This window comes from Aphelocoma coerulescens (assembly GCF_041296385.1).
Source record: "Aphelocoma coerulescens isolate FSJ_1873_10779 chromosome Z unlocalized genomic scaffold, UR_Acoe_1.0 ChrZ_unloc_scaf_3, whole genome shotgun sequence".
Lineage (NCBI taxonomy): Eukaryota > Metazoa > Chordata > Aves > Passeriformes > Corvidae > Aphelocoma > Aphelocoma coerulescens.
Window position 1 is genome coordinate 116,482 of NW_027184088.1, and position 142,606 is coordinate 259,087.

General features: G+C 44.8%; 2 protein-coding genes and 3 long non-coding RNA genes across 8 annotated transcripts; 2 read left to right on the top strand and 3 right to left on the bottom strand.

Annotated features, from left to right (window-relative positions):
• Positions 1–3,277: 3,277 nt before the first annotated feature.
• On the bottom strand, positions 3,278–7,754 carry LOC138103990 (uncharacterized). The gene is made up of 2 exons (XR_011147909.1): positions 4,761–7,754; positions 3,278–4,147 (listed from the first exon to the last, which is right to left on the bottom strand). It is a non-coding gene; the product is annotated as an uncharacterized lncRNA (long non-coding RNA).
• A 29,485-nt stretch (positions 7,755–37,239) lies between these two features.
• Positions 37,240–67,743, top strand: LOC138103989 (3'-5' RNA helicase YTHDC2-like). Of its 2 annotated transcripts, XM_069002672.1 has the most exons (30): positions 37,240–37,439; positions 38,206–38,296; positions 38,657–38,853; positions 40,464–40,663; positions 41,247–41,413; positions 43,865–43,967; positions 45,175–45,331; positions 47,495–47,602; positions 48,710–48,858; positions 49,238–49,373; positions 49,722–49,848; positions 50,861–50,926; positions 51,693–51,871; positions 52,042–52,138; positions 52,215–52,302; positions 52,403–52,483; positions 53,433–53,515; positions 54,437–54,542; positions 54,679–54,798; positions 55,146–55,418; positions 55,937–56,063; positions 56,540–56,745; positions 57,475–57,670; positions 58,798–58,907; positions 60,371–60,660; positions 61,063–61,240; positions 62,249–62,452; positions 64,286–64,468; positions 65,540–65,639; positions 65,785–67,743. In XM_069002672.1, exons 1-29 carry the CDS (start codon positions 37,265–37,267, stop codon positions 65,627–65,629), a joined length of 4,287 nt encoding a protein of 1,428 aa, XP_068858773.1. In that variant the 5' UTR covers positions 37,240–37,264; the 3' UTR covers positions 65,630–65,639; positions 65,785–67,743. The 2 variants fall into 2 exon arrangements, with proteins under 2 accessions (XP_068858773.1, XP_068858774.1); XM_069002673.1 differs by lacking the exons at positions 37,240–37,439; positions 38,206–38,296; positions 38,657–38,853; positions 40,464–40,663; positions 41,247–41,413 and adding an exon at positions 41,428–41,536 and having other exon boundaries at positions 65,785–67,741.
• A 781-nt stretch (positions 67,744–68,524) lies between these two features.
• On the bottom strand, positions 68,525–80,255 carry LOC138103991 (uncharacterized). Its single transcript, XR_011147910.1, has 3 exons — positions 80,097–80,255; positions 69,572–69,656; positions 68,525–68,744 (listed from the first exon to the last, which is right to left on the bottom strand). It is a non-coding gene; the product is annotated as an uncharacterized lncRNA (long non-coding RNA).
• Positions 80,256–99,110: 18,855 nt separating this feature from the next.
• Positions 99,111–101,227, top strand: LOC138103973 (uncharacterized). Its single transcript, XR_011147907.1, has 3 exons — positions 99,111–99,198; positions 100,253–100,337; positions 101,165–101,227. It is a non-coding gene; the product is annotated as an uncharacterized lncRNA (long non-coding RNA).
• Positions 101,228–102,363: 1,136 nt separating this feature from the next.
• Positions 102,364–132,669, bottom strand: LOC138103985 (3'-5' RNA helicase YTHDC2-like). Of its 3 annotated transcripts, XM_069002662.1 has the most exons (30): positions 132,470–132,669; positions 131,613–131,703; positions 131,056–131,252; positions 129,246–129,445; positions 128,496–128,662; positions 125,943–126,045; positions 124,579–124,735; positions 122,308–122,415; positions 121,052–121,200; positions 120,537–120,672; positions 120,062–120,188; positions 118,984–119,049; positions 118,045–118,223; positions 117,778–117,874; positions 117,614–117,701; positions 117,433–117,513; positions 116,401–116,483; positions 115,366–115,471; positions 115,110–115,229; positions 114,490–114,762; positions 113,845–113,971; positions 113,163–113,368; positions 112,238–112,433; positions 111,001–111,110; positions 109,248–109,537; positions 108,668–108,845; positions 107,456–107,659; positions 105,441–105,623; positions 104,270–104,369; positions 102,364–104,124 (listed from the first exon to the last, which is right to left on the bottom strand). In XM_069002662.1, the coding sequence occupies exons 1-29, from the start codon at positions 132,642–132,644 to the stop codon at positions 104,280–104,282; spliced, it is 4,287 nt and encodes a 1,428-aa protein (XP_068858763.1). In that variant the 5' UTR covers positions 132,645–132,669; the 3' UTR covers positions 102,364–104,124; positions 104,270–104,279. The 3 variants fall into 3 exon arrangements, with proteins under 3 accessions (XP_068858763.1, XP_068858765.1, XP_068858766.1); XM_069002664.1 differs by lacking the exons at positions 128,496–128,662; positions 129,246–129,445; positions 131,056–131,252; positions 131,613–131,703; positions 132,470–132,669 and adding an exon at positions 128,373–128,481 and having other exon boundaries at positions 102,365–104,124; XM_069002665.1 differs by lacking the exons at positions 128,496–128,662; positions 129,246–129,445; positions 131,056–131,252; positions 131,613–131,703; positions 132,470–132,669 and adding an exon at positions 128,140–128,158 and having other exon boundaries at positions 102,365–104,124.
• Positions 132,670–142,606: the final 9,937 nt, after the last annotated feature.

Genomic DNA, 142,606 nt, shown 5'->3' on the forward strand with positions numbered 1-142,606 from the left:
GCAAACGACTGTATCTGGACAGAGGTTGTTAAAAAGGCCGTGCTTATGGTCCAGAAACCCTTTGAATACCCAGAGGAACCGCAGGATGAGGAACTGAGCCCAGAGGAATCAACAGGAGCAGAAAGACCTGCAGGACGTGCCCAAAGCCTTCCTGCACCTACAGTCATCAAGATCCTGGCTCGATGGAGGTGGCAGAGCCTTGTCTGGAAAGGACTGAGGGCTCTGCACTTAGGCTCCACCACCACCTCCGGCACAGGAGAGAGGAAGAAAAAGAAGAAGAAGACAAAGCACCTGACAGCTGATGCCACAGATGTGCTGGACACAGCTGGGTGTATCAGGAGAGATGGCCAGGACAAGGCTACACTTGAGCTGCAAGCATCCAGCCAGCAGATGGTGGAAGAGCAGGACATGGAAAACAGTAGGGCTGTGTCATCAGCAGTAGCACCCACTGCAGCAGGGGCAGAGAGGCAAGCACGTGAGACCCACAGTCCCACAGCTCATGCTCCTGCTTTCCTGAATGCAGCTGACTACATCCGGACAGAGGCTGTTAAAAAGGCCTTTCTTGTGGTCCAGAGACCCTTGGAAGAGGCAGAAGAACAGTAGGAGCAGGAAGGGAAGCATGGACGGGGCAAGGGCAGCCAGAGGCAAAGCAGCAGAGACAGAGAGCCTGGCACATGCCCTGCACAGCCCCACAGTCCGTGACACACCTGTGCTGGACACAGCAGAGTACCTCAGGAGTGGGGTGCCCCTCCCTTCTGTGTCTCCTTCTCTTGTAGGGCTGTAACGGTTAGTGGCCAATATATATATTCACCTATATATATATACACACATACCCATGTCTATATTCATATATACCCACCTATGTACAGATCCATACATCTATACCTATATAGATATACACGTATATAGCACCCCTAGGAGTTAGTAACTCTCAGCACATAGATTATTTAAGGATCATCCGTGACTATGGTACTGGTATGTGAAGTTTATCTACACTCTCTGCAAATTTCTCTAGTGCGTAAACAGCACCCTCGTGTAGCTAAAGCTGACTTCTTCACCCCCACTCAACTTCAGAAATGTCCTGCATAGCAGAAGCAGAGTTGAAAAAATACAGGAATTTGTTCAATAAATGCATGTTTTCCGAATGTTCTGAAGTCTGCAGGAGCTTTTTTCACCGCAATGTACAGGAATCTGGGTGTTTGCTTAGATGAGACAGACAAGAGTGTTTGTACAGTGACTGTAAGTTTCCTTCATGAGGAAGCCTCGGTACTGTTCCATTTGCTTTTCTGAACGCAGCCTTCTCAGTGTTCAATGCAATTTATATCCACAGCAAGGCAAAGGATTTTTCTGGTACATTTGTAGAGCCAGGATAACAAACCGATTTGGCAGGTTCAAGTCCTGAAGCCAATTCTGCAGCTCCTGTCTTGTGGGGAAAACCACTTCCCCCCCCCCCACCCCCCACCCCCCCCCCCCCCGCGCCATCTGTGGTTTGTTGTGGAGAACTGGAATTGGCAGATTCTAATCCTGAGGCCAATTCTGCAGCTGCTGCTGTGTGGAGATGGTGTTGTCCCTATGCAGGCTTAACTTTAGGGGAAAATGCCTAAATGCCTGTCCCGGGTGGTCAGTGCAAGGTAAATGTTTTATTGTCCTTCCTTAGATACTTTGTTAGTCGTCTCTCTCCCCCTGGGGTGGACTTGGTACAAAAAAATTGGGATACGGAGCAATTGGTTACTAAAAAGATGATTGATTACCAAAAAAGTGATTGGTTATCAAAAAAGGCTTTAGGCAATGGCATTGCTTGCTGCCAAACTCGATAATCACTGGAACAAAAGGAGCGATCTGATAAGGCAAACTGCTCCAGGGCGAAAAACAGAAACCTACTAAAACCCTGGGAAAAAAAGAGCAACTCAAATGCCTCATTCACAGACTGCAACTCTTGGAAAACTTTTAAAAGCAGTCTCACTCCCTGCGCTGAACAGTCAATTGGAGGAAACCCCTCTGAAATCCTGTGGGAAACAACAAAAGTGGTCCAATGAGCACTTCATAGAATAAAAGCTCAAACTTCACCTAAATGAATTAATGCAATTAGCAACTTGTTTCACTCTGAAAGGTTTTGCCAGGGAAGTTTGTTTCTTGTCTTTTTTTTTTTTTTTTCTAGCAATGACAAACATCCCTGCGTTGAAGATAAGGAAAACAGTTTGGGAGCAGAAAAACTGCAAGCAGCAAATTCACTTTCTTGTTATAGGAACCTACCAAGACATGAGATGGAACTGCATGAAAACAGTGAAATTTAAGTGAAATTTAAAGTGGCATTAGACTTGCTTGCATTTTCAGTTTGTTAATGTTTGTAATTTGTTTGTGTTTTCATTGCAAGTGACTTGCTAGGAAATCAAATATTAGTCAAAGTATTCTACATATTCTTAAGTCTGATTTTTGTCTGACTTGTTTTGTCTTTTTACTAAAAAAACGTTGTAGCTAAGGTCTTATGGATGTATAATTTGTCTCAACCAATTTTATCCTGAGAGCTGGTCTAAGAACTTATACATCTTTGAAATCATACAACTATGTATTAACCTTCCCAGTTCTGCCTCGGAAGGCTTCAAAATTATTATCATTTGGCTAAATTTTTCGGATTTACTAATTAGCGAATTAAAGAGTCTTAAAAAACACAAGCAAAAGTTACATGCAAAAGGACTGAATCCCCCTTCCTAAATCTGGAGGGGTAGCCATGGACTGCAAATAGGACATGAATAAAATACAAAAAAGCCTTCTACCAGGTCTCAAACTAATGGGCTGTTGAATTTTCTGCCCTATGTCCTAAAAGAGTATTTTAACTTTGCCTCACTTCTCCTATTTATGCCAATCAGTGTAGTGACTACAGCACATTCTGCAATGCACATGCTTCTCCCTTGCAGGTGCAGAATGTGATGAGAGCAATTTGCTCACTGAATTTCAAAAGAAAAAAGCTACTTGAGATGATACAACTAAATTGAAAAGGGAATGAATTTCATTTCTAATCCCACCAATAATAAAGCCACAGTTTCTATTTTGTGTCAAGATTAAATTACAAGAGTGCTATAACCTGTCTCCTGAAAAGCATAGTCCTGATGGAAGGATATGTTTGCATGAGAACATTTTGTGGGAAAATGGTTTGTGTGTTAATTTTGGATCATAAAAACTAATCCTTCATAATGCATAGAATTGTCCAGCAGAGTAGGAATATTACCAATGAAATTCTTCTAACTATATGTGAATGCAGTTAAGCAGAAAACACACGTCCTCGACAAATCCATTCACATTTATTCCAGGATGCAAAGTTAATAAATTATCCTACAAGAGCTAGAAATCCTCTTGAAACTCAGCTGATGGAGACATGTTAATACATGGACCTGTCGAGGATACACTTCTGTGGAATTTAAAAATGAAGACCCGCTGTACAATTCTGTAACTAATTTCAAAACATATTGAACCACCATCTAAGAGATACAATATTGTGATATCCCTCACACCCACTACGCATTTAAAAACACCGATTCCTGGGATTCACGGGGTGGGGGCACTGACTAATAAGAATTGGGGTTAATAATTACAACTGAATTCATATTTTGAACTACTGAACTCTGTATGATTACTTATGTCATTGCTTCTGCTGTTTCTATCTTTTCTCCTATAATCTTTCTTCATCACCCCTGTGGACGCCAGAGAGAAACGATGGACTCTACACGAGTCAATGTGAATCAGGCAGAAGCCATTTTATTGATGAACTACTGTCCTTAATACACAGTTTTTGCTTTCCCTACACGCAATCATGCATATTTATTACTGGTTAAGGCCTATTTTCATGCGCTACTTTATGCTTTATGACTGGTTCTTGTATGTGTGTCACATCGTCCGTCGTGTATGTCACAACTGTCCTTCAGCTTGCATTTTCTTACCCTTTTCTTCCTTTTTCTCAGGATTATGCTACACTGCTTGTTCCTCGTTCGCATCCTCCCCAATGCTGCTTGTTCCTTTCACACAACCTCCTGAGGCTGAAGGAGAGGAATGCCTCCACAAGAGAGCCAAAAGCAGCAGAGACTCTTCCATGGCTAAGTTTGGGGTAGGGGAGACCACAGCCCGCAGAAGCCAAGTTTACACAGACTCCCCCCTGAAATGAAGGGGGGGTGGGAATAAGTGATGTATTTAGAACAATATGTGGCCAGGATACTGTCTCTTGTGAAATCTCATTGACAGGAAGCTCAGCTAGCACAGACCCTGCCTTTGGACTTTGTTGTTCGTAACATCCAACCAGGAGATTGGGTCCTGGTTAAGGGGTAGAAAGAATTACCACTGGTGGCTAAGTAATGTGGACCTTTCCAAGTGTTACTGACCACAGAAAAAGCTGCCAAGACAGCTGAACACGGGTGGACCCATTGCGCTCGGGTCAAGGTCTCGGAGACCCCCGAGATTTGGACATCTCAGCTGGAGGAGAAGGACGGAAGGCCACAACTGACACTCCACAGGAGTGGACCGGAGCAGTAGCCAGTGCGTTGACATCGGGGAAGCCCCGTGTGCCTACCCACAGACTCTCTGCTAGAATAGTCTGTATGGGCGTCTTCTCGGATCTCCAGTCATTGGCAGGCTAATCCTCACCATCACTGCTTTCTTTATGTTAAGCTGTCTCTGTGCCCTCACTCACCCCAGGTGGTGCAGAAGACAACGTGAGAATTAGCTTAAGATACTAGATTACACCATTAGAATGTTTCTCTTAATAATCTTACCTTTGTATTGTCAGTTAGGTTTGGGCCAGAGGTGGGAAAATAGTTTTCTTAGTCCTAGGAGAAGAAGTAGCAAAAACCTTTAGCCTTAGCAATTGTTGGGTCTGAGGAAGGCCAGGAAGGTGTGAAGACTGGCCATGAATGGCATCGCAGGTTACCTGCAAACTGGTCAGGGATATGTTGTGTAGGGTATATCAGACCGTTGTTCTTTTGCTACCACAAGTTCAGGAAAATCAGTCAGGAATCAAAGTATGTGATGATCTAATTAGAGAAAAACAATCAGTTGATGCATCCCTGGCTGGAGGGAGTACCCAAAAATGGGGAAAAGATGAATGGCCACCTGAGTGAAACATACAATACTATGGACCCCTAATGAATCCACTTGGAACCCTAATGAATTCATATCAGGTGCCAGAGGACCTATTTATTATTTAAATCTGATAATTAGGTTACAAGATGTCTTTGAAATAATAACCAGCCAACAACTACCGCTCTTGACCTTCCTGCTGACCAATCCACTCAGATGAAAAATGCGATATTTCAACATTGGGTGGTATTAGATTATCTATTAGCAGAAAAAAGGAGGAGTGTACAGAAAATTAAATGACTCAAACTGCTGTTTGCAAATAGATGACAATGGAAAAGTAGTGAAGCAAATAACAAAGGGAGTAAGAAAGTTAACTTGTGTACCGGTCCAAATGTGCAAAGGATGGGAATGGGACATGTTTTGTGGTTACCTGGTGGACTGTGGGTTAAACAAATGCTTTTTTTCCTCTCACGTGCTGTAGCAACCCTGATCTTTTTACCATTCATGATCCCTTGCTTAGTGCAACTTATTCAGCATGTGATCAAGCGGATGCAGGTAGCAGCCATGCCTACAGATCCAGAAATGGCTAAGAAAGGACAGAAAATGATGTCACTGCAAATAACTGCAAAACCAAAAAAGACCCAAGAACAGAAATTTAAGTCAACAATAGCTGAAGTTTGTAAAGACAATTATTGAAAATTAAGAGGAGGGATTGAAAGGGATGAGAGAAATTTGCCTTTACAAACAAACTGTGGGTCTGCTAGATAAGACCAGGTACTGAGAGATGAAAGAAGCAATGGGAAGAACGGTAAATTCCATAGGAATTCCACTGATTGACACAAGGAAAAGAAAAGGGGGGTATACATTAGAAGGGCGTCTGTATTAGGCGATTCAGGAAGCCTGTACCTCTCAAGTACCTCAGCCAATAGGGAAAGAGACAGGGAAATGTGGCTGGGAAATTAGGATAAATAGGAGGCTGAGTCCTCTAACAATCTGAGAGACACCAGGGGAATGCCCCATGCCCTCTCCCTTTATTTGAATAAAATTACAGGACTCCTCTGTCTCCTTTTTGGACATAAACCTCTGGTGTTTGTGGATGGATTTTCCTGACAGCCACAAGGATGTGGCAGAGGCATTCCCTCCTCGGCAGGGGAGACCCGACCCAAAGAGCAGTTGGGAAGGAATCTGCTATCGTACCGGGGCTCAGCTGAGAAGCGCGTTTCCGAGTAGGCACGGGAACTTCTCTGTCTATGCCACAGGGGGAAGAATTGGTCAAATGTTCTTTTCGTAAGTGGGAAAGATGAATGGTGAATGTGTGTGTGTGTATACGGGGACACCCAGGAGAGTTTGCTGAATGTGTGAGATGGGTTTGAAAAGCACGAGTTTCTGATTACTCCTAGTTGTGATTGTGGTTTGCTGGGAGGGGATTTGACAGCTGGAGTTGGGAATGCGAGTTGGTGTTGTGGGGAGTAATGGGGAGGCTAACACTGTTGTGAATGCTGGAGTGAACCCAGAGGTGTGGGCAGTCCCAGGGAAGTATGGAAAACTGGATATGGAGCCTCTCCACATTGCTCTGAGGTGACCTGGACAGCTGGTGTCCAAACAGCAATACCCTCTTTCAAGGGACGAGAGGAAGGGAGGCAGGGAGGAAGGGAGGAAAGGAGGCAGGGAGGGAGGCAGAAAGGCAGGAAGGCAGAAAGGCAGGAAGGCAGGAAGGCAGAAAGGCAGGAAGGCAGGAAGGCAGAAAGGCAGGAAGGCAGAAAGGCAGGAAGGCAGAAAGGCAGGAAGGCAGGGAGGCAGGAAGGCAGGGAGGCAGGAAGGCAGGAAGGAAGGAGTTGCAGCCAGTTGCTGAGCTAAAGGTGGGTCTTTTGGAACTGTGTATGTCCCCTATAACACTCCTATCCTGACAGTTACGGTGCAGGACCTGAGAATAGTAGGTGAAACTATTAAACCCAGGCACTCCAAGGTACCAGACTGCTACAGTGGGGATACTGTAACACGATGTATCAAACAAGGAGGCCTGTGGGAAAGAAATATATACGGACAGATTCTTGATAGATGTTTCAGAGATGGTTATTTCTCCAGACACATGGCTGAGGATCTGCCGAGGAACTGAGGCAATCACGGGACCCGAGGGTCCTTTCCCAAGCAGGGGAACACAGAACAACCAGTGGGGAACGAGGCTGCCCAGGGGCAGGGAAACCTTGTGCCTCCCCCCCAGGGCCCCTCTCCCAGGGCTGCATGGCAGGGGGAGGGACCCCAACATTTCATCCGTTTAACAAAAGAGATTTAAAACTTAACATTGAAAACAACTGGATAAACATAACGAGAACAGTTTTAAATTAAATGAGGCACCCTCCTGAGTCTTTAAATGTCCAAACAGATTCTCTGGAACGTCTTAAGGCTGACAGAAGGGATACAGGACTCTCCAGGCATGCTTTGTGGGGAAACTGAGGCAGGAGAGGGTTTAATTTCTTCCTTCCCCTTTTTCATCTCCCACTCAGCATTGCAAAGGGATTTTTGGGGAAACAATTGGCAAAAGCATGGTTTTGTGAGGGAAACCATGGGTGGAAAAATGGATTGGGAATACACTGGGGGTAATAGGACATAGGGTAAAAGGGAAAGGTGGGATTAGGAAAGGGAGACTGTAGGGGGGGCTTATAATGGAGATATTGTCTAACATGACTACGATTTTTAGCATGTATACTGCCTTTTACAGGAACACCATCAGGCCCAGTGACCTCTGATGCTTGTAACCCTTTTCTACCTTGTATAATTTTGAATTCCACCACCTCTCCGTCTCCCAAGCTTGGGATGCATTTTTCAGGGTTATTCTTTTGAATAGCAATTCTATGCACAAATATGTCTTGCTGGTTGTCACATGTTGTTATAAAACCATAATTTTGTTTAACATGATACCATTTCACTATTCCTAAAACCTTAGCTACGGTGATACTTCCCTTTTTCCAAGTGGCTGCTGTTTTCTGTCTCGCTGCATTTTTGCTTTCTCTTTCGCTTTTGGTCGCTCCCGTGTTGGAATTGTCGGGGCTGCTCGTGCCTGTGCGCTCTTCCCGGGGTCGCATTCAGGGCCGCGCGGGCCGAGCTGGCCCGAGCTGCTCAGTTCTCCGTGCGTCGCCTCCTCTGCTCGCAGCTGCGCTGCCGCTGCCAGGCGCTGCACCCACGTCTCGGCCGGGCCCCTGAGTGATGACCCCCCCACGCCCTGCTCCAGCGTGTGTCTCTGCTCCACCGCCACCACTGCCAGCCGCCGCCCGCACGCCGCCCCTCTCGGTCGGGCTCGCTCCACCACACGCCGTGCGGGGTCGGGCGGGCACTGCCAGGTCCCGCCGCTCCCGCCGCGCCTTGCTCCACCACCGGCACTGCGGCTCGCGTGGCTCTGCCCGCGCGCTGGAATTGTCTCGCTGCTGCTCGGAGAGGGCTCGGTGCACGTGGCCTGGGTCTCACAGTCCCTGAGCCAGGCTTCCCTGAGCCAGGACACAGCTGACATTGCTCAACAGTCTCGGTAATTAAATAATACTCACAAAAATATTCTTCGATCGGCAAATATTTTGACTCAAAAATTAACTGTGTCCAAATGGTGTTCCAAAAGTCTTTGGTAAGAATTAAGTCCCAAGAAACGTAGAAAAAGTTCTTAAACAACCATGCCAGGAAGTGTTTCAGTCCCTTTTGAGCTTGAATCAAGCTACAATTTACAAATCGTTGTTCAAGAATCTTTTCAAGCTTAAGATAAATGTCCATATGCGGCTCTGAAAGCCAAGAGTCTTTCCACAGTTCCTCCATAGTTTAGATATGGAATAGCAAAACAAGAAGAAGAAGAGGAATCCAAAGTTTCTTTACTCACACTTCAGTCGCTTAGGGATTGGGGATCGTTCTGCTCGCAATTCCCCACCATTTGCTACAGTGAGGATACTGTAACACGATGTATCAAACAAGGAGGCCTGTGGGAAAGAAATATATATGGACAGATTCTTGATAGATGTTTCAGAGATGGTTATTTCTCCAGCCGCATGGCTGAGGATCTGCCGAGGAACTGAGGCAATCACGGGACTTGAGGGTCCTTGCCCATGCGGGGAACACAAAACAACCAGTGGGGAAAGAGGCTGACCAGGGGCTAGAGAAACCCTGTGCCTCCCCCCCAGGGCCCCTCTCCCAGGGCTACAGGGCAGGGGGGAGGGACCCCGACACCAGACCCTCATACCACTGTCTTGGGGTGATTTTATGATAATACTGTGTCTTGGGGTGACCTTATCATGTGTATCCCATATCGCTGCCTATGCCCAGAAATTAATTCCTGTGCCTTTCTATGCCTCTAAACTGAGCCTGAGAGGGGGAAGGAAAAAACGGAGCAAAACTTTTGCAAAGCAGTTTGCAGCTTGTTCAAGGTCACACACGGATAGCAATTGGTTTTCCCCACTGCAGCAGGGGAGGGAGGAAGCACCCGGCTTGCTGTGCCCAGAACAGGTTTTTTTTTGGCCAGTGGTTCAGCTGCTTTGTTCTCCGGAGAGAGACTGAGAGTTGAATTTTTCCTTCTCTGGAATTTCGGATTTTCTCCCTTTTCTACTGGACTGCTTGATTGCTTTAACATCAGAACACATCGGGAGGACTTTCCACCGGGCACAGAGGGCCTGGCCCTGGGCCAAGCCCCAGCTCCGAGGAGACCAAAGGGAGGACTCGAACGCTTTCCCAGGTTTTTCCTCCACAGCGAAAGATTTTACCATTCAACATTATTTTCCTTTCCCGTGTGTTTGTTAAATAAATAGTTTTATCTTTTTCACTTTCTTTCGAGGAAAATTTATTTTTTCCCGAACCTGGTGGGGGAGGGGTGGTTGTGCCTTCTCTCAGAGGATATATTTCTAAATTTGGCCAAACCAGTACACAACCAGTATTCCCCTACCATCTGCTTATTGCCCAGAAATGGGTCCCGCAGCTTTAAGCTGGGTCCAGGAGAGGGGGGAGAGAAGCTGGGCAAATTCTTCAGCGCCGTTTGTATTCAAGGACTCACACGCTCCCCCGTGTTCTCACCGCTGCAGAGCCCAGGGAGCACCTTCCTGTTTTTAGCCAGCCTCTTAGCTGAGCCAAGAAATTTTCCTACAGCGGCATACCAAAATCCTCCAGAACTACTTCTTCTTCTGGAACTGTTCGGCTTAGCTGTGATCCGAGAACCAGATGATCAGACCCTGTGGACCAGCAGGGAGGCTGCGGGGATGCCACATCCCGGCCTCGGACCTCGGGAGGGGCCCAGCCAGCTACAGAAAAGCACTCTGAATACACCAGCTTCCTCTGCATCGAGGAGGTTTATTATCTAACATTGCTCATTTGTTTCCTGTGCCTTGCCGGCACTCTGCTTGTTAAATAAAGAGGTTTTTTCACTTCTATCCAAGAAATTCCTTTCATATTGGTGGGGGAGGGAGTGCTGAAACCTGACTTCTGGGGAGGAGACATTCCTTCCAGAGCGTTTCCCCCTACATGTGTCTCAAACTGAGACAAAATCTGGCACCCAATATGAGGCTTGAGAAAGTGAAAAAACCAGTAATAATTACATCCTGGTTTTAAGAACTTTGTATTGGAGTACAGTGGTCAGTAGCCACCATGCTGTTTGATGTAATAATCTCTCTCTGGTCCCTAGGCATGTTTGTCTATCCACAGACAGGGGTATTTTTGTCCCTGGCATATAACTTTTACAGAGCAGGGATATGAACCAGGATTGCTCTGTTGATGTGCTTGGTAATAATGGTTTTATAGAAGGTTAACAGAGGTACTGGGAGCTGTTGAAATGTATATGCTCTGCTGTTTCTCCATCCTAGTCTCTTTGGGGGGTCTGCTTTGGGGGTTTGTTAGTAATTACACCCAGTCGGTTAGGGGAAAAGTAGGGGATGATGTTTCCCAGCCCTTCATCTCCTTCTTCTCCTTCAAATCTGGTACATCACCTTTTGAGAATGTTCCGTTTTCCCTGGATGCTAAAGATACCACCTTCCTGGTGTTTTATCTGGTAGGTTCCCTCTATACAGTCTGCAGCTTGTCTAGAATCAGGGCTGAGATTTCTAGCAAGGCTGACCGGACACCTGCCCCAGGTGTGGAAAATTCTGAGTGGTGTGGGGTATGGGAGGACTAGGCCAAACCTATGAATTCTCTGCCCCAGTTGCCTGGGGGAGCTTTCCCCCTGAACAAATTCAGAACCCAGCTGAGGTGGGTAAACATCTGAAAGAGAAGTGCGATGCCAAGTCTAGTGAGAAGAAACTCATTGCAATCTGCTGGGCCCTGGCTAATGCTTATTGCACACTGCCAGATACTGTAGGGCAACAGGTACAGACAGAGGGGCAGGAAGATGAATCAGCAAACACCCCAGTCACTCAGGCTGCAGCTAAACCAGACAGGGAGCCTAAGCCAAGAGCAATTGCTCCTGTCCAGAAAAGGAAACACAAAACTAAATCCATTTGCCCAGTGGGTGATGATGGGGAGCCAGGATCCTCACAGCCAGCAGAGGAATCAGAACCAGAAATCATTATTGAGTCTTTGTCCATAGAAAACCTTTGCGGCCTAAGAAAGGATTACACCTGACGGTCTGATGAATCTATATTAAGTTGGTTGGTCCGCATCTGGGACGCCACAGGTGATAACACAATTCTGGCTGATACTGAAGCGAGGCATTTGGGATCCCTGTCACGTGATGCGGGTATCGACCAAAGGATAGTAAGGGGGCCCAAAGCTCTCAGTCTCTGGACATGGCTCTTAAGAAGTGTGAAGGAAAGATACCTGTGCCGGGAAGATCTCCAGGTGCAGCAAACCCTGTGGAAGATCACAGAACAAGGCATTCAATGCTTGAGAGAACTGGCAGTGGTAAAGATCATTTTCTCAGATGACCAAACAATTAAGAGTCCGACCTGGTAAAATGTACACCAGTGATGTGGCTAAAACTCATACGACTTGGGCCACAAGAATATGCCTCTGCTTTAGCAATGATGAAGTGGAATGAGGGCAATGAGACCATGATTGCTACGGTGAGGAAGCTCCAGGAATATGCAGATACTGTGCATGGCCCAACACATGCAAGGATCTCAGCTGTGGAAACAAGTCTGTCAGAACGCCTAGAGAAAATGGAAAACAAGATTGAGGAGACTCACCAGAAACTCAGGAGAGATTGAAGAGAACCTTCTCCAAATCTCATCGGTACAGACCAGAGGCCCTGTTACCAGGAGCAGACGTCCCTCAGCTAGGGAGAGAGGGTACACCCCAAGAGCTGAGCTGTGCTTCTTCCTGTGTGACCTCATGGGGAAAACATGACGAGGTGGGATGGAAAACCCACGTCTGTCCTGGCAACACGGGTACGTGAATTGAAGGAGGGCAAGACTCAGAGAGGAAGTTCCACCAGAAAGGAAGTAGCTCCAGCTGCCCGTAGCCAAGCTGTCAGGCATAATGGAAGGGAAGGTGACATCTCCAATCCCCTTGATGGAACCTCTAGAACGTATGCCCAGGGAGGGAATGATAACCAGGACTAGAGGAGTCCTGCCTCTAGCCAGGTAGAGGCCAGGGAAAACCGTGCCTTTTGGACTGTGTGGATTCATTGGCCTGGCACATCAGAACCACAGAAATACGAGGCCTTGGTTGACACTGGCGCACAGTGTACAATAATCCCATCGCAGCATGTGGGGGCAGAATCTGTTTCTATTGCTGGGGTGACAGGGGAATCACAAGATTTGACCCTGTTGGAAGCTGAGGTGAGCCTGACCGGAAATGAGTGGAAGAAACATCTCATTGTGAGTGGCCCAGAGGCCCCGTGCATTTTGGGCGTAGACTTCCTCCGGAGCGGGTATTTCAGAGACCCAGAGGGACTCAAGGTGGGCTTTTGGAATAGCTGCTGCGGAGACAGAGGGCATTAAGCAATTGAACACCTTGCCCAGACTATCAGAGAACCCATCTGCAGTAGGACTTCTGAAGGGGAAAGAGCAACCATTTCCCCCTTTTCTGTTACTTCCATCTTTTAGAAGAGCTCAGGGAGAAAGAATGGAAAATAATTCTGAAGCTGTCTTTAGGAATATTACACAAAGATCTTCAAGTCCAACTAACTAAAACAAGTCCAAGCACTCCTCAAATTCTTTCTTCCCTCTACCATCTAAGGTATTTCTTACCAGTCCTATTTGCACAAACAGTCTCACTGTATGTGTTATTTTCAGTGTAGAAAGCAAAACAAAACAAAAAAGAGAAAACACCTCACACTTGTCAGCATTAGTCAGCAGCAGCTCACTGGCTCCCTCTCTTGGGTACTCTTTCTCTGTTTTTTCTGTCACTTTTCCAAAACTGTTTCCATACTGTGGGACAATTTCACACTTGAAATTCCCTGCTAATTTCAATTTCTGCATGTTCAGGTGCTTGTTCACAACTAACTTGCAACTTGATCCAGTTCCACAATGCTGAGAGCATCACCAGATAAAAGACAGGGTTAACAATCAGCCAGCCCCCAAACCCTGTATGCTTTATTCATAATTCAGCCATCTGAGCTTTTACTTCACAGCTCTGTCCTGCCTTGGCTACCTCTCACAATACTATTCCAAGTGGGCAGCCTACACCACCACTCACTCCTTCCTCTGGGGGAGCAGGGGACAGTTCCCTCCCCACCTCCCCACCACGGTGTGTGTGTCTCTCCCCCGCTTCATACGAGATATGGACAAGACAGCCAACCCCTGACTCGTACTTCCCAGAACAGAAATGTGTTTTCCAGATGACACAACACATGCATATTCTACTCACTACAAATAGCTTAAACTTTGTGCTCTGATCACCTACTCCCTACTGATAGCACAAACTGCATCTCACCCTGTGAGGACCGGGTGTCCCCTTGGTGGCCAAGGCTCTCATCTCTGGAGACTGAACTGCTGCAGGCAAACAAAGGTCCATCTGTCAACAGAGAAGCGGAGTTTGTCAACAGAATCTCTGCCATTCTGTGCTTTCTTTTGTGCTGTTCGCTAGTTTCAAATATACTGCTAATACACAGTAACAATTCAACCTACAGACTTGGTCAGGAACTACCACGAGCACAGGTTTCATTCAGAGATGGTCTGGTCTCTGCCACCTGACTTAGCCTCAAAAATTACGTAAGGGATTTCATCGAATAACCACTAATACTACACAAATACTGCTCTTTTCTATTAAAGATAAAAAATACTGCTGCAGAAAAACCCTCAGAAGAAAGACATTGAATGTGCTGATTACAATTAAGCATTACAGTGATGTTAATTAACACACATGGACAATGCAAAAGTCACTGCACTAGGATGAATTCCACACATGCACTATTTATTCTAAAAGATGCATGTGAATGTTCACAGTAAAAATAAGGTGGATTTGAAAAGCCACGTATCCACAGCACAACTTTTCCTTTAAATGCCATTTAAAGCCCATCCTTTGGACAACACTCAACTAGGCACAACAGGAGCCTTGTTAATGCCCTTCCTCTACCAGCTGAGATACCAGAGTCTCAATAAAACCTCCGCTGTCCTTTTACACTTCCGGAAATGAATTCACTTTTAGAGGGATTTCTTAGTGCAGATCATTTGGAGTGAAGCGTGTTTACAAATCAAGCAGACATAAGCAGAGGGATCACAACTAACCCCCAAGCTCATTTCTCCCCCCCTCCACCATCTTGTGCCAACATTAAAAGTCACACAGCCAGATAAAGTCACAACATAAACTGGCCATGCTGCAAAGAAGTATTTCTTACGGAGCTAGTGTACAGCTAAGGTGATTCCTTGAACAAATTCTAGTGCAGACAGAGTGAAACTTCAGGACCATGCACAGTAGAACAACTCATCTGGCAGAACAGGCTGACTTAAAAAATCATGAAACCCTCCACTTGCTACTCCCAGTTCACTGCATAAGGAGTGCAGGTACACAGCTGAGGGGTGTGTTTTTTGCAAGAAGGGCCAGGTGCCCAAGTATTTTGTGAGGTTACTTACTACAAACCAGAACATGTATGACCTGTTGCTTCAATCAATTTCAGGTCATCTCTAGCCTACCCCAGCAATCAGAGACAAAGAGGACTGTTAAATAATTTTAGAAGCCATCCACAACTATCAGCAAAGTACTCGCACGTAGCACCCTCAGACAATAAATATTAATAAAAACAAGGAGCTAACTGGAACAATTCTTCTCTCATTCAAATGCCTCCCAACAGAGTCAACCCATCCATGAATTTCAAACTATAGGTTTTGCCAAATTAAATTTGAAAACATATAGAAAGGTGCTCCTTAGCAACTCCTAACACCAGTTAACCAACAGCAGTTAAGGAGGATGCCATCTGCCTTGTCTGCTGTAAATGGAAGATGCAGTCACACATGAGCTAAACAAAACCAAATATTTACCATAATCCCAGTCATTCTGCTGGAACAGTCACCAGTGGTTCCTTTGCTATAAACCCAGGGCTATAGATTTGCTAGAAAGACCAAGTACCAAAGCATCCCTTGAGGGCCCCTGCTCCCCATCACCCCTGGGAAGAAAGTAACAGAGTATGTTTGTAAAGTCAATCTTTCAGAATTGCCACCAAGAAACCCAAGAAAACAAAAGGCAAAAACATCCCAGTTTAACAATTACTTCTTTTTTCACCACAAAAGGGAAGTAACTGACTTTGAAATTACTGACTTTAAAGAGAGGTTAACTTCTCTTACAGTAATAACCCAAATAACATGGTACTTGCAACAATCTCAACAAAAAATAAATAAAAATCAATTAAAAGTAATAAAGATAACAAATAACTTCAATGCTTAGCAGCCAGCTGGATGGTAACTTTCAAAGGGATCAAAAAATTTGACATTGGTATTTTCAAGTGAATTACTGTTCAGTCAGTCTTTCCACAGTACAATCTACCTGGACAACAAGCTCCTAAGAAAGAAAATACAGTAATGCCACGTAACAACAAGCCTGAGATATATACTTTAGTCCCTTTTACCAGACTCTTAGTGCCTATGAGGAAAGACAAAAGCAATAGCCTACACAAAACACACCAACTAACTTCACTAACTTCAAAACAGTAGCAGCTCCAGCTAAAACACCCTTCAGGTGTCTGCTGAACAGGAGAGTTCTTCTACGTAAGAACAGGACTGCTAACTAATTAAAAAATATAGTATGTTCAGAAAATTCAAGCTGGAATACATTCCTCCAACTGTGTATCAGCTGTAACATATACAGACTTGGAAATACATAATCCCTTAATGAATGTTGATTCTTGGTGTATTTTCTAGATACAGTACTTAACAAAAGGGATACCTTTTTCTTCATCCTAAACTAAGCATGTCTCTCTGGCTTTTCATCTATATCCACCCACCTAGCTTTCCCCATAGCTTATTCCTTTTTTGGTTATGATGCTCTGAGAGGACCTGTGGAAGACAAAGTTGGACTAAACCCCCACAAAATTCTGTAAGACTGTGGAATCATTGACTAAGGCAAGTCCCAAGAGAAACAGAGAAAACAGACTACCATCATGTGAGAAACAGCACAGTGCTTCCAGTCACCATTTGACTGGGTATACAGTAAGTATTCTGCTGTATCCATATAAAAGCAATCCTTCAGTAACATGGACCACAAACACCGTGACAGCCTCCTAATGGAGACAGATGAAGACTAAGCTTAAGTCTAGGAACAGATCTGGAAGATGAAATTGTTTTCAAGACAAACTAAAGCACTCGTGCAAGGACAAAACACATTTTACCAATGTGGGGTGGGGAGTGGGGGGCAGGGAGGGGCAGGGGTGGCAGTTTGGGGGTTCTGGAGATTTGGGAGGTTTTTTGCCCTGGAATTTCTAAAACTGAGTTGGTTTAAAGAAAACACAGCAAATACTCCAGACCTCAAGTGAGAATTGTGAGTAATGAGACAACTCTTTGTTAAAAAAAAAAAATTAAAATAATTTATTGAAAACAGAAAAGTGAAAAAATTACAGAAATTAGAAAAATATAAAAATTTGGGATCCTATGGATCGATAGATGGTATGCCCCAGGAGCGCAGGGATTTTAGATCTTCTGGCTGAAACAGCACTGGACCTCAGGTAGAGAAAAAGGACTTACAGTGCTCGGCTGGCTTTTGGCTGATCCAAAAGCAAAAAATTACTAAAGGCTCCTTACTAGGAGTAGGGCTTTCCCAGCACGGATGTCTACCCCAGCCCGCAGGGAAAGAGAAAAAAAGGGCCCTGTCTCTGGCTGGCTCATTGTTTTATAGTGTCTTTGCTCCGCCCCAGTCCGCCCACAGCCCGCCCACAGCCCGCCCACAGCCCGCCCCTTCAGTTTCAAGTGATTGGTGCTTTCCCTATTGACAGATCATCTCCATCCACCAATGGCTCATCGTTGTCAGAGGGGTGGTACTAGTTGAAATAAGGGTGCTACAATGCCTTCATTAAAATTCAGGTTGCCATGGAGCTTGCCTACAGGGTAATGGCTACGGGGCTAAAAATAGCTGCTGGCTGTTAGAACTGGGGTTTTTGGAATTAGCCTTGGAACCAAAGTACAAGTAAAAACACCTAAGAAAAGTATTAAAATACATCCAACACATCTTAAAACACTTGTAAAAGTATACAGTAAACACAGGAAAGATAACTCTTATGGTGTACAAGTGGTTTGAAGTTTGAAAAGGGAGCATTAAGTTGGGAATCTTAACTGGGAAGGGTGCAACTCTCTCTTAAGAAACTACTTTGAACAATTGAAAACACTGATAATGGAACTTGATTTTTGTACCTGGGCTGATGGGTTAATTTTAACATTCAATTTAAATATATTTAACTCAAAATTAATTAGTTAAAGCACTTAATATGCAAAGATCAAGCACAAATAGGGATTTCATGTATGACAAGAATAAAATCCTGTACTGAGGTCTTAACAGCTTTTCTAGCTTTGTCGTAAGAACAGCCCGTTGTATGAAGAGCCAGACTGAAGGCAAGGACTAAACAAAGCTTTGTCCCAATCTTGCTGACATTCTGCAGACTGCTTCTAAATGATGTCTCCTTGCTAGACAGCTGGACTGAGGCCAGGCTTAGGACTGTACAGTACTGGGATCAAACTGCTTTTGAAATTTGAAATCCCAGTAGCTGCAAAACTAGCAGAATAAATATTACTTCTCTCACAAGTCTTCAAGGGCAGTAGTTTTTTATTTCCACCTGTTCTGCTAGAGTTGACCTTTCATAAACCTCTTGCTTGTAGGATAAATAGCTTTACCACTCCCTAGCCTGCTGACATTTGAGCACTCAAAACAGCTTGTTCCTGATACTGCTTTCGAACAGCACAGAATACCCTGCAGAGACTAGAAAGCCTCTATTTGCAGAATATTAACTCATGCCCAAAGTAAGTTCTCACAGACCCTGACTGAACATGTTTGCCTGACTTCATAAATGGTCATCCTATGGATTAAACACGTGTTTTACCACCAGTGGTAACTTGACTGGTCACAGACAGCCCACATTGATTTTGCTGCTTCCTTTAATCGATCCTTTTGTGCTTCAACAGGCATCTCTTTAAATGTTAAGCACAGAAGTTGAAGCACATTAGCAAAATCAGGCACTTGGAAAAAACATTGAACTAAATGGTAAGGACTGCTGTGGAGAGTAACAGAGACCATAGAAGAATAAATCTCCTCCCTTAAAAACACAATGAATAGATACATACTTTATCTTCTGGAAAGTACTGGTTTTCTCCTCTAATAGCACACAGCCACTAGATGCAGAAACACTGAGGGGGTGCCAAAATACGCTCAGCAAGAAAGCTGGGAATGTCCTACTACTGTGACAACCCATGAAAAAGGGAAGGATCAGCCTGTACTTGCAAAGGCTTTGAGCTCCTAAAGCAAGGTACCACTAAAACTGCTCAGGTAACAAATCAAATCCAACAAGTTTCTTTTAACTGCTTCTGTGCAGGGCTGGAGAAGGCACAGTCATTCAGCACATCCTTTTAACAGGCTGTATAAGCTCATTACAAAGTTAGTACGTTTATTGGGTTTTTAACATCTTACTCTACTTTTACCAAGATTTTCTGTAAGACATTCACCCCAGTGTATAAAAAAAAATTGTGTACGCAGACAACACCATTTTCACACAAACTCTACAAACAAAACTTCATTCCACTATTGTTAATATGATGACAAAGTTCTATCTGAACTAAACACTAGCTTTACCTTTCTCCTTTGCAATCCTAAAATTACTTATCCATGCTTAAAAGTTAAAATTGGAAAGCTAGCATATTTGTAACTTAATAACGAAATTAACTTTTTCTTCACCCATTATTTCCACAGCTCCTACCATAATTTTTTTTAAAGCAGAAGTACTTCCTGCAAATTCAAAGTTACCTTCTTTAGACTTTGCAGCGTTAGAATAGAGTAATCCAAAACCCACTGAGTGACTTCTGCAGTGAAGATGAAATTCATTATGTGCTAAATGGAATTTCAGTACAATCCATAAAAGCTACAAGGCAAGTAGGTTTCTGAAGAAGACATTAATCTAGCCTGTCACCCATAAAAACCCAGCATTCAAGACTACATATGCAGACAGTAGCCCACCCCCCCCCAAAAAAAAAAGCACAGGTGTCCTCCCCAAAACACCAACCCTCTGAAATTGAAAATGTTTATAACTGTAACATCAGATTCTGAAGCTTTTCAAAGCAAACAGAATAAAACAAAGAAAAGCAATTACTGTTTTTTCAGTTAACAGCTCTTTGTTAATAACAACAGAATCCAGCTGCAAAACTAAAGTTCTGATGTGAACAGCAATGCTCATCCAGCTGATCTCAAGCATTCAGAATCCAGCCTTAACTGTGGACTGCTTTGCAACTGAGGGGTTGGGGAGGGTGCAAGGAAGTATTTTTTGGTTGGTTGGTTGGTTGGTTGGTTAGTTGTTTCTTGTGAAATTACCTCTTGTTGTAGAAGTATCAGAAGAATGCCAAACATTTTAAGATGTTAAAATAATTAAGTAATAAATATTAACCCCAAAAGAATCAAAAGCCATTTCAGTACAAGCCAACAAGTTAAAGCTCTGGTGTTTTCTTAGTACTCTTCTCTAGCTGGATGCTGCACAATTTCAATATGCACATGTAAATGCAAGACTCAGAGACACTGGTTTAGCATTCCATATCCCATAGCTCACTGTCTTCTGGATTATAATCACCAATGGTACATGCTTAATTAGGTTTTATTGTTTTGATATCATCCTATTTAGAGCCTGAAAACTAATCAGTATCTCAGGTGAGAGCCTGAACACTAATCAGTATCTCAGGACATGCTTCTCCTCTCCATCTGTGCCGGTACTTCCCTGCTATTACTTGAAGCAGTTTATTAGAGTTTGATGCACGACAAAGCAGTTCCACAGCTGAGACACCATGCTATTTCATTAGGAATACAAATAGCTCTTTTCCCCATGCAATATGAACTAAATAAACACACACACAAAATGCCTGCTTTTGCTGGCATAAGTAGTAAGAAGTATAAAGATCTTCTCTTCCTTAACAGCTCTGGAGCTGGAGAAACAAAAATCTTATAAACAAACTGCTGCATGTGCCAGGCAAAGAAATGACTGACCAAGCTTCAGCTCTGCAAACAAAGGGATTCTAATTTTCAAAGATAAAATTCATACTCAGTAGCCGCTGCAAAACAGCAAACTTCAGCCCCATTTCATTGAAAATAAGCTAGTTTTTAGAAGGCTTATGCTAGTGATAGGTTATAGATCACAGGGAAGTCTATTTCTAGTACACAAGAAAGGAGCTGATTTTACAGTGCTGGCTTCTATCTCTTCAGCTCTTTATACAGATGCCTGGGCATTTATTGCTTTTTTATTGTTTAACCCGCTGTAAAAGACCTTGTGACATGCACAAGTCAGCCTCCAAACTCCACTGGGGCTGCAAGAAAGGCAAAAAAATTGTTGGCCACAAGGATGAGCGAAGGGAAGTCCAAGGAAGCAGGGCAAGAAGGAACAGGAAAACCAAGCAACTGGCCCGTATGAAACCAAAAAACCCTCTATGAATAAACCCAGAAGCAAGACAAACAGAATGCATAGAGTGGCAGGATGAAGTTTAGTGTAAAAGCAGCTGTAACTTTTTTCTCTTTATTTTAATTTGCGACATTAAAAAAGATGCAGTTACCTAAACATTAGGGCTCTAAACAACAACAAACCCCCAGCTGCTATACTTTTGACAAGGACAGTGAGTCCATAAATCAGACCGAGCTGGCTCTAAGGCTATGGTGGCACACACTATAAAGACATCCAAATCTGACTGGACATGGCTTCTCCTGCATCAGCCACTGCCATAAAACAGATTATAAGTGAGATTGAGTAACTACAGAAAGCAAGAAAGGCATTCCATTTACACAGCTCATTACCCAGGCTATCTAATGAAGTAAAGCCATGTGAAAGATCATTTCTTAAATATTCTTTCCCTCCTTTCTCACACATACAGAGAAATACATGTCTGGGGACCGTGCTTTGCACACCAATACACCACATACAGAGATTTAAAGTAAGATAGTAATTTGTAACACCGTGTTCTCTGATAAAGGCCAGTTCTGCCTTGAAGGCACAACTCCCTCCTGAAGCAAAGTCTCAGCAACCTTCAACAATGAACCCACCATCTCCTGAAGGACTTTCAACCACCACCCAGGCCCTGGGCTTTATTTCCATCTCCTCATGAAATCCAGTGTCCCTACTCAGACACATCCTAGAGTTTTCAACACTGTACTTCAAGCAACACTCTGAAACACCTACTTAGAAGAACACAGGCTACAAATCTGGGACAAAACTAAGGGAATGTGGATTAGTCGATCAGAAAGGAGTAGCTTGTGTCATGGTAACGTCTCTCAATCGTCTGTATGAAACTCTAGAACAGCAACATTAACGTTCCCATAAATTATAAATACACAGAGAGTTTACACTGCAGAAAAACATCACAGCACAGATCAGCAAGTGTGCTCTGAGGAGACAGTGCACACTTTACGTGAACGTTGTAAGTTTTCAGAGATCAGAATCAACTCCATGAAGACCGTAAACAAACAGAAAGAGAAGCAGTCTTAGCACACTGGTTGGAAAGTACACATTTTCTAAGTTTATATTTCAAAACCACAACTGTCAAAATAATCATTAGGCTGGCGGGGGGGGGGGAGTGTTCAGGGAGCTGTTTAGATAAGAAATATCACAATCCGTGAACTTTATTTTTAAAGTGACTGCCAGCTGTTACAGATTTTCAACAACTTTCTGGCTCCAAAGAGATGGCAGTGGGGAATCAAGTTTACTGAGCCTTTTTGTGGGGTCATATTCTTAGGTTACAGGTTAAATGGCCAATTGAAGAAATTCCCTTGAATCAGGGGGATGGGGAAGCTGAGATTAAATGATTTACTAAGAAGTGGTTGTTAGAAGCAATGCATACCACTTGCCCAACGCTTATTGTGCCTACCAAAGCAGGATGAGAAGATAGGAGACTATTGATAAAGGGAAGGAATCTTAACCAAAGATCCTGTTTTTAACCTAAAGCTAACTCAGACCAGTCTCGAAGTTTGAACTTAACCCAGGGACATAAAGAGCATGCGCAGGGAGGAAAGGTGAAAAGTTCAGCATGAGGAAGACCCTTTACTTCATCTGAGGAAGACTCTTATTTCATCTCGGAGACCCCTGCCCACGACCACCAGACAACACTGCGCAAGCGCAAGGCGGATGTAAATGACTTTTGGGCTCATTGTAATACGAGGCGAGGCTGGGCGGGGCTGGGCAATGAATATGTATAGGTGTATTGGGAAACTCAATGAATATGGGACTTGTAACCCGATAAATACCAGGCTGAATGCAGCTGTAGGTAGCATGACTTTGGAGGAATTATCCCCCACGCGTCCCAGAGCTGGAATAAACGTACCTACTTTACTCCTTATTCCAGTAGTGGAGTCTTTCCCGCTCATCACCCTCACTGCCCCAGTTCTCTAGAGGCACTTACTAATTGCATGCAATAGCGTAAGTTTCATTTTGAAAACGCAAGTTTCCAGCACCTCTGGCAAATCCCACCTTTTGAAGTTCGGTATCTTTTAAACGATGGCGTGAGAGCTCAGAAATACCACTGCCACAAAACCAACTCCTGACCAAAACACACCAAACTTCCACTGTGGCTTATTTCCAACTATCTCCTGCCAATGTACATGCTCACCCTTCCACACCAAAATATCAGCCTGGGTGACACTCCTCAAACTCTCTGACGACCAGCAGAGGAATTTAAACGAAACTGTGTACCGTACTGACAACCAAAATCATAGGATCCGGGAGAACAGTACGAGTTTTCTCCTAGATTACCTACGACCGGCTTTTTGTGTGTTTACCTGCAAAAACCACCTGCCCGGGGCACGAGGTGATAAAAACCAGGTTCGGAGGCGTCACCTTTCCGCCCCGGCGGACGTGGAAGTGCTGCAGGCAGCGTTCGCCCGCTGTCCGGGAAGCTCTCGGTGCCGAGGCCCCGCCGGAGCCCCCGGTGCCGGCGGGAGCGGAGCGGGAGCCGCGGAGCGCCCGGCGGGGCTGCGCTCCCGCAACTGCTCCAACTCGCCCACAAGTTGAGCGCCGGGGCACGCGGGGCGGGGGGGAAGGACGGGAAGGCTCCGTAGCAGCAAAGAGCCGCCTCCCGCTGTCCCTACCTGCTGAGGAAGCCATCCCCATCGCCGTCGCAGGTCTGGAAGAGCCGCCTCATCCTCTCCTCCTCGCCCGTGCTGGAGGTATCGGTGCTGCTGCTGCCGGCGCTGCTCACCTCCGCTACAGCGGCTGCCGCCATCACGCGCCCCGCTCCGGAGGAGGAGGAGGAGGAGGTGGGGAAGGAGGAGGAGGCGAGGCTGCCTCGGGCGCCCGGGATTCCCAGTCCTGCCGCGCCTGCAAAGTGCGAGCGGCAGCACAAAGCGGGGTGGGGGCCCCGCCGGCCCCGCACTCACCGCCCGCGGGGGGAGACCCGGGCCGGGATCCCGCCGGGGCTCGGAGCAGGGACAGGGCAGATGAGGCTCGCAGCTCCCCGCCTGCGCACGGCATCGTCCTGCTTTCCTGCCGCCGCTGCCCGGCGCCGGGATCACGGCGGGACCCACCGGGAGCGAGCGGGCGGTGCCGCCAGCCCTGAGCCAGCCGCCCTCACTGCCGGGGGACGCATCCGGCCGCCGAGTGCGGGCCCCCAAACCCGCCCCGAGGCTCGCTTGCTCCCCTTGGGCTGGGCAGGGCCGGCTCCCGGCTCCGGAGGTGCTGCTTTGGCTGCTGCTTTGGCTGCTGCTTTGGCTGGTCTGCAGAAGCCAAGCCCAGACAAACCAACAAACGCCAGCGTTTTCTGTAGCCCTGCGTTTGCACTGGAGGCTGTTTGGTGGGGTATGGTCAGGTAATGCAGGTAAAAGCATTCTGAGGTGCCCCTCTTGACTCATCCAGTTCCTTTTGTTATAAATAAAGTATGTAATTCGTGCTATTATGTATAAAACTGGAATGTAATCAGACTCTACAGAGACCCAGTTTCAAAATCCTGGCTGAGAGAAAAATTTCACAACACCAAAAGTAGTTCTCTCACAATAAGTGAGGATTTCACCTAGGTGGGGTTGGATCTTATCACCGAGACATTTGCACCATGACGACTTGGTCACCACCTTCTGATATCTACATCTCATCTGATAAGGAATAGGACATTCCGGGAACTAAAAATAACTGTTCCAGGAACCAGAGATGGTCCATCCATCAGCAGAAATGGCCCTTCCATCACCAGAAATGGCCCATTCATCATCCAGGATGGACAATTCATCAGACCAAGAAAGGCTTTGTGCAGCCCAACTCCGGGGACAAGAAAACTTCATGAATATGCTAAAATTACTAGAAGAATAGAATTAATTCAGACTCTGCCCAAAAACTGTATAAAAAGGGACAAGCCAAAGCAGCAGTCGTGAACTCAGGAGGTCTGGTGCAATAGAGATCAGATCTGTGCCTGTTCACCCAGCTCGGACCCCGGGCTCGGAGCTGCTTTTCTCGATCGTGGCTTTCTGTGTGACCGATCTTTAGGCCGCGGAATAAAATTTATTTCTTTATTAAATTTAATTTGGCTGAATTTCTTTACTTCAAATGGTGACCCCGACGTGATGCGATTTGGGGTATCACGGACCCCTTTTTCGGTCAGGAGGCGCCCCGTTAATTTTTCTAGCGGCCTGGCCGGACAGGGGATCCCGCAGACCAATCGTATCAACGAACCTAATTTAAAGTGGCACCTCGATCGAGAAAAGGGAATAAAACGAGCTCTCAGGGAACTCGGGGGGGACCCAGGGTGGGATCCCCGGAGCCACGGCAGGGTAATTCACTCATAAAAATCTACGTGCACGAAGAATCCACGCAGGAAAACGGACCGTAAGTATTGCGTGGTTGAGTGGGGGCGACCGAGCGTGTGTGTGAGACGTGATATTGTCACAAAGCGAGTGCGGACCCCAAGATCGCAGTTCCTCTCCTGCGAGGGAAGAGGTTGGTCACGGGGGAAGCGAAAGAAAAACCTAAATTCTTTTCCACATGTCAAGCCCGAATAAATCGAGAAATTTGGGGGATCGGTCGCAGACGACTAGGGGGAAGAGTACGTCCTTTATCGAGTTCAAGGACTGGTAAGCCCCCTAGTCTCGGACATATTACAGTCCAGGTAAAAGTCAGAATTTTGAGAGCAGTTACCGGACGAAAACCCCCAGGGCGGTCCCCTGCGAGGGCTACTATACCGGTAACAGATTAAATACAAATTCAAAACGGTACCGAATTTGGGAATTTAGAGGACTCCACAAAATCCAGGTAAGATATGCTAGCGAAGAAATTTTTTTTTTTTCTTTAAGATGGAACAGAAAAAAAGTAAAATCCTGAGAAAACCCCAAGAAAAATCAGGAGGTGGGAAGGAACAAGGGTACCTAAAATAGTCCCTGGGCCGGATACTAGAACACTGGGGGACTGTCCCGAAAGTAGAAATAAACCCAAGGAAAGGAGAAGAAGGAAAACAAGAAAGAGAGGGGTTGAGCCCCACTGGAAGCATTGCCCCCCCCCACCAAGCCCAGGCTCCTGTTGCGCCGCTGCTCCTGGAGCCCGAGGTCCCTCCTGTCCCGGCTCTCACGGCACCGCCCGCGGCTCCACCGCTTGTCCCAACGGCGGCGGTGGCTTCGCCGGTAGCCCCGGTGTTCCCGCCACCCCCTCCGGCCCCTGCGGGTCCGGCGGCAGACCGGCATCCCCTCACGGCCTCCTGCCCCGGCCCCGGTGGTGGCCCCAGTCCCGGCGCCGGCCCCGGTCCCGATGTCCGCGGCCGTTCCGCCGGCCCCTGTCCCCGCTGCGTTGTCTGGCACAGCTCCATAGAACACGGCTGCGGCCCCACAGGCTGCGCCGGGACAGCCAGCAGCAGAGTTCTGCCGCCGTGGCTGCTGTGGACCCGTACAGAGGGTCCACGCCAGGCTCTGGTATCCGCCAGAAGAGCTTGTCCCCCTGCCAGCTCCAGCGGCACTTCCCGCTTATCCCCCCCACTCCTGGAGGAATCAGCCTCGGAGAGGATTCCCACCTCCTACCCCCCCGCTCCCTCACCTGCACCGTTCCCCTGGAAACGACAGCTTCTGCCGCTTCTCTTAAAGAAGACGCAAAACACCAAAGGTCGAGCAGATCTCGAGCAACAAGCCCTTTCAGAAAGAGAAATAATATCTGTAGATGGTTCTTCCAGATGTGTACAAAGAAAAAGAATGTCAGGGTATGCTTTAGTTGATGGGGGGACTATGCACACTGGAATATTTAGCACACAAGAAGAAAAAGGGGTTGATTCATGGGAGAAGGGTGAAAGATGAGAAAATCTTTCAGGAGGTCTAGTACTGTCAAGAGGCTTCTCAATTTAGGGTCCAGAAAGCCCTTGAGAAAATTAAAAGTCGGACCCCTAAAGCAAAAACTAATTTTTTTGGTAGACTCAGGAGCTGAACTAACCACCATTCAGTGAGTGCCAAGGGGATGTACAACGAGCAAAGATACCCCGACGGTGGTCAGAGCAAAAGGGGAATCCTTTAAGGTCCCGGTTATTAAAAATGTAGAGTTCGAATCTGAAACCAGGACATGCCTAGGGAATGTTTTGTTGATTGAAGAGGCAGACTACAATTTGTTAGGAAGAGATTTGATAGTGGTTTTGGAGGTAAGCTTGATTGTTCAGGAGTCACAGCTTGTGGTGAGCTTATACAAACTAACCATAGAAGATAAAGACAAGGTGAATCCAAAAGTCTCGTATACCAAAGGAGAGGCAGGCAGAATAGAAATGACACCCATTCGTATCGAGATTAAAAGGCCAGAAAATCTGATTAAGAGTTAAACAATATCCTCTTCCTACAGAAGGGAGAAAGGGACTAAAGCAAGTAATAGCTGGGGCGCTGTTCCCCACGGTCCCCTAATCCGTGCACTTTGCTGGGTGGCACCCCCGCTCAGATACCTGGTGTAGTGTGGTAGACTTGAGAGGTGCCTTTTGGACTTGCACTCTGGCAGAGGAGAGCTGGGATTGTTTCACTTTTCGGTGGGGGGATCCGGGAACCCGCTGGGGGCGGCAGCTCGGGTGAGCCTCCTTGCCTCAGGGGTTTGTGGACTCACCGAGCTCGTTTGGTCGGGCTCTTGAGCATTGCTCAGCCGGTTTTGTTCAGAGAGCCAGGCTGCCTCAGTGTGTGGATGGCTTGCTGGTGGCTGGACCATCAGAAAGAGATGTGAGAGAAGCCACCATAAAGTTGTTAAATTTCTTAGGAGACAAGGGGTTAAAAGTGTCCAAATCAAAACCCCAGTTCACTGAACCCGAGGTAGAATACCTGGGACATTGGCTAACGAAAAAAAAAGCGGGGGGAACTATTTTTACAGACTCCAAGTATGCATTTGGTGTGGTACACGCTTCTGGGGAAATTTGGGAAGAAAGAGAGTTAATTAACACCAGAGGGAGAGGATTAATCCATGGGGAAATAATAAAACAGATCCTGGAAGCTGTCAGGGAGCCAGAGGCGATTTCAATAGTGCATACAGGAATGCAGTTCCAGACCCGAGGAGCTGATAAAGAGGCGAAAACGAAACATTATTAAAGGTGAGTACCCCGGAGGTCGAGCAAAGTGAACCCAGAGAATATCCCCCCCCCACCATAACCTTCCAAAAAGGAGATTGAAGTCTATTTAAAATAAGGGAAAAAGTTAAAAAAAAAGGTAAGTAGAAGTTACCTGATGGGAGGGAGCTACTGTCAAAGGAATACAGTAGGAAAATTCTAAAAAGACTACATCAGCAAACTCACTGGGGGGCACAGGCTCTAGCAGAACAATTTTTAAAAAAAATTTTTTCGGATGTAAGAATTTATGAGTTAACCAAGCAGGAGGTACAAGGATGCATGACACGCCAAAAAGTAAACCAGGCTAAATCTCAACGAGCAGTGTTGGGAAGTTGCCCGGCAGCCCACCGGCCTTTTAAGAAAATTCAAATAAATTTTACAGAGTTGACTAAAGTGGGGAAGTATAAAAATCTGTTCTGTTAGTAGATAAATTAACACATTGGGTAGAGGCTTTCCCAACCCCTAGAGGGACAACCCAAACCTTATAAAAAAAATATTATTAGAAGAAATTATACCCCGATATAGCATGATAAATTATATAGACTCAGATCAGGGGACACATTTTACCTCAAAAATTATTAAGCAATTGGCTGAAGCTCTGAGAATTCAATGAGACTATCACACTCCTTAGCACCCCCAGAGTTCGAGTCAAGTTGAAAAAATGAATCAGACACTAAAAGCTCAATTATCTAAATTAATGCTAGAAACAAAAATGTCATGGGTAAAATGTCTCCCCTTAGCCTTGTTAAATATCCAAACTATGCCACATTCAGAGACAAGGCTGTCACCTTGTTATACAGGATGCCAGTAGGACACCTCGGGATAGAGGATGGACAAATACAACCATACCTATTAGAAATTAACAGAAATCTACAGAGATTGAGAAGGCATGGACTGACACAGCAATTCAGACAGCAGAGAGAGGCTGGACGCAGCTTCTCGAGTGAAGAAAACAGAACTTCAAGAAGAGACACCTGAGTGGAGGATCACTTCTACCCCAGGGGACTTAAGAGATAAAACAGCGCCGCCCAGCAATTGACTGGGAGGGACCAGATAAGTTGTACCGTAATTGCTTGTACATGTTACCCGTTTGTCTCTTTTGAGTGCGAATATCATCACAAGGTTCAGGTTGCCAAAGGGGCCATAGACCCAGAGACTTGTGTACAAAGTGTTTAGAAGAAGAACAAGACTTGACTAGCCGTGTTTTACAGCTTGCTACAAATTTGAGTATCATATAATTGGATTCTTTAAAGTCGTATCATCTCTACAAAAACGAAGTAAGGAGAAAATTGGACTCTTTGGCACAGATTCTGACTGTCGAGTGTCACAGGTTTTAAATAAAAGTACCCTGAGGGACTGACACAGTTAAACTCTCTTAAGTGGGGCGTGTACAAAAGGCAGTATGCAGCTCGATCTGGCCACAGGATCCCAGGACAATATTCCTGCTGCCGAGAAGATCGTTCACCTCGCCGCTGGTAGCAACCCAGTGGGCGTAGGCACAGGCAGAGGAATGCATCTGTGGGGATTCCTGATGCTTCTGAGCCTAGCCATATGCCAGACAGCTAACCTGCAGCCGGATAGCTGGTCCCTCACTGAGAGGGAAAACCTCACCGAGAGGTGTAAGCTGTGTCTGCCAGGCCTCTTAAAGGAACAGGGTACATATCAAGTCCCAGAGGTCTGGGAAATCAGAAAGAAAGGCAAGACCTGTCATATAAACGGCACTCGATTCCAAATAAATAAAACAAATGGGGTCATTTTGTGCTACCCCCAAGTTGCCAGCTCTACGCATGGGCAGTCAAGGGCACCTCCTATTAAAAGTAGACACCACCTTAATAGATATAAAAGGGAAATCACACAAAAACCTATTCCAACTTGCAACCAATGACTGTTGGGATAGGAGGAAAAACGAAACCCATTTTTGTGGCCTACTTTCAGGTTAACAATCTGTGCTATGATACCTCTACATTAAACATGTGTATTATGAATGGAAAAACCTACTAGGTGGGGCAAAATTTAAAATATCAAGGTAAACTGACCCTGAGCAACGAACCTGTTATATTAGACCTCCTTGAGGAAAATGATGACAGGGCATGCTTGCAATATGCTAACACCTTTTGCTTTTCTAAGAACAAAGATGGCATGGACCCAGAAAGCACTATGAAACAGGTCGCATTAGAGCTTAAGAGACAAAAGTCAGAAGTAAGAAAGAAAGAGAATAGAACAAGAGAGACTACTGACATTAAGCAAACAATACAACTTACTAGAAAAGCAGTATAATGATTGGGAATAGCCAACCCCTAACACTAACTTGTTCATAGACTTGATGCAAGAAATTGCTACTGAGTTAGGTTTATCCAACTGTTGGATATGTGGGGCGCTGAAATCAGCAGAAAAATGGCCTTGGAAGGGTGAAGGCTTAGCTCCAGAACAACTTCTAAAAAGAGAGAAATCAGTTCTCAAAGACTACACAGAGGCCTGAAGGTTGGATTCTAGACCAATGAGTAATAGGAATAATTTGCATCAGCCGGGAAGGAAATGAATATACTCAAGTTGTGGGATACACTCCGTCTATATCCACCCTAGCAATATATTCGAATAATAAAAGTAAAATCTGGCAACCACAACCCCCTGCAGGATATTGGAGTCAAGAAAGAAAAGCAAATTGTGATTGGAATTGGAATTGAACTCAACCTTTGCTGGTACAAGCAATCTGGAGCTAACCCTTACCAATCCTTAGAAGACTTAAAAGAATATTGGAGAGAACCAGAAAATACGAGAATAAAATGGAAAGCCCCTAATGGCATATACTGGATATGTGGCAAAAAGGCTTACAGCAAACTACCCAGGAAATGGAAAAGTTCATGCACTCTAGGTATAATTCGACCTTCTTTCTTTACACTCCCCAGATCAGAAAGTGGCCTGTTAAGAGCTCCCTTGTACGAAACCTTAAGCCGAAAGAAAAGGGGGATAAAGAAAACACTGCCTATAGCAGGTGGGAGTCAAAAATGGGGTGAAGAAGAATGGCCCGCAGAAAGAATAATCCAATATTATGGCCCAGCAACATGGGCACGGGATGGGAGCTGGGGGTATAGAACCCCTGTATATTTACTCAATCGGCTCATAAGGCTCCAAGCTGTAGTAGAAGTGGTTTCAAATCATACCTCAGATGCACTAGAACTGTCAGCTAAACAACATTCCCAGATGCGTGCCTTTGTATACCAAAACCGAATTGCATTAGACTGATAGCTGAGGAAGGGAGAGTCTGTGGCAAGTTCAATGAATCAGAATGCTGCATAGAGATTGACGACTATGGAGAGACCATCAGGGACCTCGCAGCTGAGATAAAAAGGTGGCACATGTTCCGGTCCAAAAATGGAATTCCATCTTACAAGCATCTTGGTGAGAACAATTATTTGATGGTACATGGTAGAAGAAAGCAGCATTCTTCATACTTTGTTCAGTGGCTGGGGTGATACTCATACCCTGCATGAGACCATGTTTTATTAGATTAATACACTCAGTAGTACAAGGTATGCAAATAGCTGCGATGCCCATGGACCTGGAACTAGCTGCTGGAGGATTAGGCAAAAACAATACAATCTCTAAAATCATGGAATTAAAAGAAGAAGCAGCAAATAGTAAAGCTGCCAAGGTTCTGATAAAGTTTGAAAAGCAGATTAAGGAGGAAAAGCTAGAGTTACAAGAAAAACTAAATAGCTATGACTAAAAAGAATTATTTTGTTTGAATTTTTATACCTTTATGTTTGTAGTAAGTATTTGATGCTAGTATTTCTATTTTTAAGTAACAAAAGGTAGCACAAATTAATGTTTTCATATAAAAAAGGGGGGGAATTGTTATAAATAAAGTATGTAATTCGTGCTATTATGTATAAAACTGGAATGTAATCAGACCCTACAGAGACCCAGTTTCAAAATCCTGGCTGAGAGAAAAATTTCAGAACACCAAAAGAGTTCTCTCACAATAAGTGAGGATTTCACCTAGGTGGGGTTGGATCTTATCACTGAGACATTTGCACCATGACGACTTGGTTACCACCTTCTGATATCTACATCTCATCTGAAAAGGAATAGGACATCCCGGGAACTAAAAATAACTGTTCCAGGAACCAGAGATGGTCCATCCATCACCAGAAATGGCCCACTCATCACCCAGGATGGACGATTCATCAGACCCAGGAAAGGCTTTGTGCAGCCCAACTCCGGGACAAGAAAACTTCATGAATACGAGAAGAACAGAATTAATTCAGACTCTACCCAAAAACTGTATAAGAAGGAACCAGCCGAAGCAGCAGTCGTGAACTTGGGAGGTCTGGTGTGATAGAGATCAGATCTGTGCCTGTTCACCCAGCTCTGACCCCGGGCTCGGAGCTGCTTTTCTCGGTCGCATAATAAATGTCATTTCTTTATAAATTTTGATTGGGCAATTCTGTTTATCTTAGCACTAAACCTGAGGTACAACTAGAGCTTTGCTTTCCTAACAGGATGTTATGATTGACATAGAAGAGAATTTATTATTAGAATGGCACGGGATTTCTGCAAGCAGAGTCAGTCTAGTACAGTCTGTAAGTAGCATGGTAGGGAATTTATAATACAATTTAACTTCTAATTTCTAATCACTTGGACCCTCTGCAGATCAGGTCAGATCCCAATCCATGGTTGCGGGGGCTGCCTGGGAAGGCATGGCAGGGCCTGGCAGCCAGGACCCACCCAGCCATCCCAGCCAGGTCAGCCCAGGGTATCAGACACCTCCCTGGGGACAACAAAGGCCAGCCTGGGACATGGGACCAGGGTGGAGCTGGCTTGGCCACCAGGTACTCTCACATCACACGACTTTGCACATGTACACCAAGGTACTAAGATGCCGATGATATGCCCAGACCTAAATCTGTGCCTCGCCTATATAAACCATGCCCAGGCAATATAAGGGCTAAGTAAAAGTTATTTCCTTTTTTTTTTTTTTTTTTTTTAATTAGGGAAGTGAAACTAAAAACCTCCTTTATTTTCTATGGTGTAACTTAGAAAATGCATACTTCTGATGTTGCTGTAGGGCAGACAGGGGAATTAGCTATTCTAATTGCTGCCACTGCTTAGGTATTCGGACTGGAGACTTTGACTCACCGACCATCAAAAGCAATGCCTGGTGGTATCAAAGGAGAGATTATCCTGTATTTCAGTAGGCTGCAGATGAAGACCATCTCTGTTTATTGATCTTCACGGTAACAAAATTTAAAGTAACAGACATCTAATGTCAGTTCAAATGAATGTTATTTAAATAACATCATTGTGTACAGCCAACTGCATCTGCTGCTAACAGAGCCATGGCTTAGCTAGGAAATTGCTAGTTAAATTCTCATCAACATCTTGTGTCTGAAGTCACTGTATTACCTCCTTCACATTACTTTGTTTAGATCCACTTCACATCACACACCTGTGATTTAAAGCTCCATCTAGAAATCTAAGTCTTGTGCGGCCTCTACCATGGAATTCTCAGCAAGTAGAGCTGTTTGAAAACTCTTAAAACAGTATATTCAAAAGAAAATAAGAAAATACTTTTTTTTCTTTTTTTGTGAGGCCAATTTTTCTGATTTTTCTCCTCCTGCTCCAAGAGTGATCTGCAAAACTGAGATGTTTTAGCTAGGATTGAAAATATTTTAGATAGAATATTAATTTCTAAATAGACTATTACTGCCTCTTTTGAGAAGCTTCCTACTCATTCTTCACCTTCATAAATGCTCAACCGCCTTGTAAAACTGTCCTAAAAAGTGCAACCTTGTCATGATGATGAATATAAATGAGAACAGGTTTGTCCCTTTTTCCAAAAATATCCTAAACTGCCCTCCTATTCAAACGGGTTGCTACTCCTGGATCTTACGTACGGATCCACAATTTGGATACAGAAAGTAAGAAGTTCATTTTCCTTCATCAATTTCTTCTATATAGGTGTAAATAAAGATACTGAATATTTTCACTATCATTTAAAGGTGTATCTCTGTTAACAAAATACTACTTTGATCGAAAAACGTGGGGGCACTTGTAAAGATAACTGGTCTTTTTGTAGACTGTAACCTTTTTCTGCAGGCCGCTGATGACTGCGATAGTTAAATGTGTTCTGTGCTCCAGAAAATTTCTGCAACATAGGTATTATTTTAGTCAAAAGATTTCAGTGAAACGGTATTCTAACAGGAAATTACATTCTGGATAAATAAATCTCCCTGGGAAGCACATCAGTTCCACGCAGTTCCAGTTTCAGCAGAGACAAGCACATGAATCACAGGTATGAAATCCTTCTGCCTTCAGTCTACCCCTCAGGCTCACAAGACATGGGATCCCTGCAGTTTTCATGCTGCCTTTGTAACATGTTCTAGACACAGGAAGATCTGTTAGCACAGGATCATTCCACTCTCCCTCCTGGCCTCTGTCATTTGCTCACCCTGCAAAGTACAGTTTCTCAATTTAGGAGTGAGGAGTAGTGGAGACAACTGTGGGAAGAACTGGGGTATAGTTGACCCTGTTGGGAATCATGCTCTTTCCAGCCTTCATTCTGGAGACATTGCTGAACTCTGTGCATGCCTTGAGCTGCACGGAAGGCTTGCAGTTTTCCCCTGGAAGTTCAACAGCCCAAGCTCTGGACTGCTGCAAGTGAGGACCTGAGAGAGCTTGTTTTACAAGGACAGAACTGATCGAAAGGCTTCTTCCTTGATGTCTCAAAAAGAAATAAAAATGGCAGCGAATAAGGGAAGTGGAAAGACAGATAAATAAGAAATGATCTGTCAGTAGATGATAGGAGAGGTTACGGAAATGGGGCGGAGGCAATCGCCCACATAGAGCCCACATCAGCAGCCAAAGTTCTGGGGAACTACCAGTGTATACAGTAGTGTGCAGTAAAGCAAGAGATGCCCATTTTCACTGCAGTTAATTTATTAAACAAGTACTGCTCCTTATAATTTGACATTAGTCTTACTTCCCTAACTGTGTGTAAATACATAACTTATTTGATGGGATCCCTAATAGTCACAGCAGCCAACAGCTATCTGGTTACAAATTTACTATGATGCTTAAAAACCCCACATACTGCAATACCTTTTACTTTTTGTAGTCAAGGAACTGAAAAGAGAAATCAATCTTGTGCTCTTTCATTAACCTGACCTTAAAGAATAGTATTAGCTCACCAGTAATCCTTGCATCATATTTCAAGAGCTAACAAGCCTTACAACACTTAAAATCTGTAAAATATCCCAAACAAACAAAACCCAAAAAGACAAACTCTTTTGCAGTCAAATCTGACACTAACACAGTATGTAATAGATAATATTGTTTCGTAAACTTCCTTTGCAGTTCTTTTTCTCTTCGATCTGACATCTTTTGTGGAATATAGGAGTGTTTGCGAGAGAGAAAACACCCTGCAAACTAAAAAGTCACCAAAACCTGCTACATAATAGAAGTGCCTCCAGGGAGGGTAAAATAAGAATGCCGAATTGTATTTAAACACGCAGATGTATTTTTGCATAAAACTGTGCTGCCTCTCAATTCTTCTTATAAAAAAATACATGGGCATTTAGCTATATGTTAAAAGAAGGAAATCATTCTTATTCCAGGAGTTATTTGTTTTGAGTAAACATTAGAAGCTATTTCTGAGGCCAATCACAAAAACTGAGTTTTTAAAGACTTACAGCTTGTTAATTCTAATAAGAAAATCCACAGCTAGTAATTTTTATTAAGAGAATACCTATAAAGAGTCTATATAAACCTCCATGTCTAAGAGCTTGGGCAAGCACAATTCTGTCTTTGCTCATGTTTTTTCATATGCTGAGTGCAGACTGCAGTTCAGTCTTTAGCAGGACTGCAGCAGGCAATGCATGGGTGACTACATTCTCCCATCTTTTCACCCTCTGATAGCGTCAGGGAGTCAAAAAAGCAGTGAGAGAAGCAAGGCATGTATGAAGAGCTTTGTTATGCAGGATGCACTCAGCCTTCACCCCACTCTTAGCCGTATAAATGAGAGCTAACCCAACAGACAGTTACCTCTGTGCCCTGCTGTATTTACAGGATTGCAAATTGAGAGCAGAATGGGGCTTGAGGAGTCATTTTTCAGGATCATGGGGGTTTCTTCTGTAGGAAGGCAAGATGATGCTGTTAAGAGGCGGAAACTGGTAACAGGTCTGGGTTCATAATTAAAGATTTCTGATGTGACTCTTTCAAATGAGTTATGAGCTCTCCTTTATTACCATTGATACCAAAGATGGGAAGAGGAATCCTCATCTTAGTCAGCTGTTTAATTTTCCGTAATAACTGTGATGTGCTCTGAGGTGACAGTCCTGAATGTCACAGGAGCAGCTATGAGGAGCTAGCATTATGTACTTTGGTTGAAGATGCATTGGCAGATACCTGAACTGAAAAACTGAAAAAAAATTTAAAATAACCTTATAATAGATCGATTGTTCAGCTCCAGTGCAACCTCTCAGTGCAGAATTATGCTGAATTGAGCCTTGTACAGAGCTTTGGTAGATGTCTCTTAAGAGCTATTTTTCAGCCAGCTACATCAGACAGTGGGTGTTGATTTTCTATTTATTTAATTCTCCAGTTCACAACTGAGGAGTACTTTGTTCTTCTTCAAAGTACTCTCCCTCTGACTTAATGACGTTTCTAAAGCAGCAGCCTTCAATACCGAGCCCTGTGTCATGCCTAAGAGGTTTGGGTTTCGTTTCTAGCTCATGTCCTCAGCGTGGAGTCAAAGGACAGCAGGAGAAGACGACCCAAAATCGAGGGCGAGTAGCACTGTGTACAGCGTGAGGAGGCTGAGGGCCGAGATAACCCTCGCCGCACCTACGTTTAATGCCATTCAATTCGATCACGTAATTTATGACCACACAGGGTAGCAGTGCCACTTTTTGGTCACGGGCCTCGGCACAGGGCAGGCTTCAACCCCGAACGGGGGGAAAGACCCGATTTCCTTCCGTTCGGGGGCGATTCCGGCTGTGGGTGACCCCACGCACGCCCGGCCCCGCCCTGCCGCCAGCGTCGCCCCCCGGGCCCGGGAGCAGCGCCCGCCGCTCCGTGCCGGTGTCGCGGCGCTGTCGGGGCCGTGTGGCGGCGCTGTCGGGGCCATGTCGCGACACAGGCGGGTGGCGCGGCGGCAGCCCGGCGGGGCCGCGGGGGGCTCGGCTGCCGCCGCCGCGGTGCGCGCCCGGGCCGAGGCCCTCAGGGAGGTCGGCGTGGACGAGGAGGTGGAGATGGCGGTGCAGCTCGCCCTGGAGCGGTTCCGGAGCGGGGACGAGGCGGGTGCGCGGCGCGGCCCGGCCCGGGGCGGCCCTGCGGGTGTCGGGAGGGCGCTGGCAGCGGGTCAGGGAGGGGATCCTGCTCCTCTGCCCGGCCCTAGTGAGGCACAGCTGGGGTGCTGTGTCCAGCTCTGGGCTCCTCAGCACAGAGACAGGGAGCTACTGGTCAGGGTCCAGCAAAGGCCACAGACGAGATGAGATGAGATGAGATGAGATGAGATGAGATGAGATGAGATGAGATGAGATGAGATGAGATGAGATGAGATGAGATGAGATGAGATGAGATGAGATGAGATGAGATGATGAGAGGTCTGGAACATTTCTTCTGTGAGGAGAGATGTGAGACGTGGGCCTGTTTAGCCTGGAGGAGACTGAGATGGCATCTCATGAATAAGTATCTCCAAGATGAGTCCCAGGAGTGTGGTGCCAGACTTTTTGGTGACAGGACAAGGAGCAGTGGCCATAAAGTAAAAGCCAAGAAGTTGCACCTCAAGATGAGGAAGACCTTTTTTCCGTGAGGGTGGCAGAGAACTGGAACAGCTGCCCAGGGAGGACGTGGAGTCTCCCCCTCTGGAGACATCCCAAACCCACCTGGGCGTGCTCCTGTGTCACCTGCTCCAGGTGACTCTGCCTTGGCAGGGGGTTGCTCTGGGTGATCTCCAGAGGTCCCTTCCAATCCTAACAATTCTTTGATTCTGTAAGACCAAGATAACACGTCAAGAATGCCTGTTGCATTGTTACTGGTTTTTTACTATTATTTATCATTCTAGAGATGGAATTTCCTTCTAGTTTCACGAGTACCGAAAGAGCGTTTGTTCACCGGCTCTGTCAGTCTCTTGGACTGGTGTCTAAAAGCAAAGGGTAAGTTGGGGTGCAATTTTCATTTTTTGGGTGCAGATGAATGGAATTTCCTGACTAATGATAACGTGGTTGATATTTCCAACATAGCCAACTCTGCTGCAAGGAATAGTATTAGAGAAAAAAGTGTAAAAGTAGGCATAGAAATAAGTATCTTTGTTTGTTTGGAAAACCTTGTGACATGCTTTTTGAGATGGCTTGCTTTTATACTTCATGGGTTTCACGTGTCCATAAAAGAGGCTGCTCACCATGATCTCTGCTTTTTTTTAAAGGTTTTGCATAGAACCTCATACCTTGACAGATAAAAGTTAACCTGGAGTAGGTCACTTATTCCTGAGATAGGTTTTCTTTTCCCCCCGACAGAAAAGGAGCAAATCGGTACCTGACTGTAAGGAAGAAGGATGTCTCCGAACCGACACATGCAGCCATGGCTTGCGACTTGGCTCTCCGTACGAAACACGCCGTTCGGAGCCTCATTCAGAGCTTTCCCGTCACAAACAAGGAGCGCACAGAACTCTTGCCAAGGACAGAGCGAGGAGGTGCGCGTGCTGTTGAATCTGGTATGTTCAGCGTGTCTTCTCATTTGGACTTGTCCGTCAACACTGCTTGAAAAAGCAGCGTACGACCCGAGTACAAAACAAACCCCTTTCTGTTCTGTCCCCTTGCCTGCCCTACCATGCACCTTTAAACAAACACATGGATTTTCCTTACTTTCAAGGTCTTTTATAACTGGTGTTGTGAGGAACTTGGGCAGTCGTATCACGCGCATTGCGATGTCTACCTTGTGCTGAGTTAATTTAGGATCTTTGAGCCAGTTCCAGCCAAATCTTTGTGGAAGCACATTTGTGAAATGTGGCTTCATACAAGTTCCATGAGGTGGGATTGAAGAGTCAGGTCTTACCGTGATGCCGTGTGAGAACACCCTTACGAAAGAATGAGGTTGGCTGTGCTGCTTACAGAAATTCACGTACTTGACAAAGCAAGAAGTTTAGTTTTTGTTTCTTGATCTCTACCAAATAGATGTGATCCTTAAGACGCTACTGTCCAGACTTCTTGATTTCTAGGATACGAAGGAGTTCACTGAAGACAAACGTCTGATAAAATGTTGGGGTTTTTTTGTTAGCAACGCTTTTATCTGGATTACTGCTTTAACAGCTGTGAGTGGAAGAGCTATACTGTGTTTCTGTGTGCAGAGGTGGCTGTAGTGAACAGAAAACACTTGTACCAATAGGCCTTGTTTAATTAAATATTTCTGGTGTGTGGTGTCTGTTCTTAAAGCGCTTCCTTTGCTGCTTTTTTCAGTTGTTTCAGTTGTTTAATAGGATTGTTTAATGAACAGAGGGCAGCTATAATAAAAGTACTGAAACACAATGTCTTAGAAATGTAAGAGGTAAGCTAATGAAGAGTCTAACATTTATCCTTCTCTGCTTTTCAAGCATGTATTTTTAGTTCTCCTAATCTCTTAGTCTGTGTTTGTCTTGGTACAACAGAGCTTGTAATTTAGCATGTGAATCTGTTAATCATGTTAAATATGTATAATTGAGTTTGCAGCAAGCTTTTCATTCTTGTGGAAAATAGTGATCAAGGAATTACAGAGTAGCATTTACGATGCTGGGTTTGAAGCAGCTCCCTCAGAAGATGTGCACGTTTTTTGGCTGCTCACGCACTGCTTGCTAACACACCACGCTGCTGTGTGGGTCCAGGACCCCTGGTACAGCGCGCTTGGATCGATAGGATTTGGGGCAAATGCATGGAATAGCTTAAAGGTTGAACTCTGTGAGCGTGTATTTCTAGGGAAACTGCAGATGGGAAACGTGCACGCAGATATGAAGGCCACCAAAGTACACCAGGCTGGTTTTCTCCAGTTTAGTTTCTCTTTCTCCTTTCGCTCTTTGTGGGCTTTCTTGGCGTAGAGCAATGCTCTGGGAGAGTCTGGTTGTGTTCAAAATACCTATGAAAGTAATAACTGTTCTGAAAAATGCCTATTTCAAGCACCATAACAGGACGTGTTGCTATGAGTCTGACTTCTGAATGTGTGCTGGGTTTGTCACTTTACCCACAGGGGTGCATAAAGAGTCAGGAAGGTAAATTGTTAAGTATAATTTTTGAGCAGTGTTTTAGTGACCTTCCTCTGTGTCTGTATAAGTAAATTCTTAATTTCTCTTCACAGAAAACAAAGAATTGAACAAGACAAGCGGTCGACTTAATGACGGTATCCCCCAGGTCCCAGTGAAAAGAGGGGAATCAGAGTTCGATTCCTTCAGGCAATCACTACCAGTCCTTGAAAAACAGGAAGAAATTGTCCAAACAATAAAGGACAATAAAATTGTTTTGATTATAGGAGAGACGGGATCGGGAAAAACTACTCAAGTATGTTTCCTCAATGAAATGAAAAGAGATAACAGTATTTATACTAAACTAATGCCAGTTTTGTAGCATTTGTGGTAAGGGATATTTCTATGCTATTTTAAGGCTTTTGTTTTCCTGTATGATTGAAAATCTTGTGTTCCAGTTCACTTTCTAGCTTTTGAAATACTAAGCCAGCAGATAGGTACTGAAAGCATAAATGGTTCCTCACGGTTTTCTGATAGATATAATTTTTTCATTAAAATATTACGAAATATTGAAGGGAAAGTAGCTGTGATGTTTGTATAACCCTTTTTCTTCTAAGGCTAGTTCTGTTCTTTTGTGTTGAAATGAGAGATTATCTACAGGGCTTTTTTTCCTATAGATCTCTCTGAAGCAGGAGAGAGAGACTTCAACTTTTTAAAAAAAAAACCCTCAACAGGTTATACTTAGAAATTTATTTTATGCTCATTCAGGTATATTTGCAGTGATAATCCTATTGAAAAATCTGTTGCAACGTGTAATACTGAGATGCAGTTAAATTGTTTCCCTGTGCTAAGAAAGCTGTGACTTTCTCAAAAAGTAAATTTGAACCACTTCTTTCCAGATCCCTCAGTTTATCCTTGATGACTGCTACAAGAATGGAGCTCCCTGTCGTGTGTTTTGCACTCAGCCGAGACGTTTAGCAGCTGTTGCTGTGGCTGAGAGGGTGGCAGCAGAAAGGAGAGAGAAGATTGGCCAGACAGTTGGTTACCAGCTCCGGTTGGAAAGCAGGTGCTAATGGTGCTTCTAAGTGTCAGTTGATCTTGTGCTGCTATCGTGAATCTTGTGTACCTTTAAACTGCAGTATATTTGGGATGCAGCCCCATAAATCATAGGTGGGGTATGTTATTGCAGGTAAGGAAGACTTAGGAGTGAAAAGGACAGCTTTCTTCCTGTATTTGGCAGTTTCATGTAGTAGCTTGTCATACTGAACTGAATTTCAGGTGCTTTCTATTGGTTTCTTCTAGAGAGTGTGTGCATGTAAATCCTTGTCTGATTTTCAGATCAAGTCTACACTTTCCTCTCTTTTTTTTTTTTCCCTCTCTACTTTTAACATGTGTGGATCCAAAAGTTCTGCAAGCTTTGAAGGTAGGTAGGAAGACCAGCATGCTGTAACAAACGTATAGAGTGTGAGTTGGTATGGGTCATAAAAGGGAGAACAACAAAATTGGAAAGTGACTGATGAAGCTGAGCATTATTTACCAGTCCAGTTTGGGTTAAGTTTCCTGTGCTTCAGCTTTTAAAACATGAAGTGACGTCAAAGTAGAGCTTTCAGTCACTTGATGAATTTGTCTGTGAAGCAGAGTGTGAATGGGTTGTGTGGGGTTTTTGCATCTTTGCACTGTGTAGCCAGTGACATTTCAGGGAAGGGGCGACGGCTGGGATATGAGTGACCAGAAGGTGGCAAAAGGTTGTGTTGCTTGAATGAACAGGGATAACGCACGGGTGGTGAAAACGAATGTGCTGGAACAACAAAGCCAAGACAAGAATTGGAATGTGCATGGGAAAGCTCACGAGGCTATTAAGGGATTAGAAGAGCTAGTGAAGATGTATCACAAATAAGCTGCATGATTAATGTCTGGAATACTGGATACTGTGCTGGCAGAAGAAGAGCAAAGTCAGATGAAAATGGAAGAAAATCCATCTTGAGAAGAATCAATGCATTTACTCCGGAGAAGCACTAAAAGGGAGAGATGACAGTATTTCCAGCTGTGCACAGAAAAGATCTGGAGTGGAGGTGTTTAGGGGTGCTTAGAATAAGAAAGAAGTCTAATTTTGTAGGTTTTCTTAATGGTCTTCCAGAAAGAGCTGTGGAGGAGAGTACAAAGGAACTTTTTGGTTCCTTTGGGATGGCAGCACCAGCGAAAGTAGTGACAATTGCTGTTTTTACTGGGGCAGCTAACTCTGCCCTGGGTGTAGAATAGTTACACTTCAGTATTTTGACTTCCTGAAAAACCAAAGGATCAGCTGATTGCTTTGTGATGTAGTCAGCTGTAGTGTATTAGGTTTGCATGACAGGGCTTTGGGAGCTGTGGGGCAGCTTTCTGTGAGAAGATGCCAGAAGCCTTCCCCGTGTGTGACAGAGACGGTGCCAGCCAGGACGGACCTGCCTCTGGCCAAGGCTGAGCCCATCTGTGGTGGTGGTAGTGCCTCTGGGACAGCAGGGAATGGGGGAGAAAATCCTGCACAACAGAGGCCGCAGTCCAAGGAGAGCAGCGAGCGCGTGTGAGAGGAGCAGTTCTGCAGATGGGAGGGTCAGTGCGGGAGGGGAGGAGGTGCTCCAGGTGCCAGAGCAGCCCGTGGTGCCGCCCGTGGTGAGGCAGCTGTGCTCCTGCAGCCCATGGAGGTGCATGGTGCAGCGGGGATCCCCCTGCAGCCCGTGCAGGACTCCGTGTTGCAGCAGGTGGGTGCTTGAAAGAGGCTGTGATCCTCTGGGAAGCCTGTGTTGGAGCAGGCTCCTGGCAGGACCTGTGGCCCTGTGGAGAGAGCCCCCAGTTTACTGTCAGGATTGTGACCCTATGGGGGTCCCACGCTGGAGCAGGCTGTTCCTGAGGGACTGCACCCCGTGGAAAGGGACCTGTGCTGGAGCAGGTCCCTTTTATGAAGACCTGCAGCCCATGGGAAGGACTCATGCTGGAGAAGCTCATGGAGGACTGTTGCCCATGGGAGAGACCCATGTTCTCCTTATCCTGGTCCTGACCCTGTGAGTCTTCCATTGTATTTCCTCTCCCCTGCCCAGCTCAGCAGAGGAGTGGCTTGCGTGGCACCTGGCATCCAGCCAGGCTCATCGCACCACGTGTAGGCAAATACAAGGGCTATATCCAAGCATACGCTGAGGAATTGGAACCTGGTTTTCCACATGGGATTTTCTAGTAGATTGAATGACATGGAGAATGACTGTTTCGCATGGTTCTGTTTAACTTTCTTACTTATTAAAATTTGAATCTGATGTTTTCAGTTAATCCATTCTTCAAAGTTAGGAGCGCAAGCAGTAAGAGTTGTTAGGGAATGTCTGGGAATAGGCATAGTTTGAAAACAAGTGGTATGCAGGAGTTCTTTGGTGAGAGAACTGTAATGCCTCTTCTGGTCAGCAGCTGCTTTAATTTTTGAGCCATGGAAAGCTGCTAAGCAGCCTTTAAGTGGTGCAAAGCCCCTGAGTGGTCTCTGTGCTCTGTTCCATAGGGTTTCTCCAAAGACACTGGTAACATTCTGCACTAATGACATGCTCCTTCGCACGCTGATGGCAGGAGACAGCACCCTCTCCACTGTGACACATGTGATTGTGGTGAGCATCCTGTGGTCTTTCCTGTGTTGCTTGTTAATTGGAAAACGAGGTCCTCGTTTGTTTTATTTAAATTTGCTGAGCGTTTTCGGTGGTTTTGTTTGCTAGAATCTGAATCGACTTTAAAGACTTTCTGAGTCCTTAGTGTAGCATGCATGTTTTGTGGGTTTTGGTGCTTGTCTGTGTGTTTGTTTGTGCTTTTCCCTGGAAAAACATCTTATTTTATGTTCATGCCAATAAGTAGGTGTGGAATCAGGAGGAGTTGAGGAGGACAGAAGTGTAAATTTTTCTGAAATTCCTCTGTCGGCAGAAAAGCCTTAGGGAGGCTTAGATGTGGTTCAATACGATTGTGTCAGAATTTCTGTTATCATGTATTTGTTTTAGCAATACCAGGTTTTCAGTCCATTTGTTTGCCCAGTGTTTCCAAGATAATGTGCAGTCTAATTGCTAGCAAATTGTTCAGGAGCGTTCATTTAGGATTGTGTTAATATTCCTATTGTGGACTTCCGTAAGTAAGGGGGACCAGAATGTTTATGGCAAGATTTAAGTATTCCACTACTGAAGACAAAAAAGTCACGGTAAGTTTAGGTGCCTACCTGTTTATCAGAGTTAAAAAAGCATGAGAATGGTCTATTAATTCTTGATGTCAGCCTACAAACCTTGTATTTGAGTCCTTGTTTCATTCATTCATAATACAAAACAAAACAGAAGAATGACAAAGATGATTAAGCAGTTATGTCCTCAGTTTATAGGCTTTGTGTATGACTTGTCTAAGCAATGTCTTTTTTTCTGATTATGTGGTGTCATACATTTCTTTAAGTGCTCCTCATCAGTTGTGAAGTGAGAATTTATTAAAATAAGATTTGTAGGATTTGTGGTTTGTGACCTTTTCTTGAAATTTGGCTTCCAGTACAAAATGAGAGAGGTTTCAGACATTTACTTTGGCCTCTGACGTTAAGGTGTGCGTGGCTTGTGCATTGCAGTGCGCTCTGCTCTGATAAAAACTTTTTGAAACTTTTTTTTTTGCTTATGGATAGTTTAAAAAAAATCCCTTCCCTTAAGCTAGATTTACACATTTTAAGGCCTCTGTAATGTAGCACGAAATCATGTATTTTATTTAAAAAAAAAAAAAGGTTTGTATTTGTCAGAAGTTATGATCTTGAATCTGTGATGTTTGTTTATCTCTTGTTTTTTTTTCCTTTTATTACAGGATGAAGTACATGAGAGGGATAGGTTCAGCGACTTCTTGCTAATAAAACTGAGAGATGTGCTGCAAAACCAGAATAATTTAAAACTAATTCTTTCTAGTGCTGCTCTAGATGCAAATCTTTTTATTAGGTATTTTGGAAGCTGCCCAGTAATACACAGTAAGTACTTCTCTTAACTCTTAAATCTCAGTATACCTGCCCCCGACTCACAGATTTTAGTGAACTGTAGCAAACTACTCTGAGTAAAGGCACATGGTGAATACACTGAGAATTACAGCAGTGCCTGTTCTTTGGGTATTCAGGCCTCTTGTTTCTTAACTCTTTGCGCCTACTTCAGAGGGAAGTGTTTTTATCGCTGGGAGTTCTGTAAATGCAGGAATGTCCTGGCCCTCTCCACGTTTAATTCAAGTAGGGAAGGGTTATTGAAATGCTGTCTCCATGCTGGTACAGGACTTAGGAGCTACATTAGTGTGATGCATATTAATACATTGCAGCAGATTCTAATTCTTCAGATCTCATAAAGGTTGTTACTGGTTACTGGATAAATTGCAGATAACTGTACCTGTTCAGTTGAGAAATAGAGGAGGCCTAGGCAGGTTTGGTTTCATGCTTCAATCCCATGATTCTTTGTTTGAAAGGAAATTAGTAGCCGTTCCTCTGGGTAAATACTCAGAAAAGACATCCAGTTTCTGTTAGTTTATGGTCAGACTCGGTTACCTGCAGTTAAGATGACTTTCAGATGCAAAGAAAAGTTCCCATTATTGCTGCTTTAGTTTCATTTGACTGATCTTTAGGAGAGGCAAATACAGAATGTGTGGGAGATGGGGGGTTTGTGTGGGCTTGTTTTGTTTTTCCCACCCTCCTGGCTCACGGGTTTTCTGCACGGGTGACCTCCTCTGGCAGCTTGCAGTCCTCTTCCTTTTTCAACAATGATGTCCAAGTTTATTGTGTTTTGAACAGTAGCTTTTAAGAGAAATGCTTTATTTGCCAATCAGGTAGAGTCTCTGCATGTCAGCCGTTTTTTTTAAAAATCTCAACAGTTCTAGGAAATGGGTGGAATCAGTTACTGGTTTGTTTTAGCAAATGTTTGTGAGGAGGAAACCTCATTGGTTTTTTTACAGATAGAAGTGTTTCTTTCTAGTTCCCAGTTCTGAACTTCTGCCTAGTAAAATAAGGCTTGCAACGTGTTTGAGACAGGAATCTGGAAATTACACGTGATTTCATGGTCTCTGAATTTTTTTTTGCAAGGGAGAGCCTCAGTTGTGATTGTTGTGTGGCTTTCCAGTTTACTCTTCTCGCAGCTCCCTGTTCTTTTAGATGAGTATATTTGTTTTGGAAATTCTGATGAGAGTCGCTCCAGTTTACCACAGTGGTTATGCTGGTTGTGTAGCAGGCCAGTAGCAATTGGAAAGATGTTTTATTCCTTTTTTGTTTTTGAGAATGTAAGAATTAAAAGAAGCGGCTTTAGACTTCTGTCTGTTAACGTAATGAAAAAGGTTTGCTTCTCCTTCAGCAATATGGCTGACAAAATCCTGACCACAGAAACCAACATTTTGTAGTTGTGGATTGCTGTAGTACACAGAGTTCGTGATGGGTGGTGGAAGACTTCCTCTATGACAGCTTCTCAAAGTATGTGAACTGTAGATGGTTCTTTCTGAAGGAAAATCCTAAGTGATCTAAAGTCATCTTAAGGGACCAGAAATCAAAATGTCGAGACTTGAATTCTTCATGCGAAAAGCATCCTTTAATGTTCACAGATAAGGTCTAGAAAAGAGTCATGTAGAAAAAGAAGTAAGGATAAATTATTAGGAGGTAAAGACCACTGGGATGTCTCATCTGTCCAGAAGTATTCAGTAAAGAAAGCCCAGCTTTGCTGAATCAGTTGAGGACGCTGAGAGAAGTCTATCTCCTCACATCCTTCTCATGAAAGAAAGTAGTTCAACACAAAGATGTACTGTCTCCTTGTGGAGTCCTGCACAAAGCTGTATTAATTGCTTGTTAAATAATTGTGCTTTTACTCCAGGTGGCAGGCTTACGTGGTGAGTTCTTGTTTGTAACCCTAAACAAAAATGGCTGTTTTCTTCTTCTCATTTTAAAAAATTGCAGCTAACAACTCTGAATCTTACGAACATCTCTTGCTATAACAGCTGATATAATTGAAGAGGTTAATGAGAAACAAGATAGCATTTGACTTTGGAAATGTTTTGTTTTGTATAATTTTAAGAAAAATGAACTCCAGTGAAGATAATTTTTTAAAAAAAAGTAATGCTCTAAGTGAAGCTGGGGAATATCTCGTCTTTTATGGAATTTTTGTACTTTCAGTCCAAGGAAGACCTTTTGAAGTTAAAGAGATGTTTCTGGAGGACATTTTGCGAAGCACTGGGTATACAAACAAAGGGATGGTAAAGTACACAAAAGAGAAGCAGCAAGGTTGGTGACCTAGTTAATCGTAAGGGTTGGCAATGAGAAGCATTGCTTGGTTGAACAAGCCATTAACAGGATGATTTTCTGTTAAAGTTCCAAAGTCAGGAGATGAAATGAGACGTGATTAGATGACAGCAAGTGTCTTTAAGCTCTCGGCATTTGCATTATTGAAATGTAATGTTCATGGAAGTTCATGCAATTAAAGAAGAAAATTCACTTTGATTCAGTGGTTGCATTCTTTTTACTTTCAGTTGATAAATGTCTTATTTTTTCTAATTATTATGGTGTAGAATTACATATAATTGGGGGCTCTGCCCACATGAAAGCTATAGGAGCAGAGGATGCTCTGTCCTCTGTACCTTTGGGTGCAAATTCAAGTGCAGCTGTTAAAGGAGGCAGGATTTTGTACATCTTGCACAAAATGTACAAGTTGTTCCTATTAGTGGCATTTTTCACTGCATTCTTCAGACATGGATGTATTTTTTAATAAGTATTCACACTCTTGAACTAAGTATAATTGGTTTTCAGTTGATTAAGTAGCTATTACTCCAGCAGTTTTTCTGGCAACTGAAAGTAATGATCCTAATGATCATTTAAAGAAAATTTAAAAAACAGGCAAACCCCAAGCTATAACATACCGTCCTAACTGGATGTTTATGCCGGTGCTCAGCTCTGATCCCTGTGGATAGAAAAGTTCAGTTAAGACACTGGTGTCTTCTACTGTTTCTTCCACTTGCATACAAAAATAAGTTATTACGTGCAGGGGCTGTATCTCTTGTCTCCAGAATTCCACTTCTGGAGAAAGATCTGGGCTGAGATTGTGTAGAAGGTAATTCCTTAGGAAGCTCCTTTGGCTGCAGTAATTTGGAATAATGGAGGCTTAGGGGGTTAAACACCAAAATGGTGGGGTTTACCTTGTTCTCACAGCACTCGTTTGCAGTGGTGCCCTTTGGGTACCCTTAAACGCGTCATTTATGTTGGACTGCAGCAGCATTCTAGATTAAATAAAGCTGACTAGGTAAAACTTTGAGCTGCTGTAATTATTTTTTAATAGAAAACAATGGATAATAAAGATGACTCTAAAAATTTCTTGGGAAATACTTTGCATTCTAGAAGAGAAACAGAAAACCACTCTTGCTGAGTGGTGTTCAGCTCAAGAAAACACCAACAGACTGGCATGTCGGAGACAAAAATCAGTTCCAAGGGCAAATGAAGAGTACAGTCTGCTGGATGATGGTGGTGACGCAGTATTTAATCAACTGGTAAGTTTTTCCTTTTGTTGCAAGAGAAGTTTCTATTTGTGTTCCGTTACCAGCCGTTTAAAGTGTGTTATCTGGGGTGCTGTTGACTCTCCGGGTGTTAACGCCTTCTAAGGGTCGCTTTACTGGGACGAGCTGCTCTGGCTGACGTGGGCGTTTCGGTTACGCTGGTTGTACACAGCTTTTCCTCAGATCAAATGGCTCGACTGCCGTTGTGTGAGTACTTGCATAGGACACAGTCAGTGCTTTAACTGATGCCTGAGTGGTGGATTTCTGATTGCTGCTGGGAAAACTAACTGTTCACATTCTTTGTGGGTAATGGGGGAGAATAAAGACACCTCTTGGAAGAGATTCATCTTTCAGTATTGTTTTTTCTCATCAGGCTGAAAAAGATGTGAATTGCCTTGAACCGTGGATAGTAAAAGAAATGGATTCCTGTCTGTCTGACATCTGGTTGCATAAAGATATTGATTCCTTTGCTCAGGTGTTCCATCTAATTTTAACTGAAAATGTCAGTGGTAAGTTTTGTATGTTATTACATAACAAAAAAGCAACCACAAATTTATTTAAATTTCTATGGCTGCTTTCATCTTCAGATTCAAATGTTGTTACTTTTGCATTCTGATGCCTACTGAAAAAATGAATAGGGCTAGCAGAATTAATGAGTTGTTTAGTTCATTGTTGTTGTTTCGAAGTCTTGGCAGAAGCGTGCTTCTGAAACAATGTGGAATTCCCATGAACTGACTGCAGAGATGAGTGAGGAAACAAATTCTCTTTGGGCTGGGATTTGAACGCAATATTTGTAGAATATTTTGAAAAAAAAATAACATTTCTATTGGGTTTGCTGATTTTTTTTTACTTCTCAGTTGATTATAGGCACAGTGAGACCGGCGCGACTGCTCTGATGATTTCTTCAGGGAGAGGCTTTTTGAGTCAAGTAGAACAGCTGATCAGTATGGGAGCAAGTATCCACTGCAAATCATCCAATGGCTGGTAAAAAGCAAACAGAGAAACCAAAAGACAGATTTATTTGTCAATATAGGAGAGAGAAAGAAAATTGTATAACATCTGAATTAATTTGCTAACTTACCAGACTGCTGTAAGAACTATAGATTTTGGCAGCCTAAACCGTTTCTTAACTTCTGTTGAAGCACATTGTTTTCTGTAAATTCTACCTGGAATTCTTAATTACACGGTCTTGATTATGGGCTATAAGCTTGGTTTCAGTATGTCTTGTTTAAGACACTGGTTAGTGGAAAAACTGTAATCTGCTGAATTCCACCAGAATGTTTGGTGATTCTTATTTTCATGGAGTTACCTGCGTAAGAAGATCTTTGTGTTATGTTTCTAAATATGCTGTAGCATGTAAAAATATTTGTGAATCTGTAAAGACTCAAGTTTTGTGGTCATGAAGTGTGTCTTCATAGAAAAAGGAAGTACAGTAAGTAATTGTAGTATGGAAGGCTAAGAATTAGGATTCCAGGGCTCTGATATTTGGTACCAACACTTGAAAAACTTGGGAAGGAATGCAGTTTAAAGGTAAACCAGTGAACTGCATTGTGAGGAGGACAACTTCTGAAAGGCATGAAATAGTCCAGTATTTTCCCACATTTTGATGAAAAACGCCTGGGGTGTGACTTTTTGGGATGACTTAAAGGGTACTGCAAACAGGCAGGTCTGATCTCTGCACACTGGTGTGGGCTTCTTAAAGGAATGGCACACTGTTCCTCGTTCCACATTTCCTTGTGCGTGTTTGTGTTGTACTCCTGTGTAAAACTGACACTCTTGTGTGGTCAGGAGCGGAGTTACCTGAGAATCGGGTCGCTGTTAACACGTGTCCATGCACTTCAGAATGGGAAGTTGCAGATCCAGCAATAACAGCATTGCTAGCAATACAGAAATGGACACCAAAGTGTGGTGTCAGCTGTCTCCTCGCATGATGTGCTATTCATACTCGTCTTTTGAAGTGGAAAATCTGGTAAGAATACTTGTGCCACTCTTTCAGGACGGCTGTGGACTGGGCTAGGCGCTTCAGACAGACGGAGGTTGTTGATCTGTTGGAATCCTACAGGTAAGCTGTAACTGCTTTGCAGAAGGAGTTGTGGTGAAAGGAAATTTGAGGCTTGTGTTCTTTTAATCAGAACAGGTTTTAGCTTTTTGTGCCTTAAAATCTGGGCTAAATAGCAGTACCTTTTTTTTGAGAACAGGAATATTTCAAAAACAAAGAACAAAAGCATTTGTAGTCAGTGTCACGTTGTTTAGGTTAGCACAACTTGCTGATTCTATACTATGAACCATTTTGTCTTCACATGCTTATTTTGGAAACAAATCTGTCACGTGTTTTTATCTGTGTGTTGTTGATACACAATAGACATAGTAAAGAAACTTTTGTCGAAGTAACGTGTACACTAGGCCGTTCAAGAATGCTTCTTTGATGAACTTACAGCTATCAGAGTTGAGGTAGTGTTTTGTAAAGGTTACGTTATTATAATTTCTCTTAGTGTAGTTTCTGCTAGTGGGAAATTTTTGGAAAATATGTATCTTTTAAATATTTTTCCTTGAACTGATAAACGAGAAAGGTCTTCAGACTTTCATTCACTTACGGTTGTGTCTCAATGAAGTTTAAGAAAACGAAAGTTAACACTAAAAATTGAAGCTGCATGCTTTGTTGGGTTAACATTTAAGTCAGTGAGCAGTACTAGTGCTGTGATTCTCTTCTGTGACACTTAAAATTTAAAATTCAAGACCGGTGGTCACGTTGGTCTTGATCTAAGTTTGAGTTGATGGCTGAATGCAAACCTGAAGGGAACAGCCTTCTGCGTATTTTTTTATTACAGTGCTTCATTCGGATTTGGAAATCTGGATGAAAGTTCCCTGGTCCAAAAAAGTGGTAGTGACCTTAGTGCAGAGGACAGAGAGCTACTGACAGCTTATCATCACAGCTTTGATGATGAAAAAGTGGATCTGGATCTGATCATGCACTTACTCCACAGCATCTGTCATAGCTGTGATGCGGGTAGGTAAATACCCACGCTCCCAGTGAATTGTTGTGGATTCAGCTTCTGATGAATCCTGCTCTTTCTTCGGAAATCCCCAGGAGTTAAAACCTTCCGAGGGCTGGGCTACGTGGCGCTGACGTGTGTTTGAATTTTCTGTTTAACTCTGCAAACCCACTTCCTTTTTTAGGAGCCATTTTAATATTTCTTCCTGGATATGATGAGATAGTGAGCCTGAGGGACCGCATTCTTTTTGATGACAAGAGATTTGCTGATAATGCTCCCAGGTAAAACCTTTAGTTTCTGTGGCTTTCCATTGCTTCTTTAGAGGATCCTTAAAACGTGCTTTTTGTCTTGCATTAGATACCAAGTTTTCATGCTTCATTCGAGTGTGCAGACTTTGGATCAGAAAAAAGTGCTTGAAACTCCACCTTCTGGCGTCCGCAAAATTGCAAGTATCAGAGGACTTGGTCAGATGCGACAGTGATCTACTTTGCCTTTGCTTTTACAGTTACTACAGTTTTGTTGTTTGGTTGTTTTTTTCATTGCAGATTCTTTCTACGAATATTGCAGAAACCAGCGTAACAGTCAGTGATGTTGTATTTGTCATTGACTCAGGCAAGGTGAAAGAGGTACGGCTGCCTTACATTGTCTTTGGGAAGTGAACTTCCTGGTGCCATTCTAAAACACACGGTGCATAAATTTTGGAGAACTTTTCTTTTTAACTTAGCAGTAGGCTGAGAGCTAGTGCCTGTCAGGCAACAGACCTCACTGAGAAGTTTCAACATCCATTTGCTTTATGACAAACACTGTAAATAGCTAGCTGTCTAAAAGCCCTGTAAAAACTAACGTAGGTTGAGGTGTTGATGTATCTTTTTTTTTTTTTTTTTGTAATTTAGTATTTCTGTTTGATTTTTAAAACAAGTCCTCCGTTTAGACCACCACCTTCCTGAGTCTTGGAGGACACTGGGAGTTCCTTTTGTCCTACTATTGTATCAAGTCCAAAAAGTACCCATTAAGCTTTTAAGCACTTTTTTGGGTGTGTTGCATGCCTATTCCTAAGTTACTTGTTCAAGAAAAGTGAGATAACATAACGAGGCAGTTTAAGATCTCGTGTATGGCTTTGAAAATGGAGTTGGATTTCGTAGGAGATACAGACACCAAATTTCTGAAGTTCTTATAATACAATTTCTTTTGGTAATTTTACATCAAATCTAGGAAAATAAGGAGGTAATTTCCAAGTGAGATAAAGAGGAAAACTTTATTTGGTATAATAATGTATTTTTGCTTGCTTTGTGATATCTCAGAACGCAGACCTGACGTATCTTTCACTGACTTGCAATTACCTGTTGACTAGAAAAAGTTTCATTTCGAAAACTGTGTAGCACAAAGATACTGCAGAGGAGGTACCATCATAAATTCACCTGGAACTGAGAAGATACCTTTGTGCTAGAAGCTGCTGTATATATTACAATGTCATACTTTTTAGAGAACTTCTGTTAGTAATCTAAATAACTAGTAACTTTTATTTCATGTGCCCTATTCAGTCTTGGGCTTATGTTCCTTCCTTTGTTTTTACAGAAGTCTTTTGATGCACTGAGCCGTGTTACAGTGCTAAAAATGGGGTGGATTTCAAAAGCCAGTGCTATCCAGAGAAAAGGCAGGTAATAAATGCCTCATAATGGTTCTTATTTTGCAGATCTCCACCGTCCTGTGTGTTAAGAATGAAGCACACAACATAATAACTGTTTCTAGCCTAGTCCAGTGTCGTGCTGGACAATGGCCAGCACTCATTCTCTGCAGATGAGTAGGGGTCAGCATGTATTTCCTTGGAATCATTTCCCAAGAAATGATTGTAGAAAAGTGATGCTCAGGCATTTCCCAAAGGTCTAGGTTGTTTTCCCCCCCATTAGTTTGTTCTCCTTCCTCTTTCTCCCACGTAGCACCAGCAGTCACAGTTTTCACGCCTTGTCTTTGTCTGCCTATTTGACTTTCTCCAAACTATCCATGACTTAACAGGCCATGATCGTATTCTTCCCAACACTGTGGGTGAGGGCTTGGAAGTTTTGTAGCAACAAATGCCTGTTTCATCAATTCTGTTGGCATTAAGCTTCAAGTATTTGTGTGTGGATGTGAGAATTTGCTGTCTCTGTCCCTTCAGTCACAAGTTATTTAATCTTTATTCTACCTTTTACTCCAAGGGTTACTTCTGTTTGGGGGATGTGCAGGGAAGAAACGAAGTTTGCAGCTTAGATTCCTTACAGCGAAGGATGATTGAGATTTGGACTGGTCTTAGGTTAGCAAAAAACCCACAGACTTTACATAGATAAGCCTTGTTTTTGTTTCTCCAGATTTCTCAGTGTTGGGTTAAAATTACAATAGAAAATTTCCATGCCATCAAAAATAATCCACGCTTGGAAAACTCGCACCCCGTGTGTGACTTACCCTTAGCAACACCTTCTTCACAGAACTGCTTCTGCTTTTCCATTCTAAGTTTCTGTGTCTGTTTGTTGGCTTTTGGTTGGTTGGTTTTGTTTTTAGAAAAAAATCCTAATTTTCACAACTTCCCATACTTTATTTTCAAGGGCTGGGCGCTGTCAGCCTGGAGTCTGTTTTCGTCTCTTCAGCAGGCTCCGATTGCAGAATATGTTGGAATTTCAGTCTCCAGAACTTCTAAGAATGCCACTTCAGGTGCATGTTCAGTTTGAAATTGTAACTTTAAAAAATTTAATGTCGTCAAACCATACTATTAATTGCAAAAAATCGTGTGTTTGGGGTTTGTTTCCAAGTCTTAGTAACCTTTTTTCTTCTGCCTTTGAACTTGCAGGAGATTTGTTTATACACAAAGCTTCTGGCTCCAATTAATTGTCCAGTTGTGGACTTTCTTATGAAAGCTCCTGATCCTCCGCCTGCTGTAACTGTCAGAAACGCTGTGCACATGCTTAAGGTCAGGAAAGGAGTAGGTTTAGGTGGGAATTTCATTTGATTCCATATTTGTGGTGTAGCAGCCTATCTTACTGGCTTCTGTTTGTACTGAAGCTGTTTTTAATTACTTCAGGATCTTTTGAATTTTTGTTTCTTGTCTGTTTTCGTTTTGTGTGGGGGGATGTGTTTTTCCGTGTCGGGGAAGAGAGTGGTTCAAAGTCGTCTCTGTTAATAGTTGGACTTGCTGCTTTAGTGTTTGGGAACAAGTCTAGTTAATGCCCAGTATTCACATCCGTTCTGCTTTCGCTGTAAACTGATTTTGTCCACTGTCCCTGTCCCCCTCTCCTTTGTTTGTTTGTTTATAAACAGACCATAGATGCCATGGACCCTTGGGAAGATCTCACTGAGCTTGGTTACCACCTCACTGAATTACCTGTAGAGCCACACCTGGGTAAAATGGTGTTGTATGCTGTTGTGCTGAAGTGCCTGGATCCTGTTCTGACCATTGCCTGTGCTCTTGCCTGCCAAGACCCTTTTGTGCTGCCCACGCTGGCCTCCCAAAAGCGTGCAGCCATGCTGTGCAGGAAGCGTTTTGCTGCAGGGACGTTCAGTGACCACATGGCCCTGCTCAGGGCTTTCCAGGTAGGATTTCATTTCAGAGAGTACTCATCACAGGAGGTCACCCATCAAGGCAAATAATGTACCAGTCAACTTGGAGGTAGAGTGGTGGACTGTGATTAAGGCCTTGGAGAAGATGTTATTTTTGCCTAGTGGCTTTCCTGTGTACTGGACTCATAAATGTGTGAGGGAACACTTTTTGTGGTATGTTTTGTTGATGTTTCCAAACCTTGTAAGATTGTGAGCGTTCCCACCATGTGCCAACAGTGTGGCTCTTTACATCCTACTACACTGATAACTTCAAATCATGATCTTAATGTAACGATCTTTATGGAATGAATCATTTTAACTTGACGTAATGATCACTGGAGTGAACAGGTAAAGAGAATCTAATTCTTGAACAGGAAAAAAATCTAGTTTGATGCATTTACTTCCAGAGTGGGTTTTGCCTTCATTTTATTGACGTGAATGTAATTTTTTTAAAATGCATTTTTTAGTTTTAGCTAGTCAAACTGATAGGCAAATGTAAAAAACGTTTTCAGGCGTGGCAGAAGGCGCGCGGTGATGGCTGGGAGAGAGCCTTCTGTGAAAAGAACTTCCTGTCCCAAGCCACGATGGAAATCATCGTAGGAATGAGAACACAGCTGCTCGGCCAGCTTAGAGCCTCAGGTAAACAGCTTGGAAGAAATTCTAACCTCGTTTTAAAGTCCAGCCTATAGAAATTGTAGCAGAAATAATGTTCACTGATGTCGTTTTTCTTACTTAATTTGAATCAGACCTCCAGGTACGCGTTGATGCAGGGTATGGTGTAGATGAGGAAGTGTGGCTGATCTAACCGAAGGCATGCTCATCTCCACATGGCACTGCATTTCAGTGTCGAGATGAATTTCTTTGGATCATTATATTTTAGTAAATTATTCCCATGGGAAGTGTCTTTGTATTGTAGAAAATAATTGTATTCTGTGTTAGTCTGCAACCCCCTATCGGGAGGGATTTCAGTGTAATGGTTTCTTCTTGATGCTGTTAAGGTTGGCAGTGGTGAAAGATGCAACAGATTAGTAGTTTATTTCACCTTTGTTTTCAAATTCCTTTTGAGAGCCAAACACAAGCTAACATGGCACCGTTTTGTCCTGTTCTTCTGACAGGTTTTGTGAGAGCCAGAGGAGGAGCTGATATTAGAGATGTTAATACTAACTCTGAGAACTGGGCTGTAATTAAAGCTGCCTTAGTGGCCGGGATGTATCCCAATCTTGTGCACGTAGACAGAGAAAGCCTGGTGTTGACTGAACCAAAGGAGAAGAAAGTGCGATTTCATCCTACCTCTGTTCTTGGTCAATCTCAGTATAAAAAGGTAAAATCACTTTGAATTTATAGTTCACCAAATAGAGCACTTGGAATCTATCAGATGTTTTAGAAACGTCTTTTCCTAGTTGTCAGTACTTTAAAAGCAGCAAGGGCATGAAACACTGCAGCTTTAGAAAATCCTTTTCCTACCGGTTGGTAGAATTGGAGTTGGTTCATTTTTCCATTGTTTCAATTAGTCCTTTCTCTAGATGGAACAAGGCAAAATGACAAAAAACCACCCCTAGCTGTAAAATTGTTGTAAAGATATAATGATCCCTGCTCTTAAAAGCAAGAAGTTCTGCTCTGAAACTTTTCTTCTTTAACATCTCTTTTTAAAGCAAAGTATTTTGTTTCATGGTGGTAGGATAATTTGTGCATCGGGTTGAATTCTCTCTCCTGCTTTTTTATTTGCATGTATATTTTTATTAATTTTTATTTTTATATATGTATGTATTATATACGTATATAATTAGAGACGTATTTCTTCCTAAAGATACAGAATCACAGAACGGTTTGGGTTGGAAGGGACCTTAAAGCTTATCTCATTCCAACCCCCTGCCATGGGCAGGGACACCTTCCACTAGTCCAGGTTGCTCAGAGCCCCTCGCAGCCTGGCCTTGAACACTGCCAGGTTGAGGCATCCACAATGTCTCTGGATGAAATAAGAAAGATGTTAAAATGTACGTTAACTACAGGTAGAGGGTATAATAGCCCAGTCTGACCTGCTCTTGCCCAGGTTCCCCCAGCAAATGGACAAGCTGCAGCCATCCAGGCCCTCCCTACAGACTGGCTTATCTATGACGAAATGACCAGAGCTCGCAAGACAGCAAACATCAGGTGCTGCTCTGCTGTGACGCCTGTCACCGTGTCCCTCTTCTGTGGGCCAGCCAGACTGCCAAGTAACGCCTTGCAGGCATCCTCAGCCTTCCGAGGTACACTGGAGTGTGGATTTGGAATGTTTCCATTGGCACACACCAGTGTGTGATGTGCAAAGCTGCTTTTTCAATCATATGTAATGCAGATATTGGCGACTTCTGAAATAACAGAAGTGGAATGATTCTTGTAGCTATTCAGGAATAGTTTGTAGGTTCTGTAACAAATGTCTCAGTTTTGGGATTCCTTACAGATTCATATCCATAACTGACACAGTCCTGGGGTCTCAGAAGCTACAGTGCAGTTTGTAAGGAGAGAATGCAGCCACAATGTCTAATGGTAATACTAGTACTGAGGAGTGTAGCATGTGTGTTCTTTTTCTCCAGACTGCTTTATTTGATACTTCAGACCGGATTATTCAAACTGGATAATTTAGAAACAATCAGTATGGCAAACAAGACATACTGCTTCTAGCTGACACATGCATTTTCAAGATATTTTCCACTGATAATTTCTAATGTCAATTAGCTGTGCTATTAACTAGAAGTAATGGAGAATATATAGAAGTTTCCTTTTTTTTCTTATTTAAATGGAGTGCTGTAGGAATGGAAGCAAAAATACCTGCTGCTAGTTCTCATAGGTTGAATCAAACTAAAAGTCCAACTTATTTGTGAAGCTTTTCTGTCTTGCTTTTAAACTGTTGACCTTAGAATAGCGTTCATGCTGATTGAATTGCACTCTAGGAAATAAGGATTCCTAATGAATAGTCATACGTATCTATAATTGGTTTTTTTCTTACTAGGTCTTTATCTAGTAATCTAGTAAAAAAATCTGCTGTTTTACTAGGAAATAGAGCCACGTGTGGTTTTACAAACAGCTTCAGGCAACGGCTGGAGAGTGGCTCGTGAATACTGGTGAAGGTACATGAGCTGAGTCAGACCACGTCAGTACAGGTTTTTACACAGTAGGATCTTCAGCAGGATCTGGCTACTTGATTGCTCCTATCTGGAGCAAAGACTTTGCAGTGTATTTGCAGAAAAGAAGAAGTAGTTTTACAACAGTTTACATTGTAAAGTCAATTTTAGAAGGAAAAATATTTATTGCTGGTAATACGGTAGTGTTCAGGTTTTTGTATATAAGTAGAAATAATACAGAAATGCTAATGCACCTTTTATCTTCAATTCAGGGGGAGGGGTATCTAATGATAGCAGTGACAGTGAGATGGAGGACAAGACAACTGCTAATCAGGCACTACTGAAGCTGGATGAATGGCTTCATCTCAAACTGGACCCTGAAGTACGTAAGAAATCACTCCTGTGTTTGCTTCATGTAGAAGGGTTATAAAAAGATGTAAAAAGGTTTTTGTAACATTTGAGTAGCCAGGAATTTTCTCTAAGAATGTCATGGTCCGCTGGGGTCTGTCAAACTAAGTACTCTGTGATTTAACCCATATTTCGTGAGCTCGTCAAGAGTTAAAGGGCTTCAGTCCCCTTTGGCCCAGAGCTGTCACGTGAATTCACGTGTTCAACGTGCACGTCGCAAGGTTTCGTAACCTACCACCCATGCCTTTCATATCTTGTACCTATGAGCAGAAAGTCAAAAAATAATTGGTCACCTAATCCAACAGTGAGAGTGCTCATCCCTCTTCCTCCATCATGGCGTGGGTGTCCTGTCTCTCGCCTGAGGGAGCAGGAAAGCCTCAGCAGTCCAGATGCTGCTGTTGGATCTGCTTCAGAAACTTTCTGGGCAATATGATGTTTTATGTGTCTGAGCTTGGCAGTTTTGTCTGTTTCCACGAGTGAGCACTTTCTGAAGAGACTGCCAGACAAAAGATAAGGGCTGCAGGGGACAGCAGGCTGCAGGGGACAGCAGGCTGCAGGTGACAGTGGCTGCATAATGGCCCTTCTGCTCTTTCTGGCCTCCTGTCCTGCCTGTGTGGTGCTCCATCAGGCCACAGCATGAGCTGGGATAGCCAAAATCTGAACAGGAGCTGAGAGAACAGTCACATTGGCATATTGTGTTTTTCTTTCTCTGAGAGCATAACCAAAATCGGATCGAAAATGGAGCACTTGAAGCTGGAATTGCTAAAGAAAGTTGCTATCAGATTTTGGAAGGAGAAATAAAAACCTCTTTGAAACAGAAGGCTTTAGGTCATTGAAGAGCTGTGGCTGTGGTAGGAGGTAGTTTATGGATCACGAAACACTGGAACTTACCAGCTCTAATAATAATGCTCTCTGTCCTAGACATGTCCAGAAGAGTGATTTTTAAAAATTTTTTTTCAATGGAAGCATTTCTGATAACATGGGAATTAGACTCTAGTCTTCTGAATTTAGTCATTGCATTTGAGCAGAAGTCTGTGTAAGAAAAATGTCACTTAGAGCTCTTTTCCCTCAGGTATGACTGAAGAGTGCATGAGTACAGATGGATTTGATAGGAAGGGCGTAAAGCATGAAAAAAGTGGGTTTTCTAGACAGATAAAAAGGAAAAAAAAATCTGAGGATTTACAATACAATGTTAAGTTTAGTACAGAGCTAAAGGAAATGCTCCAAAAATGACCTTGCGCCCAAGGAAAAGAAAGTAAATGAACATCTTACTTTAAGTAAGAGTTATTCCCCCTCCCCAAGACCTTGGTCTTGCCTTTCAGTTTGGACCTTGTTCTCACTGGAAGGCGAGGTGCTGCCTGATAGGAAAGAGCAGGGTACTCTCACCTGCCTGATGGAATCTTCATCAGTCTGTAACAGAACTGGAATTCATTTCAGGCTGCTGGCATGCTGTTGCAACTCAGGCAGAAGTGGCACAGTTTGTTCCTGCGTCGTATGCGAGCTCCTTCTAAACCGTGGTCTCAAGTTGATGAAACAACTGTAAGAGCAATTACAGCTGTTCTGAGTGCTGAAGAACGGTCTGCAGGTCTGCAGCAGCCTTCAGGAATCGGCCAGAGACCGAGACCTGTGACTTGTGAAGAACTTCCTTTGGCATCTACATGGAAGTCAACCAACAGTAGAAAAAGCTCAACAGAAACTGAATTCTCTGACTCCTCTAGTGCTGAAAAGTAAGATGTTGAGGTCTTCTAGACACTGTAGGTTGCAATTTATGTATGCAAGCATCACTTAAATTTCTGCTAGTAATAAGGAGGTGGAAATAGTGGCAGTACAGTTGAAAGGTGTGTTACTGTCCTATGCTGCATTGTAATCTCACTGAGAAGTATTTCATACACGTGCCTGCTGTTTGAGAGAGCAGTCAGGAATATTGTCCATGAATTGTGATCTTTGAGAAGTAGCAGGAGAGGTTTAACAATGGCATTAAAAAACAATGCATGACCGGTATGGGTTTTTAGTTAGTGTTTAATGTATGTTGTAGTCGCTGTAATACATGTGGTCATGCAGTAGGCTGACAGGTATGTATGTAAATTGTTCAGTGAGTGCTCGTGAAACTCAAGGCATGTCCTTTTTAGAGTTTCAGTGAAATCTACATCTCCTGCACTCCACCAGCCAAAGAAGTACAAAGAAGAAGACATTTTGCTCTCCAAACGATCCTCAGATGACGGATCAGCTCAGTCCTCAGTGAAGCCTGCAGACAGCGGTAGCTGTCCCAGCCCCTGTGCTAGTCCTTCTTCTCCAGTATCTGCAAAGGTAGAGTTCTCCAACGTACCACCCTGCTCTTGAAAAGTAAAGGGATGTCTTGCTGATACCATTCTGCAACAATTAGGTATTTTACTGCTAAATTAGGAACCTGACTTAACTTTTCATTTATAACGGCTGCATAATACTTCCTTCTGGAACTTAAAATCTAGACTAAGTATCCTTGTTACACTAGTTTAATACAGCAAAGATAATATTTGTGGACTGCTGAGGTAAAGCTATCCAAAGTAAAAAAATGAGATTTTTTTTTTTTCTAATAAATGGTGAAGGTGTATTAATTTTTTTCAACTAAATTAGTACATTGTACACACACTTCTGAAGTTTTTGGATTCTGCCTTCCTCTGTTTCTGTAACAGCATCCATTGATACAGATTCTCTTTAAATATTGTGTTATCTGTGTTACCTGCCTTATTATGACTGCTTGGGGTTTTTTGTGATGGTTATTTTAACAAAGCACACATTGAACGAGCTTGTTGTCATAATTGTCCCCATATACTTGAATGGTAAACTGCAGTGATACTAAACAGATTGCTGAAAGGAAACCTCATGGACTCACTGGAGGATTTAGTAATTCCTCTTGAGTTTTTCAGCTTTTAGGTTGAGCCAGTGTAAAAGGAAGAAGACATGTTTCCTGAAGGTAGAAATGGGAGTGGTGTGCTGTAGGCTGCAGTCTAGGATGATTAATTTTGGTGCCATCTCAAGGCGTGGCAGACTTAAACAAATTGTAATTAATCACTAAACTTTTTACTCCTATTCTGCTCTACTTGATTTCGGCCCCTCACGGAGGAATTGTCGAGAAGTGCTTTCAAAGTGTAAAACAGACGTCGGATACATTTTAAAGCCATTTCAGACAGGAGCAGCTGATTTTACGTTTCTTCTAGAAGCTGGAGGAGGAAGGGAGGAGCACAGTCAAGGATTTCTATGTTCGTGTGTGTAAAGCTTCAGAAATAAAGCCTGGTTTATTTTGTTGTATTTATTCATTTAATTCATTTTTTCCAGGGCTGCAGATCTCCTTCACCAAGACAAAATGTGCCCGTTCGGTACTTTATAATGAAAAGTAGCAACTTGCAGAACATTGATATTTCTCAACAGAAGGGAATATGGTCCACTACGCCAAGCAATGAAGGGAAACTGAATGGAGCCTTTTGGGAGAGCAGCCTGGTTTACTTAATATTTTCTGTTCAAGGGTCTGGATGCTTTCAGGTGAGTCCTTAATCTAAAACTAAGTACTAGCAGTGGTTGGTGGTTTAGGAGGGTGCAGGAGATGACTGTGTGTAGTGTGGACAGCTTTGCTTATGACTCCTGGCCTTCTGAGAAGCAGAGCAGTGTGCAGATGTCTGTGCTTGCTGAAGAAAGAGCATTTAATTCCTCTCTGAAACATGCTTTTCTAGTTAGCTCAGTTTGTCCCTCGAAGGCGGAGACGGAATTGCCTCCAAACATCACGAGTCAGAATAATGTTTATACCCTACAGTAATCCTCTAAAACAACAAAAAGCGCCCCAAAAATCCTGACAAAGTCAGGGATTGCTACTCTTTGCATGCCAAAGTGTGTATTGTAAGTGAGCAAGGAGTTACAGGCAAGTCATAGCTTTTTAAAGCCAGGAAACTCATAAATTTCTTCATTAAAATTTCAATAAAAACTGGTTTTATTCACTTCCAGTTAGGAAGCTGGCCATGATTCTTCCAGAGCTGTGTCTCGACTTCGTGTTCAGTGAGATGTATGTCAACAGTTTGTTGGTCAAATCTGTGGTCAGTTGGAAGTTAAAAGCTTGACCTGGTAGTGCAAAGTTGCACGTTAGCTTTGAGCCAGCTAAATTCAGTTGTTCCAGGTAAAGAAAGGCCCACTTACTTCTTCATATATAAGCTATTTGTAAAAATCAGCTGAACTTAAAATCTAAGGAACCAACCAAAACACAGCTGTCTTGGCAATACCACTGAAGGACTGCAGTGACATCCTGCGTACGATGATTTGGCAAACGCAGATGTTAAGACTGGCAAGTAATTTTCAGCGAGCCAGTTGATACCGAAAATGGGCGGTTGCATTGGTGCTCTCAGACAGGGAAGCGGGGAAGGGAAGGCACGCCGACGTCAGGAGTGCAGGTGGTTGACCTTGCCCCGCCCTTCCAGTTGTGACAGGGCACTGCACCCTCATGGGAATGTGGGATTAACTTCCCTATTAATCTTCTGTTGTCCCCAACTGTCTCTTTCTAGTCCACTTTTTTTTTTTTTCCACTGTTCCTTTCATTAATTCTCATTTAAGTCTGCCTTGAGCTATCTAGGACTGCGTGTCTTACAACAGCAGTGAGTGCTGGTAATTTACACAGTGAACTGCATCTTTTGGACTGCTACATCCTAACTGGCATAAATTCACCTGAATAGTTGATGCGTTGTCTGTGGGGTTGGGTTCGCTTCTGGTTTGTTTGGTGTGTGGGCAAATCAGGGTGTCCTGAAGTAAGTTAAATGCTATCTCGGGTTTGGGGTTTCTTTTGTTTTCTTTCTGAATCCTTGTCATGGTGGAATTTTGTCCAGCTTCACTAAAGAAGGAAATAAAAGCAACTTTGACTTCTTTCTTGGAAGAACAGCTACGCTCTCCTGATTCTATGTGAAAGTTAACATAGAGGGAACGTGAGAAGGAACAAATGGATTTCTGCAAAAATAACCTACAACTGACAAGGAATGTGAATATCTAACGGACTGTTCTCTACTAGAATATTCATCTTGATTTCCTTCTGCTTCAGGTGGTTTTGCAACAGCTTTTTAATCTGTTACGAAGCTCAAAAACCCTTCAGTGAGAATCCTGTCAGTGAGAGACATTCCTTACGGTCAAACCCTACAAGGCGTATTTGAAGTGGAAAAAGAAGTGCTACTTCTAACTTTCTAGATGTAAAACATTTTGGAAGCTCCAGCTTCATGGTGGAGAGTGTGTTAATCACTTTGAAACTATTTTGAAAGTTTCACAGGAAGTTCAGTTATTTCTCTCGTTCTGCCGCAGACAGATGGGGTCCCATTATGTCTGTTCTTTCCGTTTTTGTCCCAGGGGTTTGCTAGAATGGGTTCAGCAATTGGGCGTGAGAAAAGTCAAGACTGGGGATCTGCTGGTTTCGGAGGTGTGTTTAAGGTGGACTGGATCCGAAAAGAAAGCATTCCTTTTCAGTTTGCACACCATTTGCTCAACCCGTGGAACGACAGTAAGAAAGTACAGATAAGTAGAGATGGCCAGGTAATGTTACTCTCTTCTAAAGTTTTCTTTACTTGGTAGAACTGTGCATTTTTTATTGGCTTGTTCAGTTTGTCGCCGCTTGTTCATGTGTCTGCTAATCTGAATCCCAGTCCGTTGGTGCATTGTACCTTCAGCGAATGCAGAATTACCGCGGAAGTAATGGAGACATTTTGATAAAATCAAAACAGCTTCTTGCTTATGTGTTTAAAAAATGATTTAAAGGTGGATGCTTCCAAAAAGAAGTTGTTGGGGTTTTTTTGTAATTTAGTTCTGGAGGTTTGTGCCGTGTTTGGTTGAGATGTATTCTCTTAGACAGTCTGTTACACCCAAATAACTGTTCATAATTAGAAGGTTTTTTTCTGTAAAGCCTGAAGAGAATCCCGAGTTTTGAGGTAGAGTAAAGCTTAGGACCGTTCCCAAAGCTGTTAAAGCTCTAAATGCAACTACAAAAAGCCAAAGAATTGGCACAGAATTTCTCTGTGGCAGTTTCTGCCCTCTCTCCATCCCCTCCCAAAACATCTTGATGACTCAAGAGCTAAAGTGTTTGTTTCACCTTCTCTTCTCCAAAACCTCTCTCCCGTTGTAAGAAACTGGAGGAAAGAAGTACAAGGAAAGGACAGCCACCGTATTTCCTGTGACCTCTCTTTCCACATTCTCCACCACGCTTGATGGCATTCAACTTACAAGATGTGGAAAATAATGATCTTTAGTTAGTAAATGAGTGACCTGTGGGAGGTACCAAGTATCTGGTGCGTCTCTTCTTGTGTATGGAGGTAGTGTGTTCACTGGAATTATCTTTGGGAGAACTGACATCTCCCTGGGAATGGAGACACCCCAAACAGCCTGTAGGCCAGGGTGGCTTCTGAAAGTTTTTATCTCCTGCTGAACCCTAGTAAGAAAACCTTGCTCTGCTGGGAGTTCTAATGTTTGTCCCAATAGCAGAAGGGATGAGCTCTTGGAGAAAGTTTGAAAGCAATCACCGGCAACCTCACCTACTTCAGTAATAAATAGTTTCTGTATGCTCAGTGGTAGCAGTGCAGATAACTTCCCGGATTTCCCGATCCTTTCTAGGAGCTGGAACCACAAGTTGGAGAGCAGTTGCTGCAGCTTTGGGACCGTATTCCTTTGGCAGGAAAAAACCTGACCGAGCGTGCCAAGTAGTACGGCAGAGGTAGGTACTGCTGCGTTGCTTCCTGCCTTTGTGTAGAGGAAAAGCTGTCCACGTACAGTGTATCATCACAGTACAGTCTTTGTAGCTTGTGGAAGGACAGGTACACTTGGTACTAAATATTCTATTCATTTTGATTTTTTTCCAGCTGGTTTAGGTTGTTGAAACGCCAGCCACGAGAACCAGCAGCATGTCTCCAGTAAAGATGAGGAAGAAGGCGGCGCAACAACCTCCTGACGTTCTTAGTCACGCTGTGCAGCTAGAAGTGGAAAACTAAGAGGGAATTGTGTTGTTTTCAGTGTTTCCTTGCCAGCCTGGTTTTTGGCTGAGTTGGTTTTTTTACAGTAGCGTGCAGCTGATACTTAAAAATACAGTTAAGTTCAAAACAAAGTTTGAAACAACAGACCCCTTGTAAGTTGTCTGTGGGTTTAAAATAGCATAGCAGACAGTTCAGATATGCAGTTTACAGTTAAAGCTTTCTCAGCCCAGTACAAGGTATGAGAATGTAAATCTTAATTAATCAGTCTTGCAGTTCAGTTAAAAAAATAATAACTCCAACTATGTTGAAAGGCTCCGTAAGTGTTGGTTGAACTTCTGCATCCACAGTGCAAGAGAGAAGAATGTAGTCATATAAACACCTAAGCAGCTGGGGATGGGAATTTTTAATTTATTTAAATGTAATTATTTTTAATTCGTTTAAATTTTTTTAATTAATTATTTAATTATTATTGGATTTGATTATTTTAATTAAATTTAATTTAAATAAAGAAGAAGGAGCACGAGACTTTTGAGACTGGGTGTGTCCACTGGGTGTGTTTCAATTATTTTTCACCTTTAAGCTGTGACTCACACCTTGACAAGCTGAAACAGTCTTTCACAGGCCTGTGGCCAAGTGGCACTTCAGTAGTTCACTGACTTAGGCACTGGTAGAAGATTTGTATTTCTTTAAAAGAATATAAAAAACAATTGCCAGTACAATTTCCATGATCATTTAACATAGTCTTTGTGCTTTCTTTCAAGTTGTTTCTTTTTCTTCCATACCACTACTGTCTTGGTTTATTTGGCTTTTTCTTACTCCTTAACATACTGTACTGTAAGGCTGGTATAAATTCAGTGTGATCACTGTCAGCACTGTTTGTGGTCATTCTTTGGCTAAACCAAAACTTTTTTCTGCTGCTGAGCCTCTACCTATTTTCTCATGTCTGTTCAGGCTATTACCCTGTGCATCCATTTTGCCTTCTGTGTAGCGACCTCCATACATGCACCATCAGTTCTGCCTTTGCCAGGACTAACTGGGTGCATGTAGGGCTGTACTGCCTAACACACTGTGTCTCGAGACAGTGCATGAGGCTCTTGCTGCCTTTTACAGTACTTCCAGGCCTGTGCCCATGCAGGAATGTGGGGCAGTAGTGCCTTGTACAGATTTACAGGGCCCTGTGCACTCCAGGGACGGAGCTGGCCCAGAGAGGCAGCACAGGTGGGGTGTAATGTTTGGTTAAGCAGCCCAGATAGGACTTCTGCAGCTTGATGATAAAAGGGACAGTCCAGCCATGGAATTTGCATTCCACAAGGCCACTGGCCAGTCTAGATCACTTGAGTGGAGAAGAGATTGTACCCTGCTTGCCTGCCTGACAGAGACATGGTCATGGTAAGTCTCTGTATGCCCAGATGTTAGATCTAGCTCAGTCATGGTGAATTACATGATATTATTATTATTACCCAAGTAACTGTACTACTGATCTGTATTTTCTCGTGCACTGTATTTAGAAGTGGACTGTTTATCCCTTAAGCTGTTGGTCTGGTGTCTGTAACCATCTCCTTTTAGCAGGGCTGCCTAAAGCCCTTACACTCCGGTAGCAGAAGTGGAGTGCCACTTTGTGTGACGATACCAACAGCATCATCAGCCTGCAGAAGAACTCCAGCACTGCAGCATAGTTTTTAGAGACACCCCACCTGCCTGATCATGACTGAGTGTGATCACCATACCTGAAGTGAGAACTAAAGCAGGAAGAAGGGCAAGGACCTGAACCTATCTGAAAAGTAATAGGGCAGCAGCAACAGCCAGCAATTCAACCCAATCCTTGCATTGGTGATGACAAATGGGAGAAGTGGCCTGTGACCATCCCCTCAGCAACAGTAAAAATCCCAGATTGGAGGTTGTTCTGTGTTGAGAGTAAATTAAGTTCTTGCAAGCTAGACCATTGTCCATAACTAGAGTGTGGAGGAAGGGAACATAAAGAGGGTTCTGAAGAATAGTCAAGAGTTTTGCAAGGTTTGTTCATACATGAACAAAACTTGGCTGAGGAGTGCCGGTTCCGGACAACTCCAGTCATGTTCCTCAGCACAGAAGGTCCGAGCTTTGCCAATGTCTCATGGGAAAATGCTGAGCTGTGCTGCCTCCTCAGGAACATATTCCTGCAAACAGGGAAAGCTGGCAAGCTGTTTAGCCATAGACCTTTTTTGTTGTTGTTAAATACTGTGCAGCGTGAAACTGCTAATCTGTCGCAACTATTTGCTTCAATATTTGCTTTCTTGCATTTTCTTTTCCCCACTATTGAGCTGGTGTAATTTCTGCTCCGTCATCACAACACCTACAAAGACGTGGTGGGCTTAATTGTAGTGAAGGATTTTTTGTAGCTTCCATTTTAAATGCTTGGCACCGGCTGTTGTAGAAATGAAATCACAGCTCCTACCTGGCAGGCCCAGCACAGGCTTGTGGTTGGATTAGTCCATAGTTACTCCCAGGCACTTTGTCTTTAGAGCGAGTTAAGAGGGGTTTCTGCAGCTACTAATTCTAACTTTTGTTTTTGTGAAGTGATGCTGTAGTGATTGTTCAGAGCAGCCACTTCTCCAGATGTATTCGGTCGTGGTGTTCACTGTCTGGAAAACATTAGCAGTTAGTCTCGTGTTGCTCTACATCTTGCTGTTCCCACTTAGCTGCTCTGCTTTCCTTCCCTGTGGATCACGCTGCGTTGCTTTCAGCCGTCACCCCCGCTGCCTTTGTTGCATCTTCTGACAGGAACTGCAGTGCACAGAGTAGGTGATGCTGCTGGATTAAAAGCTTTATTTGCTGTTTTGTTTCATTTGGCAGATGTTGAAATGTGTCACCTAAACAGGAAGGGTAAGTCTGGGTTTAAAAGCAAATTGGTTCTAAGGAAAGCAGATTGGGGGTTGTATTACATTAGAGAATAGTCCTGAAAACACTAAAAAGCACGTCTCATTGCCAAATCAGGCAGTCTAGAGAGGAGGCTCTATTTTATTTGTGTCAAGCCAAGAAGCAATTTTAAAGCTGATTTGGCACCATGCGGGTGTAAATTTACTAATTTTTGCCTTGTGCTGTATAGTGCACAACTCTGAGATTTATGGCCTCATCTCTTTTAAGTTTGCAGACATGAGTGATCGTACTGCATTTGGTACTGCTGGGGTGTGAGTAAAGGTTGTAGCACAAAGCTCCTAAATCATGTACCACTTCCTTCTATCCACAGGGAATGTCTGGTGAATCCTGGCAGCACTCATATAAGGCCAAGGAATAGGGAACAAAACACAGCTGCCAAAGTTGCTTCACTGTGAGGGCAAAACCCAGTCCAGTGGAGAGCACCAGGCCAGCGCAGCCCGCCCTGCCCTGCCTTCAGCACCGTGCGGAGCCGTGCGGCACCCCTGGCAGGCAGCCGGCAGCCGCACGTGGGGCTGTGCCGCGGGGGCTCCTGAGAGCTGGCGCGGCGCTGGGACAAGCCGCCCCAGCCCTGGCGCTGCCCTTCTCCAGGCTGCGGGCAGCAGCACAGGCTCTCTGTCCCTGCCCAATTGTCTGCAGTGGCCACCGGCCCGCAGGTGCCCTTGCCCGTCCAGGGGATGTCCTCGCGCAGGGTGCCGCAGCTGCACAGCCGCACTCGGGGGACGAGCGAGCGCAGCTCGGCCAGAGCAGAAGCTCGCCTTACCTTCCCAAGCTCACCTGGGAAGTGAGCGGCCAAGTCATCCTCCCTGGTCGGACGGGGCTACGGCAGGAGCGTGCTCGGGATCAGCCTGCAAGAAGCCGGGTGCGCTCGCAGAACAGCACAAAGGGCCGGCGGCCGGGTGCCAGCCAGCCCTGGCAGCCTGAGCGTGGCACACAGCTGGCAGCCTCTGGCCCACCGGCCTCTCTGCCCTGCGCAACAGCAGTCCTGCCGCTGGCCGCAGCAAGGACGTGCCAGTGGCGCCAGCGGCTCCCCGGTGCCTCTGCCTGCTGAGTAGCACCACAGACAATTCCTCCCTCCTAGCCACACATCCCTGACACGCCAGCGCAGGCAGACGTGGGTGAGAGGCAGCCTTTCTCACATTTGCCAGGTCCTCAATCAGCCTCTCCACCCTCCTGGCACTCAGTGTCCTCCTCGGGGCAAGAGAGAAGTGGAAGGAGGTGAGCAGCGATGTCTCTGCAGCTCGGCTGGGGGAGGGAGCGGTGCTCAGGCACAGAGCCCAGAGCAGGGAGACACTCGCTGCACTGTTACAAAAAGGATAGGATATTGGATTTTAGAAGTAGTAAGGCTAAGGCTCTGCTAGGCTGTAAGGCCTCAGGTGTAGAAATAGTTCTCTGGGGAAACAGGAATAGAATGTACTGGGTGGGGAGGTTAGGAATAGTGAATTAGCTGGGCATGGTGAACCCGTTAGTGAATTAGCTGGGCATGGTGAACCCGTTAGTGAATTAGCTAGGCACGGTGAACCTGTCTAAAAGTAAATTGTTCTGGGTTGATATATGTTGCATGCAAGGGGGATTTCAGTGGTAGGAGCTCGTTGAGCATTATCTAAGACTAGACAACCATAGAGAGATATGGCGTAGGGTATGATTATCAATTGTTAATCCTTGTGATGTATGTTTTACTTTGAAGATTAAATCTTGTATGTGTGCCAATGTTTGAAACTGTATAAAGAGCTGAGTGAAACGATAGGCCTTTGGGAAGCCTGATTTGGGACACTAGTCCCCAGGTCCCCGGGCCCTGAATAAAGCACCGCATAAACTGACTCTCTGTTGGTTTGTGTTTGTGGTCGGTGGGCAACAGTTTTCTGGCGACCGCGGCAGGACTCCGGGGGTCGTAGGGGCGGTTCGCGGGGTGATCTGCTCCGTGCCGGCACCAGGTGATTTCTGGGGAGACATCAGCCCGTGCCCGACCCCGCGTCCGACGGACAACCGTGAGGTAAGCCCACAAGGTGCTTTATTCCTTTTAAACCGGTGGTGGTAGCCTGCCCGGTAAGACGAGTCTCTACTCGCAGGGTTGGGGCATTGGTTTGGATTATAAAGCCTAGGCGCTGGCCGTCAGACAGAGCGAAAGCTTTGCAGAGCCAGCCCTTGCTTCTCGCGGCGACGAGATAAGCAAGGAGGGAATTGGATATTGTGGTAATTGGTATTGGTATTAGTCTGTGTGTTACTAGGTGTGTGTGTGTTATTGTGTGGTTGCATACCTCTGGAATGATGCCGTTGCGGGTGTTTCGGGCTTTGTCAAGTTCAGATAAGGATATTCCGGAGGATTCTCCCCTCGGGTGTTTGCTAAGTCATTGGAAGGAGGGTAAATTGGGACGGGAGCTGCGGAAAAGGGAATTGATTGATTATTGTAATAAGGTATGGCCTGAATATGAAACTGGGGGGATGCAGTGGCCGTGGAATGGCACTATTAATTCTGAAATTATAACCTCCATGATGCGGTACCTACGGGAAAATGAGAAGTGGGATGAGATACCCTATTTGGATTTGTTCTATCAGCTAATAGGAAAAAAGGATTGGCAGAGGAAATGTGGAATGATGGTGTTAGAAACGGAACCAGAAGAATGCGTGGGTTGTAAAGAGCGAAGGGTACGGTTCTCTGAGCCTGAGGAGGATGTGTCTTTGTTGGTATCACCATCCGACCCAATCAACCTCCCCCTCCCGGACTCAGATTCTTCGGAAGAGGAATCTGACTCCGAGGAAGGAGAGAGGGAACGATCCCGAACTCCCGAACCCAGGGAGAGAGGGAGGGAACAATCCCGAACTCCACTCTCCCAGCGTACTCGCAGAGGGCGTCTGGACAGGGGAAAAAGCGCTTCTCGAGCACATCTAATGGCCCCATTGCGAGAAGCAGTTGGACCAACAGGGGATCGGGTCAGAGTGAAAGTTCCGTTTTCCCCCAATGATTTAATAATTTGGAAGCAATCTGCTGGAGCTTATAGAGAAAATCCTGAAAAGGTGGCTCGGGTGGTGAAAATGGTAATAAAGACACAGAATCCGGACTGGAATGACCTACAGGTGTTGCTAGACTCGATAATGGATTCTACGGAAAAGGAGATGGTATTTAAAGCTATGTCTAATCGGGCAAGGGACATGATTCAGTTGCAAGCACCAGCACTACAAGGAATAGGGAATGTGAATGAAATAGTACCAAGGGAAGATCCAGAATGGAACCCTAATTTGGCAGAAGAGTATCATAGGTTGCAGGTTTATCAGGAGCTGTTGGTGGAAGGAATTCAGAGGGGAATCCCAAAGACTTTAAATTGGTCTAAGTTGTATGCGGTAAGACAGGATAAGGCAGAGTCACCATCTGCGTTCTTGGAGAGGCTGAAAGAAATAGCACGGAGGTATACAGACTTAGACGTGGAATCGGAGGCAGGAAAACTACAAATGGCCTTGATATTTATGGGACAGTCACAGGAGGATATTAGGAGGAAGCTACAAAAGCTAGAAGGGAATGACACTCGGGACTTGGAGAAAATGCTTGAAGTAGCATGGAAAGTGTATAATAATAGAGAAAAAGAGGCAATAAAGAAGCAACAAGCAAGCATGTTGGCAGTGTTACAACAGGCAAGTCAGATGAATGTGAGAGGCCGGGGGAGGGGACGAGGCAGAGGAAACGGGGGTGTGGGAAGAGGTGGTTTCGGAGGTTTTGTGAATCAGAATGTAGGGAATCAGATGATGGGTAGGGGTAGAGGTAAATTGGGGCCCAATCAGTGTGCCCGATGCTTCGCCGAAGGTCATTGGAAGAATGAGTGCCCCCTCAATTTGGGGATGGGGACACCGATGAGTAACTTTCCAGGAAGGAATCCCATAAATCAGGGAATGAACGCGAATGATGGGTTAAACCCTTTCGCGCCAGGACCACAAGGTGTTGCTCAAGCCTTTATGATGGGGAACTATCAAAATCAGAGCTGACTAGATAAAGATCTAAAAGTGGTCCTGGAAGTTGACGGGGGGCCCAGGGAATTTAGGGTAGATACAGGAGCCACTTTCTCTGCAATCAATGAACAAATAGGACCGTTAAGTGATTCAGTTGTGAAAGTAGTAGGGGTGTCGGGGGAGGTGGTGGAGAGGTCATTCTTGCGGCCACTGGAAATCAAATTTGGAAACAAAGAATTGGATCACCAGTTTTTATATATGCCAAGCAGCCCGGAATGCTTGTTGGGGCGAGATTTATTATCGGCACTGGATGCAAAAATCATATTCGAGAAAGGGCGTGCTAAACTAGAAATCCCGGAGGGGAATCTGGCAAAACTTTTTGTGATTAAAGAGACAAAGACAGAGGAGATACCCCAGGAAATAGAGCAGGCAGTAGTCCCGTGGGTATGGGAAACAGGGACCCCGGGCAGATCCAGGGTAGCCGTTCCTGTAAAAATTGAACTAAAGGAAGGGGCACACCCGGTAAGAGTTCGACAGTACCCTATTAGTTTGGAAGCCAGGAAAGGAATTGCCCCAATGATCACACAATTTATAGCATTAGGGATTTTACAAGAATGCGAATCAGAATTTAATACTCCAATCTTTCCGGTAAGGAAACCAAATGGGAAATACAGGTTGGTGCAGGACCTGAGAGCAGTAAATGCAATTGCCAAAGATATACACCCGGTGGTGGCCAATCCATATACATTGTTAACATCGATTTCTGAGAATTTTCAGTGGTTCACAGTGATTGATCTAAAAGACGCCTTCTTCTGCATCCCACTGGCCCCCGAGAGTCAATACATTTTTGCCTTTGAATGGGAAAGCCCAGACACTCGCCGCAAGCGACAGTTAACATGGACCAGGTTGCCACAAGGATTTAAGTGTTCACCCACCATTTTTGGAAACCAGCTAGCAAAGGAGTTAGAGGAATGGAAAACTACCAAGGTAAAAGAGTCTCCTTTTTCTTATGTTGTTTTACAATATGTGGATGACATACTCCTGGGAACAGAGGAGCGGGGACTGTGCTTAAAGTTAACAATTGAACTATTAAACATGTTGGGTCAGGCAGGATACCGAGTATCCAAGGAAAAAGCGCAGCTGGTGCGACAGAAGGTAATTTATCTGGGATGTGAAATATCACAAGGAGTTAGGAGAATAGGGGTGAATCGCATACAAGCCATCTGTGCAATCCCTGTACCACGAAATAATCAGGAATTAAGATCTTTCCTAGGGATGGTCGGCTGGTGTCGCCTGTGGATTCCGAATTTCGGACTCATGGCCAAACCACTGTACGAAACAATCAAGGAACCCGAATTCAAGTGGGGTAAGACACAGCACAAGGCTTTCCAGGAATTAAAGCAAGCACTCAAGAGGCCCCCGCCCTGGGTCTGCCAGACCTGACAAAAGACTTTCAATTGTATGTGCATGAAAGGCAGAGATTAGCTTTAGGAGTACTCACACAGCGATTGGGGTCATGGAAGAGGCCCGTGGGGTACTTCTCGAAACAGCTGGACATGGTGAGCGGAGGGTGGCCGGGGTGCTTGCGAGCAGTGGCTGCTACGGTAATCCTAATTCAGGAAGCACGGAAACTGACGCTGGGAAAACACATCACGGTATATGTACCTCACATGGTCATAGCCGTCTTGGAACAAAAAGGGGGGCATTGGCTCTCCTCCAGCAGAATGATGCAGTACCAGGCTCAGTTGCGGGAACAAGATGATGTTGAATTAAAAATAACCAACCATCTCAATCCAGCAGAATTCCTCAGGTCCACCCAAGAGGAAGGAGAACTGGAGCATGACTGCGTGGAGGTGATCGAACAAGTGTATGCCAGCCGTGAGGATCTGAAAGATGTCCCGATGGCAGATCCCGATGTGGAGCTGTTCACGGACGGATCCAGTTTTATGGAGCATGGAACCAGGTATGCAGGGTATGCTGTGGTGACACTCCAAGAAATAGTGGAAGCTAAAGCACTGCCTCCAGAAACTTCAGCGCAAAAAGCAGAAGTATGGGCGTTGGTAAGGGCATTGGTCCTTAGTAGAGACAGGAAAGTAAACATTTGGACTGATTCAAAGTATGCATTTGGTGTGGTTCACATCCATGGGGCTTTGTGGAAAGAAAGAGGACTTTTGACCTCTCAAGGCTCACAGATCAAACATAAGGAAGTAATAATTCAGTTGCTGGAAGCTGTACACTTACCTAAAGCAGTAGCGATCATGCATGTCCGAGGTCATCAAGCAGACTCCGGGAAAGAATTTCAGGGGAATCGGATGGCAGATGAAGCTGCGAAAAGGGCAGCCAGATTGGTCTGGACTCAAATGGCTCTGATACCGACAAGAGAAAATCCCGCTGCACCTTATTTAGAAGAGAAACCGTGCTACTCTCCGGAGGATGAACGGTTGGCACAAATCACTGGAGCAAGAAGGAATGTTGTAGGATGGTATGTAACACCGGTCGGACAAGTTATACTGCCAGTAGGATTGATGAAAGTAGTCATGGAAACTGAACATAACAAACTCCACTGTGGTGCAGAAGCATTGGTAGAATATCTAAAGAAAATAGTACTCTCTAATTCGATGATAACAATGGCCAAAAGAATAAATGCCACCTGCCCGATTTGCATTAAAAATAACCCGTTGGTTAGAAGACAGGTCCAAATGGGGAAAATACGTGTAGGGCCACAACCAGGGGATTATTGGCAAATAGATTTTTCCGAGTTACCAAAATCTCAGGCATACAAGTACTTACTAGTTTATGTGTGCACCTTTTCGGGATGGCCCGAAGCTTTCCCTTGCAGGACGAATCAGGCCAAGGAGGTAGTGAAAACCCTTCTCAAGGAAATTATTCCAAGGTTTGGGGTTCCTTTAGGAATATCATCAGATAGAGGACCACATTTTACTGCAGGGATCGTGCAGGAAGTTTCTACTATTCTGGGAATTCAGTGGCACTTACACACCCCCTGGAGACCTCAATCTAGTGGTCAGGTGGAACGAATGAATCAAACTCTGAAAAATCAAATTAAAAAGATTTGTCAAGAAGCTAAAATACAGTGGCCCCAAGCATTGCCTCTAGCCCTTCTGAGGATTAGGATTAAACCACGAGAAAGGATAGGGGTAAGTCCGTATGAAATTTTGTACGGCAAACCATATCATGCTGTAACCTATCAAGGGGACCCACATGTAATTGGGGATCAGATGATTGTAAATTATGTTCTGTCTTTAAATAAGACCCTTGCAGCACTGAGATCCACGCTGGAGTGGAATCGACCGTTACCTCTGGACACTCCTGCTCACGATATTCACCCAGGAGATCAAGTTTACGTGAAGAACTGGTCGGTGGAGCCTCTGAAGGAAACATGGGACGGCCCCCATCAAGTGATAATGACAACTTACACCGCCGTCAAGGTCGACGGGATCAACAGCTGGATCCATTACACACGGGTCAAAAAGGTCCCCTCCCGATGGTCGGTGGAACCCCTATCTCCCACCAGAATGGTGTTCAAAGCCAAAAATTAATGCTGTTGTTGTTACTCTTGAGTAAAATAATAATTGTTGAAACCTTTGTTAAAATCACAATACCTGAATCAAGGGTGTGGGTACCGGAGAATTCAAATGTAAATCTTACATGTTTGTTTGTCGATGATCAGGGAGCTGGATGGGACAGAGTCAGGGCACAATGGAAATGGATCACCAAGGATCAAATTCCCGATAAAGGAGTAGAAACGGTCTGGGATGAGAAGCAGCAAAAAGGTAGGATTACCCTGCAGATATCCAATATAACAAAAGCCAGAACAGGAAAATACGCTTGTGTGGTTTGGATAAAAGGGACTTATGATTATGGATTCGTAAATCTTGACATTTTAAATATCTCCCAAACAGAATCAGAAAATAAGGTCCAGGTGAATCTCCCAAATGGGAAAGTAGATATGTGGGACGGACCTCCCCTCAGAATAAAATGTACTCATAGGTTTAAGACAGGGTGTCAGAAACAGATTAGAATGAAATGGTGGAAATGGAACACGACACAGGAAATGTGGAATCCACAGGTACAAGGGACAAGTTGGTGGACGCTGGGAAATGAGAGCAGGGGATGGTTGAATATAACGAACTCAGAGATTGGTAGATCGGAGGGTAAATATCTTTGTGTTATCGTTTGTGGTGATAGTGGAGGTTATGGGGTCAGGAAGGTAGAAGTGGTATTACAACAGGAGCAAGGAATCAAGCCTGAACAGGAAATATATAACGCAAAGGAAGGGCAGGATTTGGTTTTAAGATGTAGGATACCAACCGAAAGCTATACTGAGTATGAATGGTGGTTTGGAGGACAAAGCTTGGTGGCTCAAGGGAAATATCAAATTAAAAGAAAACCCCAAGAAATAGTGTTAGTAATTAAAGAGGTCCTGGAACAGCAAGATAATGGACAATACTGGTGTTGGGTTGCTCGAGATGATTGGTGGGCAGCCGGGATGATTAGTGTTTATGTTGAAAGAACAAGGGTGACTCGGCAGGTACTAGAGGATGAAATCCAAACCAAACCAGAGAATCTGATTGTGGGTTTAATTAGGGATTTTGGGCAAACACAAAATGTATCAGCAATCACTGCATGTCTGCCTTTGCCCCATGCGGCAGGAGACCCTATACCATGGGGAATTATACCAGCTCCAGACATGCCTGCATCTAATCGAACAGTTACCTTAAGTTGTACCCAGGAGATTAGGAGCCGAACTAAATTGGTTAATCGGACAAATGTGATAAGGAGGAAAACCCCGAGGACTCGAGCAGATTGTTATAAGCTTCCAAATGCTGTATTTACCAGAATCGGAAGATTCCAGGGAGTAGGATGGTGTGAATACGATGAGAGGCAAACACGAGAAGTCCCGGCAACTGAACAATATTTTGAAATAACATGCCAGAATGTTACAAACACAACTACCATGGAACAATGGCAGACAATCTGGGGACCTAGTTTGTTGGAAACTTATAGTTATATAGGAACAGTTCAATGGTGTATTCATTGGAAGGGACGGAAAAATCAAACTTACTCAAAGACCTATCAAGAACAGGATAGTTGGAGGAAAGATGCACCTAGGATGACCGATTGGAATTGCACTGAGGTCTTCACTTGTGACAGCCCAAGTGAGTCTGTGAGTCTACTGCCGGTAAAGGTACTTTTGAGATTTGGCTGTGAATGTAGGGGATATAACCACACGATAACAGACAAAAATACAGAAGGAGAGTTAAACTGTAAAACTACATCAATCCGAGCTCCAGGAAATTTAGTTTGGGTAATGGGTCATGGACATTGGACCACTCATATGCCGGTAGATGGTCCAACTACACAAATTACTTTAGGAGTTCCAACTCTTTGTCCTTTCTGGAAATCGACAAAATTGACGGCCTCAGAAATACAAATAAGACATAAGCGAGATATAAGTCAGGAAATTGGGGACATAGGGTTAGAAGAAGGGGAAGATTGGCATGAACCTTCTTCAGGAATTAAATTTGGGTGGGTATTAGAATCTCTCTTTGCACAAATATCATCATATCGAAACAGGGAAATGTTGTACAAATTGTTAGGACAAACAGAAAGGTTAGCGGCTGTGACTAAGAAGGGATTCAAGGACTTAAATCTGCAGTTACAAGCTACGTCTAGAATGACAATTCAAAATCGGATGGCTCTAGATATGATATTGTTGAAGGAGCATGGCGTATGTGGATATCTGCATGGTAGAGACGACCATTGCTGCATTCACATCCCGAATGTTACACAAGAAGTAGAAAAGGATATAAGTCAATTAGAACGGATTGAAGGAAAGGTGAATGATATTCAGAAAGAGGCAGAACACAATTGGGTTGGAGAACTGTTCAGCTCCCTGGGAATTCGGATGTCCGGATGGATATCCTCAATTGTACAATATGGAATCATGATTGTTATAATCATTTTAGTTGCCTTAATAGTATATAAGTGTCTTTTAGGAATGATTGTCAAGGAAGGTCAACATACTCGGCGAATAATGAAGGCGATAATGCGAAGAGAAGTCCTGGCAGAACCAGCCGTTCCACCTCCTGCTTATCGCGAAACAGCGACATGAATTGTTGAGCATCCTTGCGAACCCAGAAGAAGCTCGAAGGATGCTCAAAAGGGGGGACTTGTTACAAAAAGGATAGGATATTGGATTTTAGAAGTAGTAAGGCTAAGGCTCTGCTAGGCTGTAAGGCCTCAGGTGTAGAAATAGTTCTCTGGGGAAACAGGAATAGAATGTACTGGGTGGGGAGGTTAGGAATAGTGAATTAGCTGGGCATGGTGAACCCGTTAGTGAATTAGCTGGGCATGGTGAACCCGTTAGTGAATTAGCTAGGCACGGTGAACCTGTCTAAAAGTAAATTGTTCTGGGTTGATATATGTTGCATGCAAGGGGGATTTCAGTGGTAGGAGCTCGTTGAGCATTATCTAAGACTAGACAACCATAGAGAGATATGGCGTAGGGTATGATTATCAATTGTTAATCCTTGTGATGTATGTTTTACTTTGAAGATTAAATCTTGTATGTGTGCCAATGTTTGAAACTGTATAAAGAGCTGAGTGAAACGATAGGCCTTTGGGAAGCCTGATTTGGGACACTAGTCCCCAGGTCCCCGGGCCCTGAATAAAGCACCGCATAAACTGACTCTCTGTTGGTTTGTGTTTGTGGTCGGTGGGCAACAGCACGGCCCGGCTCAACTCCTTCTCCAGGGCTTTCATGGATGGGACACAGGTCACTCGGGCTCCCTTGGTCCCGTGAAGAGGGAGAGAGCTGGATGACCCCCAAGCTGCCTCTCCTCTCTTGTCAGGCAGCTCTTCCTGAGAGCTGCCCACAGTTGCAGGGGCAGCTCTCCCCAGCTGTGTTCCCCTGTACGGCTGCTCCTGAAGCACTCCCCAGCTTACCCCTGTGGGGTGCCCACCCACAGCTCCTTCAGCACCTGGAGCCTCAAAAAGAGGCGAGCACAGGCCCTGCTGCTCCCCAGCCCGAGGGCAGACGTGCACCTGCCTGGTCCTGTGGGAAGGACACAGGGGCAGGACGAAGCCCCATGGTGAGGGTAGGACAGAGTTGCTGCCCAAGCCCTGGTTCCCTTTGATGTGCCCCAAGCAGAGGCTCTCACCCCTCCCTTCTGGGGACCAAAGAGTGCTTGGGGGATGTAGGACATGGAAATACCCACATCCACTCCCTGCCCAGGCTCGGCATGAAGGGCAGAGGTCATTCCCAGGCTGGTGTGTGCATGGCTGGAAACCTCTCCTGCCCTGCCATGGCATGTGGCACCACAACTCACCCAAAAGTGGCAGTACAGGAGCTGGTGGGACAGGTGAGGATGCTGGAGGTGCCGTCTTCATTGCTGCCTTCCTGCTGCTCCTCCACTTCTCTCTCCACCACTGCTGCTCAGCACCCACAGCTGCTCCATGTCCAGGCAGAGCCGTGGGCGCGGGGTGGTGTCCCGGCTGCAGAGAGCAGAGGCAAGCAGGGCATTGCGTGTGGCCTCCCACACACACTCCCTGCTGCAGAGCCCTGGCATCCTGCCCTGCTGATGTTGGGATGACACTGGTGCATCCAGCACCAAGGTGCTGGGGCCTGGCACTTACGGCAGGGTGTCTTTGCCCCAGAGCCAGGGATGGGGCAAAGGCAGCTGGGCTCTGAAGGTTTTACTGCACCTTGGCCACCACCAGTTCCTCCTGGAGGAGGAGAAGGCGCTTCTCACTCATCTTTGGGCCGCGGCTCAGAGCCGCGTCCGCGCTCAGCACCGCCTCGCCGCCGCTGAGAACCTTCCTGCGGTGCAGAGAGCAGCGGCCGTGAGGAAGGCGGCCCCTTCTGCCGCGGGACCCGGCCGTGCCCGCGTGTCCCCAAGCTGTGGGGGAGCCTACCTGGAGCCGAAGCAGCTCCTGGCCTGGGACAGGAGGACCCTGGCCTTGCCGCAAGGACACGGGCCAGTCGCTGACAGCGAGGATGGGAAGCAGGATGGCAGGGCTGGGTTGGTGCCGCTCGGCCAGACCTTGCCTTCTCCCGGTGTCCATCTGGGCCGGGACAGCTCCTTGCTGCTGGTTCTGCTGGACGCTGGCTCCAACTGACCAACAATTAGAGCTCAAGAGAAGCTGGGCTAGGCACTGAGGAGGGACACCGGGGCAGGACTTGCTTCCGGGATGGGCAATGCCTGCTTTGCACTGGGGAGCCCAGACACACCCGAGGCCAAGGCTCATCTTCCTCCACCTGCTGCCAAGGCTTTGCCTCCTGCAGCCCAGCATGCAGTCAGCTGCCCTTGCCCCAGGGCCACTTCAGCAGCTCCAAATTGCTCAGCCTGCAGTTGACCATGACCCCACGTGTCTGCACAGCTGCTTTACAGCTGGCTCTTCCCCAGCATCTCCTGGTGCGAGGGCTTGTTCCTCCCCGGGTGCAGGACTCAGCTCTGAACATCCCAGCCCCTACTGATGGGTTGTGACACATGGCCCCGCCCTCCACGCCCTTCCTTAAGTAAACAAAGAAAAATTAAACAAATAAAACTGTTTACAGCTGGTTCCTTGTGCGATGTGAAGCTTTCCTCCCTCTCAAACACTCACTGGTGCCTCTTCCCCAGCAAAAGTCTTTCCTAGGACAAGCCCTCCATTTCTAGGAGAGGCGCTCTTAACTGGATGCACGTGACACAGTCTATTCCGGGAGAGCCACAGCTGCTAAAAGCTTTCCAAGCCCTGCATTGGTGATTTCCGGGACCAGCTCCTGGGCCCACTTGCACCAAAGCTCAGGACAGCTGTATCTCATGGACGTCATTCAGGTTGAATCCTGTGTCCCCCGACCACCCCCACAGGCCCATCAGCACAGACAGTGCTGGTGGGCTGCGCTTGAGCAGCTGCTGCCCTGGGCTGCCGGCAAAGGTGGTGTCTGCATCCCTGCTCTTCTGTCCTCCCTTTAGGGGCCTGGTCAGCGACACCGGCCTTTCTCCCTGGGCATGACCATGGTGGTAGAAAACAGAGTCCTCTTGGTGCACACCGGCCAAGCTGTGGGAATGTCTCTGGCACACCTGCTGTGTCAGCTTTCAATCCCCCAGCATGCTGGAACTAAGCCAGGTCCAGGAGGAAGAACAGCTTTTGATGTGTGTTGTTTTGATTCTTATGGGTGTTTGGAGCTAAATCTGGAGGTGCCTAAACCACAAATTTTGGAGGCAAGAGACAGCCTGGAGTAGTGACTGTGAGAGACTGCACTATCTCTTAAGGATCAATGACTCAACACATTTGCTCACTTGTGCAGGGCCAGGGTGCTTTGCAAGGCCAGGTTTGCATCCCTCGAGGGAGGAGGTGAGGTTTTGGTGAGTAATGGCTACTGCAGAGGGGGTGAACTATCACTGCCTGGAGGCTACAAATCGGGCTTTGAGGCTGATTAAGAGGCAAATCCTGCAAGGCTTCTTATCTTGCTAGTTGCTCTCCCTTACACAACTCCCAGCTGTCCAGGCAGGTACCTGGGCATTCCCACTGAGCCTGACCTTATTTAAATCCACTGGACTTTGTGTTTCACGGGCTTCTTCCCCCATCCCTGACAAATGATGACCGTCACTTTGACCAGCAAATGTCTAAGCTGCAACAGCCCAGTCCCATCGCAAGATCTGTGAGAGGCGATACGTTTTTTACTCTATCTTTTCTCTCTCTCTCTCTTTATCTATCTCTCTCTCTATCTTAATCTTACATTTCCTTATGTAATATTTTTGTGTTGTCATATTGCTATACGTCTATAGCTAATAAGAACTGAAATGGCCTGCTTTCCATTGCAACCAAATTGTTCTAAAAGAAACCCTAAATATATATATATAGGGTTTATATATAAACCCTATATATATATAGGGTTTAGGGTTAGGGTATATATGTATACATATTTACAAACGCTGATCATTCATTCATTCATTCGCTCATTCGTTCAGTATTGATTCACTCTAAGCCGATCCAAGGGATTTTTGACAAGAACATGGGTTACTCTCGCCTTCATGGACGTGGGTTGTAACAGTGACCGACTGCCAAATCGCCACCTTAGCTCTGCAGAGATGTTGCTTTGCATCAGCCACGTCTCGCCCAGGACAGCTGTCCCACAACAGACTGGAGGAAGCTGTGATGAAGAAGGATCTGAGCAAAAGCCCTCTCCAGTTGACAGCTACCCCTCCCTACCTTTAATTTGTAGGTATTTTGGACTTGGATTAAGCACATGCCTAAGGCATTTGAGAAACAACCTGTCCGGTTTTCGTTAGATGTGTCACTGCAGGGTGAGGAAGGAACCCCAAAGGCTCACGACATGGGCTGTCAGGGGGAGGCACAGCAGCTACTTGACCTCATCAGACATTCCCCACCCTTGTCCCAGTGCTTGTGAAGCTGACATACCCCTGCCCCTTGGGCTCCACCACGGTGTCTCCCCCATCTCCTCTGAGGATGCCTGGCAGAGAGAGGGGCATGCATCCAGACAGGTTTTTGCCTTTTGGTCCTTGTCTGCTCTGCCTGCAGGGACACTTGGCTCTTCCAAACACAGGTCAAGAAAGCAAAAGCATGTGCAGCTAAGCGACTTCTTGCAAGACAAGAACACATAAAGCAAAACCCACCCAAGCCCTTCCCCAGTTATCTTCTTGATGTTGACATTTCTCGTATCCCAACTCCAAGGCTGTGACAACCCTCCACCCCTCCTCATATCTGTGGATGTGTCTGTGGGTGCTGGTGGTTCCTCCAGACCGCCCTCCTACTCCCCGAAGGTCATCCAATTTTCCCATCATAAACTCCCCCAGCACCTTCACCCACACGCAGGAAAGCCTTGCTCTCAGCCCAGGTGCTGACAGTGTGCCAAGCAGCCCTTGCCATCTCTCCCGAGCCTTTTCCTCTGCACAGCAGGCTGTGGCTGTGGGCAGCTCTTGCAGGCATTCGTTGGAGAGAGGTGGCTGCCAGGCACAGGCACCTCTGGGCAGCCAAGCTCGCACGGGCTGGGCTGGCCACGGCCGGCTGCCGAAGCCAGCGTGACCTTCTCGGTCTTGGCCAGCACAGCCTCGAGCTCCAGCTGCTCCTCCTTGGATGGGCTCAGCAGCTTTGGCCCCAGGCAGACGGCCAGGTTGCTGCAGGTCATTCTCCTGGTGGACTTGTGCTGGACAATGTGCCGCGGCAGTGCCAGCAGCTGCCTGAGGAGGAGCAGGTTTGCCGTGGGCAACTCTGGCCACTCTGAGGGAACAGGAAGGCAACGTCCACCAGGCAAGATGTTGCCCACTGCCGCCCCCAAAGCTGGCACGAGGCAGGGGGCAGCCAGCGGCTGTGGTGCGCAGCTTTGCAGGCTGTATTGAGTGAGGGGGTGCCATCTTGGGCTGGGGGGCCATATGGCATCAGGGGAGTCATTTGGGGCCAAGGGGGAGCAGTGAGAGGGCAGCAGTGACTTCTGGCACAGTTGTGTCCCAATCAGAGCGCCAACAAAGGCAGGAGCCCGTATCCAGAGCTGACAGCACTCGCACAAGGTGTGCTTGGCATTCTCACCGTGACATCGTGTGTTGGAAGCAGCAGCTTTCAGCGTGCCTCGCTGCAGGGGGCATGGATTTTGTAGCTGACTTTGCAGCTTGTTTTGCTTCCCCTTCAAGGGACCTGGCTGCGCTTTCCTGCCCTTTTCCCCTTATTTCCAGCCCTTTTCTCTCTTCACATTTCCTGTCCTTTCCCCCCTCACATCTCCCTCTCCCCCCAGTCACAATTCCCACAATTTCCCCACCCTGTTTCCTGCCCGTTTTTCACTCACGTTTACCACCCTTTTCACCTACTTTCCTCACACTCTTCCTCTTACATTTCCCATCCCTTTCCACTCATGTCTCCTGCCATTTTTTTCACTCATGTTTTTCACAAGTTTCCCCTCATATTTCCTGCCCTTTTCTCCCCTCACCTTTCTCTCTTTCCAGTCATGTTTCTTGCCCTTTCCTCCTCAAGTTTCTTACTTTTCCTCTCATGATTCTTGCACTTTTCTCCTCATGTTTCCTGCTATTTTCTCCCCTCATGTTTCTCTCCTTTTTTCCACTCAGCTTTCTCACCCTTTTCTCCTCATGTTTCTCACTTTACCCCTCACATCTTCCACCCTTTCTTTGCTCATATTTTTCTGCCTTTTCCCTGCTCTGGTTTCTCACCCTTTTCCCCTCACGTTTCTCTCACTTTTCCCTTCATGTTTCTCAAAATGTTCCCCTCACATTTCCTTCCCGTTTCTCTCTCTTTGTCTGTTAAGTTTCTCACCTTTTCCCCCTCACGTTTCCTTCCCTTCTGTCCTGGGTTGCAGTGTATTCTATTACCATCCTCATGAGCTGTTGAAATCAGGAGGGGCAGTGTTTCCTTGCCTCCTTCCCCCAGACTAACTTTCTGTTAATGGCCCATCAATGCCCTGCCGCATGACTCACAGATAACTCCCTCCGGACCATCCTCTGCTAATGAGCCTAATCAACGCCTGGCCTCATGACTCATTATCCCATTGTGAGATGCTCCACCCAGAGAGAGAGGAACCAAGCATTCCATCCTGGATATAATCTGAGATTCTGAACTCCAGAGGTAACCTTTCCACTGGATTTCCAGAGGACAAGAGCTACACAGCCACCACTGGACTTTCTGAGGAAGAGCGGACCCTTTCTACAGGACCACTGCTTCAGGAGGACTGCAGCCACCATTCTACCAGACTGCTACCACCACCCTGACTAACAGGGTGTCAGGTTGTATCCTGACTCTGTCAGTTTGAACCAGTGTTTTCTTTTATTTTTTTCCTTTTCTTTAATTTCCCCATTAAATTGTTATTCTGACTTGGCGCCTCCCACTGGTTTGTTTTCAAACTAGTACACCTTCATTCCCCTTATATTTCTCACCCTTTCCCGCTCGTGTTTCTTAGAATTTTCCAGTCGTGTTTCCTGCCCTTTTCTCCCCTCACCTTCCTCTCCTATTTTCACTCACATTTCTCACCATTTCCCCCTCAGGTTCCCACGCTTTTCTGCCCTCACACTTCTCTCCTTTTTTCACTCACATTTCTCAACCTCTTCCCCTCATGCTTCTCTCACTTGTCACCTCACATTTTCTGCCCTTTTACCCCTCACATTTCCCACACTTTTTCAGCCACTGGTTCTTGTCAGTGACTGTTTCTCTTCAGTAGTTTATGAGCTTCTCTTCTTTTTTTCCTGCAATCCCCTACTCAAAATAATGGGTGCCAGAGCAGCGGCCCAAGAAGCTCCTGCCTGTGTGTCTGCTGAACAGAACGTCTGTGGCTCAACCTGAGGAATCTCATTAAGAACAACCTAAACTGCAATGGACTTCCTGCTGCAGTTTTGGTTTGTTTTTTTTCTTCAATTCTATATAGTTTTCATAATGTTCCAAATAAATAGGTACCCTGAGGGATACACATCGCAGGTGAGCACCCACTGCATGATCTGCTTCAGGCAGATCCCATCTCCTTCTTCATCACCACACCGTCACTATGACTCCTGCCTGGAATAAACTGGTTGTGGTGCCTCTCTGTATTGAAGGATCTCCATCTGCACAGGAAATGCTTTTGGTCTTTTTTTTTTTTTGGGGGGGGGGGGGCAGGGGGAAAGAAAAAGTTTTTATTTTAAAACGTTCAAACCCTGGATTTTTTTCTATTTCTACCAATTTGAATTGACTTGAGATCAGATTAAAGCACTGCCAGCCGAGGTTACAAACGGGCTCCTGTATCCCTGTGCGCGCAGAACAAAGGTGCTGCCACACTGTGTCAGTCCCCCGGCTGTCTGTTATCTCCATTTCAACAGGCGACTGAAAGAGGGGGCTCCGCCGGCCCCGCGCTGCTCCGGGCCGGGGCTGGGCCGGGAGGGGCCGCAGGACGCGCTGAGAGGCGCCGCCTCAGCCCCGGCCGCCATCTTGTGCGTGGCGGCAGCGCCGGCGGCTGCGGGCGGGACGCGCTTCCCCGGCGCTGTTTCCCATCTTTCTTTCCCGGGCTGGGATTTTGCAATGTCTTTCCTGGGTCACACTGCTTTATGCTTGTACATATACAAGTCACTGTTACGCATACTCACACTCATTTTACTCTAAGCAATGGGAGTAAGAGGGTTCAGATGAGCATCCAAACGTTCTCTGACCGCTGTAGCTTCACCCTGCAGTCACTGCCGGCTCGTACCTCGGCTGTTGGCCTGGCCATGATTTCAGCATCACCAGGGGTGCTCTGCCGGTGGAGTGGCTTCTTGGGGGGCTGGGAATATTTCTGGGAGCTATCAGGTTTCCTTTCCCCCAGGTCAGTGGTTTCTGTTCCAGCTAGGAGTGGAGGGGCCTGCCACAGCCTCCTCAAGATCTTCGTGCAGCTCTTCCTGCTTCCCATGGCTGGGAACAGGGCCACTCGGGGCGCTGCTGTGACCCCTATGAAGAGCAGCAGTTGAGGTGCTGGGACATGGGGGCTCCTCTTGGTCAGCTCCAGCAGGGCTGCCAGAAGGGGCCAGGCCCTCCTTGGGAGACCCTCCTTGGGAGGCAGCGGGGCTGGGAGCAGCTCTTGGGCAGCCCTCCTGCTCTTTAGCAGTATGGTCGTCCTCCATAGGAGGCCCAGCAGACATCGGGCCTCCTTTCTGCATCGTCGCAGAGCGACATCAAAAGGCTGCTGCACAAATGTGTCTGTACCGTTTTGGAGGAGGGCTCCAGCAGGTGGACCAAGAAATCTCCTTTCAGAGCAAAGACGCCCAGGAGAGACATTACAATGTCTTCCAAAAATAGGTGCCCATGAAATCTGATTCTTAAAGATGAGTCTCAGCTCCTGACACAACCACAAGGGAATGGGAACTGCCACTTGTTGTCTTACGTGGTGGGCCAGGCACTGCTGCTTGATAGATGGATTAGGGGGATTATCAGCCGTATTTGCCTGTGACAGCAAGGTCCTGCACATGAATGCAGAGGTGCAGAAGGTCCTCTCAGTCCTGTTTCTGCATGGTTCTGGGAACCAGGGGAATCCCTCTTGATCCTGTGAGGCACTGAGTTTGCAAAGTAATGGTTCCTTTGTTGTTGTTGTTGCTGTTGCTGTTGTTTTCCCTTTGGGCAGCATCCATATTTGAAGCCAGCCGAGCCTCTCTCCAGACAGCACTGATCATTGAAGTGAAGCAATGGAGGGAGTTCAGGAGGTGGTGTTGACCATTTCAGGATGACTCTCTCCAGCACCAGCTCTGAGTGGGGCTCAGAATAAAACCTCTATCAAACCTTAACTCCATTGGAAGATTCCCTTCCTTGTCACCCTGGGAATAAGCTCTACATTCACTTTCTGAACTGTCCATTGTTTTTTCAAGATGGAAAATCCTTTTATGGTGGTTTTGTTATGGATAGGAATTGGGGAAGGGTCTCCCCTTCCCTCATCAACTCCACACTGCAGTGCCTTTGGAATATGTTGGTCCTCCAGCCTCCTCTCTTCCACAGACATGGGCCAGCTTTCAAAGCTTTCCATAGGATATCCTCCTCTGCCATCTCACATTCATTAGGGTCTGGTTCCTGCCTCCAAATTCCCCATTAGGCTGGCTTCTCCATGGAAGCAGCTGAGCACACACTTCTGCAGTTTCTCTAAATTTGGAGAGAGCCACTACCATTACCAGATAAGGAGAGGGGTAAGATAATTCTGCAGGTATTGCATAAAAATACAGGTATTTAGTACAGGGTTATGTATTTCCTGTATCCTTTTAGAACTCCAGTTTGGAAGTGCATTTTACAAAACTATGCTGTAGAGCATTTCATAGCTCTTTCAAATCTTCCTTTTCTTTCTTAAAAAAAGGCGAATGCATGCTTTACAAAATCACATTTCCTAAGCTGAGGCCAAACAACAGACCTTTTCCAGGTGTCTGTCCATGCCCAGATGGAATCCAGGCTTTCCCTGCATGAGCATGCCCCTGGGAGTTACCATTTGATAGCTGTTAGATGACTTTTGTGCAGAGTGGATGATGTCGGTCCAATTCCTGCTCAAGGCTTCCATATCCCAAGATCCCCAGCCTTAATTAGCACTAACTGCCAACCATCTTTCTTGGAAGCATCAGTAGAAAGGTCAAGGCCTTAATAAACATGAAGAATGAAGCTGCCTCTTGCCCCTGGAGGTGAACCCTCCAGGACACACACTAGAGCCACGGGAGACGCAGGGGATGTGTGGAACAGAGGGATAGGGAGATCTGGGAGGCCCCATGAGAATTCAGGGACAAGGAAGGTTGTCCTTGCACTGCCACCAGCACAACTTTGGGGGAACTGGCAGTAACTCAAAAGCAGCACCCCACGCCATATCTCTGCAATGCCATGCCTGACCAAGAATATACCAACCCAGCTTGACAGAGCCGTTGGTTCTGAGAAGGATGTTGCAGCTTTTGACATCTTGGTGGATCACATGGTTCAAGTGAAGAAAATCCAGTCCTTGCAGGAACTGAGAGAGAAAACAGAACCAGGAAGGTTCCACATTATTCACTTTAAGAAGCAAACACTGTTTTGGCTGGACCACTATCCTTTTCAGCTGAGGACTGTGAGAAAGGAGTCTCTCTTTTCCTTTGCCATTAGTTTCAAATCCTGCCACCAGCACCTTTGCTTTTACAGGCAGGGAACGCAGTGCAGACAGGCTCCAGGCAAACATTTAGAGAGGCAAGGTGGAGAACAGCAAATACAAATACAAGAGACAGAGTGAGAATGCAAGAGCAGGAGATAAGAATACAAGAACAGAGTACAGTGAGTGCAGGCACACTGCCACGCAGTTCACTTGAGATGCTCTTGCTTCTCCATAGCACAGCAGCAACACAGAAACAAAGCTTGGCACATGAAATCTCTGCTGTGCTGAGCCCCTGTTTCCCAGACAATCCTGCCCACACCCTCGGAAGGAAGCACAGGTGGGATCCCTGACCTCCTGACTGACAGCTGCAATCTCTTCTTCAGACATGTGCATCTCACTGATGACATCACTCAGAGTGCCTCTGTCCATGTACTCCATAACTCATCCACAAGGCAGCTGAAGGAAGGAAACAAGGGCGTGGAGATGAACATACATGGCTACGTTGCTGTTTGGAAAAAACAATGGTTGATTCTTGTTTCCGGGTCCCTTTGAAATGAGGACAGAACAAAAGGAGTAGACGTTCCCTCTAGGCTGTGCAGTGTTTGAAATCTGTACAGTCTCAAGGAGAAAGGCACAGCTGTGAAAAAGGGGATATCTTACATGGCAGTTTAGTTTAGCCCAAATAATAAAAGTTTTACATGTTTCTGGAAATAAGCACCTAGTCTTCCTGTCATTCACAGCAACAGAAAAGAGTCCCCTGGGCATGGTGTTCCCAGGCAGCACTTCTGCACACCCCTCTGTCACCAAAACCATTGGGATAATAAAACTCTGTAACTCTGTCACCAAAACCATTGGGATAATAAAACTCTGTAACTCTGCCAGCTCAGCGTCAGAAAGGAGGCATTACTTTATTTCAGCACTAGGTGCATGAGGAATCACTTTGCTAACACGGGCACACCCAGCAATCTCACCTACTCGTTTGTATCCATGGAACTAAGACATATTCATTACTTTGTTCAAACTCACAGGCTAAACATTCCCACAAAGTATTTGACATATTTAAATCACTTCCCCAAAATTACTGACATTGAGAGGAGGGGTCTCTTGAGGGCCTCTGGTGGATGTTCTGCAAATTCTCCTTCTATGCTCAAGAGCCTCCTAAAACCACTTTCTTCCCCTTGAATGCATTGCAGCTGTCTTCTTAGCAGGCCCCCTCTCTTTATTCTCAAGGCTAACTTATCCACTTGCACACATTAATCACTGGTTTGGGGGAATACAGGACTAAGCACTGTCTGTTAAAGCTTAAGGAATTCACAATTTGTTACAGGTAAACCTTTTCCCTCTCCTTCCTTCTCTGGCAATCAAACACGCGCATTTCGTGATCACCGAGCCCAAGGCCGCCTCCGACCCTCCTGTCACCCACCAGCCCTTCTCCCTTCAAAAACAGCAGGTCCAGCGGTGCCTCCCTCGCTGGCTCAGTCACCAGCTGTGTCAGAAGTTCTCTGTCCCACACTCCAGGAACATCCTGGACTGTTTGCTCTCCGCTTCACTCTATTGCCAGCAGACATCCCCACCCTGTTCTGTTCGCCCTGCAGAGCCTCGTACCTGCTATCCATGGGCACCTGGGAAGGGGGGGCAGTCACAGAGGAGACGCACCCGCTGCGCTGGGCAGGAACCAAAACCCTCTCGAGTCACAGCTGCAGGCCTGTATCTGCACAGGATGCTCTGGCTGCCCCACTCCTCATGGGCTTTTGGCTGGAAATGCTGCTGAACTTTCTGCCTCACGTAGAAGTACCATGGCTGAGCAAAAAACGGCCAGTGGGCCGTATTCCAAAGGCACTGCAGTGTGGAGTTGATGAGGGAAGGGGAGACCCTTCCCCAATTCCTATCCATAACAAAACCACCATAAAAGGATTTTCCATCTTGAAAAAACAATGGACAGTTCAGAAAGTGAATGTAGAGCTTATTCCCAGGGTGACAAGGAAGGGAATCTTCCAATGGAGTTAAGGTTTGATAGAGGTTTTATTCTGAGCCCCACTCAGAGCTGGTGCTGGAGAGAGTCATCCTGAAATGGTCAACACCACCTCCTGAACTCCCTCCATTGCTTCACTTCAATGATCAGTGCTGTCTGGAGAGAGGCTCGGCTGGCTTCAAATATGGATGCTGCCCAAAGGGAAAACAACAGCAACAGCAACAACAACAACAAAGGAACCATTACTTTGCAAACTCAGTGCCTCACAGGATCAAGAGGGATTCCCCTGGTTCCCAGAACCATGCAGAAACAGGACTGAGAGGACCTTCTGCACCTCTGCATTCATGTGCAGGACCTTGCTGTCACAGGCAAATACGGCTGATAATCCCCCTAATCCATCTATCAAGCAGCAGTGCCTGGCCCACCACGTAAGACAACAAGTGGCAGTTCCCATTCCCTTGTGGTTGTGTCAGGAGCTGAGACTCATCTTTAAGAATCAGATTTCATGGGCACCTATTTTTGGAAGACATTGTAATGTCTCTCCTGGGCGTCTTTGCTCTGAAAGGAGATTTCTTGGTCCACCTGCTGGAGCCCTCCTCCAAAACGGTACAGACACATTTGTGCAGCAGCCTTTTGATGTCGCTCTGCGACGATGCAGAAAGGAGGCCCGATGTCTGCTGGGCCTCCTATGGAGGACGACCATACTGCTAAAGAGCAGGAGGGCTGCCCAAGAGCTGCTCCCAGCCCCGCTGCCTCCCAAGGAGGGTCTCCCAAGGAGGGCCTGGCCCCTTCTGGCAGCCCTGCTGGAGCTGACCAAGAGGAGCCCCCATGTCCCAGCACCTCAACTGCTGCTCTTCATAGGGGTCACAGCAGCGCCCCGAGTGGCCCTGTTCCCAGCCATGGGAAGCAGGAAGAGCTGCACGAAGATCTTGAGGAGGCTGTGGCAGGCCCCTCCACTCCTAGCTGGAACAGAAACCACTGACCTGGGGGAAAGGAAACCTGATAGCTCCCAGAAATATTCCCAGCCCCCCAAGAAGCCACTCCACCGGCAGAGCACCCCTGGTGATGCTGAAATCATGGCCAGGCCAACAGCCGAGGTACGAGCCGGCAGTGACTGCAGGGTGAAGCTACAGCGGTCAGAGAACGTTTGGATGCTCATCTGAACCCTCTTACTCCCATTGCTTAGAGTAAAATGAGTGTGAGTATGCGTAACAGTGACTTGTATATGTACAAGCATAAAGCAGTGTGACCCAGGAAAGACATTGCAAAATCCCAGCCCGGGAAAGAAAGATGGGAAACAGCGCCGGGGAAGCGCGTCCCGCCCGCAGCCGCCGGCGCTGCCGCCACGCACAAGATGGCGGCCGGGGCTGAGGCGGCGCCTCTCAGCGCGTCCTGCGGCCCCTCCCGGCCCAGCCCCGGCCCGGAGCAGCGCGGGGCCGGCGGAGCCCCCTCTTTCAGTCGCCTGTTGAAATGGAGATAACAGACAGCCGGGGGACTGACACAGTGTGGCAGCACCTTTGTTCTGCGCGCACAGGGATACAGGAGCCCGTTTGTAACCTCGGCTGGCAGTGCTTTAATCTGATCTCAAGTCAATTCAAATTGGTAGAAATAGAAAAAAATCCAGGGTTTGAACGTTTTAAAATAAAAACTTTTTCTTTCCCCCTGCCCCCCCCCCCCCAAAAAAAAAAAAAGACCAAAAGCATTTCCTGTGCAGATGGAGATCCTTCAATACAGAGAGGCACCACAACCAGTTTATTCCAGGCAGGAGTCATAGTGACGGTGTGGTGATGAAGAAGGAGATGGGATCTGCCTGAAGCAGATCATGCAGTGGGTGCTCACCTGCGATGTGTATCCCTCAGGGTACCTATTTATTTGGAACATTATGAAAACTATATAGAATTGAAGAAAAAAAACAAACCAAAACTGCAGCAGGAAGTCCATTGCAGTTTAGGTTGTTCTTAATGAGATTCCTCAGGTTGAGCCACAGACGTTCTGTTCAGCAGACACACAGGCAGGAGCTTCTTGGGCCGCTGCTCTGGCACCCATTATTTTGAGTAGGGGATTGCAGGAAAAAAAGAAGAGAAGCTCATAAACTACTGAAGAGAAACAGTCACTGACAAGAACCAGTGGCTGAAAAAGTGTGGGAAATGTGAGGGGTAAAAGGGCAGAAAATGTGAGGTGACAAGTGAGAGAAGCATGAGGGGAAGAGGTTGAGAAATGTGAGTGAAAAAAGGAGAGAAGTGTGAGGGCAGAAAAGCGTGGGAACCTGAGGGGGAAATGGTGAGAAATGTGAGTGAAAATAGGAGAGGAAGGTGAGGGGAGAAAAGGGCAGGAAACACGACTGGAAAATTCTAAGAAACACGAGCGGGAAAGGGTGAGAAATATAAGGGGAATGAAGGTGTACTAGTTTGAAAACAAACCAGTGGGAGGCGCCAAGTCAGAATAACAATTTAATGGGGAAATTAAAGAAAAGGAAAAAAATAAAAGAAAACACTGGTTCAAACTGACAGAGTCAGGATACAACCTGACACCCTGTTAGTCAGGGTGGTGGTAGCAGTCTGGTAGAATGGTGGCTGCAGTCCTCCTGAAGCAGTGGTCCTGTAGAAAGGGTCCGCTCTTCCTCAGAAAGTCCAGTGGTGGCTGTGTAGCTCTTGTCCTCTGGAAATCCAGTGGAAAGGTTACCTCTGGAGTTCAGAATCTCAGATTATATCCAGGATGGAATGCTTGGTTCCTCTCTCTCTGGGTGGAGCATCTCACAATGGGATAATGAGTCATGAGGCCAGGCGTTGATTAGGCTCATTAGCAGAGGATGGTCCGGAGGGAGTTATCTGTGAGTCATGCGGCAGGGCATTGATGGGCCATTAACAGAAAGTTAGTCTGGGGGAAGGAGGCAAGGAAACACTGCCCCTCCTGATTTCAACAGCTCATGAGGATGGTAATAGAATACACTGCAACCCAGGACAGAAGGGAAGGAAACGTGAGGGGGAAAAGGTGAGAAACTTAACAGACAAAGAGAGAGAAACGGGAAGGAAATGTGAGGGGAACATTTTGAGAAACATGAAGGGAAAAGTGAGAGAAACGTGAGGGGAAAAGGGTGAGAAACCAGAGCAGGGAAAAGGCAGAAAAATATGAGCAAAGAAAGGGTGGAAGATGTGAGGGGTAAAGTGAGAAACATGAGGAGAAAAGGGTGAGAAAGCTGAGTGGAAAAAAGGAGAGAAACATGAGGGGAGAAAATAGCAGGAAACATGAGGAGAAAAGTGCAAGAATCATGAGAGGAAAAGTAAGAAACTTGAGGAGGAAAGGGCAAGAAACATGACTGGAAAGAGAGAAAGGTGAGGGGAGAAAAGGGCAGGAAATATGAGGGGAAACTTGTGAAAAACATGAGTGAAAAAAATGGCAGGAGACATGAGTGGAAAGGGATGGGAAATGTAAGAGGAAGAGTGTGAGGAAAGTAGGTGAAAAGGGTGGTAAACGTGAGTGAAAAACGGGCAGGAAACAGGGTGGGGAAATTGTGGGAATTGTGACTGGGGGGAGAGGGAGATGTGAGGGGGGAAAGGACAGGAAATGTGAAGAGAGAAAAGGGCTGGAAATAAGGGGAAAAGGGCAGGAAAGCGCAGCCAGGTCCCTTGAAGGGGAAGCAAAACAAGCTGCAAAGTCAGCTACAAAATCCATGCCCCCTGCAGCGAGGCACGCTGAAAGCTGCTGCTTCCAACACACGATGTCACGGTGAGAATGCCAAGCACACCTTGTGCGAGTGCTGTCAGCTCTGGATACGGGCTCCTGCCTTTGTTGGCGCTCTGATTGGGACACAACTGTGCCAGAAGTCACTGCTGCCCTCTCACTGCTCCCCCTTGGCCCCAAATGACTCCCCTGATGCCATATGGCCCCCCAGCCCAAGATGGCACCCCCTCACTCAATACAGCCTGCAAAGCTGCGCACCACAGCCGCTGGCTGCCCCCTGCCTCGTGCCAGCTTTGGGGGCGGCAGTGGGCAACATCTTGCCTGGTGGACGTTGCCTTCCTGTTCCCTCAGAGTGGCCAGAGTTGCCCACGGCAAACCTGCTCCTCCTCAGGCAGCTGCTGGCACTGCCGCGGCACATTGTCCAGCACAAGTCCACCAGGAGAATGACCTGCAGCAACCTGGCCGTCTGCCTGGGGCCAAAGCTGCTGAGCCCATCCAAGGAGGAGCAGCTGGAGCTCGAGGCTGTGCTGGCCAAGACCGAGAAGGTCACGCTGGCTTCGGCAGCCGGCCGTGGCCAGCCCAGCCCGTGCGAGCTTGGCTGCCCAGAGGTGCCTGTGCCTGGCAGCCACCTCTCTCCAACGAATGCCTGCAAGAGCTGCCCACAGCCACAGCCTGCTGTGCAGAGGAAAAGGCTCGGGAGAGATGGCAAGGGCTGCTTGGCACACTGTCAGCACCTGGGCTGAGAGCAAGGCTTTCCTGCGTGTGGGTGAAGGTGCTGGGGGAGTTTATGATGGGAAAATTGGATGACCTTCGGGGAGTAGGAGGGCGGTCTGGAGGAACCACCAGCACCCACAGACACATCCACAGATATGAGGAGGGGTGGAGGGTTGTCACAGCCTTGGAGTTGGGATACGAGAAATGTCAACATCAAGAAGATAACTGGGGAAGGGCTTGGGTGGGTTTTGCTTTATGTGTTCTTGTCTTGCAAGAAGTCGCTTAGCTGCACATGCTTTTGCTTTCTTGACCTGTGTTTGGAAGAGCCAAGTGTCCCTGCAGGCAGAGCAGACAAGGACCAAAAGGCAAAAACCTGTCTGGATGCATGCCCCTCTCTCTGCCAGGCATCCTCAGAGGAGATGGGGGAGACACCGTGGTGGAGCCCAAGGGGCAGGGGTATGTCAGCTTCACAAGCACTGGGACAAGGGTGGGGAATGTCTGATGAGGTCAAGTAGCTGCTGTGCCTCCCCCTGACAGCCCATGTCGTGAGCCTTTGGGGTTCCTTCCTCACCCTGCAGTGACACATCTAACGAAAACCGGACAGGTTGTTTCTCAAATGCCTTAGGCATGTGCTTAATCCAAGTCCAAAATACCTACAAATTAAAGGTAGGGAGGGGTAGCTGTCAACTGGAGAGGGCTTTTGCTCAGATCCTTCTTCATCACAGCTTCCTCCAGTCTGTTGTGGGACAGCTGTCCTGGGCGAGACGTGGCTGATGCAAAGCAACATCTCTGCAGAGCTAAGGTGGCGATTTGGCAGTCGGTCACTGTTACAACCCACGTCCATGAAGGCGAGAGTAACCCATGTTCTTGTCAAAAATCCCTTGGATCGGCTTAGAGTGAATCAATACTGAACGAATGAGCGAATGAATGAATGAATGATCAGCGTTTGTAAATATGTATACATATATACCCTAACCCTAAACCCTATATATATATAGGGTTTATATATAAACCCTATATATATATATTTAGGGTTTCTTTTAGAACAATTTGGTTGCAATGGAAAGCAGGCCATTTCAGTTCTTATTAGCTATAGACGTATAGCAATATGACAACACAAAAATATTACATAAGGAAATGTAAGATTAAGATAGAGAGAGAGATAGATAAAGAGAGAGAGAGAGAAAAGATAGAGTAAAAAACGTATCGCCTCTCACAGATCTTGCGATGGGACTGGGCTGTTGCAGCTTAGACATTTGCTGGTCAAAGTGACGGTCATCATTTGTCAGGGATGGGGGAAGAAGCCCGTGAAACACAAAGTCCAGTGGATTTAAATAAGGTCAGGCTCAGTGGGAATGCCCAGGTACCTGCCTGGACAGCTGGGAGTTGTGTAAGGGAGAGCAACTAGCAAGATAAGAAGCCTTGCAGGATTTGCCTCTTAATCAGCCTCAAAGCCCGATTTGTAGCCTCCAGGCAGTGATAGTTCACCCCCTCTGCAGTAGCCATTACTCACCAAAACCTCACCTCCTCCCTCGAGGGATGCAAACCTGGCCTTGCAAAGCACCCTGGCCCTGCACAAGTGAGCAAATGTGTTGAGTCATTGATCCTTAAGAGATAGTGCAGTCTCTCACAGTCACTACTCCAGGCTGTCTCTTGCCTCCAAAATTTGTGGTTTAGGCACCTCCAGATTTAGCTCCAAACACCCATAAGAATCAAAACAACACACATCAAAAGCTGTTCTTCCTCCTGGACCTGGCTTAGTTCCAGCATGCTGGGGGATTGAAAGCTGACACAGCAGGTGTGCCAGAGACATTCCCACAGCTTGGCCGGTGTGCACCAAGAGGACTCTGTTTTCTACCACCATGGTCATGCCCAGGGAGAAAGGCCGGTGTCGCTGACCAGGCCCCTAAAGGGAGGACAGAAGAGCAGGGATGCAGACACCACCTTTGCCGGCAGCCCAGGGCAGCAGCTGCTCAAGCGCAGCCCACCAGCACTGTCTGTGCTGATGGGCCTGTGGGGGTGGTCGGGGGACACAGGATTCAACCTGAATGACGTCCATGAGATACAGCTGTCCTGAGCTTTGGTGCAAGTGGGCCCAGGAGCTGGTCCCGGAAATCACCAATGCAGGGCTTGGAAAGCTTTTAGCAGCTGTGGCTCTCCCGGAATAGACTGTGTCACGTGCATCCAGTTAAGAGCGCCTCTCCTAGAAATGGAGGGCTTGTCCTAGGAAAGACTTTTGCTGGGGAAGAGGCACCAGTGAGTGTTTGAGAGGGAGGAAAGCTTCACATCGCACAAGGAACCAGCTGTAAACAGTTTTATTTGTTTAATTTTTCTTTGTTTACTTAAGGAAGGGCGTGGAGGGCGGGGCCATGTGTCACAACCCATCAGTAGGGGCTGGGATGTTCAGAGCTGAGTCCTGCACCCGGGGAGGAACAAGCCCTCGCACCAGGAGATGCTGGGGAAGAGCCAGCTGTAAAGCAGCTGTGCAGACACGTGGGGTCATGGTCAACTGCAGGCTGAGCAATTTGGAGCTGCTGAAGTGGCCCTGGGGCAAGGGCAGCTGACTGCATGCTGGGCTGCAGGAGGCAAAGCCTTGGCAGCAGGTGGAGGAAGATGAGCCTTGGCCTCGGGTGTGTCTGGGCTCCCCAGTGCAAAGCAGGCATTGCCCATCCCGGAAGCAAGTCCTGCCCCGGTGTCCCTCCTCAGTGCCTAGCCCAGCTTCTCTTGAGCTCTAATTGTTGGTCAGTTGGAGCCAGCGTCCAGCAGAACCAGCAGCAAGGAGCTGTCCCGGCCCAGATGGACACCGGGAGAAGGCAAGGTCTGGCCGAGCGGCACCAACCCAGCCCTGCCATCCTGCTTCCCATCCTCGCTGTCAGCGACTGGCCCGTGTCCTTGCGGCAAGGCCAGGGTCCTCCTGTCCCAGGCCAGGAGCTGCTTCGGCTCCAGGTAGGCTCCCCCACAGCTTGGGGACACGCGGGCACGGCCGGGTCCCGCGGCAGAAGGGGCCGCCTTCCTCACGGCCGCTGCTCTCTGCACCGCAGGAAGGTTCTCAGCGGCGGCGAGGCGGTGCTGAGCGCGGACGCGGCTCTGAGCCGCGGCCCAAAGATGAGTGAGAAGCGCCTTCTCCTCCTCCAGGAGGAACTGGTGGTGGCCAAGGTGCAGTAAAACCTTCAGAGCCCAGCTGCCTTTGCCCCATCCCTGGCTCTGGGGCAAAGACACCCTGCCGTAAGTGCCAGGCCCCAGCACCTTGGTGCTGGATGCACCAGTGTCATCCCAACATCAGCAGGGCAGGATGCCAGGGCTCTGCAGCAGGGAGTGTGTGTGGGAGGCCACACGCAACGCCCTGCTTGCCTCTGCTCTCTGCAGCCGGGACACCACCCCGCGCCCACGGCTCTGCCTGGACATGGAGCAGCTGTGGGTGCTGAGCAGCAGTGGTGGAGAGAGAAGTGGAGGAGCAGCAGGAAGGCAGCAATGAAGACGGCACCTCCAGCATCCTCACCTGTCCCACCAGCTCCTGTACTGCCACTTTTGGGTGAGTTGTGGTGCCACATGCCATGGCAGGGCAGGAGAGGTTTCCAGCCATGCACACACCAGCCTGGGAATGACCTCTGCCCTTCATGCCGAGCCTGGGCAGGGAGTGGATGTGGGTATTTCCATGTCCTACATCCCCCAAGCACTCTTTGGTCCCCAGAAGGGAGGGGTGAGAGCCTCTGCTTGGGGCACATCAAAGGGAACCAGGGCTTGGGCAGCAACTCTGTCCTACCCTCACCATGGGGCTTCGTCCTGCCCCTGTGTCCTTCCCACAGGACCAGGCAGGTGCACGTCTGCCCTCGGGCTGGGGAGCAGCAGGGCCTGTGCTCGCCTCTTTTTGAGGCTCCAGGTGCTGAAGGAGCTGTGGGTGGGCACCCCACAGGGGTAAGCTGGGGAGTGCTTCAGGAGCAGCCGTACAGGGGAACACAGCTGGGGAGAGCTGCCCCTGCAACTGTGGGCAGCTCTCAGGAAGAGCTGCCTGACAAGAGAGGAGAGGCAGCTTGGGGGTCATCCAGCTCTCTCCCTCTTCACGGGACCAAGGGAGCCCGAGTGACCTGTGTCCCATCCATGAAAGCCCTGGAGAAGGAGTTGAGCCGGGCCGTGCAGCGAGTGTCTCCCTGCTCTGGGCTCTGTGCCTGAGCACCGCTCCCTCCCCCAGCCGAGCTGCAGAGACATCGCTGCTCACCTCCTTCCACTTCTCTCTTGCCCCGAGGAGGACACTGAGTGCCAGGAGGGTGGAGAGGCTGATTGAGGACCTGGCAAATGTGAGAAAGGCTGCCTCTCACCCACGTCTGCCTGCGCTGGCGTGTCAGGGATGTGTGGCTAGGAGGGAGGAATTGTCTGTGGTGCTACTCAGCAGGCAGAGGCACCGGGGAGCCGCTGGCGCCACTGGCACGTCCTTGCTGCGGCCAGCGGCAGGACTGCTGTTGCGCAGGGCAGAGAGGCCGGTGGGCCAGAGGCTGCCAGCTGTGTGCCACGCTCAGGCTGCCAGGGCTGGCTGGCACCCGGCCGCCGGCCCTTTGTGCTGTTCTGCGAGCGCACCCGGCTTCTTGCAGGCTGATCCCGAGCACGCTCCTGCCGTAGCCCCGTCCGACCAGGGAGGATGACTTGGCCGCTCACTTCCCAGGTGAGCTTGGGAAGGTAAGGCGAGCTTCTGCTCTGGCCGAGCTGCGCTCGCTCGTCCCCCGAGTGCGGCTGTGCAGCTGCGGCACCCTGCGCGAGGACATCCCCTGGACGGGCAAGGGCGCCTGCGGGCCGGTGGCCACTGCAGACAATTGGGCAGGGACAGAGAGCCTGTGCTGCTGCCCGCAGCCTGGAGAAGGGCAGCGCCAGGGCTGGGGCGGCTTGTCCCAGCGCCGCGCCAGCTCTCAGGAGCCCCCGCGGCACAGCCCCACGTGCGGCTGCCGGCTGCCTGCCAGGGGTGCCGCACGGCTCCGCACGGTGCTGAAGGCAGGGCAGGGCGGGCTGCGCTGGCCTGGTGCTCTCCACTGGACTGGGTTTTGCCCTCACAGTGAAGCAACTTTGGCAGCTGTGTTTTGTTCCCTATTCCTTGGCCTTATATGAGTGCTGCCAGGATTCACCAGACATTCCCTGTGGATAGAAGGAAGTGGTACATGATTTAGGAGCTTTGTGCTACAACCTTTACTCACACCCCAGCAGTACCAAATGCAGTACGATCACTCATGTCTGCAAACTTAAAAGAGATGAGGCCATAAATCTCAGAGTTGTGCACTATACAGCACAAGGCAAAAATTAGTAAATTTACACCCGCATGGTGCCAAATCAGCTTTAAAATTGCTTCTTGGCTTGACACAAATAAAATAGAGCCTCCTCTCTAGACTGCCTGATTTGGCAATGAGACGTGCTTTTTAGTGTTTTCAGGACTATTCTCTAATGTAATACAACCCCCAATCTGCTTTCCTTAGAACCAATTTGCTTTTAAACCCAGACTTACCCTTCCTGTTTAGGTGACACATTTCAACATCTGCCAAATGAAACAAAACAGCAAATAAAGCTTTTAATCCAGCAGCATCACCTACTCTGTGCACTGCAGTTCCTGTCAGAAGATGCAACAAAGGCAGCGGGGGTGACGGCTGAAAGCAACGCAGCGTGATCCACAGGGAAGGAAAGCAGAGCAGCTAAGTGGGAACAGCAAGATGTAGAGCAACACGAGACTAACTGCTAATGTTTTCCAGACAGTGAACACCACGACCGAATACATCTGGAGAAGTGGCTGCTCTGAACAATCACTACAGCATCACTTCACAAAAACAAAAGTTAGAATTAGTAGCTGCAGAAACCCCTCTTAACTCGCTCTAAAGACAAAGTGCCTGGGAGTAACTATGGACTAATCCAACCACAAGCCTGTGCTGGGCCTGCCAGGTAGGAGCTGTGATTTCATTTCTACAACAGCCGGTGCCAAGCATTTAAAATGGAAGCTACAAAAAATCCTTCACTACAATTAAGCCCACCACGTCTTTGTAGGTGTTGTGATGACGGAGCAGAAATTACACCAGCTCAATAGTGGGGAAAAGAAAATGCAAGAAAGCAAATATTGAAGCAAATAGTTGCGACAGATTAGCAGTTTCACGCTGCACAGTATTTAACAACAACAAAAAAGGTCTATGGCTAAACAGCTTGCCAGCTTTCCCTGTTTGCAGGAATATGTTCCTGAGGAGGCAGCACAGCTCAGCATTTTCCCATGAGACATTGGCAAAGCTCGGACCTTCTGTGCTGAGGAACATGACTGGAGTTGTCCGGAACCGGCACTCCTCAGCCAAGTTTTGTTCATGTATGAACAAACCTTGCAAAACTCTTGACTATTCTTCAGAACCCTCTTTATGTTCCCTTCCTCCACACTCTAGTTATGGACAATGGTCTAGCTTGCAAGAACTTAATTTACTCTCAACACAGAACAACCTCCAATCTGGGATTTTTACTGTTGCTGAGGGGATGGTCACAGGCCACTTCTCCCATTTGTCATCACCAATGCAAGGATTGGGTTGAATTGCTGGCTGTTGCTGCTGCCCTATTACTTTTCAGATAGGTTCAGGTCCTTGCCCTTCTTCCTGCTTTAGTTCTCACTTCAGGTATGGTGATCACACTCAGTCATGATCAGGCAGGTGGGGTATCTCTAAAAACTATGCTGCAGTGCTGGAGTTCTTCTGCAGGCTGATGATGCTGTTGGTATCGTCACACAAAGTGGCACTCCACTTCTGCTACCGGAGTGTAAGGGCTTTAGGCAGCCCTGCTAAAAGGAGATGGTTACAGACACCAGACCAACAGCTTAAGGGATAAACAGTCCACTTCTAAATACAGTGCACGAGAAAATACAGATCAGTAGTACAGTTACTTGGGTAATAATAATAATATCATGTAATTCACCATGACTGAGCTAGATCTAACATCTGGGCATACAGAGACTTACCATGACCATGTCTCTGTCAGGCAGGCAAGCAGGGTACAATCTCTTCTCCACTCAAGTGATCTAGACTGGCCAGTGGCCTTGTGGAATGCAAATTCCATGGCTGGACTGTCCCTTTTATCATCAAGCTGCAGAAGTCCTATCTGGGCTGCTTAACCAAACATTACACCCCACCTGTGCTGCCTCTCTGGGCCAGCTCCGTCCCTGGAGTGCACAGGGCCCTGTAAATCTGTACAAGGCACTACTGCCCCACATTCCTGCATGGGCACAGGCCTGGAAGTACTGTAAAAGGCAGCAAGAGCCTCATGCACTGTCTCGAGACACAGTGTGTTAGGCAGTACAGCCCTACATGCACCCAGTTAGTCCTGGCAAAGGCAGAACTGATGGTGCATGTATGGAGGTCGCTACACAGAAGGCAAAATGGATGCACAGGGTAATAGCCTGAACAGACATGAGAAAATAGGTAGAGGCTCAGCAGCAGAAAAAAGTTTTGGTTTAGCCAAAGAATGACCACAAACAGTGCTGACAGTGATCACACTGAATTTATACCAGCCTTACAGTACAGTATGTTAAGGAGTAAGAAAAAGCCAAATAAACCAAGACAGTAGTGGTATGGAAGAAAAAGAAACAACTTGAAAGAAAGCACAAAGACTATGTTAAATGATCATGGAAATTGTACTGGCAATTGTTTTTTATATTCTTTTAAAGAAATACAAATCTTCTACCAGTGCCTAAGTCAGTGAACTACTGAAGTGCCACTTGGCCACAGGCCTGTGAAAGACTGTTTCAGCTTGTCAAGGTGTGAGTCACAGCTTAAAGGTGAAAAATAATTGAAACACACCCAGTGGACACACCCAGTCTCAAAAGTCTCGTGCTCCTTCTTCTTTATTTAAATTAAATTTAATTAAAATAATCAAATCCAATAATAATTAAATAATTAATTAAAAAAATTTAAACGAATTAAAAATAATTACATTTAAATAAATTAAAAATTCCCATCCCCAGCTGCTTAGGTGTTTATATGACTACATTCTTCTCTCTTGCACTGTGGATGCAGAAGTTCAACCAACACTTACGGAGCCTTTCAACATAGTTGGAGTTATTATTTTTTTAACTGAACTGCAAGACTGATTAATTAAGATTTACATTCTCATACCTTGTACTGGGCTGAGAAAGCTTTAACTGTAAACTGCATATCTGAACTGTCTGCTATGCTATTTTAAACCCACAGACAACTTACAAGGGGTCTGTTGTTTCAAACTTTGTTTTGAACTTAACTGTATTTTTAAGTATCAGCTGCACGCTACTGTAAAAAAACCAACTCAGCCAAAAACCAGGCTGGCAAGGAAACACTGAAAACAACACAATTCCCTCTTAGTTTTCCACTTCTAGCTGCACAGCGTGACTAAGAACGTCAGGAGGTTGTTGCGCCGCCTTCTTCCTCATCTTTACTGGAGACATGCTGCTGGTTCTCGTGGCTGGCGTTTCAACAACCTAAACCAGCTGGAAAAAAATCAAAATGAATAGAATATTTAGTACCAAGTGTACCTGTCCTTCCACAAGCTACAAAGACTGTACTGTGATGATACACTGTACGTGGACAGCTTTTCCTCTACACAAAGGCAGGAAGCAACGCAGCAGTACCTACCTCTGCCGTACTACTTGGCACGCTCGGTCAGGTTTTTTCCTGCCAAAGGAATACGGTCCCAAAGCTGCAGCAACTGCTCTCCAACTTGTGGTTCCAGCTCCTAGAAAGGATCGGGAAATCCGGGAAGTTATCTGCACTGCTACCACTGAGCATACAGAAACTATTTATTACTGAAGTAGGTGAGGTTGCCGGTGATTGCTTTCAAACTTTCTCCAAGAGCTCATCCCTTCTGCTATTGGGACAAACATTAGAACTCCCAGCAGAGCAAGGTTTTCTTACTAGGGTTCAGCAGGAGATAAAAACTTTCAGAAGCCACCCTGGCCTACAGGCTGTTTGGGGTGTCTCCATTCCCAGGGAGATGTCAGTTCTCCCAAAGATAATTCCAGTGAACACACTACCTCCATACACAAGAAGAGACGCACCAGATACTTGGTACCTCCCACAGGTCACTCACTTACTAACTAAAGATCATTATTTTCCACATCTTGTAAGTTGAATGCCATCAAGCGTGGTGGAGAATGTGGAAAGAGAGGTCACAGGAAATACGGTGGCTGTCCTTTCCTTGTACTTCTTTCCTCCAGTTTCTTACAACGGGAGAGAGGTTTTGGAGAAGAGAAGGTGAAACAAACACTTTAGCTCTTGAGTCATCAAGATGTTTTGGGAGGGGATGGAGAGAGGGCAGAAACTGCCACAGAGAAATTCTGTGCCAATTCTTTGGCTTTTTGTAGTTGCATTTAGAGCTTTAACAGCTTTGGGAACGGTCCTAAGCTTTACTCTACCTCAAAACTCGGGATTCTCTTCAGGCTTTACAGAAAAAAACCTTCTAATTATGAACAGTTATTTGGGTGTAACAGACTGTCTAAGAGAATACATCTCAACCAAACACGGCACAAACCTCCAGAACTAAATTACAAAAAAACCCCAACAACTTCTTTTTGGAAGCATCCACCTTTAAATCATTTTTTAAACACATAAGCAAGAAGCTGTTTTGATTTTATCAAAATGTCTCCATTACTTCCGCGGTAATTCTGCATTCGCTGAAGGTACAATGCACCAACGGACTGGGATTCAGATTAGCAGACACATGAACAAGCGGCGACAAACTGAACAAGCCAATAAAAAATGCACAGTTCTACCAAGTAAAGAAAACTTTAGAAGAGAGTAACATTACCTGGCCATCTCTACTTATCTGTACTTTCTTACTGTCGTTCCACGGGTTGAGCAAATGGTGTGCAAACTGAAAAGGAATGCTTTCTTTTCGGATCCAGTCCACCTTAAACACACCTCCGAAACCAGCAGATCCCCAGTCTTGACTTTTCTCACGCCCAATTGCTGAACCCATTCTAGCAAACCCCTGGGACAAAAACGGAAAGAACAGACATAATGGGACCCCATCTGTCTGCGGCAGAACGAGAGAAATAACTGAACTTCCTGTGAAACTTTCAAAATAGTTTCAAAGTGATTAACACACTCTCCACCATGAAGCTGGAGCTTCCAAAATGTTTTACATCTAGAAAGTTAGAAGTAGCACTTCTTTTTCCACTTCAAATACGCCTTGTAGGGTTTGACCGTAAGGAATGTCTCTCACTGACAGGATTCTCACTGAAGGGTTTTTGAGCTTCGTAACAGATTAAAAAGCTGTTGCAAAACCACCTGAAGCAGAAGGAAATCAAGATGAATATTCTAGTAGAGAACAGTCCGTTAGATATTCACATTCCTTGTCAGTTGTAGGTTATTTTTGCAGAAATCCATTTGTTCCTTCTCACATTCCCTCTATGTTAACTTTCACATAGAATCAGGAGAGCGTAGCTGTTCTTCCAAGAAAGAAGTCAAAGTTGCTTTTATTTCCTTCTTTAGTGAAGCTGGACAAAATTCCACCATGACAAGGATTCAGAAAGAAAACAAAAGAAACCCCAAACCCGAGATAGCATTTAACTTACTTCAGGACACCCTGATTTGCCCACACACCAAACAAACCAGAAGCGAACCCAACCCCACAGACAACGCATCAACTATTCAGGTGAATTTATGCCAGTTAGGATGTAGCAGTCCAAAAGATGCAGTTCACTGTGTAAATTACCAGCACTCACTGCTGTTGTAAGACACGCAGTCCTAGATAGCTCAAGGCAGACTTAAATGAGAATTAATGAAAGGAACAGTGGAAAAAAAAAAAAGTGGACTAGAAAGAGACAGTTGGGGACAACAGAAGATTAATAGGGAAGTTAATCCCACATTCCCATGAGGGTGCAGTGCCCTGTCACAACTGGAAGGGCGGGGCAAGGTCAACCACCTGCACTCCTGACGTCGGCGTGCCTTCCCTTCCCCGCTTCCCTGTCTGAGAGCACCAATGCAACCGCCCATTTTCGGTATCAACTGGCTCGCTGAAAATTACTTGCCAGTCTTAACATCTGCGTTTGCCAAATCATCGTACGCAGGATGTCACTGCAGTCCTTCAGTGGTATTGCCAAGACAGCTGTGTTTTGGTTGGTTCCTTAGATTTTAAGTTCAGCTGATTTTTACAAATAGCTTATATATGAAGAAGTAAGTGGGCCTTTCTTTACCTGGAACAACTGAATTTAGCTGGCTCAAAGCTAACGTGCAACTTTGCACTACCAGGTCAAGCTTTTAACTTCCAACTGACCACAGATTTGACCAACAAACTGTTGACATACATCTCACTGAACACGAAGTCGAGACACAGCTCTGGAAGAATCATGGCCAGCTTCCTAACTGGAAGTGAATAAAACCAGTTTTTATTGAAATTTTAATGAAGAAATTTATGAGTTTCCTGGCTTTAAAAAGCTATGACTTGCCTGTAACTCCTTGCTCACTTACAATACACACTTTGGCATGCAAAGAGTAGCAATCCCTGACTTTGTCAGGATTTTTGGGGCGCTTTTTGTTGTTTTAGAGGATTACTGTAGGGTATAAACATTATTCTGACTCGTGATGTTTGGAGGCAATTCCGTCTCCGCCTTCGAGGGACAAACTGAGCTAACTAGAAAAGCATGTTTCAGAGAGGAATTAAATGCTCTTTCTTCAGCAAGCACAGACATCTGCACACTGCTCTGCTTCTCAGAAGGCCAGGAGTCATAAGCAAAGCTGTCCACACTACACACAGTCATCTCCTGCACCCTCCTAAACCACCAACCACTGCTAGTACTTAGTTTTAGATTAAGGACTCACCTGAAAGCATCCAGACCCTTGAACAGAAAATATTAAGTAAACCAGGCTGCTCTCCCAAAAGGCTCCATTCAGTTTCCCTTCATTGCTTGGCGTAGTGGACCATATTCCCTTCTGTTGAGAAATATCAATGTTCTGCAAGTTGCTACTTTTCATTATAAAGTACCGAACGGGCACATTTTGTCTTGGTGAAGGAGATCTGCAGCCCTGGAAAAAATGAATTAAATGAATAAATACAACAAAATAAACCAGGCTTTATTTCTGAAGCTTTACACACACGAACATAGAAATCCTTGACTGTGCTCCTCCCTTCCTCCTCCAGCTTCTAGAAGAAACGTAAAATCAGCTGCTCCTGTCTGAAATGGCTTTAAAATGTATCCGACGTCTGTTTTACACTTTGAAAGCACTTCTCGACAATTCCTCCGTGAGGGGCCGAAATCAAGTAGAGCAGAATAGGAGTAAAAAGTTTAGTGATTAATTACAATTTGTTTAAGTCTGCCACGCCTTGAGATGGCACCAAAATTAATCATCCTAGACTGCAGCCTACAGCACACCACTCCCATTTCTACCTTCAGGAAACATGTCTTCTTCCTTTTACACTGGCTCAACCTAAAAGCTGAAAAACTCAAGAGGAATTACTAAATCCTCCAGTGAGTCCATGAGGTTTCCTTTCAGCAATCTGTTTAGTATCACTGCAGTTTACCATTCAAGTATATGGGGACAATTATGACAACAAGCTCGTTCAATGTGTGCTTTGTTAAAATAACCATCACAAAAAACCCCAAGCAGTCATAATAAGGCAGGTAACACAGATAACACAATATTTAAAGAGAATCTGTATCAATGGATGCTGTTACAGAAACAGAGGAAGGCAGAATCCAAAAACTTCAGAAGTGTGTGTACAATGTACTAATTTAGTTGAAAAAAATTAATACACCTTCACCATTTATTAGAAAAAAAAAAAATCTCATTTTTTTACTTTGGATAGCTTTACCTCAGCAGTCCACAAATATTATCTTTGCTGTATTAAACTAGTGTAACAAGGATACTTAGTCTAGATTTTAAGTTCCAGAAGGAAGTATTATGCAGCCGTTATAAATGAAAAGTTAAGTCAGGTTCCTAATTTAGCAGTAAAATACCTAATTGTTGCAGAATGGTATCAGCAAGACATCCCTTTACTTTTCAAGAGCAGGGTGGTACGTTGGAGAACTCTACCTTTGCAGATACTGGAGAAGAAGGACTAGCACAGGGGCTGGGACAGCTACCGCTGTCTGCAGGCTTCACTGAGGACTGAGCTGATCCGTCATCTGAGGATCGTTTGGAGAGCAAAATGTCTTCTTCTTTGTACTTCTTTGGCTGGTGGAGTGCAGGAGATGTAGATTTCACTGAAACTCTAAAAAGGACATGCCTTGAGTTTCACGAGCACTCACTGAACAATTTACATACATACCTGTCAGCCTACTGCATGACCACATGTATTACAGCGACTACAACATACATTAAACACTAACTAAAAACCCATACCGGTCATGCATTGTTTTTTAATGCCATTGTTAAACCTCTCCTGCTACTTCTCAAAGATCACAATTCATGGACAATATTCCTGACTGCTCTCTCAAACAGCAGGCACGTGTATGAAATACTTCTCAGTGAGATTACAATGCAGCATAGGACAGTAACACACCTTTCAACTGTACTGCCACTATTTCCACCTCCTTATTACTAGCAGAAATTTAAGTGATGCTTGCATACATAAATTGCAACCTACAGTGTCTAGAAGACCTCAACATCTTACTTTTCAGCACTAGAGGAGTCAGAGAATTCAGTTTCTGTTGAGCTTTTTCTACTGTTGGTTGACTTCCATGTAGATGCCAAAGGAAGTTCTTCACAAGTCACAGGTCTCGGTCTCTGGCCGATTCCTGAAGGCTGCTGCAGACCTGCAGACCGTTCTTCAGCACTCAGAACAGCTGTAATTGCTCTTACAGTTGTTTCATCAACTTGAGACCACGGTTTAGAAGGAGCTCGCATACGACGCAGGAACAAACTGTGCCACTTCTGCCTGAGTTGCAACAGCATGCCAGCAGCCTGAAATGAATTCCAGTTCTGTTACAGACTGATGAAGATTCCATCAGGCAGGTGAGAGTACCCTGCTCTTTCCTATCAGGCAGCACCTCGCCTTCCAGTGAGAACAAGGTCCAAACTGAAAGGCAAGACCAAGGTCTTGGGGAGGGGGAATAACTCTTACTTAAAGTAAGATGTTCATTTACTTTCTTTTCCTTGGGCGCAAGGTCATTTTTGGAGCATTTCCTTTAGCTCTGTACTAAACTTAACATTGTATTGTAAATCCTCAGATTTTTTTTTCCTTTTTATCTGTCTAGAAAACCCACTTTTTTCATGCTTTACGCCCTTCCTATCAAATCCATCTGTACTCATGCACTCTTCAGTCATACCTGAGGGAAAAGAGCTCTAAGTGACATTTTTCTTACACAGACTTCTGCTCAAATGCAATGACTAAATTCAGAAGACTAGAGTCTAATTCCCATGTTATCAGAAATGCTTCCATTGAAAAAAAATTTTTAAAAATCACTCTTCTGGACATGTCTAGGACAGAGAGCATTATTATTAGAGCTGGTAAGTTCCAGTGTTTCGTGATCCATAAACTACCTCCTACCACAGCCACAGCTCTTCAATGACCTAAAGCCTTCTGTTTCAAAGAGGTTTTTATTTCTCCTTCCAAAATCTGATAGCAACTTTCTTTAGCAATTCCAGCTTCAAGTGCTCCATTTTCGATCCGATTTTGGTTATGCTCTCAGAGAAAGAAAAACACAATATGCCAATGTGACTGTTCTCTCAGCTCCTGTTCAGATTTTGGCTATCCCAGCTCATGCTGTGGCCTGATGGAGCACCACACAGGCAGGACAGGAGGCCAGAAAGAGCAGAAGGGCCATTATGCAGCCACTGTCACCTGCAGCCTGCTGTCCCCTGCAGCCTGCTGTCCCCTGCAGCCCTTATCTTTTGTCTGGCAGTCTCTTCAGAAAGTGCTCACTCGTGGAAACAGACAAAACTGCCAAGCTCAGACACATAAAACATCATATTGCCCAGAAAGTTTCTGAAGCAGATCCAACAGCAGCATCTGGACTGCTGAGGCTTTCCTGCTCCCTCAGGCGAGAGACAGGACACCCACGCCATGATGGAGGAAGAGGGATGAGCACTCTCACTGTTGGATTAGGTGACCAATTATTTTTTGACTTTCTGCTCATAGGTACAAGATATGAAAGGCATGGGTGGTAGGTTACGAAACCTTGCGACTTGCACGTTGAACACGTGAATTCACGTGACAGCTCTGGGCCAAAGGGGACTGAAGCCCTTTAACTCTTGACGAGCTCACGAAATATGGGTTAAATCACAGAGTACTTAGTTTGACAGACCCCAGCGGACCATGACATTCTTAGAGAAAATTCCTGGCTACTCAAATGTTACAAAAACCTTTTTACATCTTTTTATAACCCTTCTACATGAAGCAAACACAGGAGTGATTTCTTACGTACTTCAGGGTCCAGTTTGAGATGAAGCCATTCATCCAGCTTCAGTAGTGCCTGATTAGCAGTTGTCTTGTCCTCCATCTCACTGTCACTGCTATCATTAGATACCCCTCCCCCTGAATTGAAGATAAAAGGTGCATTAGCATTTCTGTATTATTTCTACTTATATACAAAAACCTGAACACTACCGTATTACCAGCAATAAATATTTTTCCTTCTAAAATTGACTTTACAATGTAAACTGTTGTAAAACTACTTCTTCTTTTCTGCAAATACACTGCAAAGTCTTTGCTCCAGATAGGAGCAATCAAGTAGCCAGATCCTGCTGAAGATCCTACTGTGTAAAAACCTGTACTGACGTGGTCTGACTCAGCTCATGTACCTTCACCAGTATTCACGAGCCACTCTCCAGCCGTTGCCTGAAGCTGTTTGTAAAACCACATGTGGCTCTATTTCCTAGTAAAACAGCAGATTTTTTTACTAGATTACTAGATAAAGACCTAGTAAGAAAAAAACCAATTATAGATACGTATGACTATTCATTAGGAATCCTTATTTCCTAGAGTGCAATTCAATCAGCATGAACGCTATTCTAAGGTCAACAGTTTAAAAGCAAGACAGAAAAGCTTCACAAATAAGTTGGACTTTTAGTTTGATTCAACCTATGAGAACTAGCAGCAGGTATTTTTGCTTCCATTCCTACAGCACTCCATTTAAATAAGAAAAAAAAGGAAACTTCTATATATTCTCCATTACTTCTAGTTAATAGCACAGCTAATTGACATTAGAAATTATCAGTGGAAAATATCTTGAAAATGCATGTGTCAGCTAGAAGCAGTATGTCTTGTTTGCCATACTGATTGTTTCTAAATTATCCAGTTTGAATAATCCGGTCTGAAGTATCAAATAAAGCAGTCTGGAGAAAAAGAACACACATGCTACACTCCTCAGTACTAGTATTACCATTAGACATTGTGGCTGCATTCTCTCCTTACAAACTGCACTGTAGCTTCTGAGACCCCAGGACTGTGTCAGTTATGGATATGAATCTGTAAGGAATCCCAAAACTGAGACATTTGTTACAGAACCTACAAACTATTCCTGAATAGCTACAAGAATCATTCCACTTCTGTTATTTCAGAAGTCGCCAATATCTGCATTACATATGATTGAAAAAGCAGCTTTGCACATCACACACTGGTGTGTGCCAATGGAAACATTCCAAATCCACACTCCAGTGTACCTCGGAAGGCTGAGGATGCCTGCAAGGCGTTACTTGGCAGTCTGGCTGGCCCACAGAAGAGGGACACGGTGACAGGCGTCACAGCAGAGCAGCACCTGATGTTTGCTGTCTTGCGAGCTCTGGTCATTTCGTCATAGATAAGCCAGTCTGTAGGGAGGGCCTGGATGGCTGCAGCTTGTCCATTTGCTGGGGGAACCTGGGCAAGAGCAGGTCAGACTGGGCTATTATACCCTCTACCTGTAGTTAACGTACATTTTAACATCTTTCTTATTTCATCCAGAGACATTGTGGATGCCTCAACCTGGCAGTGTTCAAGGCCAGGCTGCGAGGGGCTCTGAGCAACCTGGACTAGTGGAAGGTGTCCCTGCCCATGGCAGGGGGTTGGAATGAGATAAGCTTTAAGGTCCCTTCCAACCCAAACCGTTCTGTGATTCTGTATCTTTAGGAAGAAATACGTCTCTAATTATATACGTATATAATACATACATATATAAAAATAAAAATTAATAAAAATATACATGCAAATAAAAAAGCAGGAGAGAGAATTCAACCCGATGCACAAATTATCCTACCACCATGAAACAAAATACTTTGCTTTAAAAAGAGATGTTAAAGAAGAAAAGTTTCAGAGCAGAACTTCTTGCTTTTAAGAGCAGGGATCATTATATCTTTACAACAATTTTACAGCTAGGGGTGGTTTTTTGTCATTTTGCCTTGTTCCATCTAGAGAAAGGACTAATTGAAACAATGGAAAAATGAACCAACTCCAATTCTACCAACCGGTAGGAAAAGGATTTTCTAAAGCTGCAGTGTTTCATGCCCTTGCTGCTTTTAAAGTACTGACAACTAGGAAAAGACGTTTCTAAAACATCTGATAGATTCCAAGTGCTCTATTTGGTGAACTATAAATTCAAAGTGATTTTACCTTTTTATACTGAGATTGACCAAGAACAGAGGTAGGATGAAATCGCACTTTCTTCTCCTTTGGTTCAGTCAACACCAGGCTTTCTCTGTCTACGTGCACAAGATTGGGATACATCCCGGCCACTAAGGCAGCTTTAATTACAGCCCAGTTCTCAGAGTTAGTATTAACATCTCTAATATCAGCTCCTCCTCTGGCTCTCACAAAACCTGTCAGAAGAACAGGACAAAACGGTGCCATGTTAGCTTGTGTTTGGCTCTCAAAAGGAATTTGAAAACAAAGGTGAAATAAACTACTAATCTGTTGCATCTTTCACCACTGCCAACCTTAACAGCATCAAGAAGAAACCATTACACTGAAATCCCTCCCGATAGGGGGTTGCAGACTAACACAGAATACAATTATTTTCTACAATACAAAGACACTTCCCATGGGAATAATTTACTAAAATATAATGATCCAAAGAAATTCATCTCGACACTGAAATGCAGTGCCATGTGGAGATGAGCATGCCTTCGGTTAGATCAGCCACACTTCCTCATCTACACCATACCCTGCATCAACGCGTACCTGGAGGTCTGATTCAAATTAAGTAAGAAAAACGACATCAGTGAACATTATTTCTGCTACAATTTCTATAGGCTGGACTTTAAAACGAGGTTAGAATTTCTTCCAAGCTGTTTACCTGAGGCTCTAAGCTGGCCGAGCAGCTGTGTTCTCATTCCTACGATGATTTCCATCGTGGCTTGGGACAGGAAGTTCTTTTCACAGAAGGCTCTCTCCCAGCCATCACCGCGCGCCTTCTGCCACGCCTGAAAACGTTTTTTACATTTGCCTATCAGTTTGACTAGCTAAAACTAAAAAATGCATTTTAAAAAAATTACATTCACGTCAATAAAATGAAGGCAAAACCCACTCTGGAAGTAAATGCATCAAACTAGATTTTTTTCCTGTTCAAGAATTAGATTCTCTTTACCTGTTCACTCCAGTGATCATTACGTCAAGTTAAAATGATTCATTCCATAAAGATCGTTACATTAAGATCATGATTTGAAGTTATCAGTGTAGTAGGATGTAAAGAGCCACACTGTTGGCACATGGTGGGAACGCTCACAATCTTACAAGGTTTGGAAACATCAACAAAACATACCACAAAAAGTGTTCCCTCACACATTTATGAGTCCAGTACACAGGAAAGCCACTAGGCAAAAATAACATCTTCTCCAAGGCCTTAATCACAGTCCACCACTCTACCTCCAAGTTGACTGGTACATTATTTGCCTTGATGGGTGACCTCCTGTGATGAGTACTCTCTGAAATGAAATCCTACCTGGAAAGCCCTGAGCAGGGCCATGTGGTCACTGAACGTCCCTGCAGCAAAACGCTTCCTGCACAGCATGGCTGCACGCTTTTGGGAGGCCAGCGTGGGCAGCACAAAAGGGTCTTGGCAGGCAAGAGCACAGGCAATGGTCAGAACAGGATCCAGGCACTTCAGCACAACAGCATACAACACCATTTTACCCAGGTGTGGCTCTACAGGTAATTCAGTGAGGTGGTAACCAAGCTCAGTGAGATCTTCCCAAGGGTCCATGGCATCTATGGTCTGTTTATAAACAAACAAACAAAGGAGAGGGGGACAGGGACAGTGGACAAAATCAGTTTACAGCGAAAGCAGAACGGATGTGAATACTGGGCATTAACTAGACTTGTTCCCAAACACTAAAGCAGCAAGTCCAACTATTAACAGAGACGACTTTGAACCACTCTCTTCCCCGACACGGAAAAACACATCCCCCCACACAAAACGAAAACAGACAAGAAACAAAAATTCAAAAGATCCTGAAGTAATTAAAAACAGCTTCAGTACAAACAGAAGCCAGTAAGATAGGCTGCTACACCACAAATATGGAATCAAATGAAATTCCCACCTAAACCTACTCCTTTCCTGACCTTAAGCATGTGCACAGCGTTTCTGACAGTTACAGCAGGCGGAGGATCAGGAGCTTTCATAAGAAAGTCCACAACTGGACAATTAATTGGAGCCAGAAGCTTTGTGTATAAACAAATCTCCTGCAAGTTCAAAGGCAGAAGAAAAAAGGTTACTAAGACTTGGAAACAAACCCCAAACACACGATTTTTTGCAATTAATAGTATGGTTTGACGACATTAAATTTTTTAAAGTTACAATTTCAAACTGAACATGCACCTGAAGTGGCATTCTTAGAAGTTCTGGAGACTGAAATTCCAACATATTCTGCAATCGGAGCCTGCTGAAGAGACGAAAACAGACTCCAGGCTGACAGCGCCCAGCCCTTGAAAATAAAGTATGGGAAGTTGTGAAAATTAGGATTTTTTTCTAAAAACAAAACCAACCAACCAAAAGCCAACAAACAGACACAGAAACTTAGAATGGAAAAGCAGAAGCAGTTCTGTGAAGAAGGTGTTGCTAAGGGTAAGTCACACACGGGGTGCGAGTTTTCCAAGCGTGGATTATTTTTGATGGCATGGAAATTTTCTATTGTAATTTTAACCCAACACTGAGAAATCTGGAGAAACAAAAACAAGGCTTATCTATGTAAAGTCTGTGGGTTTTTTGCTAACCTAAGACCAGTCCAAATCTCAATCATCCTTCGCTGTAAGGAATCTAAGCTGCAAACTTCGTTTCTTCCCTGCACATCCCCCAAACAGAAGTAACCCTTGGAGTAAAAGGTAGAATAAAGATTAAATAACTTGTGACTGAAGGGACAGAGACAGCAAATTCTCACATCCACACACAAATACTTGAAGCTTAATGCCAACAGAATTGATGAAACAGGCATTTGTTGCTACAAAACTTCCAAGCCCTCACCCACAGTGTTGGGAAGAATACGATCATGGCCTGTTAAGTCATGGATAGTTTGGAGAAAGTCAAATAGGCAGTCCTCTGCCCAAAGACAAGGCGTGAAAACTGTGACTGCTGGTGCTACGTGGGAGAAAGAGGAAGGAGAACAAACTAATGGGGGGGAAAACAACCTAGACCTTTGGGAAATGCCTGAGCATCACTTTTCTACAATCATTTCTTGGGAAATGATTCCAAGGAAATACATGCTGACCCCTACTCATCTGCAGAGAATGAGTGCTGGCCATTGTCCAGCACGACACTGGACTAGGCTAGAAACAGTTATTATGTTGTGTGCTTCATTCTTAAAACACAGGACGGTGGAGATCTGCAAAATAAGAACCATTATGAGGCATTTATTACCTGCCTTTTCTCTGGATAGCACTGGCTTTTGAAATCCACCCCATTTTTAGCACTGTAACACGGCTCAGTGCATCAAAAGACTTCTGTAAAAACAAAGGAAGGAACATAAGCCCAAGACTGAATAGGGCACATGAAATAAAAGTTACTAGTTATTTAGATTACTAACAGAAGTTCTCTAAAAAGTATGACATTGTAATATATACAGCAGCTTCTAGCACAAAGGTATCTTCTCAGTTCCAGGTGAATTTATGATGGTACCTCCTCTGCAGTATCTTTGTGCTACACAGTTTTCGAAATGAAACTTTTTCTAGTCAACAGGTAATTGCAAGTCAGTGAAAGATACGTCAGGTCTGCGTTCTGAGATATCACAAAGCAAGCAAAAATACATTATTATACCAAATAAAGTTTTCCTCTTTATCTCACTTGGAAATTACCTCCTTATTTTCCTAGATTTGATGTAAAATTACCAAAAGAAATTGTATTATAAGAACTTCAGAAATTTGGTGTCTGTATCTCCTACGAAATCCAACTCCATTTTCAAAGCCATACACGAGATCTTAAACTGCCTCGTTATGTTATCTCACTTTTCTTGAACAAGTAACTTAGGAATAGGCATGCAACACACCCAAAAAAGTGCTTAAAAGCTTAATGGGTACTTTTTGGACTTGATACAATAGTAGGACAAAAGGAACTCCCAGTGTCCTCCAAGACTCAGGAAGGTGGTGGTCTAAACGGAGGACTTGTTTTAAAAATCAAACAGAAATACTAAATTACAAAAAAAAAAAAAAAAAGATACATCAACACCTCAACCTACGTTAGTTTTTACAGGGCTTTTAGACAGCTAGCTATTTACAGTGTTTGTCATAAAGCAAATGGATGTTGAAACTTCTCAGTGAGGTCTGTTGCCTGACAGGCACTAGCTCTCAGCCTACTGCTAAGTTAAAAAGAAAAGTTCTCCAAAATTTATGCACCGTGTGTTTTAGAATGGCACCAGGAAGTTCACTTCCCAAAGACAATGTAAGGCAGCCGTACCTCTTTCACCTTGCCTGAGTCAATGACAAATACAACATCACTGACTGTTACGCTGGTTTCTGCAATATTCGTAGAAAGAATCTGCAATGAAAAAAACAACCAAACAACAAAACTGTAGTAACTGTAAAAGCAAAGGCAAAGTAGATCACTGTCGCATCTGACCAAGTCCTCTGATACTTGCAATTTTGCGGACGCCAGAAGGTGGAGTTTCAAGCACTTTTTTCTGATCCAAAGTCTGCACACTCGAATGAAGCATGAAAACTTGGTATCTAATGCAAGACAAAAAGCACGTTTTAAGGATCCTCTAAAGAAGCAATGGAAAGCCACAGAAACTAAAGGTTTTACCTGGGAGCATTATCAGCAAATCTCTTGTCATCAAAAAGAATGCGGTCCCTCAGGCTCACTATCTCATCATATCCAGGAAGAAATATTAAAATGGCTCCTAAAAAAGGAAGTGGGTTTGCAGAGTTAAACAGAAAATTCAAACACACGTCAGCGCCACGTAGCCCAGCCCTCGGAAGGTTTTAACTCCTGGGGATTTCCGAAGAAAGAGCAGGATTCATCAGAAGCTGAATCCACAACAATTCACTGGGAGCGTGGGTATTTACCTACCCGCATCACAGCTATGACAGATGCTGTGGAGTAAGTGCATGATCAGATCCAGATCCACTTTTTCATCATCAAAGCTGTGATGATAAGCTGTCAGTAGCTCTCTGTCCTCTGCACTAAGGTCACTACCACTTTTTTGGACCAGGGAACTTTCATCCAGATTTCCAAATCCGAATGAAGCACTGTAATAAAAAAATACGCAGAAGGCTGTTCCCTTCAGGTTTGCATTCAGCCATCAACTCAAACTTAGATCAAGACCAACGTGACCACCGGTCTTGAATTTTAAATTTTAAGTGTCACAGAAGAGAATCACAGCACTAGTACTGCTCACTGACTTAAATGTTAACCCAACAAAGCATGCAGCTTCAATTTTTAGTGTTAACTTTCGTTTTCTTAAACTTCATTGAGACACAACCGTAAGTGAATGAAAGTCTGAAGACCTTTCTCGTTTATCAGTTCAAGGAAAAATATTTAAAAGATACATATTTTCCAAAAATTTCCCACTAGCAGAAACTACACTAAGAGAAATTATAATAACGTAACCTTTACAAAACACTACCTCAACTCTGATAGCTGTAAGTTCATCAAAGAAGCATTCTTGAACGGCCTAGTGTACACGTTACTTCGACAAAAGTTTCTTTACTATGTCTATTGTGTATCAACAACACACAGATAAAAACACGTGACAGATTTGTTTCCAAAATAAGCATGTGAAGACAAAATGGTTCATAGTATAGAATCAGCAAGTTGTGCTAACCTAAACAACGTGACACTGACTACAAATGCTTTTGTTCTTTGTTTTTGAAATATTCCTGTTCTCAAAAAAAAGGTACTGCTATTTAGCCCAGATTTTAAGGCACAAAAAGCTAAAACCTGTTCTGATTAAAAGAACACAAGCCTCAAATTTCCTTTCACCACAACTCCTTCTGCAAAGCAGCTTACCTGTAGGATTCCAACAGATCAACAACCTCCGTCTGTCTGAAGCGCCTAGCCCAGTCCACAGCCGTCCTGAAAGAGTGGCACAAGTATTCTTACCAGATTTTCCACTTCAAAAGACGAGTATGAATAGCACATCATGCGAGGAGACAGCTGACACCACACTTTGGTGTCCATTTCTGTATTGCTAGCAATGCTGTTATTGCTGGATCTGCAACTTCCCATTCTGAAGTGCATGGACACGTGTTAACAGCGACCCGATTCTCAGGTAACTCCGCTCCTGACCACACAAGAGTGTCAGTTTTACACAGGAGTACAACACAAACACGCACAAGGAAATGTGGAACGAGGAACAGTGTGCCATTCCTTTAAGAAGCCCACACCAGTGTGCAGAGATCAGACCTGCCTGTTTGCAGTACCCTTTAAGTCATCCCAAAAAGTCACACCCCAGGCGTTTTTCATCAAAATGTGGGAAAATACTGGACTATTTCATGCCTTTCAGAAGTTGTCCTCCTCACAATGCAGTTCACTGGTTTACCTTTAAACTGCATTCCTTCCCAAGTTTTTCAAGTGTTGGTACCAAATATCAGAGCCCTGGAATCCTAATTCTTAGCCTTCCATACTACAATTACTTACTGTACTTCCTTTTTCTATGAAGACACACTTCATGACCACAAAACTTGAGTCTTTACAGATTCACAAATATTTTTACATGCTACAGCATATTTAGAAACATAACACAAAGATCTTCTTACGCAGGTAACTCCATGAAAATAAGAATCACCAAACATTCTGGTGGAATTCAGCAGATTACAGTTTTTCCACTAACCAGTGTCTTAAACAAGACATACTGAAACCAAGCTTATAGCCCATAATCAAGACCGTGTAATTAAGAATTCCAGGTAGAATTTACAGAAAACAATGTGCTTCAACAGAAGTTAAGAAACGGTTTAGGCTGCCAAAATCTATAGTTCTTACAGCAGTCTGGTAAGTTAGCAAATTAATTCAGATGTTATACAATTTTCTTTCTCTCTCCTATATTGACAAATAAATCTGTCTTTTGGTTTCTCTGTTTGCTTTTTACCAGCCATTGGATGATTTGCAGTGGATACTTGCTCCCATACTGATCAGCTGTTCTACTTGACTCAAAAAGCCTCTCCCTGAAGAAATCATCAGAGCAGTCGCGCCGGTCTCACTGTGCCTATAATCAACTGAGAAGTAAAAAAAAATCAGCAAACCCAATAGAAATGTTATTTTTTTTTCAAAATATTCTACAAATATTGCGTTCAAATCCCAGCCCAAAGAGAATTTGTTTCCTCACTCATCTCTGCAGTCAGTTCATGGGAATTCCACATTGTTTCAGAAGCACGCTTCTGCCAAGACTTCGAAACAACAACAATGAACTAAACAACTCATTAATTCTGCTAGCCCTATTCATTTTTTCAGTAGGCATCAGAATGCAAAAGTAACAACATTTGAATCTGAAGATGAAAGCAGCCATAGAAATTTAAATAAATTTGTGGTTGCTTTTTTGTTATGTAATAACATACAAAACTTACCACTGACATTTTCAGTTAAAATTAGATGGAACACCTGAGCAAAGGAATCAATATCTTTATGCAACCAGATGTCAGACAGACAGGAATCCATTTCTTTTACTATCCACGGTTCAAGGCAATTCACATCTTTTTCAGCCTGATGAGAAAAAACAATACTGAAAGATGAATCTCTTCCAAGAGGTGTCTTTATTCTCCCCCATTACCCACAAAGAATGTGAACAGTTAGTTTTCCCAGCAGCAATCAGAAATCCACCACTCAGGCATCAGTTAAAGCACTGACTGTGTCCTATGCAAGTACTCACACAACGGCAGTCGAGCCATTTGATCTGAGGAAAAGCTGTGTACAACCAGCGTAACCGAAACGCCCACGTCAGCCAGAGCAGCTCGTCCCAGTAAAGCGACCCTTAGAAGGCGTTAACACCCGGAGAGTCAACAGCACCCCAGATAACACACTTTAAACGGCTGGTAACGGAACACAAATAGAAACTTCTCTTGCAACAAAAGGAAAAACTTACCAGTTGATTAAATACTGCGTCACCACCATCATCCAGCAGACTGTACTCTTCATTTGCCCTTGGAACTGATTTTTGTCTCCGACATGCCAGTCTGTTGGTGTTTTCTTGAGCTGAACACCACTCAGCAAGAGTGGTTTTCTGTTTCTCTTCTAGAATGCAAAGTATTTCCCAAGAAATTTTTAGAGTCATCTTTATTATCCATTGTTTTCTATTAAAAAATAATTACAGCAGCTCAAAGTTTTACCTAGTCAGCTTTATTTAATCTAGAATGCTGCTGCAGTCCAACATAAATGACGCGTTTAAGGGTACCCAAAGGGCACCACTGCAAACGAGTGCTGTGAGAACAAGGTAAACCCCACCATTTTGGTGTTTAACCCCCTAAGCCTCCATTATTCCAAATTACTGCAGCCAAAGGAGCTTCCTAAGGAATTACCTTCTACACAATCTCAGCCCAGATCTTTCTCCAGAAGTGGAATTCTGGAGACAAGAGATACAGCCCCTGCACGTAATAACTTATTTTTGTATGCAAGTGGAAGAAACAGTAGAAGACACCAGTGTCTTAACTGAACTTTTCTATCCACAGGGATCAGAGCTGAGCACCGGCATAAACATCCAGTTAGGACGGTATGTTATAGCTTGGGGTTTGCCTGTTTTTTAAATTTTCTTTAAATGATCATTAGGATCATTACTTTCAGTTGCCAGAAAAACTGCTGGAGTAATAGCTACTTAATCAACTGAAAACCAATTATACTTAGTTCAAGAGTGTGAATACTTATTAAAAAATACATCCATGTCTGAAGAATGCAGTGAAAAATGCCACTAATAGGAACAACTTGTACATTTTGTGCAAGATGTACAAAATCCTGCCTCCTTTAACAGCTGCACTTGAATTTGCACCCAAAGGTACAGAGGACAGAGCATCCTCTGCTCCTATAGCTTTCATGTGGGCAGAGCCCCCAATTATATGTAATTCTACACCATAATAATTAGAAAAAATAAGACATTTATCAACTGAAAGTAAAAAGAATGCAACCACTGAATCAAAGTGAATTTTCTTCTTTAATTGCATGAACTTCCATGAACATTACATTTCAATAATGCAAATGCCGAGAGCTTAAAGACACTTGCTGTCATCTAATCACGTCTCATTTCATCTCCTGACTTTGGAACTTTAACAGAAAATCATCCTGTTAATGGCTTGTTCAACCAAGCAATGCTTCTCATTGCCAACCCTTACGATTAACTAGGTCACCAACCTTGCTGCTTCTCTTTTGTGTACTTTACCATCCCTTTGTTTGTATACCCAGTGCTTCGCAAAATGTCCTCCAGAAACATCTCTTTAACTTCAAAAGGTCTTCCTTGGACTGAAAGTACAAAAATTCCATAAAAGACGAGATATTCCCCAGCTTCACTTAGAGCATTACTTTTTTTTAAAAAATTATCTTCACTGGAGTTCATTTTTCTTAAAATTATACAAAACAAAACATTTCCAAAGTCAAATGCTATCTTGTTTCTCATTAACCTCTTCAATTATATCAGCTGTTATAGCAAGAGATGTTCGTAAGATTCAGAGTTGTTAGCTGCAATTTTTTAAAATGAGAAGAAGAAAACAGCCATTTTTGTTTAGGGTTACAAACAAGAACTCACCACGTAAGCCTGCCACCTGGAGTAAAAGCACAATTATTTAACAAGCAATTAATACAGCTTTGTGCAGGACTCCACAAGGAGACAGTACATCTTTGTGTTGAACTACTTTCTTTCATGAGAAGGATGTGAGGAGATAGACTTCTCTCAGCGTCCTCAACTGATTCAGCAAAGCTGGGCTTTCTTTACTGAATACTTCTGGACAGATGAGACATCCCAGTGGTCTTTACCTCCTAATAATTTATCCTTACTTCTTTTTCTACATGACTCTTTTCTAGACCTTATCTGTGAACATTAAAGGATGCTTTTCGCATGAAGAATTCAAGTCTCGACATTTTGATTTCTGGTCCCTTAAGATGACTTTAGATCACTTAGGATTTTCCTTCAGAAAGAACCATCTACAGTTCACATACTTTGAGAAGCTGTCATAGAGGAAGTCTTCCACCACCCATCACGAACTCTGTGTACTACAGCAATCCACAACTACAAAATGTTGGTTTCTGTGGTCAGGATTTTGTCAGCCATATTGCTGAAGGAGAAGCAAACCTTTTTCATTACGTTAACAGACAGAAGTCTAAAGCCGCTTCTTTTAATTCTTACATTCTCAAAAACAAAAAAGGAATAAAACATCTTTCCAATTGCTACTGGCCTGCTACACAACCAGCATAACCACTGTGGTAAACTGGAGCGACTCTCATCAGAATTTCCAAAACAAATATACTCATCTAAAAGAACAGGGAGCTGCGAGAAGAGTAAACTGGAAAGCCACACAACAATCACAACTGAGGCTCTCCCTTGCAAAAAAAAATTCAGAGACCATGAAATCACGTGTAATTTCCAGATTCCTGTCTCAAACACGTTGCAAGCCTTATTTTACTAGGCAGAAGTTCAGAACTGGGAACTAGAAAGAAACACTTCTATCTGTAAAAAAACCAATGAGGTTTCCTCCTCACAAACATTTGCTAAAACAAACCAGTAACTGATTCCACCCATTTCCTAGAACTGTTGAGATTTTTAAAAAAAACGGCTGACATGCAGAGACTCTACCTGATTGGCAAATAAAGCATTTCTCTTAAAAGCTACTGTTCAAAACACAATAAACTTGGACATCATTGTTGAAAAAGGAAGAGGACTGCAAGCTGCCAGAGGAGGTCACCCGTGCAGAAAACCCGTGAGCCAGGAGGGTGGGAAAAACAAAACAAGCCCACACAAACCCCCCATCTCCCACACATTCTGTATTTGCCTCTCCTAAAGATCAGTCAAATGAAACTAAAGCAGCAATAATGGGAACTTTTCTTTGCATCTGAAAGTCATCTTAACTGCAGGTAACCGAGTCTGACCATAAACTAACAGAAACTGGATGTCTTTTCTGAGTATTTACCCAGAGGAACGGCTACTAATTTCCTTTCAAACAAAGAATCATGGGATTGAAGCATGAAACCAAACCTGCCTAGGCCTCCTCTATTTCTCAACTGAACAGGTACAGTTATCTGCAATTTATCCAGTAACCAGTAACAACCTTTATGAGATCTGAAGAATTAGAATCTGCTGCAATGTATTAATATGCATCACACTAATGTAGCTCCTAAGTCCTGTACCAGCATGGAGACAGCATTTCAATAACCCTTCCCTACTTGAATTAAACGTGGAGAGGGCCAGGACATTCCTGCATTTACAGAACTCCCAGCGATAAAAACACTTCCCTCTGAAGTAGGCGCAAAGAGTTAAGAAACAAGAGGCCTGAATACCCAAAGAACAGGCACTGCTGTAATTCTCAGTGTATTCACCATGTGCCTTTACTCAGAGTAGTTTGCTACAGTTCACTAAAATCTGTGAGTCGGGGGCAGGTATACTGAGATTTAAGAGTTAAGAGAAGTACTTACTGTGTATTACTGGGCAGCTTCCAAAATACCTAATAAAAAGATTTGCATCTAGAGCAGCACTAGAAAGAATTAGTTTTAAATTATTCTGGTTTTGCAGCACATCTCTCAGTTTTATTAGCAAGAAGTCGCTGAACCTATCCCTCTCATGTACTTCATCCTGTAATAAAAGGAAAAAAAAACAAGAGATAAACAAACATCACAGATTCAAGATCATAACTTCTGACAAATACAAACCTTTTTTTTTTTTTAAATAAAATACATGATTTCGTGCTACATTACAGAGGCCTTAAAATGTGTAAATCTAGCTTAAGGGAAGGGATTTTTTTTAAACTATCCATAAGCAAAAAAAAAAGTTTCAGAAAGTTTTTATCAGAGCAGAGCGCACTGCAATGCACAAGCCACGCACACCTTAACGTCAGAGGCCAAAGTAAATGTCTGAAACCTCTCTCATTTTGTACTGGAAGCCAAATTTCAAGAAAAGGTCACAAACCACAAATCCTACAAATCTTATTTTAATAAATTCTCACTTCACAACTGATGAGGAGCACTTAAAGAAATGTATGACACCACATAATCAGAAAAAAAGACATTGCTTAGACAAGTCATACACAAAGCCTATAAACTGAGGACATAACTGCTTAATCATCTTTGTCATTCTTCTGTTTTGTTTTGTATTATGAATGAATGAAACAAGGACTCAAATACAAGGTTTGTAGGCTGACATCAAGAATTAATAGACCATTCTCATGCTTTTTTAACTCTGATAAACAGGTAGGCACCTAAACTTACCGTGACTTTTTTGTCTTCAGTAGTGGAATACTTAAATCTTGCCATAAACATTCTGGTCCCCCTTACTTACGGAAGTCCACAATAGGAATATTAACACAATCCTAAATGAACGCTCCTGAACAATTTGCTAGCAATTAGACTGCACATTATCTTGGAAACACTGGGCAAACAAATGGACTGAAAACCTGGTATTGCTAAAACAAATACATGATAACAGAAATTCTGACACAATCGTATTGAACCACATCTAAGCCTCCCTAAGGCTTTTCTGCCGACAGAGGAATTTCAGAAAAATTTACACTTCTGTCCTCCTCAACTCCTCCTGATTCCACACCTACTTATTGGCATGAACATAAAATAAGATGTTTTTCCAGGGAAAAGCACAAACAAACACACAGACAAGCACCAAAACCCACAAAACATGCATGCTACACTAAGGACTCAGAAAGTCTTTAAAGTCGATTCAGATTCTAGCAAACAAAACCACCGAAAACGCTCAGCAAATTTAAATAAAACAAACGAGGACCTCGTTTTCCAATTAACAAGCAACACAGGAAAGACCACAGGATGCTCACCACAATCACATGTGTCACAGTGGAGAGGGTGCTGTCTCCTGCCATCAGCGTGCGAAGGAGCATGTCATTAGTGCAGAATGTTACCAGTGTCTTTGGAGAAACCCTATGGAACAGAGCACAGAGACCACTCAGGGGCTTTGCACCACTTAAAGGCTGCTTAGCAGCTTTCCATGGCTCAAAAATTAAAGCAGCTGCTGACCAGAAGAGGCATTACAGTTCTCTCACCAAAGAACTCCTGCATACCACTTGTTTTCAAACTATGCCTATTCCCAGACATTCCCTAACAACTCTTACTGCTTGCGCTCCTAACTTTGAAGAATGGATTAACTGAAAACATCAGATTCAAATTTTAATAAGTAAGAAAGTTAAACAGAACCATGCGAAACAGTCATTCTCCATGTCATTCAATCTACTAGAAAATCCCATGTGGAAAACCAGGTTCCAATTCCTCAGCGTATGCTTGGATATAGCCCTTGTATTTGCCTACACGTGGTGCGATGAGCCTGGCTGGATGCCAGGTGCCACGCAAGCCACTCCTCTGCTGAGCTGGGCAGGGGAGAGGAAATACAATGGAAGACTCACAGGGTCAGGACCAGGATAAGGAGAACATGGGTCTCTCCCATGGGCAACAGTCCTCCATGAGCTTCTCCAGCATGAGTCCTTCCCATGGGCTGCAGGTCTTCATAAAAGGGACCTGCTCCAGCACAGGTCCCTTTCCACGGGGTGCAGTCCCTCAGGAACAGCCTGCTCCAGCGTGGGACCCCCATAGGGTCACAATCCTGACAGCAAACTGGGGGCTCTCTCCACAGGGCCACAGGTCCTGCCAGGAGCCTGCTCCAACACAGGCTTCCCAGAGGATCACAGCCTCTTTCAAGCACCCACCTGCTGCAACACGGAGTCCTGCACGGGCTGCAGGGGGATCCCCGCTGCACCATGCACCTCCATGGGCTGCAGGAGCACAGCTGCCTCACCACGGGCGGCACCACGGGCTGCTCTGGCACCTGGAGCACCTCCTCCCCTCCCGCACTGACCCTCCCATCTGCAGAACTGCTCCTCTCACACGCGCTCGCTGCTCTCCTTGGACTGCGGCCTCTGTTGTGCAGGATTTTCTCCCCCATTCCCTGCTGTCCCAGAGGCACTACCACCACCACAGATGGGCTCAGCCTTGGCCAGAGGCAGGTCCGTCCTGGCTGGCACCGTCTCTGTCACACACGGGGAAGGCTTCTGGCATCTTCTCACAGAAAGCTGCCCCACAGCTCCCAAAGCCCTGTCATGCAAACCTAATACACTACAGCTGACTACATCACAAAGCAATCAGCTGATCCTTTGGTTTTTCAGGAAGTCAAAATACTGAAGTGTAACTATTCTACACCCAGGGCAGAGTTAGCTGCCCCAGTAAAAACAGCAATTGTCACTACTTTCGCTGGTGCTGCCATCCCAAAGGAACCAAAAAGTTCCTTTGTACTCTCCTCCACAGCTCTTTCTGGAAGACCATTAAGAAAACCTACAAAATTAGACTTCTTTCTTATTCTAAGCACCCCTAAACACCTCCACTCCAGATCTTTTCTGTGCACAGCTGGAAATACTGTCATCTCTCCCTTTTAGTGCTTCTCCGGAGTAAATGCATTGATTCTTCTCAAGATGGATTTTCTTCCATTTTCATCTGACTTTGCTCTTCTTCTGCCAGCACAGTATCCAGTATTCCAGACATTAATCATGCAGCTTATTTGTGATACATCTTCACTAGCTCTTCTAATCCCTTAATAGCCTCGTGAGCTTTCCCATGCACATTCCAATTCTTGTCTTGGCTTTGTTGTTCCAGCACATTCGTTTTCACCACCCGTGCGTTATCCCTGTTCATTCAAGCAACACAACCTTTTGCCACCTTCTGGTCACTCATATCCCAGCCGTCGCCCCTTCCCTGAAATGTCACTGGCTACACAGTGCAAAGATGCAAAAACCCCACACAACCCATTCACACTCTGCTTCACAGACAAATTCATCAAGTGACTGAAAGCTCTACTTTGACGGCACTTCATGTTTTAAAAGCTGAAGCACAGGAAACTTAACCCAAACTGGACTGGTAAATAATGCTCAGCTTCATCAGTCACTTTCCAATTTTGTTGTTCTCCCTTTTATGACCCATACCAACTCACACTCTATACGTTTGTTACAGCATGCTGGTCTTCCTACCTACCTTCAAAGCTTGCAGAACTTTTGGATCCACACATGTTAAAAGTAGAGAGGGAAAAAAAAAAAGAGAGGAAAGTGTAGACTTGATCTGAAAATCAGACAAGGATTTACATGCACACACTCTCTAGAAGAAACCAATAGAAAGCACCTGAAATTCAGTTCAGTATGACAAGCTACTACATGAAACTGCCAAATACAGGAAGAAAGCTGTCCTTTTCACTCCTAAGTCTTCCTTACCTGCAATAACATACCCCACCTATGATTTATGGGGCTGCATCCCAAATATACTGCAGTTTAAAGGTACACAAGATTCACGATAGCAGCACAAGATCAACTGACACTTAGAAGCACCATTAGCACCTGCTTTCCAACCGGAGCTGGTAACCAACTGTCTGGCCAATCTTCTCTCTCCTTTCTGCTGCCACCCTCTCAGCCACAGCAACAGCTGCTAAACGTCTCGGCTGAGTGCAAAACACACGACAGGGAGCTCCATTCTTGTAGCAGTCATCAAGGATAAACTGAGGGATCTGGAAAGAAGTGGTTCAAATTTACTTTTTGAGAAAGTCACAGCTTTCTTAGCACAGGGAAACAATTTAACTGCATCTCAGTATTACACGTTGCAACAGATTTTTCAATAGGATTATCACTGCAAATATACCTGAATGAGCATAAAATAAATTTCTAAGTATAACCTGTTGAGGGTTTTTTTTTTAAAAAGTTGAAGTCTCTCTCTCCTGCTTCAGAGAGATCTATAGGAAAAAAAGCCCTGTAGATAATCTCTCATTTCAACACAAAAGAACAGAACTAGCCTTAGAAGAAAAAGGGTTATACAAACATCACAGCTACTTTCCCTTCAATATTTCGTAATATTTTAATGAAAAAATTATATCTATCAGAAAACCGTGAGGAACCATTTATGCTTTCAGTACCTATCTGCTGGCTTAGTATTTCAAAAGCTAGAAAGTGAACTGGAACACAAGATTTTCAATCATACAGGAAAACAAAAGCCTTAAAATAGCATAGAAATATCCCTTACCACAAATGCTACAAAACTGGCATTAGTTTAGTATAAATACTGTTATCTCTTTTCATTTCATTGAGGAAACATACTTGAGTAGTTTTTCCCGATCCCGTCTCTCCTATAATCAAAACAATTTTATTGTCCTTTATTGTTTGGACAATTTCTTCCTGTTTTTCAAGGACTGGTAGTGATTGCCTGAAGGAATCGAACTCTGATTCCCCTCTTTTCACTGGGACCTGGGGGATACCGTCATTAAGTCGACCGCTTGTCTTGTTCAATTCTTTGTTTTCTGTGAAGAGAAATTAAGAATTTACTTATACAGACACAGAGGAAGGTCACTAAAACACTGCTCAAAAATTATACTTAACAATTTACCTTCCTGACTCTTTATGCACCCCTGTGGGTAAAGTGACAAACCCAGCACACATTCAGAAGTCAGACTCATAGCAACACGTCCTGTTATGGTGCTTGAAATAGGCATTTTTCAGAACAGTTATTACTTTCATAGGTATTTTGAACACAACCAGACTCTCCCAGAGCATTGCTCTACGCCAAGAAAGCCCACAAAGAGCGAAAGGAGAAAGAGAAACTAAACTGGAGAAAACCAGCCTGGTGTACTTTGGTGGCCTTCATATCTGCGTGCACGTTTCCCATCTGCAGTTTCCCTAGAAATACACGCTCACAGAGTTCAACCTTTAAGCTATTCCATGCATTTGCCCCAAATCCTATCGATCCAAGCGCGCTGTACCAGGGGTCCTGGACCCACACAGCAGCGTGGTGTGTTAGCAAGCAGTGCGTGAGCAGCCAAAAAACGTGCACATCTTCTGAGGGAGCTGCTTCAAACCCAGCATCGTAAATGCTACTCTGTAATTCCTTGATCACTATTTTCCACAAGAATGAAAAGCTTGCTGCAAACTCAATTATACATATTTAACATGATTAACAGATTCACATGCTAAATTACAAGCTCTGTTGTACCAAGACAAACACAGACTAAGAGATTAGGAGAACTAAAAATACATGCTTGAAAAGCAGAGAAGGATAAATGTTAGACTCTTCATTAGCTTACCTCTTACATTTCTAAGACATTGTGTTTCAGTACTTTTATTATAGCTGCCCTCTGTTCATTAAACAATCCTATTAAACAACTGAAACAACTGAAAAAAGCAGCAAAGGAAGCGCTTTAAGAACAGACACCACACACCAGAAATATTTAATTAAACAAGGCCTATTGGTACAAGTGTTTTCTGTTCACTACAGCCACCTCTGCACACAGAAACACAGTATAGCTCTTCCACTCACAGCTGTTAAAGCAGTAATCCAGATAAAAGCGTTGCTAACAAAAAAACCCCAACATTTTATCAGACGTTTGTCTTCAGTGAACTCCTTCGTATCCTAGAAATCAAGAAGTCTGGACAGTAGCGTCTTAAGGATCACATCTATTTGGTAGAGATCAAGAAACAAAAACTAAACTTCTTGCTTTGTCAAGTACGTGAATTTCTGTAAGCAGCACAGCCAACCTCATTCTTTCGTAAGGGTGTTCTCACACGGCATCACGGTAAGACCTGACTCTTCAATCCCACCTCATGGAACTTGTATGAAGCCACATTTCACAAATGTGCTTCCACAAAGATTTGGCTGGAACTGGCTCAAAGATCCTAAATTAACTCAGCACAAGGTAGACATCGCAATGCGCGTGATACGACTGCCCAAGTTCCTCACAACACCAGTTATAAAAGACCTTGAAAGTAAGGAAAATCCATGTGTTTGTTTAAAGGTGCATGGTAGGGCAGGCAAGGGGACAGAACAGAAAGGGGTTTGTTTTGTACTCGGGTCGTACGCTGCTTTTTCAAGCAGTGTTGACGGACAAGTCCAAATGAGAAGACACGCTGAACATACCAGATTCAACAGCACGCGCACCTCCTCGCTCTGTCCTTGGCAAGAGTTCTGTGCGCTCCTTGTTTGTGACGGGAAAGCTCTGAATGAGGCTCCGAACGGCGTGTTTCGTACGGAGAGCCAAGTCGCAAGCCATGGCTGCATGTGTCGGTTCGGAGACATCCTTCTTCCTTACAGTCAGGTACCGATTTGCTCCTTTTCTGTCGGGGGGAAAAGAAAACCTATCTCAGGAATAAGTGACCTACTCCAGGTTAACTTTTATCTGTCAAGGTATGAGGTTCTATGCAAAACCTTTAAAAAAAAGCAGAGATCATGGTGAGCAGCCTCTTTTATGGACACGTGAAACCCATGAAGTATAAAAGCAAGCCATCTCAAAAAGCATGTCACAAGGTTTTCCAAACAAACAAAGATACTTATTTCTATGCCTACTTTTACACTTTTTTCTCTAATACTATTCCTTGCAGCAGAGTTGGCTATGTTGGAAATATCAACCACGTTATCATTAGTCAGGAAATTCCATTCATCTGCACCCAAAAAATGAAAATTGCACCCCAACTTACCCTTTGCTTTTAGACACCAGTCCAAGAGACTGACAGAGCCGGTGAACAAACGCTCTTTCGGTACTCGTGAAACTAGAAGGAAATTCCATCTCTAGAATGATAAATAATAGTAAAAAACCAGTAACAATGCAACAGGCATTCTTGACGTGTTATCTTGGTCTTACAGAATCAAAGAATTGTTAGGATTGGAAGGGACCTCTGGAGATCACCCAGAGCAACCCCCTGCCAAGGCAGAGTCACCTGGAGCAGGTGACACAGGAGCACGCCCAGGTGGGTTTGGGATGTCTCCAGAGGGGGAGACTCCACGTCCTCCCTGGGCAGCTGTTCCAGTTCTCTGCCACCCTCACGGAAAAAAGGTCTTCCTCATCTTGAGGTGCAACTTCTTGGCTTTTACTTTATGGCCACTGCTCCTTGTCCTGTCACCAAAAAGTCTGGCACCACACTCCTGGGACTCATCTTGGAGATACTTATTCATGAGATGCCATCTCAGTCTCCTCCAGGCTAAACAGGCCCACGTCTCACATCTCTCCTCACAGAAGAAATGTTCCAGACCTCTCATCATCTCATCTCATCTCATCTCATCTCATCTCATCTCATCTCATCTCATCTCATCTCATCTCATCTCATCTCATCTCATCTCATCTCATCTCATCTCATCTCATCTCATCTCGTCTGTGGCCTTTGCTGGACCCTGACCAGTAGCTCCCTGTCTCTGTGCTGAGGAGCCCAGAGCTGGACACAGCACCCCAGCTGTGCCTCACTAGGGCCGGGCAGAGGAGCAGGATCCCCTCCCTGACCCGCTGCCAGCGCCCTCCCGACACCCGCAGGGCCGCCCCGGGCCGGGCCGCGCCGCGCACCCGCCTCGTCCCCGCTCCGGAACCGCTCCAGGGCGAGCTGCACCGCCATCTCCACCTCCTCGTCCACGCCGACCTCCCTGAGGGCCTCGGCCCGGGCGCGCACCGCGGCGGCGGCAGCCGAGCCCCCCGCGGCCCCGCCGGGCTGCCGCCGCGCCACCCGCCTGTGTCGCGACATGGCCCCGACAGCGCCGCCACACGGCCCCGACAGCGCCGCGACACCGGCACGGAGCGGCGGGCGCTGCTCCCGGGCCCGGGGGGCGACGCTGGCGGCAGGGCGGGGCCGGGCGTGCGTGGGGTCACCCACAGCCGGAATCGCCCCCGAACGGAAGGAAATCGGGTCTTTCCCCCCGTTCGGGGTTGAAGCCTGCCCTGTGCCGAGGCCCGTGACCAAAAAGTGGCACTGCTACCCTGTGTGGTCATAAATTACGTGATCGAATTGAATGGCATTAAACGTAGGTGCGGCGAGGGTTATCTCGGCCCTCAGCCTCCTCACGCTGTACACAGTGCTACTCGCCCTCGATTTTGGGTCGTCTTCTCCTGCTGTCCTTTGACTCCACGCTGAGGACATGAGCTAGAAACGAAACCCAAACCTCTTAGGCATGACACAGGGCTCGGTATTGAAGGCTGCTGCTTTAGAAACGTCATTAAGTCAGAGGGAGAGTACTTTGAAGAAGAACAAAGTACTCCTCAGTTGTGAACTGGAGAATTAAATAAATAGAAAATCAACACCCACTGTCTGATGTAGCTGGCTGAAAAATAGCTCTTAAGAGACATCTACCAAAGCTCTGTACAAGGCTCAATTCAGCATAATTCTGCACTGAGAGGTTGCACTGGAGCTGAACAATCGATCTATTATAAGGTTATTTTAAATTTTTTTTCAGTTTTTCAGTTCAGGTATCTGCCAATGCATCTTCAACCAAAGTACATAATGCTAGCTCCTCATAGCTGCTCCTGTGACATTCAGGACTGTCACCTCAGAGCACATCACAGTTATTACGGAAAATTAAACAGCTGACTAAGATGAGGATTCCTCTTCCCATCTTTGGTATCAATGGTAATAAAGGAGAGCTCATAACTCATTTGAAAGAGTCACATCAGAAATCTTTAATTATGAACCCAGACCTGTTACCAGTTTCCGCCTCTTAACAGCATCATCTTGCCTTCCTACAGAAGAAACCCCCATGATCCTGAAAAATGACTCCTCAAGCCCCATTCTGCTCTCAATTTGCAATCCTGTAAATACAGCAGGGCACAGAGGTAACTGTCTGTTGGGTTAGCTCTCATTTATACGGCTAAGAGTGGGGTGAAGGCTGAGTGCATCCTGCATAACAAAGCTCTTCATACATGCCTTGCTTCTCTCACTGCTTTTTTGACTCCCTGACGCTATCAGAGGGTGAAAAGATGGGAGAATGTAGTCACCCATGCATTGCCTGCTGTAGTCCTGCTAAAGACTGAACTGCAGTCTGCACTCAGCATATGAAAAAACATGAGCAAAGACAGAATTGTGCTTGCCCAAGCTCTTAGACATGGAGGTTTATATAGACTCTTTATAGGTATTCTCTTAATAAAAATTACTAGCTGTGGATTTTCTTATTAGAATTAACAAGCTGTAAGTCTTTAAAAACTCAGTTTTTGTGATTGGCCTCAGAAATAGCTTCTAATGTTTACTCAAAACAAATAACTCCTGGAATAAGAATGATTTCCTTCTTTTAACATATAGCTAAATGCCCATGTATTTTTTTATAAGAAGAATTGAGAGGCAGCACAGTTTTATGCAAAAATACATCTGCGTGTTTAAATACAATTCGGCATTCTTATTTTACCCTCCCTGGAGGCACTTCTATTATGTAGCAGGTTTTGGTGACTTTTTAGTTTGCAGGGTGTTTTCTCTCTCGCAAACACTCCTATATTCCACAAAAGATGTCAGATCGAAGAGAAAAAGAACTGCAAAGGAAGTTTACGAAACAATATTATCTATTACATACTGTGTTAGTGTCAGATTTGACTGCAAAAGAGTTTGTCTTTTTGGGTTTTGTTTGTTTGCGATATTTTACAGATTTTAAGTGTTGTAAGGCTTGTTAGCTCTTGAAATATGATGCAAGGATTACTGGTGAGCTAATACTATTCTTTAAGGTCAGGTTAATGAAAGAGCACAAGATTGATTTCTCTTTTCAGTTCCTTGACTACAAAAAGTAAAAGGTATTGCAGTATGTGGGGTTTTTAAGCATCATAGTAAATTTGTAACCAGATAGCTGTTGGCTGCTGTGACTATTAGGGATCCCATCAAATAAGTTATGTATTTACACACACTTAGGGAAGTAAGACTAATGTCAAATTATAAGGAGCAGTACTTGTTTAATAAATTAACTGCAGTGAAAATGGGCATCTCTTGCTTTACTGCACACTACTGTATACACTGGTAGTTCCCCAGAACTTTGGCTGCTGATGTGGGCTCTATGTGGGCGATTGCCTCCGCCCCATTTCCGTAACCTCTCCTATCATCTACTGACAGATCATTTCTTATTTATCTGTCTTTCCACTTCCCTTATTCGCTGCCATTTTTATTTCTTTTTGAGACATCAAGGAAGAAGCCTTTCGATCAGTTCTGTCCTTGTAAAACAAGCTCTCTCAGGTCCTCACTTGCAGCAGTCCAGAGCTTGGGCTGTTGAACTTCCAGGGGAAAACTGCAAGCCTTCCGTGCAGCTCAAGGCATGCACAGAGTTCAGCAATGTCTCCAGAATGAAGGCTGGAAAGAGCATGATTCCCAACAGGGTCAACTATACCCCAGTTCTTCCCACAGTTGTCTCCACTACTCCTCACTCCTAAATTGAGAAACTGTACTTTGCAGGGTGAGCAAATGACAGAGGCCAGGAGGGAGAGTGGAATGATCCTGTGCTAACAGATCTTCCTGTGTCTAGAACATGTTACAAAGGCAGCATGAAAACTGCAGGGATCCCATGTCTTGTGAGCCTGAGGGGTAGACTGAAGGCAGAAGGATTTCATACCTGTGATTCATGTGCTTGTCTCTGCTGAAACTGGAACTGCGTGGAACTGATGTGCTTCCCAGGGAGATTTATTTATCCAGAATGTAATTTCCTGTTAGAATACCGTTTCACTGAAATCTTTTGACTAAAATAATACCTATGTTGCAGAAATTTTCTGGAGCACAGAACACATTTAACTATCGCAGTCATCAGCGGCCTGCAGAAAAAGGTTACAGTCTACAAAAAGACCAGTTATCTTTACAAGTGCCCCCACGTTTTTCGATCAAAGTAGTATTTTGTTAACAGAGATACACCTTTAAATGATAGTGAAAATATTCAGTATCTTTATTTACACCTATATAGAAGAAATTGATGAAGGAAAATGAACTTCTTACTTTCTGTATCCAAATTGTGGATCCGTACGTAAGATCCAGGAGTAGCAACCCGTTTGAATAGGAGGGCAGTTTAGGATATTTTTGGAAAAAGGGACAAACCTGTTCTCATTTATATTCATCATCATGACAAGGTTGCACTTTTTAGGACAGTTTTACAAGGCGGTTGAGCATTTATGAAGGTGAAGAATGAGTAGGAAGCTTCTCAAAAGAGGCAGTAATAGTCTATTTAGAAATTAATATTCTATCTAAAATATTTTCAATCCTAGCTAAAACATCTCAGTTTTGCAGATCACTCTTGGAGCAGGAGGAGAAAAATCAGAAAAATTGGCCTCACAAAAAAAGAAAAAAAAGTATTTTCTTATTTTCTTTTGAATATACTGTTTTAAGAGTTTTCAAACAGCTCTACTTGCTGAGAATTCCATGGTAGAGGCCGCACAAGACTTAGATTTCTAGATGGAGCTTTAAATCACAGGTGTGTGATGTGAAGTGGATCTAAACAAAGTAATGTGAAGGAGGTAATACAGTGACTTCAGACACAAGATGTTGATGAGAATTTAACTAGCAATTTCCTAGCTAAGCCATGGCTCTGTTAGCAGCAGATGCAGTTGGCTGTACACAATGATGTTATTTAAATAACATTCATTTGAACTGACATTAGATGTCTGTTACTTTAAATTTTGTTACCGTGAAGATCAATAAACAGAGATGGTCTTCATCTGCAGCCTACTGAAATACAGGATAATCTCTCCTTTGATACCACCAGGCATTGCTTTTGATGGTCGGTGAGTCAAAGTCTCCAGTCCGAATACCTAAGCAGTGGCAGCAATTAGAATAGCTAATTCCCCTGTCTGCCCTACAGCAACATCAGAAGTATGCATTTTCTAAGTTACACCATAGAAAATAAAGGAGGTTTTTAGTTTCACTTCCCTAATTAAAAAAAAAAAAAAAAAAAAAGGAAATAACTTTTACTTAGCCCTTATATTGCCTGGGCATGGTTTATATAGGCGAGGCACAGATTTAGGTCTGGGCATATCATCGGCATCTTAGTACCTTGGTGTACATGTGCAAAGTCGTGTGATGTGAGAGTACCTGGTGGCCAAGCCAGCTCCACCCTGGTCCCATGTCCCAGGCTGGCCTTTGTTGTCCCCAGGGAGGTGTCTGATACCCTGGGCTGACCTGGCTGGGATGGCTGGGTGGGTCCTGGCTGCCAGGCCCTGCCATGCCTTCCCAGGCAGCCCCCGCAACCATGGATTGGGATCTGACCTGATCTGCAGAGGGTCCAAGTGATTAGAAATTAGAAGTTAAATTGTATTATAAATTCCCTACCATGCTACTTACAGACTGTACTAGACTGACTCTGCTTGCAGAAATCCCGTGCCATTCTAATAATAAATTCTCTTCTATGTCAATCATAACATCCTGTTAGGAAAGCAAAGCTCTAGTTGTACCTCAGGTTTAGTGCTAAGATAAACAGAATTGCCCAATCAAAATTTATAAAGAAATGACATTTATTATGCGACCGAGAAAAGCAGCTCCGAGCCCGGGGTCAGAGCTGGGTGAACAGGCACAGATCTGATCTCTATCACACCAGACCTCCCAAGTTCACGACTGCTGCTTCGGCTGGTTCCTTCTTATACAGTTTTTGGGTAGAGTCTGAATTAATTCTGTTCTTCTCGTATTCATGAAGTTTTCTTGTCCCGGAGTTGGGCTGCACAAAGCCTTTCCTGGGTCTGATGAATCGTCCATCCTGGGTGATGAGTGGGCCATTTCTGGTGATGGATGGACCATCTCTGGTTCCTGGAACAGTTATTTTTAGTTCCCGGGATGTCCTATTCCTTTTCAGATGAGATGTAGATATCAGAAGGTGGTAACCAAGTCGTCATGGTGCAAATGTCTCAGTGATAAGATCCAACCCCACCTAGGTGAAATCCTCACTTATTGTGAGAGAACTCTTTTGGTGTTCTGAAATTTTTCTCTCAGCCAGGATTTTGAAACTGGGTCTCTGTAGGGTCTGATTACATTCCAGTTTTATACATAATAGCACGAATTACATACTTTATTTATAACAATTCCCCCCCTTTTTTATATGAAAACATTAATTTGTGCTACCTTTTGTTACTTAAAAATAGAAATACTAGCATCAAATACTTACTACAAACATAAAGGTATAAAAATTCAAACAAAATAATTCTTTTTAGTCATAGCTATTTAGTTTTTCTTGTAACTCTAGCTTTTCCTCCTTAATCTGCTTTTCAAACTTTATCAGAACCTTGGCAGCTTTACTATTTGCTGCTTCTTCTTTTAATTCCATGATTTTAGAGATTGTATTGTTTTTGCCTAATCCTCCAGCAGCTAGTTCCAGGTCCATGGGCATCGCAGCTATTTGCATACCTTGTACTACTGAGTGTATTAATCTAATAAAACATGGTCTCATGCAGGGTATGAGTATCACCCCAGCCACTGAACAAAGTATGAAGAATGCTGCTTTCTTCTACCATGTACCATCAAATAATTGTTCTCACCAAGATGCTTGTAAGATGGAATTCCATTTTTGGACCGGAACATGTGCCACCTTTTTATCTCAGCTGCGAGGTCCCTGATGGTCTCTCCATAGTCGTCAATCTCTATGCAGCATTCTGATTCATTGAACTTGCCACAGACTCTCCCTTCCTCAGCTATCAGTCTAATGCAATTCGGTTTTGGTATACAAAGGCACGCATCTGGGAATGTTGTTTAGCTGACAGTTCTAGTGCATCTGAGGTATGATTTGAAACCACTTCTACTACAGCTTGGAGCCTTATGAGCCGATTGAGTAAATATACAGGGGTTCTATACCCCCAGCTCCCATCCCGTGCCCATGTTGCTGGGCCATAATATTGGATTATTCTTTCTGCGGGCCATTCTTCTTCACCCCATTTTTGACTCCCACCTGCTATAGGCAGTGTTTTCTTTATCCCCCTTTTCTTTCGGCTTAAGGTTTCGTACAAGGGAGCTCTTAACAGGCCACTTTCTGATCTGGGGAGTGTAAAGAAAGAAGGTCGAATTATACCTAGAGTGCATGAACTTTTCCATTTCCTGGGTAGTTTGCTGTAAGCCTTTTTGCCACATATCCAGTATATGCCATTAGGGGCTTTCCATTTTATTCTCGTATTTTCTGGTTCTCTCCAATATTCTTTTAAGTCTTCTAAGGATTGGTAAGGGTTAGCTCCAGATTGCTTGTACCAGCAAAGGTTGAGTTCAATTCCAATTCCAATCACAATTTGCTTTTCTTTCTTGACTCCAATATCCTGCAGGGGGTTGTGGTTGCCAGATTTTACTTTTATTATTCGAATATATTGCTAGGGTGGATATAGACGGAGTGTATCCCACAACTTGAGTATATTCATTTCCTTCCCGGCTGATGCAAATTATTCCTATTACTCATTGGTCTAGAATCCAACCTTCAGGCCTCTGTGTAGTCTTTGAGAACTGATTTCTCTCTTTTTAGAAGTTGTTCTGGAGCTAAGCCTTCACCCTTCCAAGGCCATTTTTCTGCTGATTTCAGCGCCCCACATATCCAACAGTTGGATAAACCTAACTCAGTAGCAATTTCTTGCATCAAGTCTATGAACAAGTTAGTGTTAGGGGTTGGCTATTCCCAATCATTATACTGCTTTTCTAGTAAGTTGTATTGTTTGCTTAATGTCAGTAGTCTCTCTTGTTCTATTCTCTTTCTTTCTTACTTCTGACTTTTGTCTCTTAAGCTCTAATGCGACCTGTTTCATAGTGCTTTCTGGGTCCATGCCATCTTTGTTCTTAGAAAAGCAAAAGGTGTTAGCATATTGCAAGCATGCCCTGTCATCATTTTCCTCAAGGAGGTCTAATATAACAGGTTCGTTGCTCAGGGTCAGTTTACCTTGATATTTTAAATTTTGCCCCACCTAGTAGGTTTTTCCATTCATAATACACATGTTTAATGTAGAGGTATCATAGCACAGATTGTTAACCTGAAAGTAGGCCACAAAAATGGGTTTCGTTTTTCCTCCTATCCCAACAGTCATTGGTTGCAAGTTGGAATAGGTTTTTGTGTGATTTCCCTTTTATATCTATTAAGGTGGTGTCTACTTTTAATAGGAGGTGCCCTTGACTGCCCATGCGTAGAGCTGGCAACTTGGGGGTAGCACAAAATGACCCCATTTGTTTTATTTATTTGGAATCGAGTGCCGTTTATATGACAGGTCTTGCCTTTCTTTCTGATTTCCCAGACCTCTGGGACTTGATATGTACCCTGTTCCTTTAAGAGGCCTGGCAGACACAGCTTACACCTCTCGGTGAGGTTTTCCCTCTCAGTGAGGGACCAGCTATCCGGCTGCAGGTTAGCTGTCTGGCATATGGCTAGGCTCAGAAGCATCAGGAATCCCCACAGATGCATTCCTCTGCCTGTGCCTACGCCCACTGGGTTGCTACCAGCGGCGAGGTGAACGATCTTCTCGGCAGCAGGAATATTGTCCTGGGATCCTGTGGCCAGATCGAGCTGCATACTGCCTTTTGTACACGCCCCACTTAAGAGAGTTTAACTGTGTCAGTCCCTCAGGGTACTTTTATTTAAAACCTGTGACACTCGACAGTCAGAATCTGTGCCAAAGAGTCCAATTTTCTCCTTACTTCGTTTTTGTAGAGATGATACGACTTTAAAGAATCCAATTATATGATACTCAAATTTGTAGCAAGCTGTAAAACACGGCTAGTCAAGTCTTGTTCTTCTTCTAAACACTTTGTACACAAGTCTCTGGGTCTATGGCCCCTTTGGCAACCTGAACCTTGTGATGATATTCGCACTCAAAAGAGACAAACGGGTAACATGTACAAGCAATTACGGTACAACTTATCTGGTCCCTCCCAGTCAATTGCTGGGCGGCGCTGTTTTATCTCTTAAGTCCCCTGGGGTAGAAGTGATCCTCCACTCAGGTGTCTCTTCTTGAAGTTCTGTTTTCTTCACTCGAGAAGCTGCGTCCAGCCTCTCTCTGCTGTCTGAATTGCTGTGTCAGTCCATGCCTTCTCAATCTCTGTAGATTTCTGTTAATTTCTAATAGGTATGGTTGTATTTGTCCATCCTCTATCCCGAGGTGTCCTACTGGCATCCTGTATAACAAGGTGACAGCCTTGTCTCTGAATGTGGCATAGTTTGGATATTTAACAAGGCTAAGGGGAGACATTTTACCCATGACATTTTTGTTTCTAGCATTAATTTAGATAATTGAGCTTTTAGTGTCTGATTCATTTTTTCAACTTGACTCGAACTCTGGGGGTGCTAAGGAGTGTGATAGTCTCATTGAATTCTCAGAGCTTCAGCCAATTGCTTAATAATTTTTGAGGTAAAATGTGTCCCCTGATCTGAGTCTATATAATTTATCATGCTATATCGGGGTATAATTTCTTCTAATAATATTTTTTTTATAAGGTTTGGGTTGTCCCTCTAGGGGTTGGGAAAGCCTCTACCCAATGTGTTAATTTATCTACTAACAGAACAGATTTTTATACTTCCCCACTTTAGTCAACTCTGTAAAATTTATTTGAATTTTCTTAAAAGGCCGGTGGGCTGCCGGGCAACTTCCCAACACTGCTCGTTGAGATTTAGCCTGGTTTACTTTTTGGCGTGTCATGCATCCTTGTACCTCCTGCTTGGTTAACTCATAAATTCTTACATCCGAAAAAATTTTTTTTAAAAATTGTTCTGCTAGAGCCTGTGCCCCCCAGTGAGTTTGCTGATGTAGTCTTTTTAGAATTTTCCTACTGTATTCCTTTGACAGTAGCTCCCTCCCATCAGGTAACTTCTACTTACCTTTTTTTTTAACTTTTTCCCTTATTTTAAATAGACTTCAATCTCCTTTTTGGAAGGTTATGGTGGGGGGGGGATATTCTCTGGGTTCACTTTGCTCGACCTCCGGGGTACTCACCTTTAATAATGTTTCGTTTTCGCCTCTTTATCAGCTCCTCGGGTCTGGAACTGCATTCCTGTATGCACTATTGAAATCGCCTCTGGCTCCCTGACAGCTTCCAGGATCTGTTTTATTATTTCCCCATGGATTAATCCTCTCCCTCTGGTGTTAATTAACTCTCTTTCTTCCCAAATTTCCCCAGAAGCGTGTACCACACCAAATGCATACTTGGAGTCTGTAAAAATAGTTCCCCCCGCTTTTTTTTTCGTTAGCCAATGTCCCAGGTATTCTACCTCGGGTTCAGTGAACTGGGGTTTTGATTTGGACACTTTTAACCCCTTGTCTCCTAAGAAATTTAACAACTTTATGGTGGCTTCTCTCACATCTCTTTCTGATGGTCCAGCCACCAGCAAGCCATCCACACACTGAGGCAGCCTGGCTCTCTGAACAAAACCGGCTGAGCAATGCTCAAGAGCCCGACCAAACGAGCTCGGTGAGTCCACAAACCCCTGAGGCAAGGAGGCTCACCCGAGCTGCCGCCCCCAGCGGGTTCCCGGATCCCCCCACCGAAAAGTGAAACAATCCCAGCTCTCCTCTGCCAGAGTGCAAGTCCAAAAGGCACCTCTCAAGTCTACCACACTACACCAGGTATCTGAGCGGGGGTGCCACCCAGCAAAGTGCACGGATTAGGGGACCGTGGGGAACAGCGCCCCAGCTATTACTTGCTTTAGTCCCTTTCTCCCTTCTGTAGGAAGAGGATATTGTTTAACTCTTAATCAGATTTTCTGGCCTTTTAATCTCGATACGAATGGGTGTCATTTCTATTCTGCCTGCCTCTCC

What these genes read in the sequence shown, in the direction of transcription:
- LOC138103989 (XM_069002672.1), top strand. Translation starts at nt 37,265, where the DNA reads ATGTCGCGACACAGGCGGGTGGCGCGGCGGCAGCCCGGCGGGGCCGCG. An exon ending in ACTCAGGCAAGGTGAAAGAG is followed by an intron (nt 52,484 to 53,432) that starts GTACGGCTGCCT and finishes TTGTTTTTACAG; the next exon opens with AAGTCTTTTGATGCACTGAG. An exon ending in ACGCTGTGCACATGCTTAAG is followed by an intron (nt 54,799 to 55,145) that starts GTCAGGAAAGGA and finishes GTTTATAAACAG; the next exon opens with ACCATAGATGCCATGGACCC.
- LOC138103985 (XM_069002662.1), bottom strand. Translation starts at nt 132,644, where the DNA reads ATGTCGCGACACAGGCGGGTGGCGCGGCGGCAGCCCGGCGGGGCCGCG. An exon ending in TGCAAATCATCCAATGGCTG is followed by an intron (nt 119,050 to 120,061) that starts GTAAAAAGCAAA and finishes CCACTCTTTCAG; the next exon opens with GACGGCTGTGGACTGGGCTA. An exon ending in TTTGCTGATAATGCTCCCAG is followed by an intron (nt 117,702 to 117,777) that starts GTAAAACCTTTA and finishes GTCTTGCATTAG; the next exon opens with ATACCAAGTTTTCATGCTTC.